At 39.7% G+C, this 144179-nt stretch overlaps 1 protein-coding gene and 2 long non-coding RNA genes across 8 annotated transcripts; 2 read left to right on the forward strand and 1 right to left on the reverse strand.

Annotated features, from left to right (window-relative positions):
• Nucleotides 1–12884: 12884 nt before the first annotated feature.
• qkia (QKI, KH domain containing, RNA binding a) lies at nucleotides 12885–100840 on the reverse strand. Of its 6 annotated transcripts, none has more exons than XM_032547934.1 (8): nucleotides 100442–100839; nucleotides 69539–69681; nucleotides 56497–56613; nucleotides 46880–47023; nucleotides 25027–25114; nucleotides 22879–23178; nucleotides 19516–19590; nucleotides 12885–16360 (listed from the first exon to the last, which is right to left on the reverse strand). In XM_032547934.1, exons 1-8 carry the CDS (start codon nucleotides 100584–100586, stop codon nucleotides 16344–16346), a joined length of 1029 nt encoding a protein of 342 aa, XP_032403825.1. In that variant the 5' UTR covers nucleotides 100587–100839; the 3' UTR covers nucleotides 12885–16343. The 6 variants fall into 6 exon arrangements, with proteins under 6 accessions (XP_032403825.1, XP_032403822.1, XP_032403826.1 ...); XM_032547931.1 differs by having other exon boundaries at nucleotides 22747–23178; nucleotides 100442–100586; XM_032547935.1 differs by lacking the exon at nucleotides 12885–16360 and having other exon boundaries at nucleotides 16763–19590; nucleotides 22879–23154; nucleotides 100442–100840.
• LOC116708775 (uncharacterized) lies at nucleotides 38365–43099 on the forward strand. Its single transcript, XR_004336771.1, has 2 exons — nucleotides 38365–41812; nucleotides 41928–43099. It is a non-coding gene; the product is annotated as an uncharacterized LOC116708775 (long non-coding RNA).
• Nucleotides 100841–101011: 171 nt separating the features above from the next.
• On the forward strand, nucleotides 101012–101819 carry LOC116709430 (uncharacterized). Its single transcript, XR_004336869.1, has 2 exons — nucleotides 101012–101299; nucleotides 101379–101819. It is a non-coding gene; the product is annotated as an uncharacterized LOC116709430 (long non-coding RNA).
• Nucleotides 101820–144179: the final 42360 nt, after the last annotated feature.

Raw genomic sequence — 144179 nt, forward strand, 5'->3', positions numbered from 1 at the left:
TGTGCGGGTGTGTGTGTGTGTGTTAGATTGAGTGCTGGGCCAGAGTGCAGCGAGACACAGGTGTATTAAATTGGGTCAGCGTTTTCATTTCCCAGGGTGAGCACCCAAACACACATTAACACCATTCACTGTGAACCCTGACGTAAACACACCTCCACATCTACACACACTTATACAATCCACATCAGCTCACACACTCCGCTGATAAGTCGGATTAAGAGTTATTTTTTGCATCGAGACAAAGATTCCTCCTGAATCAGAGAGTAGAAAAGGAAGGGAGGTTGCTCCTCGGCCCAACATTTGCTGTCTCTGTTTGTGTTGAGTGTGTGTGAGGAAGCTGTGTTCACACACAGATTCAAACCTCCGGAGAGCCAAAGTCAGAGAAAGGTCGCTTCCCATCAAAGACGCTCCGGCTTCCGTCAAAAAAGCCAGCGAAGTTTTCAGCCGTGTGCCCATTTTTATGGTGACCGCCCTTCCTCATGTTTACCTCCGCATGACTGAACTCCATCATGAAAGCCGCTCCATGACGGCAGCAGCAACAATGGAGGAAAGCAGCGGGAATGTACAGTACAGCGAAGCTGAACAAATATCAAAGAAGACAAAGAAAAATAGCTGAGAGAGACTCAAAGCGGCACAGAGTTAGCTGTTGCCAGACAGTGGAAACCTGGTCGATTCACGCTGGCGACACTTTGTCAGCCTGCAGTTTGATTCTGCATGAAAAAAAAATATAGCTTTGGAGTCTGTTTTTAATAAAAGAAACGGCACAGACATGAGAATAAGGATCTAAAAGGACGTGAAGCTGTAGCTGCTGACATGCACACAATGCAGACATAATCAGACTATTAGAAACATATAAATGCAGGCTAATTAGCTGAATATATAATCATAATCTCTGTTTTTTTGTAGTAGATGGTTGCGCAAGTCTGATTTATGTTTATTCATGCAAAGCAGTTCTTATGCAAATGAAAAGATTAAAATTCAAACGACACGTTTGTCAGTGAAGGAAGAAAATGATGACATTCCCTTTTATTGCTGTTTTGGTTTGATGCACTGAGTCGCAGGTATTCAGAGAAAGTGTGAGAATTTCGGACGCATCGATCAACTCTTTCCACCTCCGATACAGAAACATTTATCTGAGGTTTAGTATCGATCGATAACGATCTGCTACAGAAAAAAAGTGCTGAATTTACTTACAACGTTTCTTTTTTTAACATAGATGTACTGAATGACAAATCTATTTGATAACTCTCCACCAATACAGCACTCTTAGACACACCCATAACAACACAAGCTTGATAAAACATGTAAAAACAACTCAGCTTTAATTTGTTCAGTCAATTCAATTAGGAGTTTAACAGCCAATGTAAAATAAATAATAAAGAAACTCAAAAAATCAATAGGTTCCCTACATTGGTCAAACTTGTAAAATTAAACTGCAACAAATGGTTCAGAAATGCAATTAGGAATTGTAAATTTAATACAAAATAAATAATAAAGCATGAAGTTGCTCAGAGCACAAAGCATAGAACTAGACTGAATAGATCATCCCTTATAGAACCAGCAGATTTTCACACAATCTAGATTTTTTTTAATGTCAGGACTGATGTAGATATTGGATCAGGTCATCTCTAGTAAGAAAGCAATAAATCTGACAGTTCAGAAAATCAGACATCTAACTAAAAATTATCCCAAACTATCCAATTTAGCTGTAAGAAGGAAGCAGGGTCTTTTATTTTATTATTATTATTATTATTATTATTTATTTTATTTTTTCACAGAAAGTCGTGAGAAGATAAAATCAGTACATGATGTAAGAGCAGGAGTTTAACTGAAATACATTGGTACAGAAAATAAGGCAGTCAGAGCAGAGAGCGAATTCAGGTGGAAGTCATCATAAAAGAAATTCTTTAGAGTTTCAGAGAGACGAAGATAAGAAACAGAATAATAAACATCTCATGAGGTTTTATGCCGTAAAGTTGTTCCAGAGCAAAGAAAGCAGCTAATTTGACTTTACAAATTCTGCCAAGAAGATCCAGAAGTTTACCAAGGTATCTGATTTCTATGCAGTTTACAAGAAATATTTGAGCATGCATGTTCAAATATGGACCATGTGTGCAGGTGCATGCATGCTCCTAAATCTTATTTTTAGGAGGATCAAATTCATCAGTCTTTCTCTTCTTTTCAGGTTTTCCTATTTTGAGGTCGTCACAGTGAATCATCTGTCTCCATTTAGCCCCGCCCTCTGGTCCTCCACCCTCACACCAACTAACTTCATGTCCTCTTCATGACCTAAAACTAATAGGATATTGATTCTCATGATGACTGGATGTAAACACACGACTGTAGCTGTAGCTTAGCAAACTAAACTTGATTGATGTCCGGCTTAAAAGCTTTTGTTTCAGAGCTGCTGGACTTCTGGAGTAGATAAGGAAAGGATATATTTTCTTACTTGCATAAGAAAGGAAATTTGAGCACAAAGGCAGGAGGAAAAAAATATTTCAGCATTAAATCTAGCAGCTGCAGCAGCAGTAACAGCAGCATGGTCAGTGAAGCTCGACAATGAGGATTTTATGAGGTTTTGTTCATTTGAGTAATATGTGCCACTTTGTCTCGTCTCTGTTCTGTTCTTCTGCATGAGACCTAAAAATTGATCGTAGATGATCATCCTGAAGAATGTTTTCTGACTGACTGAAGGAGCTGGAACTCCAGAGTTTGTGTGTTAAATATTTGTTTGACATCCATGTCATGTCGTTTTGTTTTCACTTTCTCTTCTCTCTCTTCATATTTGCATTTAGAGGAAGAAAGGATTTTCTCGTCCATGTTTTGACCTTCTAAATGACCTGTGACATGAAGGTCACTTTGATAGAGGAGACTGTCAGGTCAACATTACAGCTGCTTCACGTTTCCTCCAGAAATGTCACCCAGTGTGCACCAGCAGATCAGTTAACAGTAATAATAATGATAGTAATCCAGTTTGCAACATACATCCACTTTAATACAGCTGCAAAATCACCTTATTTAGCACAAAAATGTTACATCGAAAGGCTCGGATTAGATTTTTTTTATTATTATCATTTTTTGGGTTGACTTTAATAAGCTGAAATGTAAAGGTGTGTTGGTTTTGTATTTTTTTTAATCATTATTATTTTCTTTCCCCCTGATGTTAAAGACTGAAAATCTTGTGCACTATTATATTTTTTTATACAGTAATTTGTCAGTATTGTGAAGTGTGTCAGTAGGTGCATAGGTTCAATAAGACTTATCTATTCATTATAATCTGTTTGAGAGGCTCTAACAAAAACATTTCGGCAACAAAAGAACGGCGGTGATTTGAACCAAAATCTTCTTACTGCAAGGAAACCAACTGCTCCTCCATGCAGCAGCTGAGAAAAATTATTTATGGCAAAAAATCTGACACCCATACTTTGTGAGATGCATAATTACAACAGTAAAATGCTGTTCTGTCTGTCTGTTCCTCAAACGCGTCACACTTACGTTATTCATCCATTTCTCGCTACAGCGGGGTCACCTCATCCTGTTTGCTTTTTCTAGTTTGGTATCAAATCTGCCAATTAGAGTGAATTTACCTCAACAGGGAAGCAAAGCGCTGTGCTGTTCTTGGAGGGGGATATGAAGTCAGTAACACACACACACACACCTGTTAGACGATGTCTGTCAGCATTCAGTGACACAGCAGGCCTGCAGTATTCACACCTGTCTGGATCACTCAACACAGAAACAGAGCAGAAGCTGCACTGGTGAGGAGGATTCATCATTTTGTCTAAACAGAAGCGGCGTGACGAACAGTTCAGCGGTTTGGCTTCGGTGTGTCTGTATGGGAACCGTCAGCCGAGCTGTCTGGAGTTTTTCTCCTCCACATGAAGACATTTGAGCCTGGAGATCTTATGACACATCCGCCAACAACTCATGTGTTTTCCAAGAGCTTTTCTTGGAACTGTGGATTCCCTTCAAAGGAAACCGTCACCTGTGCTCTTTGGTAGTTTGGATGATGAATTTCACAAAGTGTCAGAAGCGACTCCTACTTATTCCGCCTGCCTCCAAATAAACTAAAGTTGCTTTTTTTAGTTAGTTTTTTTTTTTCTCGCTGCATATTCTGAAAAACAAAATCCAACAGCTTTTACTGTCACTTTTTACAGGTGTCCAAAAGAAAAAATAGAGATCCATTCATCAACATGTGAGCCTGAGTCCTGCAACAACTGTGGCCTCTGAAGGCCTTTAAGTCTCATGTGGAGTGAGAGACAGAGAGAAACAGCTGCACGCTGATGAATGCCTCGTATTCTTTCCACAGGAAGCAGGTTCATCTGTCACCACTGATGCAACCCTCCCAGTCTCGCCATTCAAAACACACGCGGGCGCTAACGCCGCTTCTCTTTCTGCCATTATACTCCCAGCTGGTCTCTGCAACAAATGCTCCTTTGATGCATCTTCCCGGGGGCCAACGCCAGCATCACCACCCTCCTCCTTTGCTCTTCCTCACTACCCGCTTCCTGCATAACATTAAAGTCACTTCCAGCAGCCCCTTCCACCCTTTCATAAACTGTTGCTCCCCATCGACCCATTCAGTAGCGGCTCCGTCCTCCAGCAATGAGAGAGGAAGACATCCTGTCGTTCTTGCAGAGGAGCCAGCAGGAGCCGCAATCAGACATCTAATTCCAACCATTTAGCTTATTTGTCTTTACTAAATACGGATAAAATAAGAGCAAATGCAAAATATCTGGATTTCCATGTTGATAAATTGTGTAATTTGGCTGATGTATTGTATGGATTCATGCCAGGGCAGCAACGCATAGGGGGGCCACAAAAAGTCAGCAAATCTGTGAAAAAAGATTTTTAAAAAGTGAATAATTAGAAAAAAAACATACAAATAAAATATTTTGATGGTGTTCTTGGCATTGGACGTTCTTATATTAAGACAAATGTAAAAAAGGGTCTGGATTAATCAATATAAAATCAATGATTTTCTACCATGGTGTCATTTTTGCAGGAACCACCTCTGGAATCCAGCCACTTATTTATCTGCATCTCCTTTACTTCTACAGGTAGATGTATGTTGCCCTTAACTTTCCACTAAAATCATCATTTTCACAAAAGTGAAATATAAAATTACCCCCTAAAAAAGATTTAGATGCAGTAAATCTCATTAACCCACAGTGGAGATTATGTGTGTTTATCAGGATAAATGAGAAACAGCACTTTACATCCAGCTGGCGGATCCACAGGAGGAAAATCCAGAGCCCAGATTAGAGTGAACATACATACCTTTACTCATTTCCCGATGATAGGATTAAGCTTCTGTTTTCGGTCTTTAGTCCTCGCAGGTTGTTTGGACGGCGGCAGCAGCAGAGATTTTCAGGTTTTACACGTCTGTTCTTACCTTTCTGGAAGATTAGAGGCTGTCTCCTGCATCAGGCAGGATGCTATTTGGGTAACAAACCATGAAATCCGGTCATGATTATGGATGTCAAACCTGTGCTATTGATTGCTGCCTTCCGTTTTTAGCTTAGGGGCCACAGACAGAAAGGATTATATCAATATCTTTCCGTTTGTTTCTTTGACCTTTTGAGGCCTGACCATGTAAATTATATTCAGAGTGTGTTTGATGAAAGGGGCAACACAGAATTAAGCTTCAAGTATCTTTATTATTGAGAGACACACTTTATTAAAAAGACAAGGCATGGCGAATGAATGATATGATAAATCATCAGAAGATTATTCAGAGGAATCTGAGCTTTTATTTAAAATTTGATCAGGTTACTGATACTCCGAGATTCTTTCTGTTTCTGATGCTTGCATGTGTAGAGCTTTGCAAGCTTGAATTTTTTCCGCAATCTGTCACTTTATAACCACAAACTTCAATGGATCTAATCAAAATTCCAACATAAAGTATAGTTTTGTTTTGTGAGGGAAACTGATCCACATTTTTGCAAGTTTTTTCCAAGAAAATCCAACAGCAATAGATTAGTTGATACTTTATAGAAGCACCTTAGTCTGCAATTACAGCTTCAAGCTTCAGATCCTGAGTTGGTTGGTTCTGCAGGAAGTTTCTTCCTATTGAAAGGTTTTTCTCTTTTCACTGATTGCATTATGGTTGATGATTCAATGCAATCATCAACCATAATGCAACTTTAAGGGAACAGAGTTAAAAAACGAATCTTGGCATCAGTGATTACAGAGCAGAAGTTTGGCATTTAGTACTTTTTATATTGTTGTAATTTTATGAGTTTGTACAGTGAATGCAGGTTATATGGGGACTTTCAATGTAGGTTTTATGATAAAAGTTTTATTAGCTCACCTGTTCAGTGACTACAGATGGAAACTAGCTTAAGCTAAATCTTGTACAAAGCATCTTTTATTAATGTTTTTAGTACATTGTCGCCTATTTTAAATAAATGAAACTAAGTAATACAAAGGTCCATCCATCCATCCATTCATCCATTTTCTTACACCCTTGTCCCTAATGGGGTCGGGAGGGTTGCCGGTGCCTCTCCAGCGAACGTTCCGGGCGAGAGGCGGGGTTCACCCTGGACAGGTCGCCAGTCTGTCGCAGGGCAACACAGAGACAGACAGGACAAACAACAACCTAGGGAGAATTTAGAAAGACCAATTAACCTAACAGTCATGTTTTTGGACTGTGGGAGGAAGCCGGAGAACCCGGAGAGAACCCACGCCTGCACAGGGAGAACATGCAAACTCCATGCAGAAAGACCACATGGAGTCGAACCCAGGACCTTCTTGCTGCAAGGCAACAGTGCAACCAACTGCGCCACTGTGCAGCCCCAATACAAAATCTGCTCATTTTTATCCTAACTGCAACAAAACCAACTTCAACCACTTTTATAAAAATGCTTTATGCTACTTAACCCTCTATGGCATGGCGTTGCCCTCAGGCAACAAACCACATATCTGTACCTCACATTGCTCCTTTATTTTATTTTTTGGGGGGCATGATTTTTGACATATTTTTGTCCAAAAAAAAGTTTTTTTATGAATATAGTTTTTGTTTGATTTGTATTTCATTTCTCATAATCAGTGTAGAAAATCTTGGTGTTCTAGACCAATGTTACCCTGAGGCAACAAACCCAAATCTGGTTCCAGGAGGTGTCAGAGTCCGATTTTATGATTGACATGTAATTAGGGACCACCAAGCTCCCAAAGAATGCAGGAAAATATTTTTTCCCCCAAAAAATAAAAAGTCATGCCATAGAGGGTTAACATACACGCCGGTAAAATATTAACAAACAGAATTAATTTTAGTCAAAATTGTAGTTTTTAGACTGTAACAAAAATACAAATAGAAGCTAATTTAGAAAGTTTCTTGCATTTTAATGAAAATGCCACCACACTACAGCTGGATTTATAGGGAGAGTAAATTACATTCACATAGATTCATTAGGCCACTCATGAAGACAGTTAGTTGCACTTCTTGTTTAAGGAAGTTATCCTGAAAACACAATGGTCCATCACATAAAATTCAATAAAATACACTCAGGTTGGAGGTTGCAATGTGACAAAATGTGGAAAAATTTTGTGAAGAAGAACACGATTGCAGGGCACTGCATAAACAGCATTCAGTTCATTCAGGTTGACGTGCGGCTGTTAGCGAGTGGCTGACCTCTGCTATGACTTTGCTGCATGCAGCAAAGATGAGATGACATATTTGTCTCTTCAGCCTCATTTAAGCTGATCTTGCAGAGTGGAAACACTGCTCTGTTAACTTTAAGCCTGATATATGACTGCTAAAGGTACAAAACCAGAAAAATAGGAAAGAGAAAATCTTTATCAAGGCAAAAAAAAATGACTCAGTTTAATCTGAACTCTTAAGGTCAGCGTTTTGTTTTCCCTTTAATTCCCTGTTGAAGTGTTTCACCTACCTGAAATCTCAGAGCAAATTCAAAGACAGGATGTCACGGATAAAGAAGCAATCATCAGTCCAGGTAGAGCGGTCAGAGTGATGCTTGAAAATATGTTTTTTTTATTGCACACTTCAGGTATTTTTATTTTTTTTTTGGAGGGAAAGTGGGCAACAAAAAGTGGCAATACATGTTCGACAACCTCTGAATTTATTACCTTCAATAACAAAAGAAAACACACACAAATAAAGGCTACTTCACATAAAAACTCAAACATAATTCCCAGTATTAGTGCACCACTATATGAATAAGAAACTAGCAGTTTACAGTCATGCTAGCATAGGTTTCTGAAAAACTTTTAATACTTTTAACTGCATATTCATCACAGTAATAAAAACGAGACAAAGTAAAATCCAGTGGGGATAAACTTGTTTCCATTTTGAATCTTGTTAGCTTTTACTGTTTAACCACCCAGAAGGGTTAACCTGCAGTCTGACTGAACAGAGGAATGTTTGTTAAACAGAAGGAAAAGTCAAGGATTGTTGGTAGATGAACACATTTAAATGCCCCGAAAATAACTGAGAACTGAGCCAGAGATGGCAGCAGTGTGCAAACAGCCGTTTCCTGCACACTGTGGTCCAGTCAGACAAGAAGAAGAAGAAGAAACGAGTTCTCAGTGGTGCAAACAGAAAACAGAAACTATAAATTCAAAGTTTAATGGTGGAAAGCCTTCCAGTTTAAAGTATATTTACACATTACCCTGAATATTTTTTTTATGAGATAAAGGGAAAGACACAAATTAGCTCATTAATAATAAAAAGGTACAAAAATATATATATTCCAAATCTGAGAGAAAAAGGCACTTCTACAGTCTAACTGAAACACTTTAGGCAGTGATTTTAATACAAAGCGTAATTAAAATACGATTGAAAGAATTATTTATTTCAGCAATTCATTTGAAAAGGGGAAATTCACATAGATTAAAAACAGACCGATTTATTTCAAACTTCTATTTGTTTTAATTTTGATGATTATGGATTACAGCATAATCACAATAAAAACATTTTTTAGGTAGAAATGCATTGGCCGACAAGACTGAAGAAGAATGCTACCTTGGACTTACTGGAAAGTACAGTGGAAGGAAAACCTGTGCTAGATCACAGGCAACAGCACACTGCAAAAATATAAAATCTTACCAAGTATTTTGGTCCAGTTTCTAGAGCAAATGTCTTAGTACAAGACAAACCTAATTTACAAGTAACTCATCAGCAAGAAATAGGAGCTTGTTTTAAGTTGATAATTCCTTAATAGTAAAAAAGCAGATTATTTCACTCATGAGAAAAAAATATTTTTATAAGTTAAATAATCTGCCAGAGAAAGTAGTAATTTTTCAAAAATATTAAGAAAGTGTTGACTTACAACACACTCCTACATCTGGCTGAAAATATTAGTTTTGTCTTATTTAAAGTGTAATAAGATATTTGCTTTATAAACTAGACCAAAATACTTGGGAAAATTTTGAGTATTTGCAGTGCAGCTGCAGAATGAGCCGCAAAAAGGCCAGTTACCAAAGATGTTGGTTGAATACAGGGTGCGCTATCCAAGTATATTGATAGAAAATTTAGTGGAAGGAAAAACAGTGTCAGGAAAATGCCCATTCAAGAGTTTGGAGGATAATCACAAGGACTTTGACTGAATTTGTTGAATTAGATTTTGGGTTTAATTCAAAACGTAAAGTCTCAGAGTCTGAATGAAGACAGAATCCAGCCGTGTTGGAGTCCACTGGGTTTACGTTTCTTCTGCTGTAATCATCAACATCAACACAATTAACTGGTTGACATTTATCCCTCTGTGTCTAATCTACATAAAATATGAATTTCCCTCTAATTTAATTACTGAAATAATCAATTTTTTCTATAATATTCTAATTTACTGAGATGCATCTGTATGTGCTTCACAAAAATCAGAAATTCTCTCTGATCTGAACAAAATGGACGGATTTGAGCTGAAGTCGCTTGATGTCGTAAGGAAGAGGAAAAACACTAAAAACCAATCAGAGACGAGTAAGTCTGACAACCCTACATTCATAAAAAAAAGAAAACTATTTTGGTGCCTGTAATCACATCTTCTGCTCGCAAGTTTTAAAGCTGATCAGTCTTCAGATCAAAGCAACAATCTGAATGTTAATTTCAGAGAGTAGAGATGTTAGCTCTGATGTTTTTGTTGTTTTGTTCTTGCTGAGACATAAATGGAATCACCGCGTTTAATGGCAAGGTTATTTTTGCAGTGAAGTGGGGAGGAAAAAAAAGGGGAGAAAAGAGTGTAAAACAAAGTAACTCCGGAAGTGCCAGTTGTTGTGTTAAGGAATCAGGATTAATATCGTTAATCGTTTGGTTGAGTCAGTGTCAATACCCCGAATTAGTGGAAAGAGGAAAAAAGCTGAGTGAACCCAGGGAGGAGAAATGAACAAGCAGTACTGGCGGCGCTTCAAATAGAAAAATAAATAAATAAAACTACCAGAAAAACAATAAGTGGCGGCCAGCTGAAAGCCAAACATTTTCCACTGAAAGTCTGAAACACTGAGCTTGTTTTGATCCCAGAGTACTTCATATTGGCACGGTGCACTGGTGTGTGTCTAAGCAGCATAGATGCTCCCAAATGGCCCAGCCGTAGTTGTTCCATCAATAAGCTGAACGGGGAGAAGTGCTCGTCGAACAGACAACAGCTGGAGATAACCATAACGCCGCCGTTCCCGCGGGGACAACAAAAATGGCCGGCTTTAGACCGTCTTCCATAAATCTGCTCAGAGTGTCAGCTGTAAATAACTCTCCCTTTTTTTTTTCTTTTTTTTTTAAATAAATGTGTGCTGATGAGGCTTTCTGCCCTACACGTTCACAGTAACTTTAATCCCTCTGAGATGACTAATGTGAAGTATTTTTTTTGAACAGATTGTGATGAGTGCTGCAGTAACTAATGGCAGGAGAAAAGCTTTATCTTCGGGGATTAGAGCGGCTCTTAAAAGTGGACACATCCCAGTTAGAAAAGACCGCTTTTATGGTGGAAAATAACAAGAGCCAGGAAAAGTTTCACTGCATTTAATAAGATAAATATCCTGAACAACTTAGCTGAAAATAAATAGCTCAAACTATTCAATTTAAAAGGAGCATTCAGTCCTCCTTGGTAGGTGGCACAAAATTTTGATTTAGCTCTGGATTTTGGCTTTTAAACTTCAGATTTTTTCCAGGTGTCATTTTTTTTTTTTTTTAGTTTGGACTCAATGTCAGCCTGAAATATAAAATTCTTCTTTATCTTCAACTTTGTAGCAAACACCTGAAGGTTTTGGGTTAAAAATGACTTACTTGGAACTCTATCAAAAGAAAAAAGGAACCCCCGTTCCTGATGCCACCACCACCATGCTTAACTGTGTGAATAATATTCATTTTGTGATGTTTAGTTTTGTTTCTTGGAGTAAATATTAGAAATGTGGAACAAAGATAAAATTTTAGATTCATCAGATCATAAAATCAGCTTTTATTATTTAATTTTAGTCGTGTTGCGATGTTTATGTTGGAGGGAAAAATGGTTTTCAGGAAGAAAACAATCAGTTGTGGTTCTGCAGCTTCCTCTGTGTTGCTGTTGGCTTTCTCAGAGCCAGATTAGCCTATTTTCAGCTAAACTGTACAGGATATCGGTCACATTAGGATTTTAATAAGCTTTGCAATGATTGAGAAAAATCACAAAATTCAAGCAATTTGACACTTTTGAGATCCACATTATGCAGATTTTTAAGAGCAGCCCCCGACTCACAACTGCAAACTCTGACATACAAGCATGTAGCTTGCACTCTCCTTCCTTTCCTGCAGGGTTCAGTGACACAGAAGGACTAAGATTTGTCCATAAAGGAGACGACTGGACGCAGCAGCAGTGCTGGAACCGAGCAGACAGCGTGACAGCAGCAGTGACCACCATCCCAACCGAACCGTGCTCTCTCCTCTGAGGTCAGGGGTGCCCAAACTTTTTGCCATGTTTAACAAAATCACAGTCAAAAGTAACAAACTAAAAACTGAACATTTTTCATGTTTGCTGTATTAAAAGAAAGGAATCTAGCTTTCAACTTATTTTGACTTCACCTCAACAAGTTTATTCCCAGCTTGAAGAACACTTGTTGATAGATTTAGCCAACTTTCATAAATAAAATAAAAACTGATTTGGGTGCAGCAAAGTCAACTTTTCAGTAAAAGTTTAATTTGTTTAGTTATTAAAAAAAAGTTTAGTTATGAAAAAACCAATCCTTTGTGCCACATTTAACATTTTGCATTGTGTGAAAATTATGCTGGTAAATAAAATGTCTCCTTCTGCATCAACCACCTGTGCTGCACTGCAAAAACACAAAATCTTACCATGTATTTTTGGTCCAGTGTGTCATGCAAATATCTTGGTATACGTGAAATAAGACAAAACTAACTTGCAATTAAAGAGCTTGTTGTAATGTAATGTAAATAATTGTGTAAACTTGACAAAAAACTAATAGTTTCCCTAACAGATTATTTCACTTAACACATAGGAAAATGTTTGGTTGTAGGTGAAATAATCTGCTAGTGGACCTAGTACTTTTTAAAATAAATATTAAGGAACTATCAACAAACTCTTCTACCTTGCTGAAAAGCTACTTGTAAGTTAGTTTTGTCTTAATTCAAGTGTAGTAAGATATTTGGACTGGAAACTAGACTAAAAATACTTGGTAAGATTTTGTTTTTGCAGTGTGGACTGACCTAAATTTGAATTATTGTTGAACAAAATCAGTTAAGAGCCACAAATGGCCCTCGAGCCGCACTTTGGACACCCCTGAGTTAGGTTGTGTGTGTGTGTGCATATGCGTGTGTGTCCCCATGTGTCGGTGAGTAAAAGTCGTGGCCATACGCTGGTTTTAATCGTGTTAGTCCGTGAACCAGACCAGGGTAATAACATTCATGAAACAGGTTAAAAACACAAGACAAAATATCAGCAAGTTAGTAAAATTCTTACTAAGAATGTTTTATTAAAATAAATGCCAAGAGGTTAATAAGAAAAATAACAGCATACACCATGAAAACTAAATGCAAGCATGTAAAAATACTTATGACAAGGAAACTAATAAAGTCGCTAATGAGTTAAACAAGCTGGGAGTTGGCAAGAAAAACAAAAATCTAACAGAGAAGAAGGCAAAACTCCCCACAGGAGACAGGTTGAGATGGAGAAGAGGTGGTGGGAGGGCAGGGGGAGCTGTGGGTTTCATAAAAATTAAGAAAAAAAACCACTCAGAAACATGATTAATATACATATAAAATGAGATTAGAAAAATACATTATAAACCTGTAACAATGGCTGTTAATTACATTATCATACATGTAGTAGGCAGGCCAGAGAGAATACGGTAGGTATAGAGTCAACCTTTCACCTGATGGACTTATCCAGCCTTTCACAATGACACAGCATGGTGGAACATTGCAGAGGGGATTTTCTTAATACTGTCAGATGCTGATTTGCCATCTCTTTCTCCACTTTAATATTGCATTTCAATTTAAAATAATAACACTGAAGTAGAAAACAAAAAAGAGAATAATAATAATTCATTGACCTTTTGGTGTAACAGCGAGAAAGTGAAAACAGACTGCCGACGGCTCTGTTGGATCCAAGAATTTCTCAATTTAATTTTTCTTTTCACCTTTCAGCAATAAGCTGTCAGTCGTTTCAATAACTGGAAACTATCTGACTGTGAAGCAGGTGCTTGTTTCATTACCCAGCGCTTCCTTTGTCCATTAGAAATCTCATTACTGTACTGATAGTTTGTTGTCAAATTGACACAGAGATATGTGGACCGGATGACGCTGTTAAAACAAACACTTTCCCGTTCGTTTCCCTGAACGCTGCGTATTTTTCTCAGCTCATCATCAGAGCGTCTCATGGCAGACTACTTGGTTGCTAATGGCAGTTCAATTTGTTCAAGATACAAAGTAAAAAAATTTTTAAAAAAAGACAATAATTCATATCATCAATAAAATCTAAATTAAAAGACAAGATCTGCTCGTACAGCAGAGTAAAGGGCCATCAAGTGAAGGAAAAGAAATACTTAAAATCATTTTCAGGAAGACAAAAACCATGGCACATATTTTAGCTGGTCAAAACGACTGCTATTCTTTTTGCATAGAGTAACTTGGGCGGCGCCACGGTACGGCGGCGGAGGCCCAGCTCGACTTTTTCCGAGTGTGTAACACTTGCCGTTCCTCTCTGCGCCATCTTGGTGGGTGCTGGATATCCTCTTTTGTTTTTTTTTTCATTTGTTTTATTTTAAAACACAACTGGAGTACTAAAAAACAGAAACCACTGTTGATAAGGCACTTTGATTTGATCCTGTCTCGCTCTGATCTCCCATGGTTCCGACTGCTTTAGTCTTTCCTTTTTCCAATTAGATTCCAGGCAACTTTTCCTCACCCACTCGCGTTCAGTTTTCCTCCGTCGGAAAAATTTTTTGTTAATTTTTTTTATTATTATTATTATTTTATAACTGCAAGTAAAGTATCAAAAGCTAAAATTGCCAAAAATAGATTGATTTTTTATCATCTCCAGCACCCTGTAAAATTATCTATTTTTTGTTCTCATCTGTATTTTTATATGCATTGACAGATATCTACATTTTTATATATTTATATATATTTATAGATATATATATATAAGACGTATGTATAAAGCAATTTGAACAGGCAGGCATGGCTTTCACATCCTATTTTTTCTTGAGATTTAAACAAAGGATCGTGGGCTCAGAAGCTGGACTACCATCAGAGGGAGGTGTGACACATTGTGGATGCACTTATGGATGGTTTGGCATATGTTAGGTTTCATTAGTAAAATAATTAAAAGAATAATATGCAGAAAGGTCAGGATTATGTCGACCTCATGCCCCAACTTACACACACATAACACAGGAGGACAAAAATTAAAACTAAACGGAAAAAAAGGAGAAAAACAAATCCACTGTAGTAGGAATGAATCTGCAGAAATTGGCCAAAAAAACAACAAACAAAAACAATAAACCTCTTGCTTGTCATGAGTGTCTTTTCCCCTGGCACTTCACTATAATCGAGAAGCATGTAATTTTAGTGTTAATTGCCTGTTTTGACCTCAGGAAAATAAGAACAAATAAAACTGAGCGGGAAAGGGTAAAACTCCTGTTTCAGCTGAAGGCAGGCACCCAAACTAAAAATCACAAAAAGAGCCCTCTGCCAAACAGATGCATAACTGCAGATATATTAGTCACTGAAAACCCTTTGGCTAAATATGCACACAATACTTTTTTTTGTTTTAATCTTTGTGATCACAGCTCAGCTAACTCATCGAGATATTCTTCTAAATGCATCAGGCACTGGATAGTGGATGTAGTGTGGATGGGGCCCACGTCCCCGAAGCCTCACCCCACGTTCGCTGTAGTATTAATCAAAAACACACACACACACGCACACAAACCCATCAACCCAAACTAACCCCTCCCATCACGCCTTTCGTTTTCAGCCTCAAAAGCTAAAACTCTGTTCTGACTTCCAGAGATAACCACCTGCTTTGTTTCAGTGACTGAAGCTAATTAGTTCAATCTGAACTGAAAAATTAAAAACAATAAAAGTGGAAAAAAAAAAAGAAAAGCATTAAACCAAGACAGGGAAAAAAACATAAATCATAAAAAAAGCTCTTTTTGCAATCATTTTAGCCATGCTTTAAAAAAAATAAACGGACAGGAAGCCATTTAGAGGGGCACACCCAGAATGTGTCAGCTCATAATTACAAGCTCAACAACTGAAATACATGTTTGGGGGGGGAGGGGGTTGGTAAAAAAAATGACAGAAATTAAACATGTTAATGCAAGTGAATGTTCCCGTTCCTTCTGTTTCTTTCTCCGTTGCGGCAGACGGGGGTCTGAGGGGCGGGCGGGGCAGGTAGGGTGTTGCTAAAGGAAGGTTCTGGGGCAATTTGTGGGTGATCCCTTCGAAACCAAAACGGTCTGCGTCTCAGACTGGAGATGGAGAGCGAGTGAGGTCACCTAATCAGAGTAATTAAAGGCGGGTGGGTTCAGGGGTTCTTTATTGCTTTATAATTCAGTGCAGATTCATGAGTAATACCACAAGCAGATCCGCCCGGTGCGTGATTCATGAGGAAAAAGAAAGAGAAAGAATGGGAACTGAACTAATGAACAGAGGAAAAAAAAATAAAATGAATAATCCACAGCTGTGTTGGTTTTTTTTTTGTTGTGTTTCAGTGAAGAGTCTGCGTTGGTTTCTATCTTTTTGTCAGAACGTGTTAGGGTAACTGTATGGGCAGGCGCCTCTCTCTCTGCCACTTGCGTCCGAGAGGCTAGCAAAAGGCAATTACCAGTTAACTGATCAGCAGGCAGGCTTGGGGCGGCTCGTCATTGGGTGAAGAGTTCAGAGGTCAGAAGGTCATGTGTTAGTTGCCGGTGGCGGCTAGGTGGTTAGAAACAAAAACAAAAACAAACAGAAACAAAAAAAGATAGAAAGGATATTAGTGTCAGCAAGAAGAGACTGGAATGACATCATTTTAACAATAAAATGAATGCAATCTCACATGTGGCCCCTCCCAACCCGCTGCTATGAGGTGAACCTAGCCTAAGCCACACCCCCTGAATCAGGTCGCTAGGCGGTTGGTTTAATTTAAGCGCACACTGCCCCCGAAACCACAAAACAGAAGCAAAGAAAAGCCGAACCAAAAAAATTAAATAAATAAATAAAAAAGACAAAGAAATTAACAAAAATCTAGTGTTTTAGTGTCTTTCACAAACAGTGTGATTAGTGGTAAGCTGATCAAAATAACTAGTTACGAGGTGCAATAAATAGATGAATCAATGCTTTCTGATTCTCTCTCTTTATTTCGTAGTATATTTTTATAGAATATAAATATACACAAAACCATAAATACATTTGATATAAAATGTTCCAAATATAAAATGACAGTACCTCGTGTACAACTGAAATATAAAAAAAAAAAGTATTTAGCTTTTTTTTCTCAATATATTTGCAATACACTGCAGAGAACGCAAGCTACCTCAGCTAATGTCTGCGCGCGTCTATCTTTTCTAGAAAAATAATAAAGAAATTTAAATCCCGTAGGTGAAATGGTGGCTGGCAGCAGCACAGCTACTTGTCTCTCAGATACAGGATAGAAAAGCTCCCCCTTTGTCTCTGCTCCTTATGAGCAGAGGAGATAAATGATGGATAGGAGCAAGCTTGCTCCTTTTTTTGGGGGGCTGTAATTTCACATCAGAGGAATGTCATTCTACATATTAAATACTGCCTGCAAACTATTCATCTCTTTTAGCTTCACAGCTGCATGAACCGAATCTCTTAAGATCGTTTTTGCCTGAGCTTTGACTTAAACACACACTGTCACTGTTCAGTACTACATGTAAACAAAATGTGCATACCACACTCACCCATTTAGCAGGTGTGTGGATGTACAAGTGCATCTCAATAAATGAGGATATAATTTATTTCAGTGATTCATTAAAAAAGAAACTCATCTAGCATATTGATTCATGACACACAAAGTGACATACTGTTTATTTCTGTTCTTTTAAAGACACTGCTTACAGCTTATGAAAGCCCAACATTCAGTTTTAGCTTTTTGCTAAATAAATTAGCTGCATTTCCATTGACCATATAATTGCGCAAGTTAACATTTTGAAATTAAACCCAACTGATGGAAACACAGCAATTTTGAAAACTCTCATTTTTTGACAAGTTTGGCTCTAGGGTGAGATAGTTTTTTTTGGCCCATATGGAAATTGGATTATTTCACAAAACTGCAATGGAAAATCTTTATTTACATGAGTCACATGATCAACAACTGGATGTTGCCTCTGGCACAAAGAAGAAGAAGACGACAGGAAGTAGTACAGTGTCATAGAGCGGCAGTTTTTTAATGACTTATCGCATGGACAAACTTATTCACGTGTGATTTTAATTGTGTTAATGTAAACACAATGCGAGATAGTATTTTTCAAATTGACAAATTTTGTGTACATTTGCAATGGAAACGCAGCTAAAGACTACAACCTACCATATTAACAAAGTTCAGTGGAAGAAAAACGTTTGGCAGAATGAAAATCCCAAACAAGGCTGAAATAAAATATATACACAGATTACGTGTAGCCTTAATATTTGCCTAGCAGATAGTCACTTTACTTATTGAGGGTTAGCCACAATAGCCATTGCCATTAATAAAAAAATTCAATGGAAGAAAAAAGTGTGGTAAAAAACATGCTTAAGAAGCACCTCCAAAACTACCAAAACCTGCTTTAGTCTCCATTTTACCACAGCAGGCAGTTTGCCAGCAAATTAATCTGGCCTAATCTCCGTGGAGAACCCATGGAGCATCATCAACAGGAAGACAGACCCAACAATACAGACAAACTGAAGGCCAATATTAAACCAACCTGGGCTTCCTGAACACCTCAGCAGAACCATGCTATGCTGCATTGATGCAGTAAATCATGCAAATCACAAAGTATTGAGTGCCATACTGAATATACTATTACATGCTGTCAGTAGGCTCATATTTCTGTTTTAAAATGCTTACCGACCAGATGTAACATTTAGTTTTTTGGGGTTTTCATTCGCTGCAAGCAATAATCATCAACATCATCAGAAATCACGGCTGGATGAAAAATCGATGTAGTGGATTACTCAATTTTTTTTTTTTTTTTTTAAACAATGCAATTCTTGGGTTTTCAGAGCGATGTCAGAGCTCCCAGGTCGGCCATTTTGTTTGACAATCGTGTTTTACGACTTCTATGTATTTGAAGTCTAAGGATCAGGGCCAGACTACGATTTTTACAAGAATAAAGTTGTAATATTGTGAGAATAAAGTAGTAATTTATAGAGAACTCCCATGTGAAAAATAAAAAATTAAAATGATGAATGTTGAGCATCTTGAAGTTGTACTTTGGTATATGTCTTACATATAACACTTAACAGAAATATTAATCACTTAACATGTCAGCATCAAACTATTATCTGTAGCAGGACTTTGAAATTATCTCACAAACAACTGTCTGTTTTAAAGAAAAACAAATTCAGCTGGTCATGTCAGATCCTGATAACTGAGTTTTTTTTCCTCATTAAAATTAAAAAAAAAAATTCCTAATAAAATTGCTAATATTATGACTAATTCTCATAGGTGAACAATAAACTGCCCAAATACTCTGTCGTACAAGTCACTGAAGGGATCTTTGAAATAAGGGCCATTAAAATTGTAAATCAGTATCTGGTATTAAAACATCTGAGATTTTATTTTTATGCCATATTTCCCAGTGCTACCAGAAATAAACACTGAAAATGTGTCACTTTGTGTGTAATGGATCACTATAATAAAAGGCTTTAAATTTCTAATTTTCCTTACTAAAATAAATGATTTTTTCAACAATATTCTAATTTATTGAGATTCTCTGCATAGGGCCGGTAAGGTGGGGGAGGAAAACAAAGAAAATAGTACAATACAGACAATGTACAAGTTTCTGACTAAGGCAGTGAGGCATAATAGGCATAATATTCATATAAATGCATCAGTCAATAGCAAAATGTAGCTAGGAGACTAAACTGACCTCTGTCAGCGGTCACAATCCTTTGGTAAGGATGGACCCGCGTGTCATGCCGTCTCACTTTAGTAGCCATTGCACCTAGATTGTAACAGGTCCACAAGGTTAGAAACCGTTCACTTTGAAGAAGGAAAAAAACAGTCATCTTTTACAGTAACAACATTCACATTTCAACCATTAGGACTTATAATGCTTGGATTACACAATACAATTAACATAATACAGATTATGGTACATATACACAACACATATATATATTTTTTTTTCTTTTTACAAGTAGAAAAACTTGGTAGAAAAAAAATAATACATCTTTTTGGAGATTTGCTTTAAAAACTGTATAACTTAAGTACTAAACTTCCACAGTGCTCAGAGATATATGGGGTGGTAAAGAGTAGGGGGTGCTGGGCTGTCTACAGGAATAATGTGACTCTCCCTGTGGGATCCAGAAGGGAACCGAGAGAAATTTGTCTCTTTATTTTGAAAGGTGGGGAAATCCAATCCAGCTCTGATGGTAATTGAATCGTGGCAGACACCACCTGCCTCTCCACCTCTCCTTCATTTTCTCCTTCCAGCTTTTCACCATTTCTCTCCTGGTCAATCTGCTCACTGACGGCACAGCCAGTCATTTTCCACCTATATCTGTCACAACTGATTTTCCCCCTGCTGCAGAGGTTGACACGGCTTCATATGCATGACACAAACAAACTGTTTGCGTGTCGCAGGACGTGCAAGAGTTATTTAAAAAAGTGATGTGTGCAGGGATTAAAACAAAAACAGAAAGTCTCCCAGAGAAAGCACTGCCATATTATTTGAGGTCTAAATTCAACAAGATTGTTGTTCTGAAACTGTTGCGACGAGTTGGGGTTGTGTCTACATATGTTTACAGAGAATCTACAAAGTCTACACACCCCTGGAAACAGGTTATGCTTCTTTTTAAGTAATGATACCAAAACAAATAATTTCACAACATTTTCCACCTTGAATGTGGCTTTACATCTTTCTAACACCAATATAGTGTCGCCTTTACTCAGCTCCCTAAGTAGTTTCACAGAAACTCACACCTCGAGATATGCAAACAAAACAATGCACATGTTGGTATTGTTGGGGACTCATTTGGATCATCAGTGTTAAATGGCACCAAAAGAGAATTAAATAGACATTTGGGCCAGTGCTCTGTTTGCAATCAGTGAGATTGTTTCTGATAACTTGCAAGGCTGATACTTCCAAAGTTTCAAGCCTCTTGGATCAGAGCTGAAACGATATCAAGATAACAAGAGATATCCAGCTGCAGTCATTCATAACTCTCAGAACCTTTACTAAATGTTCTCAGTCACACCTCCATCCACAAAGATATAATTTTTTTGTAGTTATCAAAACCACAGTTGGACATAATCCAAACTTCACCAACTGTGTTGAATGCCAAATCCTACAGTTCACATCATCAAAAGATCATCATGTCCACAGTGAAGCATGGTGATGGCTGTGTAATGCTTTGCACCTATTCTTCTTCATCTCATGCTGAAAATTAGTCAAGGTGGAAGGAATTATGAAAAGCCCAAATTCAAGTCAATGTTGACACAAATTCAGTAACAGGAAGAGGAATTTCCACTTACACCTGGGTGTCCAAGATGAAAGCACAAAAAATTCTTTCCACAAATAAACTTCTCGTGCCTTTTTTATTGTGTCGGCTCAATAATAATCTAAATGTGCAAGACTTTACCGAAACACACAAAATAGGTAGTGTACAAGACCCAAAGCACACAACTTGCAGCACGGCTCTAAATGAACAACAGAAAAGCTTCAACAGAGGAGGACTGAAGTCTATAATGGCCCGGCCCAAACACAGACCTGAAGAAGGTTGTACAAAGGAAATGTTCTCTCAATCTGACAGATTTGGAGCATTTTTGCAAAGAAGAGTGAACAAATGTTATGTCAATACCTCAAAGCAAAAACACAGAAGATAGCACTATAATAAAATTATTTCCATACTATAATTTTTTATAGTATGGAATAAATTACAGTATTATTCCAAACAGTTTATGGCCTGTTTTTCACTGAAATGATTGATCTGTGTCTCATTTGACCAGGGGTGTGTATACGTTTTATATTCACTGAGCACAACTCTAAAGAAGCCGACGACCTGCCAGTGCCTGGATACAGAACTGCATAAAGCAGAGCCACATCCGTGAGAGTGTGTGAATGCGAGAGGTGTGTGTTGCTGAAGGCACCGATCGATAGTGTGAGTAAATAAAATGCACTAAGCTGGTGTAACCCTGCAAGTCAAAGAGAGAAAAGCCAGTCAGCTGTCCCTGCCTGTTCTACACATGTTTCCCAGCGGCACCCATGACGCTCGGGTCAACTAAAAAAAACAGAAACAAAAAAAAAAACGCACACAAAAAAAAGCTGCCGGCATGAGATCTTAGAGACATTAGAGGAGTTTGTGTCAAATAGAGATCCGCACAAACTGACAGAGGCTCTTTTGTCTCAACCTGGGAGCAACATTCCAACAGTCCATTAGAACAACATATGCTGCACATGTCAGAATATTCAACAGATGTCTCTTTGGTAGCAGATGTGTTGAGCTTTAAGCACCATTGAGAATAAGAATAATATGTGGAGCTAAATATTTAACTGTCCCTCCTGACAGAAACTAAGGAGGATGTCAGGTAAAAAGTAGAGAAAGCTCAAGCTTAACAGGGGTGAAGCTAAGACGATGTGAGGAAGGGAGGGGGGAGAAAAAAGGGCATACTGGAGGAATTTAATGAACATCCCCAGTGGGAGCGAGAGAGGGACCGTCTCTAGGCATCAAGGCCTGCCCGCGGAGAACAGCGCGCAGAAATGATTTCAAAAGCTGCAGAAATCCGAGGGGATCTGCCGCCAGACTGAATATGCCTCCAGGCCAGTGCATGAAAAGGTTAGAGAGCAGGCTGCATGTACGAAAGTGTGTTTCTGTCAGTGTGTCTCACTTCATACTGAGGCAGATTCTGCTATAAACCTTGCAGAGAAGAGGCGATGTAAACCTGAGAGCGGATTTGTTTGGCCAGAGAGAAACTAAAAACAGTGAAATAAGCTCACTTTTGGAGTAAAAAGAGACTTCAACAGCCCAGCATTCACACTGTAACGTCTGTCCCCCTTTCAGTATATTGCAGTGTCCATATGAGCCATCACCAAGAGCTCCACCAGCACATCCACCCTGTGAGTTTATCTGTTATTTTCAGGTGGTCACAACATATTTACCTTTCAACAAGTCCTGACTGTGGCTCATGGTAGCTGCGTCCAGCACCCCGACTCCGGGGTAAAACAAGCTGCCCTCCTGTCCAGGCTGGCTAAAGTTGGCCGCTGTACCCAAGCTCCCCCAGGCTCTCTTACCTAGAACCCCACTGTGCTCGATGGGGTACTCCAGCAGCGAGGTGGGTGCCAAGGCGTAGGGGTACTCGTAAGGGGTGGTGTAGATTAGTCCGCCGTCTGGTGTGGGAGGCACCAAGGTGGGGGTGCCGTTGGGCAGCATAGCGGCCATCTGAGTGGGCCGGATGAGGTTCATGATGGGGGTCCCGGCCGGCGTTGGGGGCCGGAGTGCCTGGGGAGGCAACACCTGACCCGCGGGGGCCGCTATGAGGCGGGGGCCCTGAGCGGCCGCCGCCGCTGCTGCAAGAGAGAACGCAAGGGGGGCTGCCATAAGCAAGAGAGCAAAGGACAGGCGCAGAAAGAAAGAAGGAAGATCAAGTGCAGCGTGGTCGATCAATATCACAGATGGACAGAAAAAGGGTGGAAACACAGAGGAGGAAAAGAAAGGTGAATGGGAAGGAAAGGGGGAGGAGGGAGAGGACAAAAAGAGGAGAGGAGCAAAAAGGAAAATTAGTCCATGCAATGATCATGGTGGTGAACCACAAAAGCGACAGTCTGTTGCAAAAAATCTTTATCAATACAACAAATCAACACAGCCAAAAATAAAAAATGAATGAAACCCTCCCCACACCAAAACAGAAAAAGCACAAAATACAGCTGTGACCCACTGGACGAGCCCCCATCACCTCCACAGCTACAACCTTAATGGGAACAGTGAGGTACAGAAAACACATGGCAACAGAAATGACCGCACACAACACCGATAAAAACAGCCACAGTAGAAACACTGTGGGTTTACCACACAAAGGTTGATATTGCAACATATTGCTGATCAATTCAATTTAAATGGATTGTTAGCAGTCAGCTTCTGTTGGATGTGAAAAACATTTTTTAGCAGTTTTCTAAATAAATCAAGTGCTTCAGTGACTGCAGTTAGTTGCTTAGCTTAATGTAACACAAAAAAGAAACAAATAAATAAATAAATGCTTAAATTGATCAATTAAAATGCAAATTTCACAGATTGAAGCGCAAATGTGCAGAATAATGAACTCTAGAACCATTTGAAATGAAAGCAGAGATCACAAAGAATCAAAACATGCACAGGTTCTGGACTGGCTGGCGTAAAAGCTCAATGTTAATGAAACCCTGTGACTGACATGCAGAATCAAGCGGATGAAAACAAGTGAAGAGGAGGATGTACAGGGGTCTCTCAAAAATCCTAAATATCATTAAAATGTTTGTTTATTTCAGTAATTCAATTCAAAAAGTGAACCCACTACAAGAGGGACACATTTTGAGTGCTAATTCAGATGATTGCAGCTTAGAACTAATGAAAACCCACAATTAGATTTCAGAAAATTAGAATAAAAACAAGGCTTTTAATACAGTAATATTGCTCTATTAAACACAATGCCCACCTACTGCACTGTAAAAGATCTCAATACTTGGTCTGGGGTCATTTTGCATTAATTCTTAAGAATCACTGCAAAACACTTGCTCAAGTTTCAAGGACTTACAAATGCATAAAAAATATACAAAGCCATAAAAATAGACTCACTTTTAATATTTAGCAACACACTACAGAATCACGCATGGGGCGTGGATCTGGTCATGTGCTTTTTTCTACCACAGTTTTTCCTTCCACTCAATTTTCTGTCAATCTTGTTGGTTATCTTAATCCAGCTTATTTAGAGGTGACATATCCCTGAATAATAATTTGGGGTTTTTATTAGTTGTAGGCCATTATTGCCAAAATCAACAGATATAAACACTCATACATTTTGGCATAATGAATTGATTTAAGGAATAATTTTCACTTTTAAAAAATTAATTACTGAAATAAATAATGTTTTTGATGATATCCAACGTACGGAGATGTATTTATGGATAACAAAGGGCAGGATGAATGGATAATTGTTGAGAAGGAAAGAAACATATAAAAACAGAAGTGGTCCTGGATGTAATGCAGACAACAATCTGATTGTTTAGAAAGCTTGTTAATCGTTTGTTGTGGTCTAAGTTAATGTGACAACATGAAAACACTAAATCTTGTTACAAATTAATCTGCTGTTAGTTCACAAGTAAGATGAACTTCTGGCCTGGTTACATATGGTGTGTGTTATGAAGATATTAGCCATGTATGCTGCCTACTAGACCGATCAGCTGACTTACGTGTTTTGACATTGTTGTCTCTGTATGTCCCGTTGAGAATAGCCAGCTCCATCAGCTGCATCTTCTTCAAATTGTCTTCACCCTCAGCCTGAAAGAGAGAACCAGACAAATATTTATACATATATATATATATGTTAGCGACAGACTTCAGACCTAATCCAAACTAGAACTGAAACTAACGATTATTTTAGCAGTGGGTTACTATATAAATTAATCTGATGATTAATCAATTAATCACATAAAAAAAAAACTGGCACATTCTGCATATTTTTCATTTAACCACCTAAGTCTTTTAGAAATATATTCAGATTCAAATAAATAATTCAACTCTTTAAAAAAAATAAATAAAGAGACCATTTTATTGCCTTTAGTGAAGGCTTAATCTTTTGTAGCACAGGATGCATCTGCAGCTAAAAAATACTTCCAATACTTCCTAGGGCTGGTTTGTTAATTATTTTTTGGATTAATTGGTTAGAAAAAGGTGCTTATTAGTAAATTTGGAAAAGGTATATAGTTTTTATACAGTTTTGGCTTAATTACCGCTGTTGCTCTTTGAGCAAAGGGCCCTTTTTGGAGTCTGTATACCCCAGTTAACAATTAATCGATTACTAAATTAGCTGGTGATTCTTTCAGTAATCGATTAATCACAATTAATCGTTTCAGTCTTAATCCCAACACAGTAAAGGAACCTACATGCCAGGCGTTTATGTGCTCCCATGGAGCCGCTGAATCGTTTCAACACGACATGTTAATGTTCTCCACAAGCACTGCCTGGACAGGGCTTAGTCAAACATGGATGGGGATAAGCTAAAGTGCCGTTGTCATTCCAGAGTGGCTTGTTGTTGCTAAAATGCTGACAGAGACATTAAGTGTGAGAATGCATATTCATAATCCATATCAGAATGATAATTACTGTAATTTTCTTTGCTCCCCTGTGCGCAATCAAACTCGCAATAACCGCCCTAGCTAATGTCAGTCCTGTCAATTAATGTTTGGATAAATAAATACAAAAGCAGCAGCCACTGTCATTATTGCCAAATTAGGGAACTGAAATTATTCACGGAAAGCAATTAAGATAGCAACCTCCCGCCCCCCCACCCTCCTCCTAACACCCATCTCTCCCTCCGTCGCCTCAATCCCTCCCCCAGCACCTTGAAACTCCATTTCCCCCAGAGCTACCAGACACTCAATAACCATGACAACACAAAAGCCCCTGTAATTTCCCAGGTAGTGCATCATATTTAAGCTTGGCTGGTATGTGAATCATTTTCCAAAGTGAGGAGAACAAAAGCGTTAGCGGCAAGTTTCACTGACCTCACTCCAACCTAAAGTAACTATCGATTTCATGGCTTTTTTGTATCTTTTTGCTAAACGTTTCAATTCAAAAACGCGGACTGGCTGTTCCACCGTGCGCACACTGCATCTTCATGTGAACGAAACAGAAAGAAATAAAAGGCAGCTGACTCCGTTCCTCTATTCAGTCTCGGAGCAGAGGGCCTCTTCGACAAATTGGTAGTTCAGCAACAGCGTGTCGCATTCAGAGGATGATGAGGAAAGAATGGATGTGGAGGGGGAAGAAAAGGAGGACTCAGAGTTAAGCCCTCCCGTGAGACCCCTCGTCAACACAGCCACAGTGAGAGAGAGAGTGACAGAGGCTGGTCTCCCCTGACTAAATATAAGGCTGCAGAGCTGTGTACTGTTTAGTCCGTCACACAACTTCCACTTAATAAAATAATTCTGCCTTCATTTCCTCTGCAGACATCTGCCTGCTTTCTTTTTACAGGAGCACTTTAACAGGATATCTGTAGGTTTCAGAAAGTTAACTTTAAGACTTTTCAAGGCCTTTTTAATGCCAGCTTGAATGAACGGCTGAAAAAACTATAAAATGTAGGGAATGATTTGGGGATCCCACGGGCTCATTAGGGCTGGCAACAGAAGCGAACCAGTGGCAAAAACAAACACTGTTCACCCAGTTGGTGAGACATCTACACTTAAACGTGATAGGCATTAAAAAAAAAAGCTAGCTAGCTAGAAAAGGGGTATATTAGCAGCTGGCTACCAACCACCACGAGTCACAAAACACACTGAAGATGCCTATGTGCGCCTTTTCAAGATAAAAATGCCCCACAAGAAAAAGTAAAGCTACATTTGAGATTATATAGGGCAGCCAGGCCAAAATTTAAGACTTTTGATTAGGCTGAGCTACATTCTTTAATGATTTTAAGGTCTTCATTTTAGATCAATTAAGTTAGGGATTTTTATGGATGTTTAAAATTATATTCCACACATATGTAAGACAGATTTATACATCAAAAGAGATAACTGATTACAATAATCCTAGTTAGATTGCATCTTTATAATATTTATTCATGAAAAAGTCCACCGCACCTTGACCACACCATTCTGTGTTTTCTCTGAAAAGAGTCAGCAGTTGTTTGAAAGTAGGTCATGCCAATGGAGAGCAAGAAGTTGCCATAAAAATTCTGAACAATACATTCGTTGCTTTCTCAAGTTGATTTTTTTGGGACTACATTTATCTTTGCCATGGTGATGTATAAAAAGCTGCATGAGAAGAATTATGGCAGCGAATCTCTGGGTATCAACGAACACGAACCTGCTGCCCAATGGAAACGCAGAAAGAAACGGGAAACATCACAACAATGGTTTCATATTTTAAAACGTTGTTGGAAGAAAAAACTGAAAAAAAAGAAGAAGCTCGGCAGCAGAAATGTTAGAGAAGCTTATGTGCATCTATGTGCATTTTATTATGACAGACGTACAGGTGTGCAGGGGTTTAACAGGCACACACAAAAAGATCCCAATCCAACCTACTCTGTATAGGTGGCAAGCTGCCTGTTGAGAGCAGAGAGAGACAAAACAGAGAGCAGAAACACGGGGGAGCTCAGATGCTGCAGCTAGGATGAGGTGAGCGCTGCTCTGTGGAGAGGCTCAGCAGAGGGCAGGTGATACAGCTTCATGTTCACTAAGAGTGTGCTAGCAAAGCCAGCCAATACGATTGTATTGAGCTTTTAGATCTGAAATAAGATCATTTATGACGTGAAGTTATTAAACCAATAGTTCCTTTCTTATTTTAAATTAAATTTAGAGTAACCATTTTTACCTATATTTCAAATTTAACGGAAAAGCTTACTGTAAAACGCTCTTCAGATGATGGATGTATAGATGGAAGGAAGCACAATAAATAGGTGGATAGATGGATTATTGAACAAATGATTTTACAAATGAATGAATTGCTAAACTGATGTGCAGTCAAACGACTATATGAATGAATAGACAAATAGGAAAACAAATGAATAAATGTTAGCAGATCATAAATTGCTTGATCAGCGATTTGAATTTAGATTGGGCCTAAAAAAAAGTTCAACCTGACCCCAAAGTAAACTGACATATTTTTTTTAAAAAGCTTTTGCTGATTTTGGTTTTAGATCACCAGTTGAGGGATCTAAAAGTGCAACTTCTCCAGTTTTTAGCTTTTGTTTAACGTCTTCCAACTCCAACTTGTCTCTTGTTGGGAAAGGACAGTTGCATAAAGAAGTGGATTTAGACAATGGAACATGTAAAGAATACAGAATTTTTTTCTATCAAACAAATTAAACTCTGCTTTTCCAGACCGCACAAGATTCCTGTGAAACTCCCCCCGCTTCCATCCAGTATTGTGATTCCAGGAAAGGTTTTTAGGAAAAGATGATAAACTCAAAGTGAATGCACACAGGATCATAAAGCAAACAATGATCCTGCCGACTCTGCTGTGGAGAAGCTGGGTTGACTTTCATCATGTTGCCTCATGTACGCTGGGCGGAAGCACAACTTTTACACCTCCATGAAGAGCAGTTAAATGTTTAACGTCAACTTGCTCACGGTGTCGTCACAATTAACACACTTCTCAGCCAGCATGCAGAAGCCATAATATGTCAGTCACTCAGAGGATGACGGTGTTGCGATCCCGCAAGAGTTTGTAATGCTGCGGCTGCTGAATATCTGGGAGAGGGACGGATGCTGGATTAGAGGACAAGGGGGATCGAGGGGAGGAAGTTTTAGCTTTTCCCTGCCGTTCACACATGCGTGCATGTGACAAACATACACACCCTCCTGTTGCTGTCCATCAGTGGAAAAGCCACTCAATAAAGCCGCTCTATCCACAAGAATCTGATTCAATCAATGAGGCCTATTTGTGAAATCAGCAGAGCGGTAAAAGCTATCAGAGACAAGCAAGACAGAGGGATGAGGGGAACGAGGGATAAATAGGAAGGGAAGAGGATGGAGATGAGCTCTAGTAGGTGAGCCATGTCCTACCTGACAAGCCTGCAATGAGGTCAGCTGACACAAACTACATCATTGTCATGTTTCTGTGTTTAGTGTAGAGGTCCCACGGCCTGGATTTGGATGCAAATTAGGTCCATCTTGGTTGGGTGATTATGTGTTAAACTGTATGTCTTTTAAACTGTATGGGTTCTAGAATATCTCAGAGTTTTAAACCTGTTTAAGAAATATGTTCAGAGACGTTCATCAAAACATATTTGATTAATCATACCAACTTAAGTATAAATAAGTATAAAATGATCAAAGAACCCAATCTGAAAGATCTCACAGTGTACATGCAGTCATTAAAATCCAGTATGCTGATGGATTGTTGAGTCATCCGCGTCAGCAGCTATTGAAGAGCACATTACGGACCAATAACTATCTTTGGTGGAATTATTAGAAAAGCAGGCACAACAATAAATTTGGGAATATTTATTGTCTTCTATATCAAACACTTGTCACTTACATTCATCCTTATTTCAAAACAAGACTATGATAGTAAAGTTTTAGTTGTTTCCATTAACCAGATCAATCATTATTTTTGGTAGATATTATATGGAAAAATGTGGGAAGTGTAGAAGAGTAATAGAAAGTCAACACACTCAAAACTCCTGACATGCGTCCATATTCTGATTAGAGTGAGACCCTTATATTTGCGGGGACTAAGGAGCACAACCACAAGTACTTGAGACTTTCTCTAAAAATGCTTAAAGCTACCAATTTTAATAGTTCAAACAGCAAATGTACACTAATATATTTTAATACACACAATGGAAAACATCTTAGAACCACCGCAGAAGCTTGGGCATACAGTCAATCAGCGCTAAGAAAATGTAATGGTGCTCTTGGGTTGGCTAAATAGCAAATACCAGCCAATAGCGTGTAGAATTAAACCTTCTTATTTCAGCTTCCCAAACAAAATTTTCTTTAAAATATTTTAGATATACTTTATGGCAAATCAGGCAAATTTTCTGCAAATAATTGGGGGTTGTGTTCCACAAGAAATCTGGAAACACTAAACCGCAAATAGGCGGGGGTCCGGCATGGTCATTAATGCTAAAACTGATTGCAGCATGGTCATTAATTTTGTAAAAACAGATAAAAATGTGTTTGTGAATCTCTCCAAGAAGTCTTGTTGAGGCTCCTTACTTTGATGCCTGTTCTGACCCAAGCTTGTTACAATACGAATACATATACAAACTGCAGCTAAAGCCAGATTTCTGTTTATTGCTTTGTTCTGTAGGCGCGTTTGAAATACAACAAGAAACAGATGACTGAGTGTCTGTCTGCACCCAAACTCCCCTTCTGACGCTCCACTTTCAGGCCCTCTCTTTGCCAAACCAACTGATGTAAACAGCCACTTGGGTTGGGTCGGCTGAATTCGCTCATGTTTATAGCCACAGCCGAGGGGTGGGGGGGATTTTTGCTCATATCTGGCAGGAGGGACTGTGAATGCAGCTGAGCTCAGAAAACAGAATGAAAAGGAAGGGAACAAATAAGTCTAGGAGGAGAAAAGGCCCACATAGCACATATAAGAGGCAGAATGAAAGATCATCTTTGAGTTAGTGAAGAGATGGAGAGATATATAGAGAGAAGAAAAGGACTGCTGGAGAATAGGAGACAAGAAAAGACAGAAAGAATAGTGAAAGCCAATTTGTCTGCTCCCCAGTGGCCTGACACTGGCTAAGGCCTGCTTTCCTTCCCTGGCCTTGCTGCCCGTCATCACAAACAGACGCGAGTGTGCACGCCCAACCTCACAAACACACACACACACATTTCTGAGGTCTCAGCAGGGCCAGGGTCAGACTCTCTCCAAACTACTCCAATTACCTGAGCAGTAAACACAGCCTGCCCTGGCTGCCACCTGGGAAACAGAGGCTGTGTGTGCAGAGCCCAGAACGGGGAGAGGAAGGGAACGGAGGAGCGGCTGACTACATGTACAGGGCTGGAACTAGTGGTACCAGCGCAACTTTACCCCTCCTCCCTGTCACCGCTCCCCTTTTGGTTCCTTCCCAAACTCCAACATCTGGAGGGAAATGATTACTCCCGCCAAGCTGCCAAGACGACTTATCAACAATTCCACACTCTCCAGAAGCAGAGGGTGAGAGAAGAGGAAGGAATGAGTACTTGTAGCAGGCTTCAAAACATTTCCACACAAAATAAATTACTGACAAGAAGTTTAATCGATTCAAGTCGACTAAAGCAAACTTTGGAACATGTACCGCAAACAGAAATAAAAACATATACAGCTAACTTTCTCCCGGCATTTTCATGGGAGAGACTGTAAATCCGACAACTGCACAGTAAATAAAGTCAGAACATGCTGCTAAACACATTCTTTTTCTTTAGGAATTACAGAGGAACCAAAACAAAAAAAATCCATAAAAATGTATTTTCTATGATGAGACTTTCGATAATTCATGGGAGGGTAAAAATAGACAAATGAGCTCAAATTTTTTTTCTGTTCCCTTTAATAGACAGAACATTTAATGTCTGTGCTGGAGCACATTATGTTCATGCTTTTAAAAAGAAAAAAAAATCAGTGCTGTACTTTCAAAGGCAATTTTCTTTCCTCTGCCTTGCTCCTTAGCTTTTGTGATCATATCTACCAGGGGAATTAGGCCTCCACTGGATTTTCTTTTTCCACCAATGACTAACAATGCAATCTCCTGCAACTCTCCTCTCTGGCTTTCTTATACCTTCAGAGTCCTCATGCAAAGCCTCTTTTTCTCCTTTGCACACAGCTCTTTTAGTAGTGTGTGCCATTAGCCATGCAAAACCAACAACACACCGGCTCATTAGCATAGAAGGGAACCTGACTGCAGTCAGATTATTACAAACGTATCAGGGCTGCTCCGCCCCATTACTGTCAATCCTGCAGCTTAGCGAAGTACAGAACAGAGTGGCAGATTACAAAGTGAGGAATGAACTGTTCTAATAAAGCCTTTATTTCTGCATCATAACCAACCTCACTAGTGAAGACGCCTCAAACTGAAAAAGTTGGCTCTCTGCTGTCATTGTTTTCTTCTTCCTGCTTCACTGCTGCACCTCTACTCCACCTGCTATTTCACATTGCTATGCTTTTCCTGACTTACTTTCGGTCAGATAACTGACAGTTAAACCTACAATTACCTTATGAATGAAAGATCACATGTGGGGTTGCACAAAGCTCTGTTTTCAGGCCACTTTCAATCAACACCTGCATGTTCCTTTAAAAAGAATGATCAAGTCTGACAACATCTTACCGTGTGTATGCTGAGGGCCTATTTACGATTCAGTATTTGTGGATTTTTCAGTAGATCGTACCCAAAATTATTCAGAAAAATCCAGGCTATCTACATATTTTTTCGTAGCACGTGTCCATGATATTTGAATAAAAATGTAGCTTTGGAACTTGATGCTACTTGACACACTACTGACTGGCTTTTGCAAAGAGAAGAGGAAGACAGTAGATATTACCTTCTACAGTACTGCTAAGATGGTTTCAACTGTGTGTATTGATAGTGTTACATTTCAAAGTCTGCATGGAGTCCATTACTAAATCAGTCTACAACTATTTTTGATAAATTGTCAGAATAAAATAATTCAGGCAGCTGCAGCTAATCCAAAGTGGTCCCCTTGGGACCTGAGCAACACCAAGGAAATGGATCATATCACATCAATCCTTAAATCAAAAGATGGAGTGTAAAATCTTATGATTGCTCTATAAGGCACTAAACTGTGTTGGTTTGGAAATAGTGTGCATCCGTAATACCAACAACATCCTGAAAATGTAATCTAAGCAGAAAATGTTGGTCTTGGTTATTTACTGGTTGTAAATGTATTTATGTTTAAGTGATGCTTACATTTTTTTTGATATTCTTTAAGAATTTTTCTCTTAAATATAGATTTTTTCACAAATGGTCCTTTATTTTTCCATAAAGCACTTTGAGTTACCTTGTGCCTGAAGGGTGCTAATAAAGTTGCCCAGGCTAGTATAACACTGGTGGGTACTTTGTATGTAAGGCAGAATGCTCAAGAAAAGCGGTAATTTAATTGGAAAAGCATAGTTCACGCCAACAGCTACTCGGGGGTCAGGAGAAATGGGCAACGTATGGGTGGCAAGCACAGTCTGCGCCCCAGACCTGGCAATAGTTCCTAGATCTATGGGGCTTATTACAGCCTTTTATTGGACTGCAGGAGAGTGAAGTGGGCTGCCCTGGTGCTGTGTGCTAACCCCATCAATATCTGCTGACAGACTTATACATAGACTCAGTGCCACCAAAACTAGAAAAGAGAAAAACAATGGGGCAAAAGAGAATTTGTCCTTCAACCCGTTACCTGCACATATAAAGACTCAGAAAGAAGAAAAAGTTGATTTTCTCTAATAAAGACGTTGGCTTGTGGAAAAAAAATATTTGTTGACCCGTACAGAATGGGCTGGGATTCCATTTGTTAATCATTACCAGCAGATCAGAGTTCAGTAATAACCTAGAAAATTAAACCTAGATTTTACAACTCAAGTTAGATAAATTACTCAAGCTTATCCATCTGCATCCGTTTTAAGGAACATCTGATGCCAAGTTGTGTCTCATGATATCCCCGTGTTGTACAGCCCAACAAACAGCTGTTAGTTTATCCTCTCCTCTCTTTTAATCATCAACATTTCTCTGCATGGAAATAAAAAAATCTCCACCCTCTCACTCAATCTGCTCTTGCAACCTTTAGAGTAACAGTCCGTTTTTGTTCCATTTCTCTTTCCCCTCGCTCCCCACCCCTGCTTTTATACCTCATTCTGCCATACTGGCAGACGATGTATTGTTCTGTCGCCACGATCCTTTAATGCCATCCAATCGAGCGGGGAATATCTTGAAGGGATTTGGGCAGGGATGATTTGGGAGGTTTAAATGCTGCAAAAGGATTTGCATCAGATTCAGAGATCCTGACTCAAAGCAGATCACTGAAGCCTTCTCTTATAACAGAGATTTGAGAATCTCATGTGAGATGTTAATGCAAACCTTTTGAAGGTTTGTGTGTGTATGTTAGCAAACAGGGATACATTTTGGAGACACCGTCCTCAGGTTGTGTGTCTTAATGGAACCTGACAATGCCAAACATTTGAGATTATTCATTAAGTCCAAAGCTGGCATCAACAACAACCTATTTTCTTATATTTCTGAATTTCTCCAAATAACTAAGCATACTTCAATCAGAAGTAAAATTTGGTCTGTTTCTTAATTTATTTTTGTTTTAAGTCTGTTTGGATCACTAAAATTATAACCATTTACTGAATGCCAAAAGATTTGCCAGGTATAGATATTAATCAGATTTATAGAGTTCCATGATATCTTTCCATATTTTATTAGATTTTTACATAATGTCCATAATGTAAACTTCTGACATTGAAGAAAGTTAAAAAAAAATCTTTAAAATTTCTCACTGTAGCAGTTAGAAATACTTTTTTTTAATCCCAAATGATATAAACCACACCTGTCTTTTATCAGGTGTGTAAATATCTGGATTGTACTGTGAAAATAAAATCCATTAATTTTATTAATGTTTTTGTTTATGTCAAACATGCTAAAACTGAAATAGAAACAAGCCAAAATAGCACAAATTTCAATCAGGAACACCACTGAACCACAACAATAAGCACTGGATGTTCTATAACGAAGTAAGAATGTTTTTATTTTAATTTCCTAAGGAATCTGCAAAATGTCTGTTTGAGAAGCAAAGTTCTTTCAAGGTTTTGCAGGGGAGGAATGAATACTTGAACATTGTAGTCTTGTTACAATGCAAAGTAACAACCAAATTCCTCAGTAAGAGCTGCATTAAATGAAACAAATTAATGCCACACTGTGGAGGATTAAACAGCCCCACATGTTTAAGATGTGCCTAAATGGAATTTAGGAGCCATTACAAACAATTTGTCCATATTTAAGACTTTTTGTTGTCTAAAGTTGACTTTTAAATCTAAGAGATTAAAAGCACATTAAGAGACCTTGTGAGTTGGTTTTATGTTCTTTGATGGCTCATTATTATTAGCAGGCAGTATATCTGAGATGTTCTGTGTTAAACCATTAAAACATCCCAATTATTTAACTTTAGACCTAATCAGTCTTTAATTTTTTCTTTTTAAACATGAATATCTGTCAGAAAAAATATTTATTTTTGGACACTGTAAAAAAAGATACACTGATAAAAAATAATGTTAACTAAAAATATTAATAGTGAATTATATCTAATGTCATTGATGACAACTAGTTTAGCAATATATATATCAGAAATTCTCCTATATTTGCATTTGTCAACAAGGTTAGTTTAAGGGGCAATGTTATGTTCTTCAGGCACATAGTGCCATTTTATAGCACAAAAAAGTAACTGTTTTCCTTCGGTTGTTATAAAAGTTCTACCTACAGTATATCTCCATATAATCTTGAAATTGGGTGTCTATCTCTTTAAAAACTCAGTTTTCAGGTGGTCATCCCAACATCACTCTTTTAACAATGTTTTTACCAGCGTTGCACAGAGAAGAAGCTTACGTAAGGAGCTCAGCAGATGCACAGGTCCACTAGGTGTTTGCCATTGCTGCTGGCTAGTCTGAAGGAGCTGAGGAGTGCAGTCACAGGAGAGGACTACTCTATGAGGCGGCAGCTTGGAAACCTGGAAACTGCAGCTCCGGGGAGCTGGCACTAGATAAGCCCACCTAGGAGTTTTGGACACCTGAATGGTTGCCACGGGAGATTAAAGGATTTCTCAAACGTGCATGAAAGAATCAAGGCAGAACTCCAGGTATATTCTTGATGAAGGAATAGCATTATAACATAATGCAAAGTTCATAAAAGCTGATTTAACATAATTCTGCCCCTTTAATAACATCATGTCATTCACAGAGTATCAAAATGTTTTTGCTCCATTGGTAGAACTTAACAACCTTCCTGTGCAACCACCAAGAGGGTGCAGAAAGCCAATGGTGGGGCAACTATTTGAGCCATAGCCACTCGAATGATGCAGGCTGAGGAAAGAGCTGAATTTGACGAGCAGCCTTCAGGCGCTCTAAATGCTAGAGCTCTACAATCCTATTTCCCTGCCTCCAACACTAGGGCGCATGGTCGCTGGAGGAGGAGACATGAAAGCCATGCGTGTGCGCACGTGTGGGTGTTTGTTCTGACTTCAAATGTTGAACCTTGGCCGCAGAACGGTTCCATCACAAGTTCAGAAACTACTGTGGGAGGATTTGCATGTGTAAGACAAAAAGACAAAGTGGCAGAGAGACGCCGAGGGTTCTGTCAGCAGTCGGCCTTTAGAGTCCTGACTGTGACTCTCTTGAAATCAACCCACGGGAGTATGCACACTTCTGCATTTCCTTGCCTCTCTGTAAAGGGATTAGGGGAACCTTCAAAGAGAGGCAAAGATTGGCCGGGGGCCTGCTTGGTCCCTCTCCACGCCACAGGAGGACAAGGGCAGATTAAAACTGTCCGGGCCTTTTAGCCAGCCTTGTTAGTGGACTTCTTTTGGTGTGTAGTGCATTAGGAATCTCCAATCCCCTTCCCCCCTGAAGGAGCCAAACACAACCAGGTAGATTAAGTAGGTGGTTATTTCACAATGATGTGAGGGATTTGGGCGGTTGGGGACCGAAATACGCGTGTGTATAACTGAACTGAAATTAACAGGACAAGTCGTCAAAGCATTTTTAGACATGCTGCAAGGGGCCTGCTTACACAGAATGCACCTGCACTGGGGACTGAGGCCAATTAAAAACGTACATATGAAACCAAGAAACTAACCAAACCATCTGACCTCAGATGAACAGAATGTATAAAACGATTAGGAACAGGTTAACCCCAGGAGAACATGTTTAAGACAAGATGAAGCTGAACCCATTTATGTTTTTTGCTTGCAAGTTGGTGAGGACGGAGTGAGACAAAAGGCGGTTTTATTCGCACCACTCCGATGGGAAAGGAGTTCAAACATGCTGTTAGGGACTAATGTTACTGCAGTCGGAATCTCCACTCTGCCATGGATTTTCACCACTTCCTGTGGCTGGATGCGTGAGGAGAGTGGTGATGAGAAGGGAAACAGGAGCAGTGAAATTAACAGAAATCACACCCCGATGTTTCCTGCTCTTGTTTTTCTGAAGCCTTCTACAGGCGCACCCCTGGGTGGATGAACACAAACATATCATCTGGACAGATCAGATTTTCTTTCAGATTGGAGCGTTAATTTTTATTATGTTTCAAACAGAGGAAAAAAATATGCAGCTAGTTCTATTATAGAGCTAGCAGCTTTTAATCCAACAGAAAATTATCGGGTTGAAAGATTATCCCCATTTATGCATTTAAAAATATGAGCCGTGTTCGGTGTAATCCACCTCTTGCCCTTTTGACTGCCCTTCTCAGTATGTTTTCTCAAGAAATTGGGAGCTAGAAGTATCAAACTGCTGCCTTTCTCACCTGGTGCTACACACTCCAGACCCCCTGGAGTGTGTAGCACCATTTAAAATTCAAAAATTCTTTATACGGCAAGAAGGAAATTAAATGCTGTAATTCATATCATCCAAGTATCATCAAAGTGATGTTGTGGACAGGAAGGATGTCTAGTAGCAGTCAGTCTTGCAATGAATCTGAAGAAGACTGACTGAAGACGTTTGAGTCGAGCTATGTTTCCTCGACTCAAACGTTGATGAAAGAAATGGTTTGAACTTTCTCCTTCTCTGTTTGCTCTTTGGTCCTGCTCTACATCCATGAAGAACAGGATGTGGAGTGGTTGTTTTCAACCACTCTGGACATGGGGTTGTAGTTTGGGTAAAATTTGACATTTTTGAATGTTAATCGGCTATTCTCAGTAGTTAAAAATGTTAAAATGTTAGAGATAATCATATACTAACAGTAGTAATAATGTATTAACATATTGGTACTGGTTTCATAAGTAAAACTGGGTCGATATTACCAGCCCTTTGTGTTTTTGGAGGGCAAGAGGAGTGGGTTGATTATGTGGTATTTGCTTGGTCATATACTACATAATGGTGATGATGGTAAATATCTGCAACAAAAGCAATAATATCGGATGTTGGTATTGGTACCAATTTTCATATTGGTGCATTCCTAACAATCAATATGCTTTCTTTTTAGCAGCAAAGCAAATAATCAGGATCTTTTTCTGTTAGAAATGAGTAATTAGAGTAAGCTATAATTTTGAAAAAACATTTGTTATTGCAGTAGTGCCATTTTTTCCCAAGGTTATCACACAAAGAGAATTTCATAGCAGAACAACCTAAAATTAGCATTTCCGAACCAACTATGTTGTTTCTAATTCAGGTGGCAAAGAATCTGAAACTGTTTTATTGGGACCAAATTTAGTTAAACATTTAAATCATGACTTTTGTTATTTCTTTTTTAAAAGACATCTGACAGCGTTTTACTTTTCAAGCCAGTAATTTGGGAGCAGAGGCACAAGCTCATGGAAGGTGGAGATCAGGTAGGTTGTTCCCCATGAGGTTACAGTTTTTTAAGGCCAGTAACACCTGTCTGCCCCTCAGGAGAGCCACAAAGCTGAAGATGAGAAGGGATGGCCAGATGGAGGTGGAGAGAGGAAGGATAGCAGGGGACGAGAGCAGAGCAGGCCAGGTCTCCAGGCACACGAGAAAGCACTTGCTAGTAACTGAATGCAATAATAGAATAAAAACTAGAGTAAAGAGGGCTTTAGGTTAGTTTCTGCTATGCAAGTCACTCACATATACTTTTGTGTCCTTCTTTTGTGTGTGACTGGAGCAGCAGAAGAAGACATCTCAAGCCTCTTCAGTGGTTTTTAAGATGTGTGTTATTAACGGGATGAGGTCGCCTTAAGGCCACCGCAGATGGAGTAATACAACAGAGTGGTGAATGCCTTGTCCCTGCAGTCACCCGCAGAGTGAAAGAACAGCGAACAGCAGGAGAGCGAGAAAAAAATACAGAGCAATAACAAAAATATAGAGAAAAAAACCCCACGAAGATGGAAGATGAAGAAAGATGGCAAGACAGCGACAGAGCAAAAAAGAAAGTGTTAAATTTCTCAGAAAACGTCAAGTCTTTTAGTTGAAAATGGAATGAAAATTATTAAAACATAAAAAGACCATTAATAAGAGCTAATTTGTTAGTTTGATAGGTGTGAAAGTGCGTTATAAGTGTAATAATCAATCGAGTTATGGCAGATATTTATATTTCAATTAATAAAATAAGGAGCTCTAAGCAGAATTCCCTTTGATGCAATTACTTGATACATAGCACCTTTAAGGGGCATCGAATACAGGAATGAAGGCCAGCTGAAACAGAAGAAGACAACACTTGCAGTCAGGCTAAAAGTAGATGGCCTCATTCTGTGATCATAGATGAAAATGCCCAAAAATGAATTTATAATATTATGTGTTTAATATAATGTGAACAGACCATAAAGGAATGCTTATTTGTGAATTCAGCAAAGAGATGCATCTTCTCTTAACTCTCTGTCTACTTCTGAAAACCCGGAGTTAATGCCCACGAAGAACTTAAGTGAAATAAATGTTGATGTGCTTGTAGAAATAATCAGCAACTCTGTAAATGGCATGCAGTAGTGGTTATTGTTGGCACCAATGCAAAAAGGATGGCCTTAGGTTGTAGTTCACTTCCTGCTTTTGGAGCGGACTCTGTTTCGCTTAGCATTCACATATCCATTCAAACCGCGGTAGAGTTCACTTCAACAGAACCGAGACCTAGGTTTTTAGGCGAACTAGAGTTAATTTTTTGGTCCATATCAGAGTTTGATTGCGCATTCAACACCTCCTCAAACAAACCGGACTTTCTAGACAAACAAACCAAAGTTCCATTAAAGCAAACTAAACAGGGCTGGTGTGAATGCACACTAAATTACACACAGCTGAACTCCACTGGTTCTGTCTACTGGTTTACAAAACAAATTTGCTTTATAAACGATTATAGGGAGTAATGAGAAATACTGAGTAATGTGGAAGATAAGAACAACAGCAGCTTGAAGACAAATATTATAAACTCTTCAGGCTTGATGGCGTGTAGCTTAAAAAATGGACTACACACACATAAAGTAGACTAAGAGCAGTGCAGAAGGAGCCCAGCAATGGAGTCTGGCTGTATCAAGCAGAGGTCACCGAGTCGAGGAAGTCAATTAAAAAGATGATTAACATCCATGTGGGAGGTGTGGTGTGTTCGTGCAGGTGGGATGGGCCGAACACTCTCCTCTTTACACACACGCTCATACATATATTTAGATACATAATGGGAGCAGTGAATAGTGCAGTCCAGACTTTTGTAACTGGTGTCCAGGGAGGTGGAGATCAGAAGGTTAATATGATCCAGCCCAGCTCCTTCATTAGCCTGATGAAGGCAATAACAGCCTACAGGGAGAGGAAGGCTGTCAGGTTGACGAAAACTAGCAACCTACACCCAGACTGCAAGGTTGTACTTTGTTAGCAGAGCACGCCTGTTTTTATTATCCGTTTATTCACTAAATGCAGCAAAAATAGATATTTTGTGAGCTGTCACATGATAAAAAGTCCTGCAAAACCTAATCCCCTGTAAAGATATGTGCAAGTTTCAGCAAGTCAAATTTGAGACTTTTTAATACCTTTTTAATGCAACCTTGAACAAAATGTAAGATAGAAAAATATTAATATTACAATCAAGAATAGCAACAAAGAAAATTTCTGGGGTCTGTTTGTAGATTGACTCAGAAGTGAGCCAGTGGCGAAAATGAAAGTTGTCCGGCTAACTGGCAATAAAAGTGCACTTACCCATAATTGAGGCAAAAAAGATAGCCAACTAGCTATCAAAGCCTGCTTTTGCCAGACAGAAAAATCTCGCGGGGGAAAAATAAAACTACATACATGAGATTGAATGACTAAATTTAAGTCCTGTGATTAAGGTATTTAAGGTGAAATTATTATTTTTTTTAATTAATGAAAAATATTAAGACCTCTTAAGGTTGCGCATACACCCCTGTTTATATATAATGACTGAAAGCAGGTACATTTTACAGTTTAAAGACACAAAAACATGAGTAATTAAGCTAATCAGGGAGGCTTACTGATAAATGTGAGCTTCTGATCATAAATACAGGTGGATCTCATGCATGGATGAAAACACAAGGCGGCAAAGTAGATTAAGAGCAAATAAGAAGAGAATGGTAGTGATAGGTAGGCCTAATAGACAATAAACATCATTAATTGGCGAAGCACACATGGATGGGTGCAGCCAGATGGTGTTTTGTACTCATTTGTCATACACTGCTGACGGAGAGGGAAAGGCGGTGAGAGCGGGAGCTCGAAGAGGAGGAACAAAAAGGAACATTTACGGATTGTGGAGTCGGAACACGGTGGCCTAGAACACACTTCCACTGCTTAAATGAAGTTCTGCATCATCCTCCCTGCCTGCCTCTCCAGACGGAGCGGTTCTGATGGCGCCGCCATGCCGCACTCTGCCAAGCCGGATACATACTGGTGAGTACAGACACAACACCCCACAGATAGCCAAGCTTGGCATCTATTGAGGTCCATCTGTCTGCTTTAGACCAAAAAAAAAAAAACACTATCTACTTTATCTGTCCTCACGAAGGTGGAGGACGGCAGCGAGAAGAAACAAGAAAGGGACTGATGGAGGGCAAGAGGGGTGGGGAACTTAAGGATCCAAAGCTCCGTTAAGAAATACACCGTCTTAGTGTATAATACCTGCACTACAACCCCTTTAAAAAGGGGTTAAAAATAGATCTTAAGAAAATTGTGACAGGAAAATGGAGTGGAATGTGAGTGGAGAAGGAGGGGGGGAATGAGAGCAGCGTGTTGGGCTCAGGAGGCAGGACTGGGTTTCCACAAATGGAGATTAGTGCTCCAGGCCACTGTCTGGCCAGGCTGCTAGCATGCTCACTTTGTTCTCGGCAATGACAGCTTCAGTCGGAGTGGGGTTGGGGGGTGTACATGGTCCACCATGTTCACAGTGGCTCTTTGCTTTCTGTGGGCCGTTTCCCTTCCAGCTCTTTCTAACGTTTTGTTCGTCTATATGGGGTTGAGCTCAGAGACTGAAATTGACCAAGTTTTTATCTGGTTTAAGAGGACAGCTTGAGACAACAAACTGACACTGAACAAGAGTGTAAACTCTTTAAGCAGCAGACTTCTCGCTCTACAGCAACAACTTGATCTCTCAGAAAACATGGGGTGCGATACTGAGGGCTTGTTTTCAACACTAGCTCCACATTTACAAACAAGATTTAGGATTAACTCTTCTTAGGATTTACAGGATCAATCAAAATGGGAAGTAGAGAAATTCAAGACATTATTTTGAAGATTAGCAGCTTTCCTCCAGAGAAATGTGGTCAAATCTCTTTTGGGAATTCAAATGACTGGCATATTGATGTTTGGTTCAGGAAGACAACAAAATTATAGCCTTCAATTTTTTTCGCCCAACAACTTATAACAGATATGGACCACTCCGGCCTTAAGATTAACAACAGTTCTGAAACAATAACAATCAATCATGTCATTCCTAAAACTCAAAGTGATCAGACTTCTCTGTATCTATTTATCATAGACTAGGACATGTGCACTGCTGGTCAGCTGGCTTTTAAAAAACCAAAAAACAAGACAGACTCAAACTTTTCCAATCCTTACAAGACTCTCTGAACTTCTAGGAAATATTTCTGGCCATGTATAAGAATCGCAATTCCTAATCCTGGCAATCCTGAATCTATTTTAAGCTCAAAAATCTATTTTAGTCTGCCTATTTTTTATATAAAATTATATGTTCAATAATTCTATAATAATAAATAGTTTAAACAGAATTGTTAGACTAGAATAGAAAAATTGGCTTCTGAATTAAAACATTTCTGAATGAAATCATGCACTTAACAATCTGATTCTAATCACGAGACACTAAAAGATTTGCATCTATATGGTTTATAAATGTCAAATACAGCAGCTTCAAGTAGAAGCCATAAGATTACGTACACTTTGTGTAAAAACTGTGCAGTGGAATCATTTGTGTGGCTTTTCATGAAAATTTTCATTTTGTTAAATTGAGCAATGTCACAACAGTCATTTTTCTGTCAGTAAAACTGAAGGGAGAATCCTGGCAGCTTTGTGGCCAACAGTAAACCATTCCTACTTGGTTCAGGCCGAACGGAGGCCAGCCAGGTCCTTCATTGAGCCAAATGTCAGCTTTACATCTCACAAGTCATCCGGTTGTGGCAGTTTTCACTGTTGACAGGCAAATATTTATCATTCAGCAGAAGAATTTCAGTGTTTTGCCATCTGTGCATTGTTTGGCTTGTGTCACACAACTCAGCAGAAGATCACTGACAACATATGGAGGTAATTCAGCTGGAGTTGGACTTAAGCGACGGAATGTTTACCCCAGACTTTACATAATTTTAGACATTTCTGCATCTTTCATAGTTGGCAAATGTTTCCCTGTCGCTCGTGGGGCTCAGACTACCCACAGGCCAAATATTATTGACTCTGCAGCACTTGAAGGGGCAGGGAGGCAAAGTGGAACAGGCTGCTCAGGATTCATGCAGACGCCGCTGCTCTGAGTGGAGGTTACCTAAAGTGCAGAGAGGCTTCCGCCGTAAGGCTCGGTTTGAGGGCCTTAACGAGAGACTCAGGCGATGAGCGGAGCATTTTAGTAGTGTGTGTAGACACGCATGTAAATCCTTTTTTCTTTTTGAGAATGTGTATTTGTAGGGGTGTGCATGTGTGTGTGTGCAGTAGGCCTGGATCAGTTGAATAAATCCACACTTGAAAGAGGAGCTCAATCAAGCTCTCCCACCCATCTCCCCTCTGTCTCTGCTTCTCTCACCTCAACGGTGCTTCACTGCTCACAGTTCATTTTGAGTTGAAGAGTTCAAGGATCTAAAGGGCAAAGGGGCAAAAGCAGGGGCAACAGGGGGCAAGTGTGTGTATTTAAAGGTTTGCAATGATACTTTTATTCTGGACTCCACAGACATAATGAAACTAAAGAGTGTACACCGTCCGTGAGAAAACAACAGATTTAGAGAGTAAAAATTGACAACAAGGATAAATAACTTTAAAACTTTCCCCTAAAAAATAAATAAAAGCAAATTATTATGCAATTGCTAAATTCAGGATTCTTTGATGGAAGCCTACCAACACATCACATGCTTGATTTAGCAATATTTGCAGAGCAGTCTTGCAAAAGTTGCCCAAATCTTTCTGTACGGAAATCACATGGTTTTTGTCTCCAGCCACAGATTTTCTCTAAGATTTAGTTCCTGTTTCTGGCTAGAACTTTTTTTGTTTTGGATAAATGCCTGATCTCACTGTAATGTGAAACAAACTAAAGACTATCTTCATTTTTCCAGCAGAGCAGACAACCTAATGCTTTGAGTCAAAACTGACAAAAATACTATCCAGATTTAAAAAACGAGTGTGGAATATGGGTAACACAAAAGATGGGAAAAGATTTGTAGTTTTAGTCACGACCAACTGGTGTTTTGGGAGGACCATATACAATCCTGAAATCAATTTTATTTGAAGAGAACCCAGTCATTTTGGTCAGAATATTTTTACTGCATTATTTTGTTGTGCAAGGTGATCTTCGTCATGTTTCATACAGTGAAGGAGTGATTCATTCAGCTTTTAACAGTTTCTCTTTTCCCAGTGAAAATAAACTGTTAAAAGCCCCTAATACTAAAGCTGCACACAGCAACACAGCCTCTTTCTGGAAAGAGTTTCATGGAGAAGCCGAATTCAGTTTTTATGCACCACAAATCTGGAACAAACTTCCAGAAAACTGCAAAGCAGCTGAAACACTCAGTTCCTTTAAATTCAGACTAAAAACCCACCTGTTTAGAGTTGCTTTTGAACCATAATAAATGAAACACTGACTAACATTTTGATGTGTAATGATGATATTTGTCAAAATGTAATGTTTACTGGTTTTCTCAATAGCTGACTGTGTGGTGCCTTCTACTACTTTGTATTTGTGTTTTTATGATGTAAAGTGCCTTGACCTGCATTGTTGCTGAAATGTGCCATACAAATAAACTTCACATAAAGCAGCAGTTTCCATATGTGACAAAATTGTTCACTTTATACTTAAAACTGAATTGTTAACAGTATTTAAATGGCAAATATCAGTATTTTTAGCTATTCTTTTGACTGAATCCAAACTGGAAATGAGCAAACTGATGAGAGAAAACCCTGAACAATTTCTTTAAAAGGTAGCAAAAAAATTAGAGAAAAGGATTTCATTGGTGTCTGGTTTCTCGCAAAAGGCCTTGAAGCTGCTTCCCCACGTCGGAGGAATAAAAAGAGCTTCTTTTTAACCCACCCAGTGGATCAGGTAATGACTCACAGCCATCTTTGATGTACTCGTTAGGACGCAAAATGCACACACAGTAGATTTCTCAAAGAGTGAAGATGCTATTTTTATGGCCCTTTTTTCATGAATTTTATATTCAGAGAGCTGTCAGTGATGTAAAAGCCTTGCTGTGAATGTGGCAACGGATCTGCATGAATAGTGATTCATTCTTCAGGTTATAGTGCACACAAATGTTGAACATATGTCTACATGTGCATGCAGATGTTAAGAGATTTATTTGAGTACAAAAATGCTGGAAACATCAAATGTTCAAGGTTTAAAACCTTAACAGCATTAAATGGATTTGATACACACAGACAGTAATCCAAGGTCTCATTGTGGTTAGTTTTGATTATTATGGCTTAATAATGGGGGAGATGTACTAACTGCAGGCCATAATCATCAAAATAAACAGAAAAGGAAAAATGAAGCAATTTTAAAAGGAAAAACTAAATCCTGAGTCACCAAAATAGTATTTCAGTGACAAATACAAGAACTGGGCAGTATGGGCAAATAAGATAAAATAAAAAATAAAAATCATGAACAATTTATGCTGGCAGAAAACCTCTTTGTGGTTTTACTAATTTCATTACAGCACATGTAGAATTTATTTTTGCCTTAAAATCACTGACTAGCTGATAGCATAATTAAAGGTTAATGTAATGTAACAATGCTCCAAATGTAAAACTGCAGTACATTTCCTTGAAGCTCTCACACTTGGTCAGGTCCCACCCAGCTCTGTTCGTTGCCACCTGGTGGCAAACCGCAACCCTCAGCTGCTCTGTCCACCTGTTCCCCACAGTCAAATCACAAAACACAAATTCCACGCCAGCAAAGCTACCAGCAGCCGCCACCGGGAGCACAGCGTTAAGGAAGTCTGGCCTGAGAAGGAGCGGAGATGAAATGTGGCCGGCACCGGAGGTGTGTGCAGCTCGCTCTCAACTGGAGGTACTGCCAACCTGTTCCCCTCGTCCATATATGGAGGTAAACAGGATACTAACAGTGGGGTGGAGTTATTGTGCCATATGCAGTGGCATTATTGTGTTATGAAAATATGGGAAACCTTCCCAGCACATATTAAAGCTCTTCATCTCCCCGTGACACCCAAATGATGGAGGACAGCAAGGCGCTGGCAGCTGGGAAAGCGTCAACAATGTAACGCATGTTGGCGTTTCTGCAGGAAATATACTCACAGCAGGCACGAGGAGCTTCTTGACTTCCTCTACTGCTCTCCTCATCTTGATCTCTGCTCTGTTTTGTGTGTCTTCAACGGTGATTAGGACGTGAAGGTCTTCATTTAGGTGTTCCCAGTTTGGCTTCCCTCTGTTCTGCTCCTCCTGGACAGAAACACAGAGAGAGAGAGAGAGAGAGACGGTGAGTGGATGTGACAGCGCGGGCGTGCTGGAGCAGCAGCGGTACCGCTGCGTTATAAGACAGAGGAGAAAAGAGACGGGCCGCTGCGAGAAGAAGCAGGATGACAGGACCGGCCCGTTAGTCAGCTATTTAACTGGAACTTTGAAAGGACAGCCCTTCTTTAATAGATCCCATGCTTCACAGAGACAAAGATGACAGCGAGCCCTGCAGCAATTAATATCAGAAAGAGATGAATGAATGCAGGGATCAGAGAGAGATGGATCTGGATTTTAACCTACATTAATGCAACTTGTGGGAAAGGATTTATGGCACATATAGTTCAAAGTTATTTGTGGGTTCTAATTAGAATACACAGTTTATCTTAGGGGTGGGCATTCATCGTATCATTTATCATGAAAAATGTTGTATCATGATAGGGATATTGGTCTATTGTTGTCATGATAAATTTCAGTGATTGTAAATTTTATTTTGCTATTTATTCAAGTTTCTTTCAAAAGTGAATCAATAAATATCAGTGAATTCAAAAGAAAGATTAAAACAGTTACCCTGTGCAGCTTAGGAATATAAATCAATCTTTTTTTTATTAAGTGGTTTGAAGAAGCCTATTAAAAATGGGAATGTTTTTCAAGAACAATATGAACTGCGCCATGCAATTATAGCAATACAGTTACCTAAAAAATAATAAATACCTTTTAGCATAATTTTTTCATTACCACAATATTACCACAAAATATTGTGATAAAATTATCAATACATAAACACTAGTTTCCCTTGTTTTTCTCACATATAGAGTAAAATATTATTTTCTTTTTATACAACTGAACCAAAGTAGAAAAAGAAATGTACTGAAAAAGCAGCAATGCAAGCAAACACAAAATCTTTGGAAATTAATTCATAATTTTAATTAGCAGCTCATATTTCCTGTCAGTCAGATAGCACTAGCCTATGCTGCAGGCTGTGGTTTCCCTTCAGACCACATGTGTAGCTAAATCTGTCTGCTGCTCTTGTCTTGCCATTTCCATAATGCACCCTTACAGTTTGTTTTCCCCTCAAATGAAATGGTTTTGTTTTTAACTCAACAAGTCAATGTTTTCTTTGTGTTTTGATTTTATCTCCTCCGTTGAAAAAATAAAAACATGCTAAAGCAGCTGGAGGTTAAGGTCCCGTGCCAACAATCCCCAGATCCACTCTGAGCAGAACTCAACCCGAACCAAACGCTGGAGTCAAACATGGAATTTATAGTGTTTAATGCGCGAGTCTCATGCAGGCAAAAGCAAACATGGTGGATTAGCAGTACTTGTCAACAACTGACATTGCTGTAGAATGTCGTCTCTGCTTCCTGGATATTGAGCCATCGTGAATCTGACACAAAGCAGCAATCTTCAGTCAGAAGCCTCTGTACATTTGTTGAAACACTGACTGCTAGGATATCCTTGCTACCTACAGAACAGCCATCCACAACAACTCTTTGAAGATACTTGGATGATATGATTTATGACGACATCTAATTTCCCTGTGGGATAAATAAAGTATTTTCAAAATGAATTGAAAAATAAGATAAATAATTATTTTTCTTTTCTCCCCAGGGTTGCATACCAAAAAAAAACTCCTAAATATTACAAATGTTGTTTTCAAACTTTAATAATCCTAGTGTTGACGTAATTGCACAGTGGTAGGAATCATTTTTAATTTTCAGTTTAAAATCAATTTTGTCAATCAATTAAAGCATTTAAATCATGTTATACATAAAATTTTTCAACTTTTGTATAATTATCTCTTAGTCCAGATGAGCATCAGTCAGAGAGTCAGGTCTGATGCCGTCCCATGGCTATTCGAGACAAATGTTTCATATTTGATGCATTTAATATGTTAAATAATATATACTTAATCCAGAAAGTTAGCAGTGAGAGTGCTGTATGGCAAAGATTTGCACAGCTTCTTTTGAAACCAACCATTAATCTAAAGGGGTCTAGATTAATTTGATCAATATTGATCAATAAGGACAAAAGTAGATTAAACATCCACTTAAAAAGAGAAAAAAAGTTTTCAAAACCTCATGTTGACAAGTTCTTACCCCCCTGCTGGTGGCGCCGATTAGCAGACTAGTGATAAAAGCAGAGTTGTTTACTTCAACTCCTAAAAACCAGCCTCAACTTCAGATCAGACTTTATTTGAGTGGTGAGCTACTGTGAGTGTGTCTAATTACTAACAATACACAGCGTTGCTCTGCAGGCGTCCCGTCGACTTCGCTTCTATACGGTCAACAAGACCTGCAAAGTAAAGGAGAGGAGGCACGCACGCACACAGCTTCAGAGTCTGAGCTGAGTGCCACCCACCTGCTTTATACTCCACACAGAGCTGTTGCCATGGCACTGCTCTTTACAATACACGCACACAAGTTCGTTCAATATTCTGCTCTCGCGTTTTCCCCTTTTCTGCATGTGGGTGGGGCGATGGAGGGAGTGATGGGGGCTAGTTTAGGCAGCGGAGCCACTATTTGTTGGGGGGGGATCAGGATTTCCAGACAGGCGATTTACTCTGTTCCTGTTCAAAAGTATGACAATAATAAACAAACACATCTGTAATTTCAGCTACAGGCTGTTGAGTTCAGTCAAGCTGGAGTTTAGTTCAGACTGCAGTCGATTAGAGTTGCAGAGGATGCACTAACCTGCACGCGAAGCTTCACAAAACGCAAATGCACCCAACACACACCATGACAAGGTCACCTGCGCGCCCTCTGAGAGAAAGTGACAGCATGACAAACAGGATGAAGGCCAGAGGGGGGAGGCAGGTTAGAAAGGCGAGAACAGAGACGAGAGCCGGGAGGAAAACTCTGAAGTGTCCAGACAAACCGCTCCGCTGGAACCGTACGAAGGAGAGCTGGTTTCAGTCAAATACGATAAGAGTTCTACATTTTTTGAGACTAAATCTCAGCACAAATTCAAAGAGTGAACGTTGCTTACACGAGCACCTCAAATCAGAAAATAGTTTGTTTACTTCAGGAATCCAATTCAAAAAGTAAACGCTGTGTCTTAGAATTTTAAGCTGTTATTTCTGTACAGGAAGCAGAATTTTCTTTGACTATTACAATATGGCATGAAACCCAATAAAAATAAGAATTTTTCAAATGAAATGGTGGCCTTCTGAAACAGCATACACTCAATGCTTCAGGATGGAGAAATCCACAAGGCTTATCAGGGCAGAGAAACAGGAAGTGCTCTAAAATATCCTGGTAGACCTTACAGACTGAACACAGCAGGTCCAACCAAAGCAGGTGACATGGCTCCCAAACTGGTTTCTGACTTCACAGTGGACCTGGAGTCCAAATCAACTTAAATTCTGTCAATACCAGCCTTTTTCCTTCCACTAAACTTCCCATTGATATGACTGGATATAGTGACCTTCTTTAGCAATAAGCGTGTCTGCTTTACAAGTAGAAACTTCATCTTCCATTTTCTGTACCAATACAGAAAATGGACAGCACATGGATATACATTTCAGTAAGCCAACGTTTATGCGTTTTTTGGGAGATTTTTATGTAATATACTTTTCTGAGGAATTTTGTTTTCATTAGCTGAAATAAAATGCTTGCAATATATCAATCTGTGTGTAATGAATATATGGGATATTTTCAGTAATATGGTCATTTATTGAGATGCACTTGTTTGTAGTATACAGTTTACAACCTTCAGTTTGAGTCCAGTAAACCTAAATACCTGACTCTTCCCATCATCGACGAAGCTACATGAAAAGAAGATATTATAAAACACTTCAGGTGTTTTTCCCCCCCTCAAACTGCCTTCTTTCTCATCAGTTTTTAAAAGAAGCTTTCACCATCATCGTCTTCCATCTTTATTCAAACCATAAAGTCCACATCAGAAACCAAATAGAATTTCATCCATTCCTGAAGGACAAACCTAATTTCAGTCAAAGCCTTTGCATGAAGCCTATATGCTACTTTGGACTATATGTAAGGATACAACCTGGCCCTTGAAATTATAAACCTTTATGACCTATATGTTAAACTATATGCATTATTTTGCATTGCTCCATAGTATCCATTGTAGATAAAAGAAAAATAATGGAGGAGTAAATTTCCGCCAAAAAAACCCCGTAACTTTTGAGATTAAATTCATATGTTTGCAAGGGGAAAGTTTCGTATTCTCTGATTACAAAAAAATTTAAAAGCCCAAATTTACAATATTAAAACCAAGATGCTAACACATCATAACATTAGAACTTTGTATAAAAATAACTCTTAAAGTTAGAGGAAAATAACAGAAATGTACCAAGATTGAGGTCCGAAAAATGACAGAAGTCTTCTAAGGGATGCAGAACTTTTTTCATATCAGAGCATTTTTTCTGTATCAGAATATCTATAGGGTGCCGACTCTATATGCATTTATACCTTGGAAAATATTCAGGTGTGCATCTTCTAAATTTACCACTTCAGTATTAGAAGATTTCTGTTGCTTTTTGTAACAAATACTTACTTTAAAATCTTAGTAAACTTTCTGTTGTTATTTTTTAAACGTCAAACTTTATAATAATAATATCAAAAGACATCTATTGCATCATTGTACAATTATGCCTGTAACTATGGAGAATTTTACTTTATGTCTTGCAAATTAACTTTTCAACCTCAGTGAATATACAAGTTGTTTTGTAAATATGTTAAATTAAACTAGAAACTTAAGAGTTTTTTTTTGTCAGAAACTTTCTCCTCTATGGACTTTTTTTCTTCTATCAACAATGCCACTTAATGCTCTGTTGTACCTTTACCATAAAGACTTTTCCAAATCAGGACGAAGTAATTAAGGCTAAGCAAAATAATAAAGATGATTTAAAACACCCGCAGGAAAAAAAAAGAGGTTAAATGTTTATAAGTCTAGATATAGGGGTGGATTTCTTTTTAATAATACAAATATAATAACATACAATATTATCGCTAAAATCTGAAAGGTCAGAGAGGGCAAGAAGAAGGGCATTGAACAGTTCACTTAAATGCCACGACTTCTAGCTCTTCCTGGAAAGATGATACAGCAGCACATCTGAGCCCAGGTTATTAAAAAGTAAGGCGAACATTGAGCAGTAGCCTAACCTTCAACCGTATGTCACCATCGTGCCCTGAATGATCACATTAGTTTCTTGTCATTTGCAGACAATGAGGGGAAATGTGATAACAGCAATACCGGTGCAGGAACAAAGGTTTCAGTGAACATAGTCGAAGATGAGAAATAGAAAAAGAAAAACTAAAATTGATTTACTTTAGTGCCAAGAGGCTAATAAAATGTAGCACACAGGCTGCAAATGTCGTGGTAGTTGGTAGGGAACGAAATGTACGAGGCACGCTGTAACAACATCTACTGGCTGGCAGCAGCTGAAGACCAATTCTGTTCTGTCAGAGATCGTGCTGATACGACAGTTTTAGTTGTTATGTGTTTGCACAATCAGCAAAAAAAAAGAAAAAAGAAATAAAAATTCATTTGATGGAGAGCGTTTCTTAAACTGCAAGCCTGAAAGGATTTTCAGAGTGGGTCTAAATAAAACAGATGTCTGCACCACTGACTGTAATCGCACTGTGAAGGAGACTAAATAGAATTAGGGAATTGCTTTGGCGAACGGGAAGGGGAATCCCCTCTGTGCGTGTGCAGTGGTCGATAGAACAAATCTGTAATTTAATTGATGTTGTTCTTGCCGTTGTTCGGCATTATTCGTGGGTGAAATGAATAAAAGGAGACCAAAGCTATAACAACATATGGTGCTTTGATAGGAAGATGGCTTCTGAGAGTCCTTCTGGATGTTAGTAACAATGATTACAGAAATGAAAAATGATTTTTTAAAAAGAGAAACCACTTGAAAATCCATTATCCAGAGAAACTATGAAATATGAGTCTGTGGACAGTTCCATGTGACTGACCAAAACTAACCAGAAAAAAAACTTAAACTGAAGAAAGTTTGGAAACTTTTTATGGTTTTAAAACCATAAGTTTTCCAAATATTGGTATACTTTGTGCAACACAGCAGTGTTGCACTTATAAACACATTCAATATATTGTGCAGCTCTTATAAGAAGGCAGACACGATTCCACATTTTTCATTAAGCTGCCATATTATTAAAAACCTAAATATTTCATAATGTGAGCAGGGACTAGATGCTTTGATTTGTTAACAACAGAAACTCCAAGCACAGCATCAGTGACAGAGTCAAATAATAAATTTCTCTTTGGTTAAATGTGTTTTACCGGTGAAGTACAGCAAGAACTAAAAAGCATAGAAGAAATTAAATCTTTTCTCTAATAATGTAGCAGAGGTGAACTATTACAGAGTTTCTACAGGTTTCCCCAACTCAAATTTAAGACCTTTTTAAGACCATTATGAATGAAATTTAAGGCCTGCACCGTGACAGAAATGTACAAAAAAAAGAGTTAACCCACGATAAATTTGTACATAACCCATGATAAGCGGCAAAAAAGCTAGCCAGATAGCTAGCAAGGGTATATTAGCAGCTAGCTACTGGTGGCTTCAACTGCCTGGAGTCGCAGAACGCAATGTCGTCGTTTCCGTACAACTCAAACTTTTGCCTGACAGAGAAGAAAAAGAAAAAGAAAAAAAAATACAAAAAACCAAAATCATAGAATATCCAGGATTAAATAGTCTTACTATGGCAACATTTAAGACCTGAGATTAACGTATATAAGGCCATCTTAAGACTTTTTAAGGACGTGCAGGTGTCTTGTATTAGTGTTTGGTAATTACAGGCTTGAGCAGTACCTGTTGTAAATAATTAAACTTTAAATAGGAAATGTTCAACCATCCCTTCCATAGGATAAAGGTTGTAGAAACGGTGCAATATCGTGAAATACACACAAATTATTATGCAATTATTTCTGCAAGTTCTCAGAAGGGATAAAAGTGTTTCACACACTTCAAATTATTCACCATATTTTTCTCATTTTCCGTACCGACTTTGCATCCTCTTCTTCACTATTGTGCTTTATGTAACATTGCTGCTTCATCCCCTCCGCCTGCCTGACTCTCTCCCACTGCGGAGCTCCAGTGAGCCGGCTCCCTGTCAGGCAGCGCGGCCCAAGGGGGAGTAACCAGCTGAATTATTGAGAGCATAAAAATGCTGCCGCTAATGGATCCTGAATAAACACACTGGCTTTGCTGCTGCTGTGGCATCCTCCGCTGCCACAGGGCATCAGGCTGAATATACTGAGGTTGAGGAACCGGTGACTGGAAGCTACTTCTGCGGCTTTGTTCGTGGCTGAGCCACAGCTATGACACACATACGTGGTCTGATCCAGGCGCTGCTGGGGCCCTGCAAGCAAATCTTTCAGCCCATTATTCTGATTATGGATGTAAATGCTGGGAGACAGCAAGATCCTTTCCACATGATGTTTTTAACAGCTTATCAGCACTTTAATGGAATATTCGGAGGACTGACAAGGAGGAAGGAAGGTCATGATTTATTGAGGATTAAAAAACAGATGTACCAATCAGCCCGAGGTCAGAATTCAACACTGATTGGCTCTAAATGGTCATTTGTGAGCCAAGAAGTTTTTTTTCTTTTCTTTATTGAATAAATCAAAATTCAGAAATCTTTCTTCTTTAAACTCACCCTCCAGCTGCATGTACTTTAATGCACTTAAGCCAAAAAAGGAAGAAAAAAAAACTAGAGGCATATGATTTGATACACAAATATAGATAAGTTTACAATTCTTTACTTTCTGTAGAAGCTTATACTTCTAGAAAAGAACCAGGGAAACCCCTTTGTTGTATTACAGTCCTTAGGATAAAAAATTGAATCAAAGTCAAGATCAGCATAAAGAAAACTGGAAATCAGGCCATGGTAAAGAAAATAAATGCTGATTAAAGTTGTAAAACTATTTCATATTTCAGGTGATCCTCTGATTTGATAAGAAAAACTATGCCTCCAAAGTGCATCTCAGTGTTCAACATTACAGTATATTCTCCTTTTTGTTAGCAGAGTACATAAAAAAGCCTGCAGCAGAACCAGCTGCAGCACCAGACAAAAGAAATACATAAACCAGCATGCATCATTAAGTTTTAGAAGAGACGGAGATTAGGAACAAAATCATAGATTTTAGCAATGAACTAAGACTAATGTCTAAAGAACGTGTCTGCTTAACGATTCTCAATCTCTTTTAACCATTTCTGGATCAAACTCAAAACAAAAATAAATAAATAAAAAACATTGCAGAGGGTCTTCATCTCATTCTGCTAGAAAACATACGTACCAAAGGGAATGAAAGGAGAGAGGAGAAGGGAAGGGATGGAAAAGCTGTCCCTGCAGCACAGTGGCATTTCTAAGATTATGACTCAACTGAAAATCTGTGTCGCTCTGTGTTTTCATCTGCTCGGGCACTGTCAGGTTTTCATGATGCATCATACACTCAGTGGGGTGGGGGGAGCGGCCAGAAAAGGTGCCTGTCACTCCAAAGAGTGGTCTGACTTATTTGAATGAACTGCAATACAGCACCCCTGTCTGGCAAAGCAGAGCAACTAAAGCCTCTGCAGGTGCATCTCAATAAATCAACAGGTCAGCAGAAAGGTGATTTAATTTAGTAATTCAGTTCAAAAAGTTACATTTATCTATTATTTATGTGGAGTAATATATTTCAAGTTTTATTTCTGTTAATTTCAATGCTTAGCGATTGGCGCTAGTAGTACAGAAATGTTATTCGCTGGTCAACACAATTATGTTGTACACAGTTGAAAGAGGGAAAGCCACAAAATCTAAGAGTGATGTACCCAGGCATATCAATGAAAGGTTTAGTGGAAGAAAAAAGTGTGTATACACCCAATTTGTGGTTCAGCATTCTCAGATTTTTCAAAATGTTCAAATGTTCATAGTTTAAAAATTGCAAAAGGTTAAAGGGTTTTAGTAGATAGAGTAAATAACATAAGGTCTTATTTCAATTTTGTTTTTGATGGTCTGAATTTAATGGATAAAGAGTTTGTTTAAACTTGACAACCTTATTTTTCTGGTATGAGGGGAGAAGGAGGAAGGTTTTTTGCAGAGCTGTACACATTTCTATGTGTTTAACACTGTATACGGTTATTTGTATGTTTCCAATCTCAGCACAGAAGCTCCAGATATAGACACGGCCCCCGGCATGAGCCGTTACTACCGCCTCCTGCACTTTCTGCTGCACAGCGCTTTGCAAACAGTGCTATCAGATGTTACAGCAGGCATCAACTGAGCGTGTCCCTGCCTCGTGTTTCTGGAGGTCCACTGGGAAGTTCTTGAGTGACCAGCATACCACCAAATTTCATAATGTCGTGTAACATTCCCAAAGAGACAATAAATCATTGCAGACAGAGAGGAGAAAAAAATAAGCCAGTAGAGCAAAACACATTTGGTATTAATTGTGTGGAAGAAGAATCGGAGAAAGGCTGATGAGTTTACCTTCTTCTTGTCTCTCATGGAGCTCTTTCCTCGCACCATAATTTTGCATCCCGTCTCTGCTTCCAACTGTTTGGCAGTGAGTCCCCGGGGACCGAGGATTCTTCCCACAAAGTTATACTGTGAATACAGACAAGAAAATAAAACCGGTGAATCTCCTGGAATCACACAGGGTATGAAAGAAAGGACTGATCTGTGAGGAAATGTGACTGACAGCAGCTTCTTACCTAAAGTACTGCTAAAAATCGTAAAATGGCTCACATGAAGAAGTTTTTTTTAGTCGAGTTAAAAATAGCTTAAATGGCAAAAAAAAAATTTCACTTCTTGCATTACCTTCTAAAAAAATAACTATGGGTTAAGTTTGGTCAAATATTCTGAACTTTTGTTTCCAGAAGTTTATATAGCTGTTAATTTTAAATTATGCAAGAGGAGCAAATACTACTTTTGTTTTCAAACAGTCAATACCAGGCATTCATAATGGATTTATGGTGCTTGAATTCAAATGCATTATTGAAATCACCAAACCTTAGCAGAGAATCAAATACAGAATGAAATCTTAGGATCTGTGGTAGTGGAGAAGCCATTTACAAAGCTTTTTTTGGGAGGGGGTAGGAAGGATTTCAAACAAATATTCAAATATTAAAACTCTGTAGATATTACAAACTTTCTGTGTTAGAAATTACTTCAATTCAAACTCGGAGCATAAAAGCTTTGAAATGATGAGTTATGTCTTTAAAAGAACAGGCTGTGATTCCAACTCCTGCTTTAGATTATGTTCTTAATACCATTTTAAAATACATATATCTCTGAATATAAAAGAAAAGCAAGAGTGTGGAAGTGTGAATCAGTGAAATTTGGTTCATTTGATCCAGTGACACCTTTCCATAAAGATTTGAGTTAGGATACACAAGTCAGAAAATATAACCACTAAAAATCACAGCTTTGGGAACAAGAAATACTCCCAGCAACTAAATTAGACTCTCACAAGCTGAGAAAGATGTTTGTCTATTCTCCAGCATTAGGAGGCATGACCCTTTTTAGCTTTGATATATATAATTTAAACATACTGCTCATTTTTAGATCCCACGGTGGAAACAGACAAAAAAAAAAACACCTGGGCAATTTGGAAGATCCTGAGATATTAAGCTCCACTGGGAAAATCGTCAAAATGTGTCTTTAATACGATCAGAGAAATTGCATTTGGTTACAGAAGGATTTGAGATTTTATAGCTTTCCAAAACAGTTTGATCAAAAACAAGTGAGGAGAATCTAAAACTCCAGGCTGTTGTTGTTTTTGTCCTTGTCGGACGGACTTGCCTGCATCCCTGGCCAGTCTCCACCAGGAAGGACACACCCTGTGGCCAGAAAGACGCCGGCACCCTACGGATAATCAAAGCATGTGGCCACACATGCTTTAAGCCCGTTTCTTTGTCACAAGGCAACTGTCTGTTTGATTAACTCTAATCAGAGAACTAGTGCAGAGGGTACGTTCTGTGGAGCGTGCCAGCGGAGGGATGTGAGGACACACGTCCTCGGTGGTCAGCGCGTGGCTCTGCTTCTGGCTTGTAGGTAAATAAAAGCCCAGAACACAGCTGTCTGTCTGCATCACACAACCAAAGCGAACAAGGGTGAGCCCCTCGCTCTGAGCTTTACAGTGGTGCTCCAACACCACACATAGCTTCTAACCTGGAAGCTGCAGTGACAGAAACGTGGGTGTTAAACTCCTTTACTACTGGCAGGGTTTCTTGTTTGCTTGTTGTAGGAATGATTTTTAAAATAATTACAGTTTTGTTTTTATTTTGGGGGGGGGGTTGAGAAACTATGACATTTCACACTATTCTAATGGCTGCAAAAATCTTCCATCATTTTAAATCCCATAAGATTTACAACCATGAATACATTAAACACATACAGTGAATTACAAATTAAGCTCCACACATCAAACAGGACTGAAAAAGAAGCAGCAAATAATGCCTGAGGTTCAGTCTGGCTGTAAAAACCTGAAAGTACTGCAGAGCACATTCAATGTCCTGCTCTTTGCACAGCTCAGAGTCACTAATATCTCCGTACAAGTGATGGCAGAAAGTGTTCACAGGGACATAAATGTTGATGAGAATCGCTTCCGACAGACAGCAGCGGCCTGATGGAGGGAAGAAGAGAGACGTGGAGAGAGGCCAGGCCGGGTGAGCTGACCCTCTTCTGCCGAGGACAGCAGCTAAATATTTGAGGACCAACACTGCCGGCACGTTCCCAGTCTACAGGGTCTTCAGCTCCATCTGTGTGGATCACACTGACTGTGTGTGTGAGCAGGTGTTGTGTCTGGCAAAGCTGTCAATTAGCAACATAAGATGTAACGGCTACATTTCAGGACAATGTATCCCAAAACAATATGGAGATGTAGTCAGTAGCACTGGCTCAAAAGTCCCCCAATCAGGATTAAAATAATGGCCACTGATGGGTGAAATAAATAACACTGATTATATTCTTCATAGGACTCATTGCAGGGTGGGATAGAGTTTGTCCTTGACGTTGATGATGTGCAAAAAAGAGATTTAAGAAAATCCAACAATGGGAAAATTGCATAATGTGTAATGGCTACACAACTGAACAGAACATCTCTGAAACCTGTAGCTCCTGTAGGAGGTTCTGTTTAAAAAGCTCGAAGTAAAGCAGAGAGGTGAACCGGCAACAGGGTTATTGATGGACAAGGTTCAGATCCAAGAAACTGAATATTCACACCAGCCCCGTTTAGTCTGCTTTAATTAAACTCTAGTTTTTTTGTCTAGAAAGTCCTGATTCATTTGGGGAGGTGTGAATGTGTAATCAAACTTATATGTCGACCAAAAAAGCAATCCGCCTAAAAACCTAGGTCTCGGTTGGTTTGAAGTGAACTTGGAAGTGATTCAGATGGATATGTAACCAGAGACAGCTTCAAGCGCACGGCATTCTGGGTAAACAACCATAACAAACAGTCAAGTCAATCGAACAAAAAGGTTGTTCAAAGAGTTTGGATCATTTGACACCAGTGCATTGTGAAAACCAACCACGTCAGCTGAAAATGTAACAACTGTTGCAACTGAGTCTACTGGACTGTCAGGTGTGAAAACATCCCATCTAATTCTCTTGTCATAAGATGGGAGACAAAGTTCTTTTTCAGAAATATCAACGTCCCATGTAAGAAAATGTATCCATTCTCTTTTTGAAAATGTTTTATGTTTTTATTTTTAAAGCCTAAAAATAGAAATAAATTGGTGGTTCTTTAAAAATGACTACAGTAGATATTGTGGCTCTAAATGAGTTTCAATGGGGGAAAAATGGGTCTATGGATGATAGACTATACTTCAATCTAAATCTACTAAATCTGAGTCTCCATTCCTTTTCCAAGTGTCAAGTTATCTATAACAGCCTGCCATACTAAGGGTAAAATATACATTTATTCTAAAGGCTTTAGATAGTGGAAACAATTATTTTACTAAAAAACTCAAATCTAGCACATTCACACAGCTGTGTACATACAAAGCCCCCTTCAAGACAAAGGCTCAGTCTGACATTAAAGGGCTTTTGTTTGGCCATAGTTATCACTGCTCCACAGGCGGGTTATGTTGTGACCATCTCCCCTGTGTGTGTGTGTGTGTGTGTGGGGGGTGGGGGGCGGTTGGTGAAACACAAAGTACAGAGTGAACTCTTGTAGACGTCCTCAACACCTACAGCTGATGGTCGTAGAAGTTTCTGTGCACAGATTTCTACTTTTGGCATTTTTCTTCCACAGATGCGAGCGAACAAAAGAGAGACGACAGCAGCTCCATGAACAATGGTCACAACAATTGTGTCTTTGACTGCGTTTGTTTGTGGTAGTGGGGAGACAGGAAATGAGATCATGCTGAGGGCTCTGGCTGTGTACGCGGAAGGCTTATCGAAGAGCGGGGCGAGGCCGGCACCAGAATACCAATCGTGTATTAGCCAGTCGGGCTTATGGAAATAGGACGGAGTTCATTCAGTGCATCGCATCAAAGTAAGGTGGAACGGCGGTGCACCAGGTTCCATCATCCTGCTCAATCTCTCAATTTCTCTACATCTTCTCACTTACCCTGAACTTATCATACCAATCATTTTAACATTGCACTGCTCTGCAGTTCCTCAGGCTTCTGTTGAGTCTTGTTTCAAGTAAGTATTTTGGAATTTACAGTGGAACTAACTTGCATAACACCCTCCAACATCTTCCTTTCTACATCCATTCATAGCTCCTGGTGACTACACAGGCTTCCCTTTCCTCTTTCGCTTACAAAACAGGATCTTGCCTTTCCTGATGTGCTTATCTCTCATCCTCCTGTGTTTAATGCTCTCTAAATGCACAAATCAATCTTTTTTTTTTTTACCACACACAACCCCTCTGGCCACCAGCTGGCTTCATCCCTTTAAATCACTGGTTCATCTTTAGGCTGGAATATTTACTCTCAGTTTGTTGACAAGGTCCCACAACCACAATCCTATTTACTAGAAATGTAGAGAAGTCAGCTGGAGACTGAGTTTGGTTGATTTTCAGCTTGATCGACGCAGATCGTTGATCAGCTGGTTGAAAACTACAAATGCACCATACCTAAGACTAAGAGCTAACAACTTTTGCTAACAACGCTCCTGTGAAAAAGATGCTAACCTGCTGGGAAAAACACTCAAAGTTTGTAATTTTCAGCAGCAGTGAGGTGTTAAAAAATGAATCCACAGGAAGCACAAAGAGTGAAAATAGCCATTCGAAGGAAACAGTGTTAGCTGTTCAGAGAGTTAAGAGTGCAGCAGACAACAGGAAGGGAATTCAAGGTAACTGTTAACCAGCTCAAAGGGAGATCAGGGGTGTTACAAATCAAGCTGATCATGCAAAATACTAATAAGATGTTAAAGACAGTTGAAAGTGTTGCCTTTGCTGACTAGGTTTTGAAATGTCAGTGAAACCCTTGAAGAACTGCAGAACCCCTCTCACGCAGTGGGACATCACCATCAATGTAAACAACTGACAGATAATTGACAGGCTCCTGTACAGTTACCATAAATGAAGAAGTGATTTGAGAATAAATCACAACTAACAGTCAATTAACACCAAGTTAGAAAAAGCTGTGATGTGACTAAATTGATTTTGGTGCTCTGGAGGTGAGTAGGTAATTTTTTAATGTTCAATGTTTGTGCAAATTAAAGTTAAAGTCTTTAGTTTTAAAGACTTTAACTTGATTTTTAAAGTCAATTAATTTGACTTTAATTAAAATTAAAGTCAAATTCAAACATGGAATTTGACTTTGCTCTCAGTATGGAAGCTTGAAATATAAATGTATGAAAAAAGCAAAATAAGATAAGGTTGAATTAGAGAAATATGCATGGCATTAATCAGAGTTCATCAGAGACACAGCCTGAGGGAAGAAACTGTTTTAGCAAATAGTGCAAGTCTGTGGGCAAAAATCCAATCAATTTGTGTCCCAGCATGTGTGGGGTCTACAGAAATGTTGGAAGTCATTTTCAGGACTCCAGATCATGTATAACATTTAAAACAAAATATGTCATAACTGTGTTCCACAATATGGAGGATTTCCTTGTATTCGTAGTTTTTAATTGCCAATAGAGACAAAGACAGTCTTGTATCTTTAGGCTGTTTTTGAGAAATCATAGTTTTATATTAGACTTTATTGTTAAAAGTTAAATGTTTAATTATCTTTATTGTCCATCCAATCAAAACTACTTGGAGATGTGAGGCAGCAGCCATTTTATTTAGGATGTCTCACAAGGAACTAGAGTGGTAAAGAAGTGAAAATTAAGGATTCAAGTGGTGACATGTTCACCTCAAAACCCTGCAGGAGTTAAATCTCTCTCTAATCAACATACCTGGTGTGCTGCTCCTAATCTATAGCTCTATTTGTGGATTCTGTTGAAGTTTATTTTAGGGTTACAATCCGGATGGAAATGCAAAAGACGGAGAATAAAAGGAGTGACGCTCATTTGAATTATCCATCCATCCATCTTAGTGCATCAGTTCGAGTAATACGTTTTTATTCGTACCCCAGTGGTCACATTATTATCATCAAACCACAGGGAATAAATCCTCGCCAATCATTTCCCTTCTTTAATTATTCAGAGGTGCCACTGTTGTATTGGTCTCAGGAATCCTCCTATCAGTGGGATCTGGCATGTGAACGCTGTATCCGATACTGCAGATAAAAGCCGACACCGTGTCCCCAGTGACACTTGTGATCCGTGTGTGGTCAACCTGTTTCCTTCGTCCTTCCTCCTCGTTTTTCCTACATCTCTGCCTCTCAGCTTAATGATGCACAGACAGACGGGGTGAGGAAGCACAGAGGACTGTTCGCTTACAGTATCAAAGCACCGGTACGCACGCTGCTGTTGGAGGTGTTCCCATTAATGCCCTGAAAGTTTATACTGTTGTCATTTATCAAGTTAACTGGCTTCAAAAGAAAAAAAACTAAATTATCCTTGTTTAAGTTATTATTATAATTACTTATCAAATAGGTAAGTAGAAAGCCATCAGTTCATTAAATATTGTCTCCATCCATAATTGCTGGATAGCTGCAGTTAGTAAAATCCTCTAACCTACCACTCTGAAGTGAGTTGAGGTGAGTGTTTCGGCACGTTGCCAGCGCTGGTAATGACTTAAGGGGGTCAGGAAGATATCAGAAGCTGGCATGATAAGTGATGACACCCTCATGGGAACAACTTTAATGACTTTTCTTGTCCAAGGGAAAATGGACCAGGAAAGTCCGCACAGTTTTACTGCAGAGAAACAGAGTCGAGATTTTCTCTCTGCAAACTATTAAAAGTCTTTAATTCTCAAAACGTGAAACACTACAGCACCGCACAATGATTCAAAGTGATCCATCACTACCTTTTCACACACACTTTAGGTTTCACCTGTTCTGATGACAAATTGTTAAAGATGCCCTCTGAGATTAGCTGCAAACCAGAAGCAAACAATTTTCAGCTTGATCTGCCCTCAGAAACTTAAAATCTGATCAGTTTCCTGTCAGCGAATGCACCACACCAACAGGCCACACTCACAACACTCTTCAGTGTGGATATTGAGTGAAGATGAATAAAAGTTAGCCAGGTGGATAAAATGAAGAGTTAAGAAGTTATTTTAAAGAAATGCCAAAGGAGATAAAAGGGAAGTTTAATGGATGCAGAGAGATTTCAAACCATCTCTTCCATCTATCATTTTAATCACCAGAAATCATTCCTGCCCACAACATCACCATCTACAACAACTATTTTAAGATACTCAGATGACACAAGTTACGGCGACATTTAATTTCCCTTCAGGTTAAATGAAAGTGTTTTTGAATTGAATCAATAAATATGTAAGGTTAATGTTCAAAAGCTGTTGAATCAAATCTTTGTTCAAGCTGTACGGCTAACAAAAGTTTAGCCGATCTTTTGTTGTCTAAAACAACAAAGCAGACAGATACTGGGTCTGTTGTTTAATGAACAAAACTGATTTAAAATCCAACATTGATTATTGTCCCTGAGTAATAAAAGCCAATTATAAAAATATGCAGATGTCTTCAAGGCTATTTAGTTCAGAGACGACGGTTGGGCCACAGGAGGGAAGACTGGGGCTTAAAGAGGTCTCATTAGAAAGGTAAACAAGCTCAAGTGACATAACTCGCTGAATGTGGGAAAACATCAAAAGTTGATGTTTTTACACTCCACACTGTGAGAACCAGCTACTTCTAGCGCTCACAAGCTTGAAGGCATTCTAGAGTTCAGACGGTGCTGTTGACCAGTTAACTCAGAGTCCAGTTTCACACAGTCAGCACAGCAGAGGTGATTTCCACAATCGTGTGTGTTTGCAGCCAGCAGCTGACCAGTCCTCCTGCTCACCACTGCGTTCTGCTTCAACAAACATAAATACCAAGCAGGGGACTAGAGCAGAAACAGACATGCGATCAAAAGACCTACGACACATGCGATCAGACGCCTGAAGGTCAGTGGAAATGACACGCGGAGCTGCCAGTCAGTTGCCTGGCGATGTGCATGTGCTTGCTTGGAGAGCAGCCCAGCCATAGATACGGTTTAATTGAAGGTTGAAGTTATCAGATAGCATGCGACTCGGCTGTCAGTCAAGATGCAGTCACCGCGGTGGCGCTTGACAGTGTTCTGCACCGCTGACGACATCAGGAAATGGCTGACTTTCAAGAATGGTGAGGGGGCGGTTAGACAGACAGAATGATGGCGATAAGTCATACTCACAAACACATTAGCAGACTGATGTGGAGGGAGGTGGAGTGGGGGACACAAAATCAGAGGAGGGACACGCTTAAGGGAATTAGAGCAGAGGTGGGCTGGCAAGGAGAGTTATTCTGGTAGAGTCAACATAGGAACCAGGCACCAGGACAATCTAATTATCTAGAGAAACCTGGACCTGGCACATGCAGCCGGGTAGCAGGAGGTCTGGTGAGTGGGTGGGACCTTAGCCTAAAGAGATGGCAAATCGTTAGAAGAGTTTTGTTTTTAAATCTGAGGAAAAAGTGAGCAGAAGTGCTCCAAAAAAATGAGGGGAGAAAAACATCAACGCTGCCAAATCTTCTACAGCAGATGACGTGATGCCAAATCAGAGAACATCATTATCTGCTTTCATTGGAGAATCTGGAAGTCAGGAAGATGTGAACCTTTGGATATTTTTAAGAATTGTGCAATTTGGGAAATGAGCTTGAAAGTTTTGAGTCTTCAGCAGGGTCTCTTCTCCTTTAGCAGCAGACACAAAGTGACAGATTTCCCTTTCTTTGTTATTCATTTATTTTCTCTCTCCCTTTTTGCATCATCCACTCCCTTACCTTGCATCTAATTAGATACGCTCTTTATCCTTCCTAAAAATACAAATGGGATATGAAGACATCGTGACTCACTTTGTTCAGACTTCTTAAATCTCAGAACATGACAAGCTCAGCTCTTGAGGAAGTCCGCTAAACATTTTTCCACTGGTTGTCTGCAATACCCAGTTTTTTACTCCAGCTACAGTTTTTATAAGTTCCAGCAGTTGCATTTAAAGCTGCAGCTTATTAGGCAAACATGTAAATATAATAATTTTGCAGAATATTAAGACAGATCAGTATTTTTATGGATATCACAAGCAGTTAAGAGTTCATCCAACTATCAACATATATATCTGGGGTGCAAACCATGAATGTTACACAATATTAGGAAGTGATGTGCTGGTTGGAGGTGGAGGAGGGAATGCATTTTTCAACATCGAGATGCAGATATGGAGAAGTCAGACTAAATTAAACCTTATGTTAAAGTTAAACTATGACCTCATTTGAAGGAAAGCAGAAGGTGTGAGAGCGGTGAATGAGAGTCACATGGCTCTAAATATAAATGAGCTGTAAGAATGTAGCATAGATGAGGAGGTTATCTTAGACTCATTATGTAGAAGTTCAGATTTAGTAACCAGTGTGCAAAGACCACTGGTGGTACAGATGTTTCTGATGCTTATTCTGTGATTTTTTGTCTAAAATATTTAATCTCAGAGTATGTTTGTGTACGACAGCGGTCTGCGACCTTTACAAGCTAAAGAGCCATGTTTGTCCTCAGTCCAGTTAAATAAGCCTCGTTTAGAGTTAGACCTCGTTTAGACCTTTTCAAAAAGATAAAATAAAAATCTACTACAAGAAATTTGTCTTAAAAAAAAAAAAACACAGTTTGTGTATCTATTTTTAGATTTTAAAATAAAGAAAAACACAAAACCTTTATAAAAAAACAGATGAATTTACTTTTATGGGATGTTAATATTTTTGGAAAATATTAACATGCTGTAGTTGGAAAAATACTGCTTGCAGATTTTGTTTCTCCATGCCATTCTTTAGTAATTTTCTCTATTCGTTCCTTATAGGAACATGCTGTAGATAAAAAAACATGCTGTAGATATTAGACCTAGAAAATATTACTGGTTATTTTGCGTCATTCTTTTGTGAAAATTCAATGCAATTACTGACAAAAAAAACCCCGCTAAAACAAATATTTGTTACAGTATGTACATTTAAGAGTAATTGTTACTTCTTTATCAAGCGAGGTGGGTGGGTGATCTGGGGATGCGGTGACATCAATAACCGATTTATTACAACATTGAAGCATATTAAATCATAATTGAATCCTGATTCCCAGACGTGGTGATGGTGATGTAGTTAAATATTATGATAGAAATGCAGTTTTTGTCCACTCCTCTGTTTCTCATCCATCATCAACACTTCATACTCTCTCTCTGACCTTTAGTATCTGAAGCGCCGTCGTCTGTGTCAAGTGAGGGAAACTAACCGAGAGAACAAGCTAAACCTTCCTGACACTTAGAAAAGATGAGACAAATAAAGCATCCAAGCAGCCCTTTGGGATAATCACACCGATGCTGTGGTGACTTTAAATCTGCTAATTATCTAGGAGCTCTGACTGCATTACAGTTTTCTTAATTGTTGGGGGGGTTTCTCTCACCATGCAAAACTAGTTTCACAGAAAGTAGGCTTTACTTCATTCAGCTCGGCGGCTGGCAGCTCCTGCCTGGCATTTACAGTTTTCCGTCTCTACTTAGAAATCTCACAAGGTTGGAGGTTATATGCAGACGCAGGAGAGCTAAAACAGGAATGAGAAATGTGTGTGTTCCTTTGCTGTGTCATTTTTAGGCTGTGAATCTCCAGAAGTCATCATGACCAAAATGGGGAAACCTAATTAATTTAGTGGCTTACTTGACAGCTTGTTGTAAACACAACTCAGAGTCACCGCCACAATTCTGCACGAAGCTCAGCATCTAGAGTGAGAACGAAGGCCACATAAGGATGCTGCACTTCACACTCTGTAGTGGGAATGATTTAGTTAACGTTGCAGGTGGCAATTATCGTGAGCTTTAACAACAACAAACAAATGTAGTGAAAACCTTTACACAGGGTGTCAGCAAGTTCAATTTGAGACTTTTTAAGACTATTTTAATGCCGCCTTCAATGAGATTTAAGATAGAACAAAAATATAAATATAGGAGATGGCCGAGGTATCTGTTATATTACAATCAAGAATAACAAAAACTGAAGTGTCGAGGTCTGTTTGTGGATCTTGGCTTTGTGCTTCTCACTGCATATAGGTCTACAACCTTAACCAATAGTGCCAGGATTAAAACGTTTTTTTGTTTGTTTTTCTGTTATTTTGTGCACAGAGTGCACCTATGAATAAATAAATGTGTTACAAATAAACATAAATAAATGTTTATTTATGAATAAATAAATAAACATTTATTTATTCATAGGTGCACTATGAATAAATAGTGCACCTATGTCAGCAAGGTGAAAGCAATGAAGATGTCTGCGCAACTCAAATTTTGTTTGACAGAAAAGTCAAGCGAGGAAAAAAAACATACGAGATTAAGTAGCAAAACTTAAGACCCTCAACTTACTCTGTTTTTAAGAATTTAAGACTAAAGATTCGCTGACACCAAGTTTGCAGCAGCCTTAGTTACAGGTTCAAACACCAAGTGGAAACATGTACACAAGTTCACTGTGGAAATTTAGCAGGAAGAAACAATGAAAGATCTGATGTGGAGGACTGACTAAGCCCAAGTTCAGACACTGGAACCCGGTTCTAGTGTCAGCTGCAGCTGAGCTCAGCGTCTTATCAAGTCAGGAGGAAAAAACTCATTCCATGTCCTGCTGGGTTCTGACCTGCTCTATCTACACCATCTCTTCTCATCAACGACGATATCTAAATACATCACACTCTAAAAAAAACATCATGGGGTTTAAAGAGAAACATGGCTCCACAGAAAAAAATATTATTTGTTGTCATCTTCATCTTCAAATAAAGAATAAAGCCGCATGAAAAAGATATTATGTAGTTGTGACACTTGAGCAAAACTGCGATGATGGTATAACTCCATCAGCTTCAGTATCTCAGGTTTTAGAACAGACAAGCAAACAGAATCAAACTACAGGCTCTACCAGCTATTAGAACCAACTATTATCAATTTCTTTGACTCCCAGTGTTACACTGGAAAAGGCTAAATAGTCCACAGCACCAGCAGCTTTACTTTAGGGTTGAAACAATTCCTCGAATGATTCGAGTACCTCGATTATTAAAATTCCTCGAGGAAAATGTATCTGACTCAAAGCTTTGTTAATTTATGTTTTATTATTTAGCGCACCGTGTTCCAGTCGGGACATTATTTGCGTTGTGTGGAGCTCTCACTTGAGTTGTTGACGAAATTAAAGTGTTACCATCATAACATCCAATTTTCAAGTTTGGCCCGTGGGGATTTTATTGATTGATGATAAAGCCCAGGTTTTTCGGGGGACCAATAAGCATCCTTAAAATGATGGGAGAGATGCCTGGAATCCAGCACCCTTTCTCCTCCCGGAGCTGCTGGTTCAAAGTGAACGGTGGGGACGAGCAAGGCGGGAGTATTTGTACAGGTAAGTGGATAGACTGAATATGGCGGGCGGCTGAGTAGTTGATGCTTACAGTGTAAGTGTAGCTTTACGGACGAACCGCACAATAAATTTCATATCATCCCGGTCTGAACAAACGGGTGGAGGAGCGCACCCGCAGTTTATGACTGGTAGATGAGTTTCCGAGTGTGACAAACGAAGGTGCCGTAAATATCCCGTATTGCTTCCCCCGCCCGGTCTTTCGTTTGTCCCCTGGTCTACTGGTCGTGTCTCTCCCTCCCCCCCAGACATTAGGTTTGTTCGTTTGTCTGTCCCCTGGTCTATTTCCTCCTCTAAACCCCCATTTTACGTTCATTATTTCGCCTGCCCCCCACTCGTACCACGCTGATGGAGCCCCCCACTCCAGGCGACATTTCCCGTATTCTCAAACCTAAAGCTTAATAAAGCACAATAAAGGTCATTTCACTTCTATCTAATTTAAATTGGTGTTTACCTACATTTTTGCCCAAGTACACACATCAAAGTAACTATAAATATAAATGTAATATTCTGATATGAAACAAATTTGATCATTTGTTTCAAAGTTTTAACACTGAGAAGAACAAAAAGAGGCTCAGAGTTGCTGAACTTACGTCTGGGTACTCTTTGACAGGCACAAACAGTTTCTCCTGCAGGTGAACGATGGGTCCGATGGGTTCGGGCAGCTCCAGCGGGTGTCTGTCCACAAGGCCGTTCACTGTGTCGCTGTACATATCTTTACGCACTCTGTTGATCTCTGAAACACAATTAAAAAGGAACAAAGATTACTAACAGGGCAATTACATGGTTTTGGTTTTATTTACATAAAGTAAAAATGCTGCCATATTCACTTGACTGGTGTGCAAAAACCTAAAGTGATATGTGAACTCCTGATAAACAGAAATCTAAGGTAAATACACTGAATACACTGAAGCACAGAATAGGATTACATTTGTTAAAGATGTTACAGATAAGGACGACACCATTAGTAAAACATGCACACTTTCACTAGTAGTGAATGTTACCATGACAATATTGGCAGCGATTCACTGACATTTCGCCTAATCTTCCCTTTTCTTTCCATCAAAGATGCACCAATCAGATCTGTTATGCCGAATTACAATTTCCTGCTTTCTAAGAGGTCAGACCTGCTGAATTTTTTACATTTATTTAAAAGGACTGAAACGTCTTTGACCGAGATAATTGTTTTGAATCCAACACAGAAAGAGGGAATTACAAGATTACCTCAGAGTGCATCAAAAGTACAAATTTGTGGTTCTGAAGCATTTAAGTAACTGGGACTAATTTACGTTCCTTCTTGAAGGGAGTCAAGAAGTGACAGTCCAATCAGCTAGTTAAACTGATTCTTTATAAAAAAAAGAGAATGTCAACATGGCAATAAACATAATAGTAGGCCTGTCACAGTGTAACAACAACTTTTGCTGGACTATAAATTGTCCCAGAAGTTACTGTGATAAACGATATCATTTTCAACTACGATAATGGTAACGGTGTTATAATAATCTAAGAACATATTCACAAATATCAATAAACTTTACATTCTGATGAACATTTAACACAGTTGGACAATATTTTAAATATACAAAATAAATTAAATTTAAACTATAAATAAAATGAATTATCAAGTCTCTGTAAACAAAATGTCATTCAAAAAAGGGGCTAGTTGTGACTAAAGCACCGGACTGAAGACTTCTGCCATTCAGTGTTTGGTAGAAAGAGAAAAAGAAAAGAGAAAAACAATAAATAGAAAGTATTGATCTTATTGTATTGCACCCAAGCACTTCCTTTGCGATTGCAATGCAATTTAATATACTGTGCATCTGTACCACAGCAACTGTAAGGGTTAAGACCACTGGTGTTCTCCTCAGAAATCTGAGTGAGATGGAAAATAATAAGACCAGACAGCCCTGTCTAACTAATACACCTCTTCTTACTGAAGCACTCTGTTACACACATGCATGAAAAACCATTTCCAGTTGTTTGGAAGACCAACAACCTCCCAGAACAGAAGAAAAGAGTCAAGACAAAGAAATGTTGCTTTTTTTGAGTGTCCACATGTGTGGAAATGTCACTGAAGACTGACAGCTGCAGTTATGACATACATAAAAAGACAAAAGACTCAGGTTACACAGCAACTTGCCAAGACGCTATTACTGCACAATCACACCGTCACCGAGCGAAAAGAGAGAGAAAAATCGGATCAATAGGCAGAGATCGGAGGCGACAGGTTTGAGAGAGAAACGGCTCAGTGTCTCAGAAGGATTTAAGGAGGATGTTAGGTGTTGTACGCAGCAGGTGTCATCCTGAAACTTTTCCCCTCTAGGAGCTTCTAAATTAACCCAAAGCTAACTATAGTCGCACTAAGCCGAGCCTTCCTGACCGCCAAAGAAATGATGGAAAACCTGAAGCCAGGCCAGACTTGCATTAGATTTTACTGTCATTCTGAAACATATTTGGTGTTTAAAGTTACACAGGGGTCATTTCAGGTCAAGGAGCCACACTTTTCCAGTACACAATTTCCAATGAATGGATTCAAGCAATAGACAGGAAAATAAATCTGATGAAATTTCTGTTGGAAAGAAAAACTATCCTGAAACTGTAAAAAAAAAAAAAAAACACCTGCTAAAGTCATCTCCAGTCTACTTGTATAGCTTCAGAGTGACACTTTTACGAGTCACATGACCTTAGCTCTGCAGGATTCAAAGATAGCCTCAGTCTTTCCATATGATGACTTCCTTCTCCTGGTATCTAACCCAGAAATAAGATTATATCACTTCTACGCAGGAGGCAAGCCACATTATGCCCTACTTTTATCTCTGTAATGGCTATTCAGCTTACAGTTTTGAGAATTACATGTTTTGTCTCTTTAAGTGAACATTTACAGGCCCTGCTACACGCATGTTGTATTGTTGCAAACAGTTAAGAGACAAGATGAGCTAATATTGTGCAGCTTAGATCATTACCGCATTTTAAAAGTTAAATTATTTAGAAGAAAAACACTACGGATCCAAAGTATCTAAGGAGTATTTGTCCTCTGATAAAAGGTGAGAAAAAAGCCTTATTCATATTTGACAATGCAACCCAACAAACACCAGTAGCAATCCCACCTCTTCCAAATTGTTATTTCCTCTTGCTGAAATGCCACATTAACATAAGGGGGCTGAACCGGGCCATCAACGGAGACGTGCGGCATTTGACAACCTCTAATTTTAGTGCTGCAACTCTTTTCTGAAGCACTGCATTCACCTAAAAATTACCCCCTGCTTTACAAGGCCGACAAAAATAATTTATACATCTGTCCACCCCGGCAGAAAGCCTCATAAGTGTGGAGACATGGGTTTTAAGTGTGGATCACCAACTTGAGTGAGAGGGGCGGTGTTAAAGGAGGAAGGAATAAACAAAAGAAGGAGAAAATAAATTGGGCTGTCAGAAAAGGACTTTCATTGAACTCTGCTACGAGCAGAGTCGTCTCCGGTGTCTGCTAACAGATTGAGTTAAGCAGAGCTCCGTTTTCCTCAGAACCATGAAGACATGTGCCACTCTGGACCGACAAGTTTCAGCAAGTTAAAACACATCCACATCTTGTTCTGCATACTTCATTGCCATTAACACACATTGGACACATTGTGCTGCAGTTTGCCAAAGCAGGACGGATTAATGGACTTCAACTGCCACTTGAAGTCCATTGTGCAGGAATTGGTGATCAGTACCATAAACCTTTGGTGTTGCTTCTTATAATTTACAGGTTCTCGCAACAGAAAACTACATTTAAAAAAGGATGACCAATGGTTAAAGGATTAGACACCCACCAAAATAACCATCCCATGTAGTCTTAATAAATACATGCTAGGAAGGAAGTTAAAGGAACTTTGTAGTGTCTTCATTGGTTAGTGTTTTAAAGTGACTTCATAAGGGTTTTTGAAACCAAATGGAACAATTTGTGTTATTTCTGTTTTTATTTCCATCTTCCTGGATCAAATTTGTGAATTTCATGCTAACATTTTCCACTAGGCGAAGATATTTTTGATGTATTACAAATCAATTTGCATAAATATTAGACTTGGAGCTTCTATTAGTGTCCGCTATATTGGTGTCCACTGCATGTATTAATGCATATTTAGTGTTTCAACTATTAAACCAAGCAGTCCAAAGCATTTGAGAAGGAGTCTCAAGTATTAACTTATTTTATCTATTTGTGGTGTGGCTGTGGTCCCCAAATCAACTTTCAACTTGGTGATTCTTTTTGTCTAAAACAAAGAGACTTTTATAGCTAAAACTGGCATTGGAGGTGTTTAAAGCAGTGTTTAAGTATTATCTGGCATCAACTTTTTGTTCCAGTATTTTTTTTTCCATTTCTCACCATATATAACAGATATTTTCTTGACAATTTTGTATCAAAGGGAAACAGGTGGAGCACAAAATGAAAGGATCCAGAGAGCTAAATATGAAATAAAATTAAACTAAAGACAAAACATCAACCTTCATCATTATTATAGGGTGTGTGGAAGGTCGATCAGATCAAAAAAGTAAAACTTAAAGCCAGAGCGGAGTGATTCAGGCTTAGATGTGCCTCCAGACTCTAACAGCTCCTTTCTGCCTTGATAAAAGTTAAAACATGTCTCACTTTATCCATCTCTTTTTGTTTCGCTCAGTTTCTGCGGTTGTCAAACTCTGAAGAGAAAAGGAAAATGTTACAGACAGTGCCTGCATATCTATCTGCCCTTTGTCAGGAAAAGAAATGATTTCTCCTCATCTTCTGTTATCTTGTTCCCAGGGAGAAAGAGGGGAGGATGACAGGTGGAGGGGTCCGAGGTCTGACAGCAGGATACTTCAAGGGAGAAACTTTACTCACAACCTCAAAAAACCAAGTGCTATATTAAAAAACAATGGACAAGTCCAGGAGGAGCTGCTGTAATCAGGTTAAAGACAGGTGAACATCACACAATGAGAGCTGCTCCATAGGAGAATGGGAACAGGTCCGTTAAGAGGCCAAAAATAGACGTGCTCTGTAACTGCTTTGTCCTCGGCGCGTGGGCTCAGAGCCAACCATCCCCTGACCAAGCAGCGCACCTCTGTCCGCACGCAAAGCAGAGAAAAGGAGAGCAGAGCACCAGAGCAAAGGAGCGTAATGGCCAAATAATCGATGCTGTCCACTTTACAAGAGAAAAGCTGCTTTGGTTGCCTTGTGATGCCTGGTATTAGGCTGATAAAATCTGGCACCTGAAACAGATCCGATTCCAACACCAATTAATCTGTAAACCAAAATGATCAAATGTTCAGAGTCCTGCAGATAGTTTGAAAGTCTTCTTTCATGGGGTGATTTAAGATCAAAAACTGTTCAGACGCCTGCACGTCACTTTGCTTCAGCCATCGTTTCCACTGGGGAGGAGAACTTCTACAAAGCTGAGGTAACGTAATGAGATTCCCTCCAAAAAAAAGAAGCTACTGCAATCATAAAGGCACCTAAATGTGGCGGTGGTGAGTAAAACAAGACTCTCTGGAGAAACACGCTTTTTCACTTTAAAGCTGAGCACTTTAGCCATCACAAAGCCTGGTTACCCTTTGCAAACTGAAAGGATTTGGGTGTTTAATGCATTCCTGGCCTTTATTCACGGCGCAGACAACTTTATCCAAGATGACACTCCGCCTCAGCCGTTTAGGGTTCTGACAGGACAAGCATATAGGAGAGGGGGTGAGCTTTTAAAGTGGAAGTCTACTGTGCATTTGGGGGGAGACTGAAACTTAAAAGTGTCTGCATTTCTAGGTTTTATCAACAACTCACAGCCCATCTTTCCTCGCTCTCTGTCTCTGTCTGCAGCTGCACAATCCCTTGATATTCATACTTAAAATTATTCATGTTCCTTCAATGACTTTGCTGTGCTCACAACATAGTTAAGCACAGTTTGTCCTTCATTCTTAAAATTAAAAATAAGTATAAGTTATGAAATATGCTGCAGCAACCAATAGATGTGAACCAGTTTTATAATTCTGATAAGTCCAATTCCAGTCCCGAACATTCTGGATCAGGGAACATTGGCGATCTTTTGGAAACTACATGGGTCATGGTCTCTAAACTTCAGAATGCCACTTCTAATCATTTCTGTGTGTTTTGAAATACAAAATGTTGTGACAACAGAGCTGTGTAACAAACTTCCCTCTCACACACACTACAACAGCAATCAATCAAATACATGACAGAAAATCAGTCTTTTTGTCAAAAAGTTATTTTGTGGATCTTGTTGAAAGAAAACAATGTTATATTTTGCAATTATTTTCAAAAGTGCCAAAAAATGGTAGCTGTATTGAGTGAGCTATATTGTGTCATGGAGATATGCTATTGTTTTCAGTAGAGGTTTATTAGTACAGATACTGTATGTCTGTAGAGTAACTGGCAGTATATGGCTCTATAGAGAAAAAGACAGCTATGTAACTTTGGTCTGCTTTTTGAAAACCTCTGTTTAAGAGAAACCTTTACTAAGACGGTTTATCATTTTATCCAGATACAGTGGACCCCAGCCTTTTTGCAGTTCACTATTCACTGATTTTTCTGGGAAATTTGACTCCAAGGAAAAGTCATTCATTAGCGGCTTGTTTCATAGGGCATTTCTAAAATATGTGAAAGAACATCTAGCTTGGGAATCAGAAATACCTAGACGCAATGCTGCTTGAAATGCTATTGGCTGGCGTTTCCAAAGCAGCCAATCCAGGAGCAGCATTTATTTTCCTTTGCAGAAAAAAGGAAGACTGAGAATGTTTAGCTTCTGTAGTACAGAAGTGCCAAGATAATTTCCACTGTATTAATGGATATTAATGTATATTTGGTGTTTGGACTACTGAAACATGTTTTTAAAAGGTGTCTCAACTATTTGTGGATTTTAGCAACCAGTGGTCAGCTGTGGTTCCTAACCCTCATGGATACTGAAGGTCCACTCTATATTGTTGTTATATTTAGTTGTTGAAGCAAAAAAAATGGCAATTATCCATCTGGGCAGGACATGGCTTTACAAATCTATATTAACCATCTGGATTTTCCTTCCCACTGTTAACCACAGACTAAACTAATGATCCTGTCAATCTGTGACTTTGTACATAATACTTAACTAAACCACAATAAATAACATCTGTAATGCACTGTTTCACAACCAATCCAGCCTAATGAAGGCTGTGAAATAGCCTTAGTCAAGCTGTGAAGATTGTTAAATCAAACATCAAAACTCATTTTGAAATGCATAATCCAAATAGGCGCTGCTTTCAATAATTCATCACAGCCTACCAGTTTCTAACTGGTGAATCCGTCTTGTCTATCCTCCGTATGCATGAGAAAGTAACCTGGAGCACAGTTCTAACTCTGTTATAAAACAGTGACTGGAAAATAGAAAGAATGTAATATAGCAAGGCTGAACTTTGGACACAGAAAAGGGACTGGGGATTTCATCACAAATTCTTTTGGGACTCTGAAACTGCTGCTTCAGGCATTTTGCTTTCGCAAAGCAACAGAAGAAATTTTCCACAACGGGAACGAAACTCTTCAAAACCTGTGAGTCAAGTCATACAAAACTGTAACATATGTAGGCACATCCTGAGAACTAAAAGCAGATAGCAACCAAGCTGGAATATGAGAAGCTGGAGTTGGAGTTTGGACTCAAACAAATAAATATTGATTTTATTTTTCCTGTTCCTAGAGCTACAGTACACTGTGGGGTTCACAGTGCACTGCTGCCACTGGGCTCTTAAAGTGTATGGGTCCAGATTGGATCACATTGTGCTTGAATTGTGTTTCACTTTTAGTTAATCTGTATAACCAGCAGAAATATGATTCAACCTTAAATACAAACACAAACTTAGCCACTCAAAATTAGGGATGCACCACTTTTTTATAACGATAAAAATACCTGAAGCTTAGTATCGACCGATCTCAGTCCAATGCAGAAATTACTGAGTGAACTTAAACGTTTCTATTTTTAAAAACAGACTATAAATGTACTGAATAAAAAAACTTATTTGATAACTGCACCAGTACAGAACACTTACAAAGCATGGAATTAGACTGAATAAATCTGCTCTTATCAACGATGTAGAATATCTAGAAATTTTTTAACCAACAACTAGATGATATAAAAGCACTTTTAACAGTATTCTTAGCTAGAGAGGAATATGTATCGAACAACATTTGTGGTCATTTGGACACTAGTTTGGCTGCATTCATAACAAAACTAATTAGTATAACTCATTCATAAGAGGTCAAACTTTTAACGACAGCCTTTTGTTATTGTTAAAAGCCTTAGCTTTAAAGCCAGACATTATTCCAATATATTCACAGACCGTCTAGGAAAGCCACTGAAAACAAGTCTTCAGTGGCTTTAGGAGGAAAGAGACACACTTTTATCCCAAAGAGTAGACTTTGTCTCAATATTTTTTATTAAAGCAGGTAAAGTGACAGTGTTCAGGATCAGGTTAGGCCACAAAGTATGGAACTGACCTAAGAAGGCTTCTGGACTCCTCTGTCTGAGTCAGGTAAAAAATAAACACACACCAGCACATGGGTAGATAGAAAATCAGTATAGGAGTTATTTATCCACACAAATTGAGGACAGGCTTTGCCTTCTAGAAAACTGCTTACACACTGTAACAGAAACACAACCTTTCTGAAGCAAACCGTGTGGCTAAAAATGCTGGCTTTAAGTGTGCACATGAACATATATACATAACTCAGCCAACTCCATCCTTGAAAGCAGCACGTTCTGCTCTGTGATCCTCAATAATGAGCTGCAGCTGCTGAAAATAACAACACAGCCTAGAAAACAACTACAGCCAACACCGTCCTGGACAGTGTCCCCGCAAAAACTTCAAGTATACACACAAGACTAAAAAAACAAACACCTAACTCCTAACTAAACATTAAAACACCCACACACATGAGCTAATGAGCCTGTGTGCGTTTGTAGGCAAGGCTCCCCCGAGAGCATATACCCACAAAAATAACAGAGGGAGGAGGAAGACTGCCTGGGAGAAAAAGCTGTTAAACAAATACAGGAGGAAGTTCCACTAGCTTGCGTTACTAGCCACCGGTTCATGTTCAAGTTACAGATTGAGAGATTTAAAACAGAACGGCATAGCTGCTCAGAGACAAAAGAGCTCTAATAATCCAGATTATTATAACCAAACAAATACCTAAACTGCATGCATGGTTCCCCATAAACAATACTGAAGTTTGAAGACATAGGAGAAAGACTAGTATGTTTTACAACCAGTTTACATTACATATCCATTCTCTAATTTCAATACTTAAATTCCTAATTTTCTTTCAAAATCTTTTATTATCTCTGAAAATATTAACTTTAAGCTGCTTTAAACTTTAGATTCATATTCATCTTAAACTACCACAGAACCAAGGTAGTGATTGAATAGCAGTAACGCCTCTTGATGCATAATCTATGCATACCAAGCAGTTAACTGGAAGTACTTTGCTGCCATCTAGTGTTCAGAGTTATGTCCAGCTGTGCTTAAATCCGGTAATTTGCATATTTAATAATTAACCCTAACTTGTTGGGTTTGTGTAATATTGAAAATAATCTACATTTAAAAACATTAATAATTTAGTATTTTATATAATGAAACAAATTCAGACAATGAGGGGTTAAATAAAAAAAGAAAAGAAAAAACAGTGTTCTATTTCAAAATTCACAAACTTTGGTACTGACTGGAGAATCCTACCAGAAATGGAGCACTGTTCTGGATAGTTTGCATTTTAAATCTGTTTATATTAAGAAAAACCCGAGTAAACTTAGCAAATTAAGAGATTTTTTTTTTAGTATTTTAGTCAGACCACCTTTAATCACAACAGATCTAGCTCAGCCTTATTTTTTTTGTTTTCTTGGGGGCAAAAAAACGAACAAAAGAACGTAACTCTTTCTATCTCTATCAAAAACCTGGCATTACTTAACTTGTCAAAACCAGAGTCAATGTGTTAAGATCTTAAAGAAACCAGAAATTGGTACTGCAAAATTGTTTGATTGATTCACCTCTAATTGTTACTTTATTGTAAGTCAGAAACAACAAGAAGTCTAGTGCATCTTCTATTCTGCCTAAAGCCTTGAGAAGATGTATTCTAAAATGGGAACATGTAGGTGTGGTGATGGCCAAGAACAGCAATCACCAAAGCCATTTATCATAATCGGTGGCAAACGCAATGTTTTCTGGGGCTGTCAGCGTGACTGGATGCAGGAAGAGAAAAAAAGATTCCTGGCTGAATGGGGCTTTCTGTGACTGCTGGCAGTAATGGGGACAGTGTGCTAGAAAAAAAAGTGTCAGAGCGTGTTAGTTTGGTGATTAAACAAAGCAAACAGATGATGCAGACAAGGAGAGAAGGAAAGGCAGAGCTAAACAGAGACGGGTGAGAGGCAGAAACGGAGACAAGAGAAACTATCAAATCTCTGGAGATGTTCAGATTCTTATCCACGTAATACGATCATGTAGACGTCTGATTAGACTCAAATTAATTCTGCAGGATGGCCGCAGTCTTAATCATACAATTGGAGCCAAACTATCGCCCATGACAGGAAACAGAGAATCGGTCTTGGAGCCATTAGCAGGTTAGCGGACCTGAAGAAAGCTCTCAAGGGGGCCTTTAAAAATCTAACATTGTAAAGAAAAAACTGTTCTTGTATCTAATGCTGACTTTATTAAAAGTAAAGCATTAGACTTGTTAAAAGTCTATGCTGTTAGACATTACTCTTAATGTCTTTCTAACAGCTAAGTATTGGCCAGTGATTGGAATCATCCAATTTTCTTTTAATTTAAGTAAAATCAGTTTTGTTTTGTACTTTTAATTTAATGGTCTAAAACTAAGAGCAGAGAGTATTCAGTTTCTTAAAAAGCAGATAAAGTTTTGGAGCTGATGGCTTGATGCTTAAATGAGGATAGTTTTGTTTTTTTTGTCCATCAAGTTCTTTTATTCAGAATATAAAAATAACTCCCTTCACCTCAGAAACTAGAATATTAAATTCCATACCATGACCTCCCCAAAATGGCAGGTTGGACCTCAAACTGAAATCTGTACTGACCAGAAAAGCCTGTATTTTAACACACCAATCAATCAGTTGGTCAGAATCAGACATTTCTACTTAGAACAACTCTGATCTGGGATCAGCAGGTCAACAACAACAACTCACCATCTTCGGTCTAGGAATGCATCAAAAACATGAAAATCCTAATCAGTGCATCTTGTTGTAATTTACTACTAGCAACAGAAGAAACAATATAACTAGAAAAAGGGTGTAGTTTACTGTGTCATTTGTAAATTTTTTTAACCGAATTAAATGTGTTAATAGATCCAGGTGGTCATATAAACGTAATCAGGGCTGTGAGATAAAACTTCTCTCTCCCAGACACAACCACACCATCAAAGCCCCCAGCTTAAAAGTAAAAGAGCTTCTGATAGTATCTAGAGAGCCATTAGGACCCAGATCTAAAATTAGAAAAACGGGATCATCTCCATCTTTGATGATGTGGAACTGCTTTATGGGGCTGTCTGTTAGTGGGGGGGGGGGGCAAGCTGGCGGCTCAATGAGCCGTGGGAGTGGCAGTTTTCTGCACTTATTGGGGTCTGCCACAGAGCGTGCTGGTACTGAAAGGGAGGGTTAACTTGATACAGGACCATAATGGTTCGCTTCTAATGGTTGCTGCAAGCGGCTAAGCTTTAATACTCCCAGCAGGAGGCAGTGGGGCTGTGGGGGTGTGCTTCTATATGTACAGTCACTTATGTACGTTTGAGGGAGTCACCCCAAGATGGGAGATAGATGGACATTCAAGAAGTAGTGTGGTGGGAACAGGAAGCCAGCAGTTTTTTCTCACAACTTTAACCTTTTTAGTAATTTTTAAGAAGTTCTCTGCAGCTCCCTTTCTTCTTGTTTCACTTTGTAAAGCAAACCAATTTGCTACCTCAGCCAAATCAGCCAACCTAATGCACACAATTGCAGACTCAGACTCCTTCAAAAATATCAAGCGAATGCAGACGACTTGAGCGCAGTTTCCTGCACCTAAAGGAGAGGCGGATGTAGCGTTAAATTGGAATCCAAAGCGATTGTCATTTAACAGCCTGGCTTTCACAGAGAAGCCTCATGAGCTTAAAATGGTTTCACAAATTTCACAGAGTACATACTGTCAAAACAGAAGAAAAGAATCCGCCTCAATTAGGAATCAGAGAGCAGAGGTTTTATGAAATAAAAACGTACAAATGTTGAGAGAGGAGCAGCTGGAATGAGGTGCCTAAACAGCACAAAGAGCAGGAAGGATGCAGAAAAAAGTACTTAATTCTGATTTCAGTGTTTAACCCAATCACCTGACACAGCTCCAATAATTTTCTCCTCATCTCTACCCGCGTTACACAACCTGAATGGGCCGACCTTCCCTCCATTCAGGACTTGTATGGAGGTCTAGTGTCAGGAAGAAGGCAGATACCACACATCCTGGACACAAACTGTTTCAACTTTTACATTGAGGCTGTCACAACAGAGACAGCTTTGTCACCTTTTATATATTTATACTTTAAAGTTCTTCACTGAGACTGATGTGGAATCAAAGTCAGATTTGTTGTTTGTGTGCAAACCTGTCAAATAAACATGATTCTGATTCAGAATACTGAGTAAGTACTTAATTTCTGGGTTTACTTAAACTTTTAGAAAGGGAGATTGGATCTATTTTCTTCAAGTGAAAGTACACACTTATGGAGAATGTAGAAAAATTATAAATTATGTAAAGTTACATAAAAACAGAAAACAAATAGTGCATGAAAATACACAGAAATCCTGCTAAAATCAGAAGCATTTTTATTAAAGGGTAAAAGCGGAATATGATAAGATTGATAGGTGTATTTTTTATGTAAAGTATTTGTCATTTTACAAAGCATAAATCATTATTCAATAAGCTGATATTGCAGTGATATAACTGATGTCATACTTCAGACATCAGAGGTGTCTGATAAATAAATATTAAATAAAAATTGGACTTGATCATTTTTGGTCAACATAGGGCTAAATATGTTAATATAGGTAAAAGTAAACAATAATTATCAGGTCATAGTAGTTAAGAAAAAGGAGTAGTCTGGATGTCAGAAGTGTCTACCTGACCAAGTAGGCACCTGGAGTCACAGCCTTACAAACAAGCATTCATATTTCCCATACACACACACACACACACATACACCACAGGAATGCGTTTGAGGGGAGGGGTTCTGAGTGAAATGAAGTACAGGATGTCTGCAACAAGATGTGAGAATATAAGATAAGGAATGTTAAGAATAACAGGATGCAAAGTCAGGAAGCATGCCCATGGGGTGTTATGTCTGAGTATGAACTGTGGATCTGAGCAGTCCTTGGTCCCGTTTCAGTCTGGAGTTCTCCAGGAATCTTACTGCTACGCAGGGAAACATACAGCAGTTCTTCACCAAACCGTATCAGAATTAAAACAAAGGGTCTGAATATATAATGAAGTAAGAGTTACACAGAATAAATAGGAGTTTAAATAAGGAGGACCAAAAATGGTTCTAAAATGATGGTCATTGTTCTCTGTAAGTGTGTTTACACATGGCCGCCTCTTTGGTCCCACAACAATAACAGGATAGGTCCAGCTGTCAGGAGAGGAAACAGCAGAGGAAAAGGATGGGGACATGAGAGGACATGATAAGACGCATTGCACTTCCTGTTCCCACCCCGGTCGCCCAGGCGACCACAGTCCACACAACCTCCAGCAGGAACGGACAATAGGAAAATCTGTCATGCTTGATTTTGACCATCTGTGTAATATACACTTCAAGTGATCCAGCTCTTTTTTTTAATGCCCTGATCTGAGGTTTCCTGCCTGATAACAACTGGCCGTTTTCTTTGAGGTCAGACTCAAACTGGAACACAAAAAACTAAATTGGAGGAGCTTTGAATCAAACAGAACATGAAAGAATTGTAAGATCGCTCCCATTTCTGCATCAAAGCTTCAGTCCTCAACTATTATCTGACTTTTTAAAAAAAGTTCAAAGCGTATGCTGTAGGCTGATGTGTTTCTATACCGAAAACAGTGAGAGTTTTGGCTATGATGGATTTTATAAACATCATAGCCAAAATGATGTTTATAAACATCATTTTGTTTATAAAATAAAATCATTTTGCTTTTGTCCTTTCAAATACAGATTTGAAAAGCCAAATCTGTATTTGGCCTTTCATTATGAATGTATACAAGTAGGCCAGAGCAGAAAAAATACAACGTGACTATTTACATATGGAAAACAACACAGTCAGAGACATCCTTACTGTAAATGTTGGAGGAAAGTTTGCATGATTGGAGCTCATGATATTTTTTACGTAACAGATGGAAGCAACAGCCGGAGTTACACAGATTTAAAAAGAAAAATAGTACGTTTGGTAGGGCGGTGACTGACAGAATGAGGTAAAATCACGTCTTTTTTCCTCATTATCAGGGAATCGCGTCAAAAGATCACAACAGGCGGAACAAAAAGATCAATGTTTGGGTCTGGTTTTTATTTTAAACATCCGTTCTCCTGTCCGTCCGTCTGTGGGTCTAGAGAGTAGAGTTAAAACTCACCAACAGCGAGGCATCACTGATCTCAATGGGATTAATGATTAAATCAGGGGTGGCTCAGGGACATATGTTTATTAAACTTTTTATTTTCAATCATGGTAAAATTATTACCAACATAATTTTCCTACAACGTACTGGTCAACTTTTATTGAAAAGCAGACTTTGCTGCACCTAAGTCAGTTTTTATTTACATTATTAAGCTCAGCTAAATATAGCAAGCATTTTGAAGAAAGTGACCCAAATCCTGTTTTATGACTGAATAAATTTGTTCACATAGCCTAAAGGAAATTTGAAAACTAAATGCCTTTTTTTTTTTTTTTTTTAACATAGCAAACGTGCAAAATCATTTTTACATTTGGATCTACATTGAATAACATCCCTTTCCTATAAAATAAAAAAGGAGAACTTAATTTGCTTGGAAATCTCTGCATTATAGGATGACTTAATGTCTAACTAAATGGTTCACTGACAACATAAAGTGAAACTAAAATCTAAATATATTTCAAATGAATGTTAACAGCAAACAAGAGGAAAAGCGTCATATTTTCAGGCCCTATTAGCAGTGTTTTGCAAAAGTATTAATACCTTTTGACTCTTTCACATTTTGTTATGTCACAACCACAAATTTCAATGTATTTGATCAGTATACTAAACACATAGTGCACAATTATGAAGTAGGAAGGAAGGAATACATAGTTATGATATTTTAAATATAAAAATCTGAAAAGATACTAAACCTCAGACATCGGTAATGAAAAACCGATGCATCTCTACAACGCAGCACAGATCACAACAAAATGGAAGCAGTAAGGCACCACTGAGAGGTGCGGCAGAGCAGCCAAAAGGCTCATGGTCTGTAGAGATCCACACCTCAGGTGGGAGAATTTGTCCTCCACAACATAAAAGCCATTATTGAAAGAAAGACAAGAGTCCTGCTTGCTGTTTGCCAGAAACTGTGTAGGAAAGACAGCAAACATGAGGAAGAACCTGCTCTGGTCAGATAAGGCTTGAACTGAACTTTTCAACAGCATAACCTGTTAGAGGCTGCAGACCTGAGACTGGGACGGAGGAGACGACATTCAGGAAACAGTGATATGTGAAAAAGTTCAAGGGGAGTAAAAGATTTTTGAAGGCACTTTATACGCCTCCATAATTAACATTACGTTTGTTGGCAATAAAGTAAAGTGTGCACATTAAGACTCCCCCTCCTTCACAGAAAAAGTCTAGAAAGAACAGGAGTCAGGAAGGAAGACAAACAGGTTACACAACAAAGAGCCTGTCTGTGTTGATCTTAAGAGCCAGCTGAGGCGGGTTGGGACCTGCTGCTTTATCTGAAGCTCCCATCGGACTGCCAATCCCAGTCCCAGGCATTCAGTAACAATCAAATCACAGCTATTGTTGAGTCTTAATGCTAGATTTGTTTTTTTTTCCTGAATTTCTCCAGAAGTCTAAACAAAAAAAAAGAAATAAAATAGTGACAAGATGGACTGCAAGCACATTTGGCTGTCAATAAGCCTGCAGATTAGCAACGGTGAGAAACTGAAGCAGTAAAAAAAAGAAACGAGGTCTGCCCCGATCTACTCGCATCTATTTACAGATCATAACAGAAACCGTTCGTTGTGCATCTGCTGAAGATTACCTTCATCATCCGTTTAGTCTGCCAAGAAAGGATGATCTCGTTTTTAGAGCTAAAAAGAAAGAAGGAAGCGTCATACCTCCTGGGTCAGAATGCTAGACTGGGAGGGGAGGAGTGGGATAAAAGAAAAGGCAAGAACCCTTCTCGCTGACTCAACTGTCATTAACCATGCTTTCACTAAGCTTAAGCTTTTAAACATTGATCTGCCTCAAAGCACTTGGGTGTGAGGGCTTAACAAATGTGCAAGCGCATATATGCATGTACACAATTACAGCCGGCGGGTGCGGACGCGTCGTCTCCGCTAACTGATGTCTGAGGCCGGCCATGAGTGAGTAGCAGAGGCGAGCAGATGCTGCGATCCCTGAGCGCAGTTACTGAGAGCCGGGCTGATGCAAACAGACAAAGCACGATGCAGGCCTTTAATGTCACCACTGGTCCTCACATGAAAGAGGCAATGTAGCCCCAAGGCTGGATTTTTACCACACAGTCGCACAAACACAGAAGGAAGCTGCAAAGGGGGAAAAAAAAAACAATTGGAAAAATAAGAAAACGGCAAGACGGAAAGGACATGAAGGTGGTGGGAGCGGTGGAGGGACTCTGCTAAAATAAATAGAGAAGAAAAAGACAAAGCTGGGAAAAATGAGTCATCCCCTTGGGAGAAACCAAGCTGGAAACACCGCTACAATTAAATACTTCTTGTATTGACTGCTGCATTATAAATAAGGAAGAACTGAGCAGAAGGGTTTCTCCACATTTAAGGCTTAAAGATAAAGAAGAAAGTAAAGTGAAAGTGTCTGTCGGAGGTGAACAGCCCAGGGTTTTACATGAAGCGTCGATAAAACCTGGGCCCCGGTTCATCGACGGTGTCAGTTACTCAATAAAAATAAGGTTGCGGGAAGAAATCCCACAACAACAGGCTAAACTTGAACGGCGGGAGAGGAGGAGAGGAACAGAGGGAGGAAGATTAAAGGGGACAGAATGAGACAAGTCCATCTCCTACCAGACTATTCTTCACCTTAAGGTGTCAACAGCAGCTGACACCTTCATCATGCCCACACCTGCCCCACCTGCTGCTGTCCATCCCCAGCTGCAGTCAATCTTCCCTTCCCCAAAGGGTCATTCATATTTAAAGAAAATTGATCTATTTATAAACTTAGTGCACGCGTCAAGAGGATCAAATTTAAATTTTAAACATTCGTCAGTCGATTCTCAAAGTCACCACCATCACAGAAAAGAAAACTCGGAGGCAAAGAGGAGGCTGTTGGGGATGGAACGATTCAGCCGTGTTCCAGTAAATTTAAAATATTTGCACTAAACGGTGCTTAAAGTTTGAGCTGAAAATCTTTCAGTGAAGTGTAAGGGCAGCTGATTATATCACAATCATTTCAATATCAGTGTGTGCAATATTATATTATAATCAGACTGCAACTAAGCCTCTCACAATAAGCAATACATCAATTAATCACACTATAAATGAAGATGGGTGTGATGATTTCCACTTCCATGATAGTTTTTGTAGTTCATGTAAGTGATGCTGCCCTTTATAATTGAAAAGCCGCCATTTTGAAAAATGTTGCCAACATTTGACACAGTTTATCATTTTATTTATCGTTGTGGTTGTTTTGGTTATTTATTTTGGATGTATTTAAAAAGTATTCTACTTTCAGTGTTAAATGTTCTCCGGAAATTAAAGTTTACTGATGCATTGAGCTTATTGTACTTGGATTACTATGCCTTTATCATTATATTACTTGAAAATGGTCTCAAAATGACAATATTATTGTTTATCGCAATAGTTTCTGGGACAATTCATCATCCAGCAAAATTGTTCTCTTTGCAAAAACCCGCCTCCACAGAGGCAGTTTCTTCCCCCCAGTCTGAACACAATGAACCCCTGAGAAAGTCAGCTACTCTACGGTGAAAAACATAACCATATTTTCACTGTCACAATCCTTCTTTTGTTCCTTCTATATAAAAGTATGGCTGCAAATACATCTATACATTGTTCCCCTATTCTTATTTTAATACAACTGAAGATTATATATTTATACTTGCTGACTGCACACAGTGAGAACCTGAAATCCAAAGTAAAATTTCTTGTTTGTGCAAACAGCTGATTATAATTGTCAGAATGAACTTCTTGCACCGTGTTAAATATTACCTCATAATATAAATACCATGTTGCTCCATCTCAGGGGTCTGCGGCTGCAATAAACCCAAAATAACGTAACACGCTCACAGAAGACATAAGTATTTGTTTGTTTATTGCGAATCCCTGTCATCATCATGACATTCATCTAAATTGGATGTTTTTCTGATATTGTGTATTACTGCTAGGCTAGGTATTGCAGTTCTAGAATCTTCTCCATATTGAGGGTTGGCTGATATATATTTGTGCTGTTTTTGCTGCCAGCAATGGTATTTACACATTTTTGAACAGGCATCTCTTTGGGCAACACATTGTTCCTGCTGTTGTCTTCAAGTGAACTTTATCTTTTCTACTGAACAGAAAGTAAACCATTTAGATGAGCAGTCTGCAGGTTTTGTGCCAGTTTCTGGAAAAACAACTGCAAAGCAAAAGGGGATGATTTGTAATCTTATTTTTCTAACCAATTTCTTACTATATTAAATATCAAATGCAACTTTTAGAGAAAAATATGCCTAATGTTTAGAAGTTTCTTAATTACGATTGGTTTCCAGCTGGCATTAGGTTTGAGATATCAGTCACTCAAAACATGTAGCTCCATTTATGCTTTTATAAGCACAGACTGGCAGAGCAGTGGAGAGCTCACTCAGTCTCTGAGAAGAGAGAGAAATAGAAAAATATATTTTCTCACGAGGCAGACACTAATGTCACGTACAGGAGCATTTAAACACAACGTGCCGCACTTTCACAGATTTGCAGATATTTAAGATGTTGGGCTGGTGAGACTTAATGCTAAAAGTCTGATTATAACTTGAACAAAAAGGAAGGACTATGAATGAATAACTGACATTTTTTGCAAAATAAGAGCCCTTTGTTGTTTACACAATCAGATGTGTGTGAGTGCTAATCAGCATCATCTGCTGTGTGATGTTCTGCACGTTGAGACTTTCAGATGAGCACAGTGCTGTCTAACAACACAGATGACACTGAAAGGAAATCTATATGTAAATATTCTCTTACTGAAAAAGAAGAACATTCTTTTAGGGAGCTTTGTTTATTACTGTATCTTTTAAAAATGAAAGCAGGGAAGAAACAATGTTGAGCAAAATGAAATATTTCCACTACCACAATTGCAGAAGGGAAAGTGAGTCGATCCACTTACACTCCACATGTTTAATGTGAAAAAATGCAGAAACAAAATGTGATCCAAGGTTGAAGAAAAAAACATAACATAACCTAAAGTTTGGCAAACTGAAATATTTTGACATTAACAAACCCTACATTGGTCAAACTATACTCAATACTTTCAGTGTTGCCTCAAAGTAGGAAGTCACTAGTTTCACTGTTTGACACATTATTCAAAGTCAGAATAATTACACAAATATGGTCACAGTATTATCACATTTACTTTTACGCATAGCAACTATCCTCACTGTGCTATGCTAACTCCTGCACTCCAAAGGCTTGTTCTGACCACAGAAAACCACCCCGTAAGCCGTGTAGCTAAAAGCAAGCTAAAACAATGGGTTAGTCACTGCTATGACCCAAAGCTCAAATCCCAAATACAAGCCCCAGGATTTAAGAGCATGGTAGGGTCAGAGGGGAAAAGCATCAATGAGGTAAAGCTCTAAAACACCAAGATGAGCTAGCAGCTACTCTATTACATCATCTTGCATTGCCAGCATCTGGACAGACTGCAATGACATCCAACACCAAGGAAGAATGTACAACATGTGCCTGTGAGAGGACAGAGACATGCAACACAGAGCAGAGTGACACGCTATACATAACTCGCAAAATTACAAACATGGACTGTGCAGATAAAGGAATATTGGATGAGTTTTGAAGCAGCCAATGTAGCTGATAATATAATTAGGCTGAGAACCTGTTGCACTTTAAACCAACACATCATATGGATTGTTATGTGATTATTAAGCTTCACGCATCGAAAAGCAGTAGAGTTAATTGCGCATTAAGTTGCAACACAGTTCATTCACAGCACTAAACAAGCAAACAGGGATCGCACTTAGAGGCCTTCCCGATACTAATTCAATATGTTGATTTGGCTGAAAAATAAAAGCATTAATGGGGTCAGCTGGAGCCAACGGTGCATTACACGCTGAAAACACTAGAGACACAGATGCACACATTGATTCAGACATTTCTGCTGGACAGTTTTTTGTGTGGCGTATGAAGTCTATAAAGCAATGTTGCAATAAGGGATGAAGCAATCGCGCTCTTCCTGGCTGACAGAATTCAGATTCTCAGTGAGGTCTGACCTGCAGGGACAGATTTTAAACGACGCATTTAATGAACAGAAAGAGACATCAGACTTTTTTCAATACTTAGCCTGCTGATTAACAGTCAAAAATTTGTCCCATATAGATTTCTGGCCATTTGATTTGTTGCTTTATTGTTGTAGTTTTTTTCTACAACAATTTTTTCTATTTTTTCTATTTTTTCCCTGTTTTTTATTTGTTCGTGTTTATATCTTGTCCTCATTTCCTTTTTATTTTTTCTTACTATTCTTATTTATTTCAATTTTCTTACTTCTTATGTTATCCCCCACATACACAAAGGATGGTGCCACATTATCTAAAAATAAAAAGGCAACAAAAAGAGATAGAGGACATAAATACACAGATTTACCATATTACTGTTTTAAAACAAATTACTGTAAAAATGTGAGATAATTACATTCATGTTATGATATAATGCTACTGGTGGATGAAGTCCTAGTTGCATTGTTTCTGAATCTTGACAAATTATTATTTTTTTGTTAACTGAAAGTCCAAAAGCACAAACAAAAAAAACCTATTTGTTATTTCCACAACTGCAACATCTTCAAAACCAAAACAATGTACAGAGTGTATTGCAGTGTGAGCACAGTAGCTATGGTTCCATTTTCATTGCAGATACCAGTCAAGCAAAATATTTGCACCCAATTTATCACACTTAATATTGGAGTTCAATTTGTCTTCAAATACCATTTACTGTATTTGGTTTAGGAGTGACAATGTTGCAGACTGGAAGGCAAATAACTAAATCCAGACAATGTGTTTAAAATGTATAGAAGGTTTCGAGTTGGATGAATTTTGCAGCTAAGACAAATAAATGCAGAAAGTAACAAATGCAATGCATTGTTGTGGGATACTCTGACACAGAACAATGCTTGTGTGCATTCTTCTTCTATGCGAACTTGCTGGAATGCTACAGTGTCAGTGTGTCAGGCCCATTAAAACACAAAAAGCCATTGTGTAACGTTTGCAGAGGACACAGAGGGCCGGCCTGTGGAGCTGAGGAGGGGTCAGCGACCCTTTCATATCCAACCAGATGACCTCATTCACAGAGCATAGAAACGCCGTCTCCCCCCATGAGCAACCTTGGTTGCCATTTTTGCTCACAGTCGACATAATCGATCGACAAAGCAGCACTGAGGGTCACACACACTAACCCTTTAGTCAACACATTCTTTCCTGCTAGTTATCTGTAAAATTCTGATGTCAGTCCTTCCTGTTGCACTGTGGGCTACAGAGGCTCTTTGTCTAACTAATCAAAGTTAAATCACACAACAGCAATTACTGTCTAATCTCCAAACCAGTCCAGTGATCAGTTTAGACCCATTTTAAGTGCTACTACAAGTATGACAGTCTTTAGCAAATAACTAACAAGACGCAAAACTGGTTTGCTAGCTGTTGCACAACCCTGACTTCATTTATGTGCTGCAACTGCTGCTGGGTGTGCTGCATGTGGGCATAAATTATGCTAAACAAACCGTGTTCTACATTAGAGCACAAGAGTGTCAGGCAGAAAGCCAGAGGAAAAAAAATACAACTGTGCAACAGATGTAACTGGAGTTGGGTCAGACAGCCTGCAACACCGCAGAATACACGAGGAACATGCATGACGACATTTTAGCTAAGAAGTTTAATCCTTAGATGTAAAATCAATTAAAAATGTCAAAGTCCTCTAATCATAGAAAAAGTATTTTTAATAACAGGAACCATTACAGATTAAATTGTTCAGTAATATCTGACAGACACATTGACTGATTTACTGGTTTTCTCAAGAAGCAGTTGAGCATCTACTATCCTCCCATTTCACCCCTGACAATCTTCCCAGCTCTGCATTTACATTTAAACATACATGTATAGCTTTGTGCGTTATGGAAAAGACAAAAATTGTACAAAAGAGTCGGATCACTGATGCATGCACCTTCAGGCCTGAGCATTTTCACAACTCAAAGTCAAAACACTGATAAACTTTCAGTCCCATAAAGAGGTCAGGGTGCTCCAGTGACCGACCGTAATCAGCTGTAAGGAGAAGCATTAGTAGCTTTATGTTTGGGTTGCTGGTCTACACAAGTAGCAATTAGTTTTATTTAGCTAGTTATTACTTATTTAACATGTGTATGTATGAATATTTTGACATAAGTCACTAAAAGAACATTTCTTTTTCAAAAAAACATTAACCAACACAGAATGACCTCTGGACTTGGCCTCAAGTCAAACTGAGTTTGCCAACCTTTAGTCGAAAACATAGAATTAAAGTTAGAGAGTCACAGAAAACTAAAGCAGCACTTTTTACTTTTTATTTTCCAGTGAACTGATGATTCACGTTTTCAGTCAAGACGCGAGCTAACTTAAGAAATTATTTTCAGTCGCTGAACCCAAAGCAGAAGTTGAAATATTTCACTGTGGCACTCGTGTTAAACTGAGCTGAGATGCACTATGTGAGTGTTTGTGGGGTAAACACACATCAGGCTGGAGGTTAAGTGCTCTGACTGTGCTCCTGGTAAAATTTCTGAGCCGGCTGCCAACGCTCGCCTGCCATTCCTCCTCTGAACCCAGAGAGAAAATGAATGCAGACTGGTGGGCGAGGAGGAGAGGAACAGAGGCAGCATTCAACAATTTTTTTTTTTTTTTTTTTAGCTCTTATGACAAACGAGAAAAAATTCAGGAAATGCTGGGAAACTGCAGATATTATTCCTGAGAAAACACTATTGTGAGTAGTTGTACCTGTTGTGACAGCGCAGAAACCTGCAAACTACAGTGAGAGAAAGAAAGGGGAGGGGGTTTTGAGGGGGTGGAGGGGTGCTATAAGAATATGAGTGGGAGAGCTATCTGAAGCACTCCAAGAATGCAACAGGGCGGGTGAGCACTTCGAACAGAGAAATGCTGTTTAACTTCTTTATGCACGCAAATGAGTTAATGGAGCTATGCGATGAGAGAAGATCTGTGATGCAGCCTAAACAATTCAAAGGAAATCTCAGACAGACCATCTCTGTGGAGCAGAATTAGAGAAGAGGAGCTTCTGTTGTCACCCCAGGGAGAAAAGAAGCCCCCCTTCTTGCTCCTCCTCCTCCATGTCCGTCAGTCAGAAAAACAAACCACTGACTTGTCCTCCCGGCCTGAAAAGCCTGTAATTTTCCGTACATGTTGTTTTCATTGGCGAAAACACACACACAAGTTTCATGCAGGGTGGAGCAGTGTTCACAAAAAAGAAGAGAAAAGTACGTCAATTTAAAGAACAAGTCTGAGTCAGGGGACTGTTGTAATAAAATGATTGCAACATCCTCATCCACATCTTCCTCTTTAACCCCGTTTGTCGTTGTGTAGTAAACACTCAGAGCTTTGACTCGAGCTTTAGCGGCTAAACATTGTCAGGAATAATCCCCGCGCAGCCAGGTTACCTTCTCCTCATCCTCTGTTGGTTTTGATGCAACAACTCGGCTTTAAATGCTTCAGGGGAGAAAGAAAGAAAGATAAACATGCTCTTGCAAAAACGACATATAGGGGACGACTCTAAGTGTTGGTGACAGTCAGATAGGCAGCCAGGGAGGCGGTTGGGGCAGGGCAGAAGACAGAAGGCCAGGCGGAGGCAGCGGCGATAAGGAGGCCCAGCACTCATGGGATGGAGGCCTGATAAGAGCGCTGAGCCGTCGCTGGATGACTTTATCATACAGTATCCCAGATAGGAGTGGCCAAGGCAGAGCAGAGGGAGTGACGAGGTTCCAAAGCTGGAGTCAAAACAGAAACCGGAGCAGAGGATGGTTCCTTTCCTGATGTAAAGATGCCAACCTCACCCCGGCAGGCTTATTGGGCCTTCGGTTTGCCACAGATGTTGGAGCTCAACCAATCACAGTGCTGCATTTAATTTAACTCAGCAGCCAGACCTTAACAACAGGATTGACGTCACATCAGAGTTCACAGGTTGTTGGTTGCAAAGCAGGAAAAAAGTGGGATTCACCATTTGTTTTGGCAACAACTGTTAGCAACAGAAGCCATCCTGAAGCATTAAACACTGACAGACCATGTTCACAAAGCTATTTCAGAGCACTGAAGTAGCAATGGTGGAATAAGATACAAACTCTCAAAAGTTTTAATAGTTAACACCCACAACTGTTACTAAGCAAAGTACGTACACAACCATACTAGGGCTGCAACTAATGATTGTTTTCGTAATCGATTATTCTATCGAGTAATGGGATAAAAAAAATGGCATATTCTGCAGACTTTTTTATTAGTTACTTAGCCACTTCTTCAAATTCAGTGCAAGACTAGTAGGGTCTCCACATGATCATAAAATAGTGCAAACTGAAATCACAAAAATACATTTTCTTAATGGAAACACTGAAATTTTGGAAAAAGTCACGTTTTTAGACAAGTTTGATAAAAGTGCCAATGGAAACACTTTTTCCGCCAGTGGAAACAATACTGCTGGAAAAGATTAAGGCAGTGGCAGGAACCAGTCGGTGGAGGTAACGCACTAATTTTGTTGTTTGTGAACCACCATCATTGAAAAAGAAGGAGGAAGTGGTAGGAGAACGACTCTAATGACTTATCGTGTGAACAAACATATCCATATGTGATTTTATTTATGTTTTTCAGTTAATGGAAACACTGCAACTGTGTTTTTGTTTCAACATTAGGGGAATATCAGCTAATGGAAATGCAGCTACTGATTGCTGCTTGCTCCCCCCAACAGTTGATTCAATGGCAACATTAATAGAAAAGGTCATTTTTTCCTACTAAATTCTCAGTCTTACGAATTAAAAGCACTGGATTATTCCATAAATTTCAACAGCTTAACAAAAGGACAAACCACATTGATTGGGATAACTCAATACTAGCTGAACCTTCACTGAAAAACCAAAGTGGTTAAAATATATTACTGGTGAGTTAGAATGCAAGGCGCCTGAAATGTTAAATTTTATTCAAACAGGACTTTATGATTGCAACATGGACGAACACTGACATTTCAATTATCGCTCTACTCTACAGTTTAACTCCAGAGGTTTGCAGATGCAGGTATAAATTTGCAGGCAGTGGATTAAGTAATAAATGTCAGAGTAAAAAATTGTAGAGTTGTTGAGTGTGTGTTTGAATAAGAATCTGGCAAGATAAAATAATTCATTTATCACAAAATCTTTGAAAGGCAATGCTGTCTATGTGCCAATGTTTGTAACTGATAATCACAATCTTTAATCCTGCTATCTGCTTCATTGGATACTGAACTTGGTTCTCTTGATGTCATTTTCAACTTGATACTTGAAGAAGCCAAATTTTTATCACAAACAGAGCGCAGCGTTAATTTATCCCCGCAGAGGGGAAGAGAACAGGGGCCACATGAGGAGAAGCTAGTGGCAGACAACACAAAGCTTCCACTTCTGTCTTCACATTGGTGGCTGCAGCTCACTAAACCATCTCATAGAATGGCTCTTAGTTAATTAAATTCCAGCTTCTAAGTGGAGTTCAGGGAGAGGAGAAAGGGTTGGCGTTTAACAGGTTCCTTCCTGCAACAACAATCCTGGCCTAACATCCCCAGATCTCCCAGTCTGTCTGTCTTTATCTGCGTTCCCTCAGCTGTAAGCAGCATCTCACACACAGATGTGCTAAATTGACTACAGGTCGAAAGGTTACTGGAGGTTTCTCAATGGAAGGAGGATCACATTGGGTCAGCTTAGCCTGTGTAGTGCTTGTACAAAACAATACAAAGATGTTCAGAAAAAAAAGCAGATCAGAACACAGACTTTTAGCATTCTCCCATTCATCACAATCCGCTCCCTAAACAGTTTTTCCCAGGGGAGCGGTTCTCTGCAGACAGTTTGTCCTCCAAACGCTGACAGCTCTCCCGGGAATGTCTCGGTAAAATCCTGTTGCAGAGATGCAGCGAGTAGATTCAAAACTGTCTGGCAGTGCAGATACAAACACGGGGAACATTTTCCACAGCGGCCATGTTCGGACACACAATGCTTCATTCTGGGTGTTTACACACCAGATAGTTCCTCAGACTTGGTTGGATTGGGGACCAAAAATTGCAACATTTGTTACATTTTCAGTTAGTGCAGTTGCTTTCACACTCCACTGTTTCAAACAAAGCAAACCTTTTCAAAATCCTATTCCACCCCTCGCATGTGGCGGTGCTGCACCAAGAACCACTGAAGGAAAGGACACGAAAACCTCTGAAGAAAACAGGGAAATTTAATTCTTCATGAAATGAAAACAAAACTGGAGTGGCGTCAGATTTTAGCGATTGTATTTTTTCTCTTTTGTTTTTGGCTAAAAAAAAAAAAAGAAAAGAAACAAGACATTTCTACTGCAAGCGCTAGACCAGCACGTTTGTTTTGGTTGTATTTACCCAGAATGCTCTGCACTATAGTTCATTTCATGCTTTAGGATGCGATTTCCGGTAAACCTGGCGTTCACATATGCATTGAAACCACGCCAGAGTTCACTTCAACCAAACCAAGACTGAGGTTTTAGGCGGACCAGAGTTTGCTTTTGCGCATTCACACCTCCCTAAACGAACCAGACTTTCTGGGCAAACAAACTAGAGTTCAATTAAACTGGATTGAACAGGACTGGTGTGAATGCATCCTCAGTCTACTGGGCAAAACTCATAGGCAGGCCTCTGTCTATGAACCTTCAGAAAATAATGGTGATTGTTGTCATTTGTGTACTGTAACTATAAACAGAAACATTACAAACTTTGCTTTTGTGTACCTCGGTGACAATGACCCAGTAGTTTCCATCTGAACCGTGTCCGCTTCCGTTTACAACGTCTCAGGTGCCAAACAGCTGGGCTGATCGGCCAACAAGCAAAATATTCCCTAATTCTGTGCAGACTGTCAGTTCTCCACTGGGACTCTTCCTAAAACTGAAACAGCTACAGATGTCCAGATTAATATGATTGTATTCCTCCGAGCCAACAGAGACGCCCCCAACTCCCAGGATCATGTCCAAATAAACCACAATGTCTTAAACTGGTAAATTAAGCTCATCCAATCGTCCTCTTTAAGTGGCCCTGCTGCTTCAAAACAGCACTTCTCGCTGGCAAGCTGCACCGCTACATGGTATATGGTCCAACTACATCTGCCAAGAAAAAAAAATATAGCAATTTGAAGCAGCTTGTTGGCAGGCGCCTCGTAAAGAAAAATAAAAATATATAAAATACAAAAACCCCTCCACAGCAGGTGTCACTTCAAGGAGATGAACAACTGCAGCGCAATGGGATTTCTAACGAGGCCTGTCAATCGGGCGTGACCTTCAGGGGCCACATACGCATCGGGAAAGTAAGGCCGGCCACGCACACACACACACACACACACCACCGGAGCTGGGTGGGAGCAGCCACCGCGCACAAGGGAGGTGTCGGCTTTCTTCCGCCATGGAAACAGCTGTGCAGACATGCATGAAATATTGGGTGGGTGAAGGAGAAGTGCAGCTGTCGTGAGACGGACACAAAGTTAGAAGTGCTACAAGACGCTGGAGATCTTATTCAGTGCTCTAAGGTTGGATGGTCACATTCCAACAACAAATCTGAGCTCACATGTTGATCTTATTGAGCAGCGCTTTGAGCATGACCAGAAGGGTAAACGCTTGTTGAAAGAATGTGTTACGTTCTCCATGGATTGCTGACCTAATTTCAACAGCTTTTCAAATTGCTGCTGCATTAGTCGTTGTCTTGACAAAGCTGCTGATTTCACTAAGATAAGACAGACTGAGAAGCAAACGCACAAGAAAACAAGTAATATTACTAAAAAGTAATAATCAACAAGACCATTGTGGTAAAATGATCTTAGCTGATATTCTTCGCTGCTTTTGAAGTACAATAATCTGGACTGGACTAGACATGGCGTCATCAGTTTACTTGTGAAGGAGAACAACGGGGTTAAGAGCCTGACCCCAAAAATTCCCCATCCACAAAATAAACAAACCTGCACAAAAACACCACCAGTCCAACAAGCTGCACTGGTTTGGCCTTCAGCTCACATGCAATTTTTGGCAGCAGGGTAAAGTTTGGACCGGCGCTGAGGAGACGCGTGTAAACCTCAGGAGGCGTCCGTTTAGACCAGAGAAACTGGGGCTGAAAGTTGCAAGTGTGCCGCCAAATTATTTCCCTTTCCTACAGCTTCTCAACCTGCTAAAGCTCTTTTTTTCCTCAAGTTCTTACATTAGCCATGAGCTCAGTGAGGGAAACTTTTTGACTGCAGAACCCTTCTAATAACCAACCGCTTTGAGGGAAACCCAAACGGAAGTGAAATTTTATTTTTACATCGCATCAAAGCGAAAATCTCCTGACCTCTCTTGAGCAATAAAGAAGCTTCTTGTTTTCAGTTAGAGCAGCAAGAAGAGATGCCTACTGAAAACCTCTTAAATCAAACCACAAACACACTTCAACAGAAAAAAGTAAAAAAGTTAGAGTTAAGCTTGCCCTGAGTGTGTGGATAGAACTCTAAATGCTAAATTTCCAGGAAGATTTGATTGATCCTCGGCTTTACTTTGAACATGTGCCGCCTACATATACATACATTAAAAGTCTTATATATTCATTAATCTAAAACAGGTCTGAAAAGGAATATGAAGAAGCACAATTGTTTACTAATCCAGTCTCTTTCTCCCAGACTTAAATATTCCTGTCACAACACATACTTAACGGTATCTGCATACCTGCATGATCTATGAGAGCTTAAATATGAATATGAAGCGCCATGTCTTCCGGTATGCACAAATTTAAAAATGAAATGAAAAACTAGTTCATAAAGACGTCTATATTGGTTTTTTTTCTTCTTGGAGCTAAAATGAAGACGTGTTGTCTATTTCTGTCCTAAGTGTTTTGTTTATCAGCTATCAGAACAGGCAAAAAAATCCTTTCAGACCGGTTTAGCAACTACATACTACAGAGCCAACTCATCCAGACATGCAACCGAAACCACAAAGTATGCGCTGCTCTTTGCCTCCTCCGCTGCTTGGAGTAATCCCTGCTTATCCTGTAGCTTCCTAAATACTATATCATCACACATTATGCTTATTTACTGTGCTGTCCAGGTCAAACGTTTCCCACAATACGGGGACAGTGGCGCTCTCTAGTGTCCCCTACTTTCTTACATAAACCATAGGGTCCAACATACCGCTCCGACCAGCTTATGTTTTTGATACTATCAACAGAAAAGCATGAAACCAGATGAAGCCCACCAGAGGAAGAGGAAACCCACCGGGCAAAGGATAATCTTGACTGCCAATAAGAAAATGTATATTAAAAAAATAAATAAGTACGAGTAGTACACGAGAAAGAAAAGGGGGGGTGTATTTAAAGCACATCGTGGCTGGTGGGACAAACGTTCAAGCAGAGGAGAAACTACGCGGCGCCACGTTTGGAGAAAAAGTTGGAGGGCTGAGTAATCCCGGTGAAGCCCCCCTCCTCCCTCCCAGCGGCGGCACCTCGCTGCCCATTGTTCGGGCAACAAGCTGCACATTCCACCGCACTGGTAGCCTGCGCAGCTGGGGGACAACTAAACCAAGCCTGGACTAAATAAAGGGCACAACTGGAGGCGGAATTCAGAAAAAATACATCATCCAGTGACAGAAATAAAGCTACAGCCCTGGTCGAGTTTTCAAGACATACGTAGCTGAATTGACGACGCTGAAGTTGGTGTCCGATTCGAAGCGTGACCAAACTGCATGAGAATCTGGTCAAACTTGAACTGGAAATGGGGCCATTTTAAGGTTTGTTGGCCTCTTCACCTCTTGGTTTTCAAGATGAGCCTCCATTTACACCAATAAGGAGGCAAGACAATAAAACTAACCTGTGATTTTCTCTGAATTTCCAGGTTTTACCAGCCATTGTATTTCTAGTTTTCAAGTTAAACCTCATCCAAGTTAGTGAAGAAGTCACATACCTTGCAAAAATCAACTTTGATGTTTCACAAATTGTATTTCATAGTTGTGATCAGTGTTGAATAGTTCTGTCCAGGTTTGATCTGTCTAGTTACCGTAGCGTACCGTATTTTTTTTAAGGATGCTGTTTTTTGTCTAAGAAGCTTAACCAAAAATGAAATCCTTAAAAGAACCGCTTTTACAAACCACAAAGTGTATTTTATATAATTTGAATAAAAAATATTCTGTTCCAGTGTGACCTTTTTATGCATTTTAGTTTTCAATCTGAATCTCATCTAAGGACATAACATTTTCAGCTTTTAAGTTTTAACAGATCACAAGTTGTATTGGCACGAATTTATAAAATTTTAAGCAATATTCCAATACAATTTGACCACTCGAGGTGGTTTATGTATCAAACTAGTGCAGATCAAAGGTATCTTGGTTAAATAAAATGAAACAAGATTTTTATAGTCTTGAGACTCAGGAGAAGTCAAATCGGATACCAACTTCAGCAACGTACCGAGAGTTCAGCGGAACGCAGGAGTCTTCAGCTAGCTTCAAATGTGGCTAACTCAAGCTAAACTGCTGTGAAACATGTGAGAAGAAGCTCTATCGATAAAAAACCACGACTTCCTAACCCCAAGTAACCCTTTACCCACTCGTCTCAGAATACTTTTGAAGGGTATTATGTGGTTTTGCTTTCTCTAAGTGAGTCTAGCAAAGTTTTCCGCTCGCCAAACTCCCTCGCTGTGATCTCAAACAGGGCAGAACTGGATTTTTTTTATTCGGGTGGGGTTATTTTTTTAAGTTTAGTGTCCCTGCTACTCCAGACAGTATGAGAGCGCCCGTTCCGCAGCGGGGGACACCCGGAGAAGTGGTACCGACATCGGACTGCGCCGTGGTCACGCTCCCCCTTCCACGGCGCCACCCCCCCCGTCACCCGCATGATCCAAACGCAGCTTACCTTCATCCAGGAGCCGCTCCAGGTGCGTGAAGATCCCGCAGAGATTTGGCAAACTGGTCATGAGCTTCTTTTCGTTTAATAATTGCATCAAATAGTCCGGACTCGGCCTCGGTCGTTCCTTCACTTCGACCTCTCCGACCATCATCTTTGCGGCGAGAGCGAAGAGCGAACCACCGTGAAAACAGAAAATCCTCTTTTAAGAAAAAGAGAAAAAAAATGAAAAAGAAAAAAAAAGAACTTGCTGCTTCAATCCCTCGCTTCCCTCCTCCTTTAGAGCAGAAGAAGGTTGTGTAAGCCCCTCTAAAATTCAGGTTCTTGTTGGTTCTTGTTGTCTGAGTGGAGAGGGGGGCCGAAAAGAAAACCGTTATGTCCCTTCCACAGACTCTCCTTTACGCCGTGTGCGCTCGGGGACGTTCGATTCCACCACTGTAGAAAGGAACCCGCCCCCTAAACGCTTATTGGTCCGCTTGTGTTTCGGGGACTAATTTTAAAACCAATCAAATTGAGCGTTGATGCCAAGAGGGCGGAGAGACATTGTTGCATCGAATGATGAACAGGGGCTGCAACCAAAAGCGAGCTGTATGCAGGAATGCACATAATGCCTCCGACGTGTTGTCAACACAGAATGAAGAAAATTATTTATTTCTTCTTTACGTCGTTTACGGCTACTGGCATATTTCTGAACGTGCCCATTCCGCCGAAGTTGAACCACAAAGAGAGAGGACCGCTTACCTTGAACTGTAAGCAAAAGGCAAAGATAAACACACATATACTCCCTAGGGGGTAAAGACAAAGGGATATGTGAAGGAACGTTCTCCCAAAAAGGGGCGAAATGGCTGGAAAGTCATGAAAGGCAAGGTGAGCATTTAACACAAAATGAACACTTCACCCAAACAAGGTGATAACAACAGTTTGCTGAAGATATGCTTTCTTTCAGCAGGGACAAAAATTAGATAGTCCAGGAAGAGAACCTAAAGTTGCTTAGAAGATTTGAAAATGGGGCAGAGGTTCATCTACCTGCAGGACAACAACACGTGTCTCCTGCCCACAGCATCAACCTCCTCATCGACTCTTTTAAGATCGTAGAGTAATATGTGTTATGTCATTTCAGTCTGGGATAAATGAAGTATTTTTTAAATGAATTGAACTGAACTGAGTTAAACATTCAGCTGGAGTAAAAATGTAATGGTTTAGATCAAAGCGCATTCATGCTCCAGAAAATGGAAATTGTGAAGAAAGACTTGTAAACTGATGTTTTATATCCAGATGTGGAAAACTGTGGAAACATACAACTAAACATTGAACTGGAAGAGTTTTCCTCTTGAACCTCAGGTTGTACATTTGTAAAAATAATAATAATAAAGAATTGAGAACCATGTTTCATTGCCCTACAACAAATATACGCTAATTGTGTTGGTCTATCACATAAAAACCACCACAAACTTAGTTTGTGGATGTAAGATAAAACATGCAACAGTTGAAGATGTGTTATTGCTTCTACAAGATATTCTAAGAAAGGGATAAAAAGCAATAATGATTGGCAAAGCAAGCAAAATGTGATTAAATTACATAGTTTCTACTAATTATTTGGCTCATCATCAATAGTTCTATGATTCCATACATCATAACAGCTTATATAGTAACTTTAGTTTAGAAGATTTTAGTTCATAAAGTTATTGACATCATTCTTTTTCGTTTCAAATGCTAGAAAAATAGATTAGGTTTTATTTTATTATATGTTGCACAAATGACTCACATCCACATGCAAGTAGTGATACAGCAATTCAGAGGATTCCCTTCCCATAATCCGTAGGTTTGGTGAAGATGTAAGGTTTTTGAAATGACTCGTACAGGTCTCCTAATCTGGTGTAGTGAGCTGGTATGAATACTCATACGTGGGCTGAGTGTGTGTTCAGTCTTTTCGTGTGTGACAGACATACTGTAGCTCCTCACTTGCCAAGACCAGCCCACGAATAGGAACCTAAAATCATTTTTTGTGTGAGTTTCAGTTAGGTTGTTGAAATGCGAATAAAACAAAAAACATTAAGTCTATTTCCTGACAAGAATCCTATACCTCAAGATATCTTGTTACCCACTGATTGATTGATCAGTACTCCACTGATCAATGTTGCCTTTCATTGTCCTGTCCTTGGAAGCACCTTTCCACGAATGCTCCAGAGATTAGCATACTTGATCAATGCAACACACAATGACGTTCAGGTATTCACGTCCTGCTATGATGAACCACAAGTGGTACATTCTGATTGTAACACCTGTTGGTTGAGAGGCACCCGGCTAAATCTGAGCCCTGACCTTGGCCGCCATTCAATTTGTCCACTGACCCAGTGAAGTGCTTGGAAGTGCTGTGGCTACATGGGTGCATGAGTGCTTAAACAGCTGCACCAGAATCCTGTAGCTGCAGTTTGTCTCCATGCGTTTGTGAAAACTCTTACAGTTGTTACAGTCAAATATAATTTCTGGTATTGACTGTAATCCTTCTGCTAGTTGTCTATTCTTATGGTCGACTGGATAAAGCTCTTGTAAGCAGGACCTGTTTTACTACCCCAACAAATACTGTGCTTGTGTAAGATGGAGAAACAAAAGATTTAAAAGGCAGTATTGTGCATTTTCCAGGCTCAAAGTGCCATTTGATAGCACAATCAAATAACAATGTTACCCTCAAGTTGTAATAGAAATACTATACATATATTAAACATGATTTTAAAAAAGTTTAACTTTGAAATTAGGGCCTCTTTCTCTTTAAAAACCCTTGCTCTTTCTGAAACTCCACCTTCAGGAAGTTATCACAATATCACAACATTGCTCCTCTATTAACCTTTTAACAACATTTTTACTAGAGTTTCACTGAAGAGTAGTTTGTATTTTGAGGCTCAACAGATGCGCAGTTCCAAAAATTGTTTGCTAATTGCTGCTGGCTAGTCTGAAGGAGCTGAGTGGGGGAGTTGCAGGGCTAAGGTGCTTAAAAATGCATCGAAGAATGAAGGTAGCATTCCAGGTATGTTTTTGATGAGGGAATAACTTTATAACTTGATGTAAAGCTCAAAAAAGTACATTTTACATAGTACTGCCCCTTTAAAGACAGAATTACATATCACAAAAATGTAATTTGGTTATGCAATGGCAAAAGAGATATGAGATGGTGAGACCTTTTGGCTTGTTCAAACATCTAACTTTCAATTCAAGTTCAATACAAGAATATGTCACCTATCCCAAGGGAAAGCATATTATTCAAGCATATGTCTTGCAAAGAATCTGAAGAGGTCTCCTCACTAGTCTCCTGACTATGCCATGATTACTGCCCAGCTCAATATCTGGGCAGTAATGTTTCCTGGGTGACACCATCAGTTGTTGGCAAGCACCACTAATCACTAAGCCAAATCATTTGCTTTTACTACTCCTCTTTAAATTTCTATCTGGCTGAATGGTTTGAAAGATGTTGGAGTAGGGGATATGATCTTTGCCCATTGTGATTGAGAGAAGTGATGGTGTGAACTCCCTCCATCTCTCTCTGCTCATTGGTCCTGCTCTGCACCCACGAAGCCTCATTTTAAACTATTCTGGGATTTGGATCAGATATTATTTGAGCTTTTGAGTTGCTAATCAGTTGCTCTCAGTTGTAACTGCTCATCCTTTCCGGATTGCAGATTAGCTTGGGGTTGGGGGGCACACCACGCACATAAATACTTATTTACAATGGCAACCTGGAGAGACTAATTAACCTAATGTGCATATTTATGGAAAAAGGAGGGATCTGGAGCACCCAGAGAGAGCCCACTCTGAGAACCCCAGCTGGGATTTAAACCCAACAACTTGTTGCATTTCAACAGTGTAAACAACTACCTTGTGGTTTAGTAGAGAGCAACATATTATCCTGAACTTAATAATGAAATAATTTCTTATTGTTTTCATACAAAAAGAACAATATAGTCTATAAAAAACATGTCATACATCAATTGCACATAATAATCAGTGAATTTTTGTTTTTTTCTGATGTTTTTTCATGTATTTGTCCCATTTGTTGATTTTCTTTTTTCAAAATAACTTTCCTCCTTAGTCATCAATTGAGTTTGCTGGTTGGTGGAGGATTTTTGTTTTGTTTTGTTTTTTAACCAGCAACCAATGACCCTGATGAACAACAATGATTTTATTTGAATTATCATGTAAAATAAAACATTCCTATCCAAGATGCCTTTGATTATTTTTATGGCCACAATATTTTTGCATTCCCAATCACAAAAGCTACAAGTCATCATTCATGGTAAAATCCCATGACTAAAAAGTTGTTTTAGATGTAATTTGACACCTGAAAAAGGATATAGTCATAACATCATCACATCATCAGGTTTAAATGCTGCAGTGAAAGTAGAAGCTGAATTTTTCCAAACTATGCTAACAGTTTAATAAAAGGGAATTGCGTGCTTTTTATCTTCACAGAAATGTGGCATGCTCTCCGTCTCTGGCAGAGCATCAAAGGAGTCTCAGTGGCGGTGTGTGTGTGTGTGTGTGTGGGTGTGGTGTATGTGTTTTCATCAGTTACACAGTGATGACCTCTAACACTGGTCACAAGTACAGTTTTGATCAAGTGGCAGCAGTTTTTGTCTGCAGAATAAATGTGTTGCCACCTTTGTATGGGGGCATGTCTTCCTAATTGCAGCAGAAACACAGTGAGCCAGACTTACATGACATTTGATCCTTTGTTGTTGTTGTTTTTTTTACCGTCAACACCTTATAGTAAAATATGAATATCCTTTGAACATTTCCACATTTTGTCACTTTAAACTTCAAAGTATTTTATTTGGGTTTTATGTGATAGATCAACACATGCATTTGTATTCATGTCCCCTGAGTCAACAATTTGTGGAATCACATTTTACTGCAATTACAGTCGCAAGTCTTTTGAGGTATTTCACAACTAGTTTTGCACATTGAAATTTCAACTCATTCTTTTTCTTAGTCGGTTTAGAGAGACATCATCTTTTCATATTTTGTTGCAAATTCTGAAGTTTAGTTTTGATTCTGGACTTTGACTAGGTCATTCTAAGTCATAGATATGCTCTTATCTAGCCCATTCTATAGTAACACTGAATGTTTAGCGTTGTTGTTCATAGGGCCAACCTCCATCTCAGTCTAAAGTCTTTTCCAGTTTTCATCTATCTCCCTATAAACTAAAAAGTAAAAAGCTTCATCTTTGTGCTAAAGAAAAGCAGAAGTTATTACTACTTTTTTAAATAGATGACTTTTGAAAGTGATTGGCTCCTCTGGAAACTAACAAACTTTTGAGCTATATTTCTAAAAAAAAGGAAAAAAAGTTTCATAAGCCAGAAGATTTTCCTCCTACTTCACTATTATGCTTTGTTTTTGTTAATCTATCAAATAAAATTCCAATTCAACACAATCAAATTTGAAAAAAATGTGACAAATTGTGGAGCAGTTCAATGGATGTTAATACTTTTGTATGAAACAGAATAAAAGGTCGCTGAAGGACAACATCCAGTCACCTTCATGGCTCCTGCAGCGCATTTGGATGCTGACTGTTTTGACACAAACTAAAAAAAGGCAAAAACTACTATTGAACGCGATTAAAATTAAGCATCACTGAGTGAGTTCAGTGAAATTGGCTGCTGGGTGTCAGTCCTTTTCAGCCCAAAGATATTTCTTCTACATTTTATTAGTTGTAATTAAAAAGCAAGTAGTCAAAGAGTCAAGAATTTACTATCTGGCTCAGAATCAACAATGCCAGGAAATGACAGACAACTGAATTTATCATATTGTCATTTCCACCACCACCAATTACTCAGGCCACATGAAATGGGTCCCATCATCCAGACGGTCTGCAGTATCAGCGCGCCATCTTAAAGCAGGGATGATGAAGCATCCCTTGAAGTCAAACGCTGATAAGTGATTTTAGCAGATAAGACTTTGCAGATAGACCACAGCAATAAGAAACCAAGTTTAACATGTGGCTTGGAGATAGCTAAATTGTTCGCGGTTTTGACTTCACGTTTCCCTTTCTTCCATCCTTCCTCTGTGACTGTAAGCGTCGGAAAAGTCACAGTCCTCCAGCATCAAAAAGAATCTGGCATTTATTTTGAGCTTTGAAAATGGGTTTAGTTCTTATCGCTGACGGTGTGCATGGTAATTTGCACCTTGCCTCTCACTCATTCTTCTGAGGAGGGTCACATGCAGTATGTGTGTAAACGTTAAGATTTGTGTGAAATAATGATAGACAGTGATGTGGCAGTGCACTCCTAAACGTGTGTGTGTGTGTGTGTGCCGTCTCCTTCTGTTCTGACACCCTCAGAGTAAACAGAAACAATATTAATCCCCCCTTTTGCTCCCCCTGCCCTTGTGTTTTCGTCATTTTTAATAACACGGTTTCTATTCAACAATTAATCCAATTAACAAGGATTCAGATAATTAATGAACATGCGTTCAGCCTCTTTTGACGAGAGGCTGTTAGCACAGTCACAATGAGCTCGGAGAGAGCGCCCTGGGTTTTCGACTCAAAGTATGCTGATGGAGACAATCGGGCTCCTCAGCAGGGGCCCCGAAGCTTGTTGCGGCTCGCCTCGGGGGCCGCAGGCACAAGAAGTGAGCGGGAGCCGGTGATGGTGAGGTATGGTTCAGTTCTGATAATGCCTATGGCTGTGAAGGAGGCGAACAGCCTCTGATATACAAACAAGAACAACATCGCTCATTCTTTCTTCTGACTTGTGAGTTTGGGGACTGTGGGGAAAACGTGCTGGTAGAATCTAGGTCATTTACATCTTGAGGAAGGTGGGAGTGGAGCAGAAATTAAATAAATGCCTCTCTAGAAACTAAAACATACACAGAGAATAAAGAGAGAGCACACACCTATCATTCATTGCAGCAACAACAGCCACTTTATTAGATACACCTTACTAGAAACAGGTTGGAGCCCGTTGTACCTCCAGAACTGTTTTAATTCTTGGTGGCATAGATTCAATAGTTCTCTGTCCAAATTAAATGGTAATTTCATGCAGCTGCTGCAGATTTGCTTGCTGCACATCTGTAGCTGCGTTTCCATTATAAATAAGTGCAAGTCCTCATAGAAAAAGCACAATTTTGTAATTGCGGTGCTTCCATTAAATAAGAAATTAAATTAAAATCACATATGAATAAGCTTGTCATGCAATATCATGGCAGCAACAGATGTGAACACTTACATGAGATATGTACATTTGTATTCCCTTCATATCAATTGAAATAAATTATGCAATTTTTCATAAAAATACATTTTATTTTGAGTTTTCACACTGCATTAAATGAAACATTTCAATGTGTAATTATATCTGTTTAAATATACATTTTGGTGATCTATTTGATGCAATAAATCAATCAGTCAAGTTTATTTGTATAGCACATTTGCAACAAGGCAGTTCCAGTGCTTTACATCACAAAACACGCAAAAAAAAAATCAACAATTGAAACATTAAATTTTTCCAAGTGCTGTCACTTAAATAGGTGAGACAAATTCAAATTGTGCTATCTTCATAAAATGCCTCATTTGAACTATTCGTCTCAGTTGACCTGAGTAATGGCTGAGTATAAAAATCCCAGGAGATCAGCAGTTACTGAAATACTCACAGCAGCCTGTCTGGCACTAACAACCACACCAACTTTAAAGTCAATTTAATCACCTTTCCTGCTCAGTCCGATGCTCACTTTGAATGCCAACATCATCACATCATGTGATTGGCTGATTCAGTATTTGTGAACTTGTGTACCTAATAAAGTGGCCGGGGAGGGTGTGGCTTGTTTCACCAGCATGACAGAGACCCAAATCGCTCGGAACAACATTCTGTTGCATTTGTTAGCGACTGGAGATTGTTTATCTACAGATCAGTGAAAGAAACACAAAGATATGGAGGATGAGAGCAAAACTAATGGGAAAAAAATAAAAGCAAAGGTAGCTCATGCTGGGCAAAGATAGCTAACCCCACAGGGTTTACTTTGTAGTCTGTAAAGAAAAATTCAATAAGAAGTTTTAACTTGCTCTGTGCACGCCTTGTTTTTGATGCCATTATTGAAGAAACAATACAAATGTTACAGCCATTAAGACAGGATGCAACATATGTGCCTGACTGTGTTGAGACGCAGCCTCAGGCCTCTCACTGAGAGAAATTAACCACATGGAAGAGATGTAGAAGGACTATTCTTAGTCTGAGATGATTTTACTACACATTCAATGCAAGACCAGGCTGACAGTTAAATAGCCCACTCATAATACTCAATTTGTTTATATAAAAACAGTGATAATAACCTTTAAGAAACAAATCGTTATGCTGCATTCGTAAAGATTCAGTCAGCAAGCACCAGATTTGGTGTTTCACACAACTCTGGGCGACAGAAATCTGTTGGCAGCACTGATGAACATCTCAGCCATCTGTCAGAGATTTTAATCAACCCAAATCGCTCTGTTCCGACTTCATTTTACCTCTCGTTTTATTAAGCTTACAGAAACACAAACTGTGGTAATAACTAATGCTTTTAGCTGCAGGGCTTGGAGCAATTAAACAGATGCAGGCTCACTGGAAAACCAAATGACTATCCTGCACACAGCGAGTACTGGTGTTAGAATACAAACACAAGTTTCAATTTATTTATTTTATTGGTATTTTTTTTATTTTGTAGGTCTAATTAAAGTATGTCACCCATAAACATAAAGTTTAAGGAGCATGAACTGTCAGATTACATAAAAAAACATCTATGAAACTCCAGTCTTGTCATAGATTCTATTAGATTTACATCTTGACTTTGACTAGGCCATTCCAATGCATGCATATGCTTTGATCAATGCATTTTTAGGATAATTTTACAGATGGAAGGTGCACCTCCTTTCCAATCTCAATTGTTTTTGCAGCCTCTGTTTTGTATTTAGCTCTATCCATCTTCACATCAACTTTGACCCCACAGTATGATGCTGCTACCACCATGTGCCAGGGTAACCAAAGTAAAATGGCTGAACACAAATATATGTCAGACTTTGAAGATCATAGAATATTTACTTCCTTTTACAGTTGCTGCATTTTTTTGTTTAGGTTTATCGTCAAATCACAATAGAATATCCTAAAATGTAAAAATGTTCAAGGGATGTGAATACTTTTGTTGATCCCAGAATCTTGTCATGATTTTCTTATATTTTCACACTGGTACGCACTTATCTTTAACAATTTTATAAAGTGGGAGAATTGTTTTGCAGGTCTATACCTGAAAAGGTAGAAATGTTGCATCTGGGAACATAAATTAATTTATTCAGTTTCCAAAAATCGAAAGTGAATCCTAGATTCTTAAAAAAGGAGAGAGAGAATAGTATGGATTTTTTTGTTGTTGTTTCAGTTTTTCCACAAATGAGACTTTGCTGCAGAAAAAGGTTATAGTGTCTGTTGGATTATTTCTGAACAATAAAAAATGGCATGAGGAAAAGAAATATCTATCACAATTCATTCAGCTGGTGCTACATTCCAGCTCTGCAGTGTTTCCAATAACCCTTTCCTCTCCGCCGTACACCGTTCTGTATTTTGTTAAAGGTCACCTTGGGTGTTGTAGAGTAGACGGTCCAATGGTTTGGCAATCTGGTGATGGAAATACCTGTTGGCGCGCCTGAGACATGGCGAGGAGGACAGCTGGAGCTACTTATGACAGACGGCTGAGATGGGAAAACCTGCCGTCTGAATTCCTACCTTTAACCTGCACAACACATAAAAATCACAGGAAGGGAAACTTAAAAGTGGCTGGAGATAAACAAGTTCCACACCCTCCTCATCCTCCTCCTTGTGGAGAGCTCGCTGGTGTCATTACAGCTCAGAGAAGTCCAGCTGACGCCACGTCTGTCTCGAATTGTTAACAGCGAGGATCCGCTCCGCATTTGTTTACCTGCCTGTGTGAGCGTGCCCGCTAACCCATAGTGGGGAAAGAAATGAGTGTTTGCGAGAGATAAAACCTGAGAGGAGGAGAAGAAAAACAGATCACAGAAAAAAGAAAGCACTGCGAAGGAAGAGTGACAAAAGAGAAAGAGGCAGAGGATTCTCATTGACTGAATCTGCCCAGAGAGGCATTGATACTGTGGTAGGGTCTGAAGTTTCACAGAAAGAATCAAAGCAACAATCAAAAACCGCTTTTAGCTTTTCTGCCATAAATGTTTCAGATGATCAAAGTATTTCCATAACAGACATACTGAATTAACTGTGATTGACCTCAGTTACTCTAGTCACACCCAGTTACGAATTATTGCCAGACCTTAATCAAGAAATGACTTACATAGGACCTATGTGACAACATGAAGTAGACCAAATGATCTAAATAAAACACAGATACATGAAAATACCTACGGAGCCCCTTAGGACACCTGGGAAAAAAATTTCTTTTGCTCTGCCTCGCAAAAGTATTGCATTCCCTCATAATAAGTTTCGTGTTCCCTTGCAATAAATTAGCAAATACACCCAGGTCTATTTTGTATACAGACACAAATGTCAGTTTAAAATTGCAAATATATACACATTTAAAGAGCCTCAGTGAAAGCGTGTTTATATATTCTTAATTCTTTGGTGCAGAAAGGAATACAATACTTTTGTGAGGTAACGCAAAAGAAAAGAAATCCCCCATGTATCCTAGGGGACTCCGTAGAGAACAGATAGGAAACAAAGTCAATTATAACAGTCTGAAATAGGTTGCAAAGTGATTTATGAGGATTTTGAATTATTACAGCTAAGTAGGTAAATCTCTACTGTGCCATTCTGTTGGACACATCAGAGTTTCTCCCCAGATGAGGATGGAGTCTATAGGCACATGTGAAAAAGAGCAATCGTTCCCAGGGGAGCATTTATTTCTGTTGCACATCACAATCCCCTCGCTGCAGATTCTAACAACCTGCCTTCTGAGAGCAAACCACAACCACCGAAATAAGAGCGACAGGAGAAGAAGCAAGAGACAAAATAAAAAGAGGAAGTGAGTGATAAAGGGGAAGATGGATGAAGACTTCCTGAATGCTTAATAAATCCGTCATTGGTTGGAGCCGAAACGTGCAACGCACAATCTGGCTTTGATCAAGTGTGACCCTTATAGATGAATTATGGGATTTTCAACATGGCTAGAAATTACAAGTGAACTGGGGCATTCCCATTCAGCTTGTTTGTTCAGATAAGGGAGTGTGGTGATGTTGTTAGGTGACAGCTGTCGGCTCGATTCTCCTGTTTTTCACTCCGGAGGAAGAAAAAAAGCTAAGAATGTAGTTTCATCTTCAGTTTTCTCCGCCCTCTGTAGATAACAGATCCTAAATCTCAGCTCTTGGTTGATGCAATCTTCTTTGCAAAGTGACACAAGCATCCCATTTCCCTCCGTCCGTCCGTCTCGACGCGGGCCACACAGCCTCTCCTTCTCTTCCTTTCTCTCCATGCTGGATTCCTTTTAGACTGTCGGTCTGTCGTTTCTCTCAAGTGCAACTTATCACTGTGTCTTTCCCTTTATTCAGCATGTTCTCCTCCTCAAATACAACCCCAAAACAGCATCATGGTGCCTTTCCTCTGCTATAATTGTTTTTCCCTTCCATCCTCAGACTGGCCTTTTTCTCTGCCTTCCACGGTTTCTCTTTCCCCCCCCCTCGTTAACAGAGAGCTATCGCCATGTTTGTGTAGCTTTTGTTGTGCAGCTCAGTGCAGCATAAAAGCCTTTGTTGGCCTGCCATAACAGTGATGTGGTGAGACGAAGATGCACAAGGACAAACCTGAGCTCCATGAAGCCCACTTTAAGAAAATTGCGTCTGATTGTGACGCAGCGCCTCAACCTGAAGGCAGCAGAAAGTAGCCAGACGTCCTGTGCTTATCTGAGCCGTGTGAATTCTGCACATTGTGGCGATGCTTGTGGTGCTTTCCACTGGTGAGATGACTTGAATTTGTGCCTCAGTGGGAGCTATGGCCGGCTGTAGGGCAGCAGCAGCTGTTGTGAGAGGCGGCGCTAACTTAGCTAATAATAGTTGTAGAGCTGAGTGAGTGCCAATGGGCCCCACATCATGTAGAGTTGACCATCGGGTTCCAGTTGCAATGAAGAGTAGCAATCAGGTCAGGTCCTGGATTACAGATCATAGCTTCCCCACTTGTAAGGATGGAAGGCCAGTGGTGGTCTGTGGAAAACATAAAAAATTATTGCGTGACACATAAATAAAGTCATGCCAAAAAAATATTAATTGTAGAGATACAAGAGGTTATGATCACTTTTATGGAGTGCTGCAACAGATGAAACTCCAAACAAAATCATAAATAGCTCAGTTAAATATTTATATTTGAGGTTATTAGGGTAATAGGCAAATTTCAACATCTTTTAGAGAAAAAAACTTTTAAAAGATTTTAAGTTTTAAGTTTCAGCAACAACAGAAACGTTATTGGAAATGCCTTCATGTACTTAGTCATGAACGTGTCTGTTTTTGAGTAAAAAGATGTTGTATATTTGTGGACCTACTTACCATGATAAAAAAGAAGAGATTAAAAGTTTCTTTACTTCAGAAACTCAGCTCACATTGCATAGATTAATTGCAACTATGTGCAACAGAATTATTGCTAATTTAAATGTAGAATATTCACAGAGTAATAATGTGCTTGTTCCTCAGTAGATATTATAATATTTTCCTGAATGCTGCTAAAATGTTGGTTTTTAAATTCCAGTTTTTATCATAAGCATGCATTTATGACACTGCTGAATTACAGATAGATTGATTTCACCACAAGTACTTTTAATTTCTCAATAGGGTGCCGGTTTTGTAAGTATCCAAGCCCCAAGACAACATTTTTCCTTACTATCCATGTAATCATCACATTGTGGACTCACTCTGGAGCTGGAGTCTTTGCTATCAGTTTTATCATTTTGTATAACATAACGTTCCACTTGTAGCATTTTTACTCCTGGTTAATTTTCAGCTGTGTTCTTGGCTGCCTTAGGCTTACCTTTGGACTTTGATCATTTAAATTTTCTCATCCTCAGACATAAAAGTGTATATAAACTACAAGGCCCTACAAGACTGAAGAGAAGTAAAAAAGTAGATGTAAAAATATTATATATGCCACATGATGTATAAAATTGATTAGTGTTCAACTCTGCTTTTAATTTAGCTTGATAACACACCAAAATGTAACATGCAGAACAATTATATCTGGTCGAAATAAGCACATTATGCTTTATTACAAAAAACAGGGAGAAAATGGAAAAACTCAAATGCTAATGTAAAAATATGTTTAGTTAAAGAAAGAAAAAGATAGCAAAAAAATACCAAAATACATGAGAAAAAGTAAAAAAAAAAGAAGAAGCAAATTTATTTATTTTCTCCATATTATTTGTTTAAACATTTAACAAAATAGTTGTAATTTATGGGTCAGACAGTTTCAGTCCTCTAAGTTTACTAATTCTCAAAATTTATAATTATATGCAATAATTATATGACTATATAATATGACCATATAATTGTTGCTTAACTGAATGAGGCTAACTCTAAAAGTGTAGTGGGATAAGATCAAGTTGTTAGAATACCATCAACTCAACATTTTATCTTAAATATCTTTTAATAAGAGTGAACAAACGACATTAAAAAAAAAAGAACAAAGGGCTTTGGGAATCCTCTTGGCTGAAAATAATAATGTGCCTTTATCTGTGACAGATAATATCTGCTGTTGGGAAGCAGAGCAGGATGTTATAGCCTGTTCTCTATGACCGCAGGAAATACACTGAATGTGCTGCAATTTATTTCCTGCTGTATAGTGGGGCACCTGCAGTCACAGAATGATCAATAGCTCATCATGAGGAAGGGGAAAAAGGTCAGAATATTATGATTAGAATCATTTTAACTCTACTGTAAATGTGTTGTTGGTGGGTTTTTTCTCCTGCGTGAGAACATGGCGAGATAAGGAAGAAATTCAAGGAATGCCACGCTGTGTGTTTCTGGCCTGCAGGTCTGAAGCAGTCATGCGGCCATGCTGTTGATAGACCAAATAAACTTGATGTTTGCCTCCATTTCTGTTCATTTCCCAGCTCATTTTGTTAGGCGCATGAGCAATTACAGCTGGCTGCTGTTGTTTAGCATCGTTGACTGTTATTGTGTGTATGTCGAAATGTAATGTAATGTTTTGGGGGCGTAAATACAATAATTTGTAGTGTCTCCATCCTTAGGGAGGCTGAAAGAAATTCTCTATAATGTTAGCATTAAATCTTGAACACGGGGTGCATTCAAAAATCTCATTTATTCAAACAATTCTACTCAGAAACCGAAACGTGCCATATCAAAGTGACCTATTTCACATGTTTACTTCTGTTTATTATGATACATTTTAGAGGATAACATAAACCCAAAATTCCCTTTCACTGAAAATCTGAGTATAACATAAAAACAATAAAAGGGGTTTTTAATTCAGAAATGTCATGCAACAGCCGAAACAATTATGTGGACCATTGGGAAGTTATCCAGCAGGCAGGCAACAGGCCATTGCTAAAGAAGCTAGTTGTTCACAGATGTCAATGGAAAGTTAAGTGGAAGGAAAATGTGTGTCAGAAAAAGGTGCACAAGTAACAGGCAGTGATGGCAACCTTTAAAGTATTTTGAATCAAAACTTGTTCAATAATGTAATGGAGATTCACCAGGTGTGGACTGCTGCTGGAGTCAGAGTTTAAACATACAGACGGTTCCAGGACTTGTGCTACAAATGTCACATTTCTCATAAACCGCAGATGTCTCAAAGTGTCTTAACTAAGCTGAAAAAAACATATTGAATTGCTGCTCAACTGGTCCACACTGTCCACAAAGTAAGACAAGACAGTTTTCATTATTTAGAGCCCAAAGGAGCAGAGTCTGGAGAATCGCTACTGCTTGAGATTCATCTTGACATTTTCACGATCAATGAAGATTTAAACCATGTTATCTGCTGTCAGTTGATATATAGCAGATCAAAATGGCAAAAAAATGCATTTAATCACATTTTCAAATGTACTGATATTTATTAATGCCTTCATGAAACTAACAGTGAGGCAAATAGCAAAAAGAAAATGTCAGTTTTTTTGCCATCAATAACTAAAACTTCTGATAATAAGAAATCTAAATTCACAATAAATGATAAACGATATGATAAATGCCCACCGACTAGGCCAATATTTGCAATAAATCACTGAAGTCATCAACTTTTGGTAAAACTCTGATTTATTGTGATGCATCTGTGTATTATACCTCGCATAAACCAAGAGTAGAACAAAAAAAACAAAACAAAGAAAGCTTATAGTCAAACAATAATATACCATCTAATACTCTTTTTTTTCCTCGCCATCTTTCTGTTTCCAAGCTCTCCTTCTGCTGCCAGCCTGTGGCTCAGTAAAATTGGACAGGTGAAGCGGGACAGCGGGGCGTCATTGATACAGTTCGACAGAACTGCAGGCTACTTCAGGGTTCGATCTGCTCATTAACCAAGAACAGAGGTGAAAATGCGCCCTCCCCTCTCCCCTATTAAGGTGCTTGCTCTGTATTTGCTTTGCTTTTCATGCTCAGTTATTGAGGTAAAGCATGCATTTTTATGGGTGAAAAGAGAACCTCCTTTCACTCGTTTCTCGTTGCCAAGATCAAGCAGCAGGCAGAGAGCAGCTCATCTGTGTGGAACGCCTATTCAGTAACATTCTTTTCAGGATGTGCTGAGGTTGAAATATGGGCATTATGAACCTGTCTCCTGGTTGAGAATAGATTCCTCCGCAGGCCTGTAAACTTGCTTTTGCTGGAGACATGACTTATACTAAGAGACAGTGCAAGTGTCCTTGTGCGTTTCAGAAATCAATTACACTATGTTTCCCCTGTGGACTGCAGGGCCGTATATGTATATGTGTCAGAGTGGGAGAAATATGGCTGCTGAGTCGTCCGCTGTGTCTGTGGAAAAGTTTGACTTTAATGCATTTGGTGATAAACCGGCTCCAACGGCAGGAAGATGCTTACATAGTTACTGATTGGTCTTGGTGAACAAACAACACGTCTCTGCTTCATGCGCGAACGCTAACAAATGAGCCCGCATGTGCTCACCAACGATCACTGTGGGACACGGCGAGTTCAAAGCATGTTCACCAAACACGTGTGTGTGCGTGTGTGTGTTTGTCTGGAGGAATGCTGTCAGTCGTCATAGCATAGCGTCGTCCCCTGCGTGTTTCGGCAGACTCTGTCTCCAGCTGGGTTTGTGACAGAATGGGTACAGTAGTACAACACAAAACAATGCCACACTAGCTGCGTCAGCGCAGTGTTTATCGCATCTCTCTCTGCAACAGCATTTGGAGATTATCAAATGATATCTTTAGGTGTTTCATTAATGCATGCCTCACATCCACATGCAGGCTTTACAGGCGTGCAAAAGGAGAAGATAAATTACATGAATAAAAGTTTTCCTTTTTCACTCCAGCTGCCATAAATCTGAGCTCACAGTGGCTTCATTTTCCTCTGACTGAAGGAAAAACAAACACTTTATTCTAGAGTCAAGCACCATGGGAGGTAAGTGTTTGACTGTCAAAGAGCATCTTTGGATTTATAAATGAATAAAACACTCTAAAACTTTGAAGCAAAACTCAAAGAATATTTTTTACAGCTTGCCCACACTGCAAAAAAATACTAACTGTTACCAACTGAGATTTAAAAAAAGGTTATTTGCTGAAAGATCAACACACTCTGAGCTGTTATTAAGCCAAAACTGTAGAAAAATATATTTTGAATTTAAGGTTGATTTTATTTGTGTTTTTGCAGCTTTTGATGTATTTCTAACATTGTATAAAATAAGCTTAAATGAAAAATCAGCAGAATGTGCCAATGTTTTAGATCCAATTAATCCGATTAAAAAGCAGAACTTTCGAGTCTAATGGATTTTGTGCCATCCACAAAATCCATTAGACTTTGGATTGCGGCTGTTTTTGCTGAAAATGTCTGACCACTTACATCAGTAGGCAGGTAGTCATAACGGTAAGTATGATTGGTGTATCTAGAACATAAAAAAAAAATACAGAAAAACATTATAAGAGAGAGAGCAGCCTCCAAATATTTTTTTTTTTGATCTGGTCAGGAACGCTCTCCGAGACAGAAGAAAGTGGAGAAAAACAAATCTAACTCAGCTCAGTTTGGGTCATGCTGTTGTGTGAGGTTAGAGTTGAAGGTTCAGAAAGCGCCACCTGCGGCCATGCAGCGCTGCTTAGCTTAGATTTGACAAATGCCATCCTTCCGTCTGGCTTCAAACCCAGTGGACAGGCTGAATCTAATTTGGTCCTCTGCTGTGGACTGTAGGGACAGAGCGGCAGAAGAGTTTTTAACTGTTCGACTGGAAGTTTAATGAGGCGGCCCACGGAGAGGAGGACGCACAACTTAGTGACGGCTCTGCTGCTGCACGATGCTGCACCGCTGCACACGAGGCATGAGCAATGACCTGGAGTGGTGCTGCACAGGTAGGTGTGTCAGTTTGTGCTGCTCAAAAAAACAACAAAGAACCACTAACTAATCAGCTTTGTGCTCACATTTTTCAGAGTGAGCTGGAGTTTTCAATCACAGTTTACATCTGAAATGCAACAATACACTCATGGCCGATTGTAATTGTAACAAGAAAGCTGTAAAGCCCTCCCTGTCCCTTCGGATACTCTCACACACACACGCACACACACAAAGACAACACAGTAAAACAACAGAAGCCTAGTGCGCTCGGGGAACTTGTTATCGAAAACACATTCCTGAGGTTTTCAGCTTCCACCCCTTTCCTTTCCATCAGCACACACACACACATGCACACCTCCACCCATGCAGATGGTGCGTGTGTAAGCTGACTTTATCAGCTCACTGCAAACTGCCAATCTCTTGCCATGGCACTCGGGGCTCAAAATACAATTCTTTTTTTTTCTTGAACAACGAGACAGGAACTGGATCTGCACGCCGACGTCAAAACTTTGTTCAACAAATAAAGATTTGCTTGCAAAAATATCCCGGAAAGCAAAAGGATTGATTTTATTTCTGGATGCTGTAAAACTGAAGAAAGAGAAACAAACCAGCGTTTTGATCTAAAAGGGAGCTGCAGCAAACCAGATATAGATCCAGAAGAGAAGAAGTGAAAAATTAAAGGGAGCAGTTACATGCGGTATCGCCCCCCTCCCCTCTCCACCAGTAATTAGACCTGAAGTGAAAAGTGGGAATTAAAACCTCACGACTCCTCTCCAACAGCCTGTCCTTTATTCCTCCTCAATCTTTTCTAATCTCTCATCTTCCTTGACAAAATCACCCTGTCTTACCACCCATCCATGGCCTCCTCATTAAAACACACAAAAAGCTGGTCTCATAAAGTGGGCAGAAAACTCCTAAGATCTGAGTCTATTGCACTTTCTTTCTGTTTGGATCTCACTGGACATGAGAGCAATGCAGGAAACCATGTTCAGTCCAACTATGGCAACTTTTACAGCTTCGGCTTTATTTAGCTGCTATTTACTGTTTTCTTTTTAGAGAGGCCATTTACATGAAGGAATGCCGATTTTAGTGGCTGTTTTTTTCAGCCATTTTGGAAATCAGGCTGTTTTTTTTATGCACCAGTTGCCCACATCACAGACATCTGCACTCAACTAGTGAGCAAACGGTTACAGCGCTCCGCTTTGCACACCAGGAGTCTCACTGTCATGTAGCTGGGGGTTACATGGCAGAGCAATAGAAAATGGTGCAGAATTGTAAAGTGAAAGGGAAACTATACATAGTTTTCAAACATTTTTACACATAAAATCTGAAATTTTTGGCTGATAATTTGTATTTATCTTCCCTGAGTTGATAGTTTGTTGAATCACCTCTGAAGTGTCAACTGGGGTATGTCTATCAGCTTTAAACATGAAAACATGGAGAGTGTACATCAGTTTTTAAGTTTTGTCACAGTTTCTTAGTTGGATTTATATCTGGACTTTGAGTAGGCCGTTCTAAGACACAAATTGCTTTGATCTAAATCATTACACAGCGGCTCTGGCAGTATGTTAAGTGTCTTTATCCCATTGCTAACAGGTTTTCCAGGACTGACCTGATGTATTCAGGATTTCATCAACTGACTGGCTTTTCTGTTTTTTTCTAAAGAAAAGCATCTCAACTGCATGATGCTGCCACCACCATGTGCCAAGGTGGGAATGGTGTTCAGGGATGATTTGTATATCCTGTTAGTGTAAAACAATAAAATCACATCAAAATGCCATCAGGTTTGAAGGAATTTTCTTTCGAAAAACCTTCAAGGAACATGAAAACGTTTGCAGGGCACTAGCTGTGATTCCATTAAAAATGTGTGAAAAGGTCGTGCCCTGGTGGATTGCGCAACTCATGTTTGGAGGCCTTGAGTCCTCGACGCAGCTGTTGCGGGTTCGATTCCTGGACCCGACGATATTTGCCGCATGTCTTCCCCCGTCTCCTTCCCCCGTCTCCTGACAGCCTACTTTCATATAAGGGACACTAGAGCCCACAAAAGACCCCCTGGAGGGGTAAAAAAAATAAAAATAAAAAACACGCCATTATCCTCCTACCACTTCCTGTTGTCCTCTTCACCTTGTCTGCCAGTAGCATCCTGTTATTGATCACACGACTTGTGTGATGAGAAAAAAATGTTTCCAAAGCAGTTTTTGCAAAATACTCTTAATTATGATACAGCCGAAAAACCTCCTCATCATAGCACAAAAAAATGTAAGACTTTTCTAAATAGGTGTGTTTTCTCTAATCAAATTACTTTTTGTAATTCCAATTTGTGCAATGTATGCACATATAGTGAAAAAATGAAGATAGGACTATGAGGTGGTGTAGTCAGAGTTTCTCTGCCATGTTGGTTTTCTGACATCTTAATCTCCCAGCAGCCGAAGTCTTACTGGTTTTACACTGAATTGGAAACCCACCTGCACTGAATTAGACTGTACTTAGAAAACAAACAACAACATCTAAAATAAAAAATAAAAAAACAGGAGTAAGATTATTAATCTAATTTACAAACTCTTCTACACAACTTAAAACATTTAATACTGGGCTTCTCAAAAGGAAAACTGACGGCTCCTCCTATACCCCCGCTCAGGCTGAAGTAACTAAAGGAATAAACAACGGTGAGTATAAAAGAAACAAACAAAACCAATTTACCAGAAATGTACATTGTCACAGAAGAAACAGACTGATATTTATCTAATGGTTTAGAAGTGTTAGTTTTAAAAAACATGCTTGGTGACATCATGCTACCACAAATGAACATTACAACAGCAATGTTCAAACCACAGCATTATAAAAAGATTAAATAAATCAGAAATATGTGTAAATTGGGGACTGAAAACAATATGCTTATATTAGTAGAAGGTAAAGATTTGTGACTCAAGTCATTTGGGTATTCCTGTGTGTTTGTGTGTTGGCTGGAAACTCACCCCCCTGTTAGAGGAGAAATGAGCAGCCAAATCCAGCCCAGAGGGAGAGTTTGGCCTGCAGACGGAGAACATGGAGATCTGGGGAAAAGGTGCAGCTTGGGAACCAACAAAGATCAGACCAGTTTATAGAGGCCTAGGGGTGAAGGCTTGGAGGGGGTGAGAAGGTCTTGCATAGGGGGAATTTTTGCTGTTGCTATATACTGAGCCGTTCAGCTCCAAGTGCACTTCTCTGCTGAGCTGTTGAAGGGGCAGCGGCTTCAAAAGGAGGAGGGCAGGGGAACTCACAGTGATTCTCAATATTTAAAGAGCAGAAAAGGGAGAAGTGTGTTTAAGGAGGGATGGAGGGCAAAGGAAGAGAAGGGGAGGGGAGGGGGTGTTAAAAGCTGCCTCTGTGAATGTCCTTCAGCAAAATATCTTCAATTTCAACTTCTCTTTCCTTTTCTTTCCCCACCACGTCCTTTTATTTTCCTTCCCTGCTTTCCTGAAATGTGTGCTGCGTTGGGCAGAAACTGAGAAAAAAAATCTTTAAAAACAATCACAATAAAAACTCTTGCCCTGCGAGCTGAAGGGGGGCCGCTTGGCAGGAGCTGGATGTCAGCTTCTCCCGCAGCAGAGGAAGGGTCGATACAGGCCGGAAGACACTCAGCGAAGCAACATTTGCAGAACAAACCGCAGAAGGACCTATGTATCAATCTATGCAGCAATCTGTCCATTCATCTATCATTTCAACCTGGCAACAGTGGCTGTGCCGCTCCGGCTCTGTTGTGATTTCTGGCAAACCGCAGTAGACCACTAAACTACACAAAACAACAGCTGCAGCCCTTTTCCTCCTCCTTCTCCATCCTCTTCCTCCATCCTGTAGTCCCCACGGTCCTAAACAATCTGTCTTTCCACATCAAGCTGAAGACAAGTCGCCACAGATGGAAGAAGTTCTCAGGGTTCCTCCAAATGTGCAGACCTCAGAGGCTTTATTGGCCATCTCGCTACACTACAGCTGTCCTGTCTGTCACCCAAAAACTGATTTATGTCCATGTTTTGAGGGCGTAATCCCCCATTTTTCTGCAAAGAAGCAAGTGACACACACAGACCGCAGCAGCAGCAGCAGCAGCTTTGGGAAATAAAACTCAGGAAAGCAGAGCTGATTCAACATAGCATCAGCCCACCTGCCATTGTTTCTAATCATCTTACCCTGATTGTGGAGGCTCCTCATGAAAGCAGCTTATTGAGGAGGCCACCCAGCACAATAGCTCTTTCATCACGGCAGCAGGATGCGTGAAGAGGAGATTCACTGAGTCTGAGATTCTGTTTTTTTTTTTTTATCCAAAAGGTTTGTCCTTGCTGGAAAAGGGAAACGAAGGAATGCAGAGTAAGCTGAAACAGCTTGAGTTCCAGGAATATTTTCTCCACGGCGGTGCAGTGGAGTAAGCTTGTTGCCATTCTCACTTATCACCTCCCTGATAATACTCCAGCTGCATATTTTCAAAGCTTGTTGTTATCTTAGCACATATTCCACATGCACATGCTTCCACTTTTCCCAAAAGAAAATGTATATGTAAGCGAATAAAAGTAAAATAATCAACATGTGCCACCAGGAATAATAGCTTAAAAGCATGGTTTTTTGTGCCTCTTCTTGCTCAATTAGATTTTTAGAATTCCATTTTTGTTCAATGAAACCATGCTTGATGGACAATCAGAGAATAGAGGGCCTCAGCGCTGGTGCGTGTGTGAGACAGAGTGTGTAGGCTGCAGGAAAGAGTTGATGAGGAGTGGATTGGACCGCAGGAGTTGGTCTGTGCTTAACAGCAGGGCTCTAATTAAAAGGGCCTCACAGTTGGGCGACAGGCAGGCTTCTCATAAAGAGACTCACACTCTGGCATAAAGGTGGGAGAGACCAGGTGTATGTGTCTGAAAAGGAAAGGAAGAGAGAAAGTGGGGGAGAAGGAAGGAAAGAGTGTGTTTATGTTCCCGTAACTGCAGGTGTGTTTGTGAGGGAGGAAGAGGAGAAGGAAAATACAGAAAAACTTCAGCAGAAAAACTTCTAGAGAGAGAATAAGTGTACTTAAATGTTCCCTGTGATATGCAAAGAAGGAACTGGGAAGCAACAGAAAACCTCAATTTAAGAAAAAAATACTGGTCCACATTTGTAAATAAAAAAAAGCAATATCCCATAAGAAAATGAAATTCTGCTCATTTATAAAGCGCCAATTCACAACAAATCATTCCAACGGCTTGGAATTCAATGACATACATTCAAATTTGATCATGTGTTTGATCATTACGATACAATTTAGTCAAGCTCAGTTTATTAAACCAGTATGAACCCAGATGACTCGATTGAGTTGGAAATTTAGCAATAATCTGAAAGTGAACAAGCATGTGGCCACAGTGGAAAGAAATGACTCCAGCAGAGCAGTTTGAGCCACCATAGAGTTTGAGAAGCGAAAACAAACACACAAAAAGCAAAGACTGATCCAGGAGTACTTTCTACGTTAAAGAAAAATTAAGATAGGTAATAGCAGAAGTCGCTGTAGCATTAGCTTCTGCTATGAGAAAAACACAGTTAAACAGAAAAGCTCTGAGCATAGTGCCGGTTTGTGCATAAATGGAAAGTGCAGTCACACAAACCATCCAAGTCACTTGTTATGTTTTTTTTAAATCTGGCATATGCGCCCTTCTCACGAATGCCACCCTGGGCAAGTGCCCATGATTGCCAGAGAGGGAGAATGTGAATTTATCGGCCGCAGTAGTGGCAATTAAATGTCAATAATTGCAAATAATGCCTAATTAGATAGTAGTAGAAGAAAGTTTGAACTAGAGTCAGAACACAGGGTGACCTAAGCAGCTCCAGGCGTAAAACTTCTGATGCTGGAAACAGATATTTTTGCACACAATGTATGAAAGGACAAATAACTTTTCCCCTCATTCTTAGACATCAAATCACTCTAAACTTTGGGGCATTTTGGAACAACACAATGAAAGAATAAAGAGAATGTTTTTCTTTTTTATTTCTGTTTTGAAAATTAGATTATTAATTAACTGCATTACTTTAAAAACGGAATACATTTAATGCTTTAATTAATCCTTTAAAGACAGTGATTGTAGCTCTCAATGAAATAAACACAGGTCTAACAACGAAGAGATTTCTTCAAAAGATAATATTTTTACTGCTGGAAAATACAGTTGTGATTAAAATCCTTTTGCTCTGCTGGAAATTAACCAGTTAATGAGCTGACCTTCAAAATGCAAAACGACCCAGGAATCACTGCACAGATGAAGGGCTTTGGCTGAGCAGGATCCCTGCTGCAGAGTCTCCACGCTGCCATCAGGGCAGTGTGACAGGATGAATGCCTGAGAGAAAACGACATTAAAACCAGGGTTCTACAGCTTTATAGAATTATTGTCTTTAGCTTTTGATCAGCTGCAGAAGAACTGTTTGACTTTAAATTAATTTGTCTGGTCACTGTTTATGTTCTTTTGCATTTTGAGGCTCTACTTGCAATCTGACAGAGATCCATCAGGGTGAAAGTTCTAAGAATATGATGAAGAGTGTGTTTACAAGGTGTCCAACAACTTGAATTTTGAAAAATAAAAATTAATGTCCTGCCTAATTTCTGTTTTTACAGGAAACCAATAATGTTAAGAAGATGCACAGGGAGTTCAGGCAAACTTCCCGAGGCAATAATTCAAGGATTTTCTTGCTGCAAGACATTAGTCCTTAAAGTTTAAATGAACTTACCAGGAGAGAAAATTATGCAAAATCAACTTTTTTGAGCTTTACATCATGGTGTAAAATTATTCTACCATCAAAAGCATACCTGGAGTGTTGCCTTGATTCTTTCATGCATGTTTGAGAAATCCTTTAATCTCCATGGCAACCAAGTCTAAACGCTTGCTTTCACAAAGCGCTAACTATTTCCACAAAGCTCAGTCCCCAGCCGAGCTTTCACCTCACAGAGCACCCTCACCCACTCCTTCCCCACTGAGCTCCTCCAGACTAGTGGCAGCAGCAGTTAAGAACTCATCAGAGTGGTTGTAAACAGCATAAAGAGAAATGCTGCTGTGATGATGGGCTCAAGGTGGAGTTTTTGAAAGAGTAAGAGCTACTTAAAGAGACAGAGGCAAATTTCCTTCAGTTTACGTTTGATATATGCACCATGCTTATAACAACTGAAGGTAACAGTTACTTGGTTGTACTCTAAAATGGCGCTATAGGCCTGGAAAATATATTATACCACAGCTTTGAAATATTTATTTGAATTTTAGAGTGTAGTATTTTTGCCCATGGCTCTTACTGTGAAATTCAGCACCTTTCAGGCTCTGCAGAAAATAGAAGTACTAACAGAATGAATGTGATGTCTTTTGTGGATGGTTTTTCTGTTTGTTACAAACCACTTTCTCCTTAGGATATCAGTAAAATTGAACTGCATTGTTTCAGGTGTAAAGTTTCATATTTTATTCTGCATCTACATAGAATATGAGAAGACCCTCAGTGTTGGTAGACCAAGATCTTCAGCTGACTCTCCATCAGGTTTAAGGAGGCAGGGTTTTCTTGTTGATTTCTCCAGTATTTAGTTCCCACATGCAAACTGCAGTTATATTGAATACTTGTTGGCTGAAATCCCCCAGCTGTACTTTCACTCGCCTGTGTCTGCTGATTGGGTTTCCATAATCAAGTACAGTTTTAATGGGAGTTTCTCTTTGAAAGCAGAAACACAAATTGCTAGAAACGTTCTCATCATGACCTTCATCCCAAATGAACACCGAAGACGGCTTAAAATGTTCACCATAGTGAATGTGAGGCCACAACCTTCTAGTTTAAAATAGAAGTTTAACACATCAAAACATATGCGTTTTGTTTTGTCCTCTTACCCTGCATCCTTCTTTTCCTCTAGTGGATTAGTAAGATGCAGACAGACAGCACAGCTGGGTCTCACATGCTCAAACACACACACACACACACATATGCACACCTGGCACAGGACCCATTCCCAGTTTGTTGCTTTTCCATCACAACCTTTGTGTGTAATCAATAACAACATTTCAGCCTCGCTCAGCTACCGCCCAATGAGCCTCAGTAGCATCAAGCACACACATGCACAAACATCAACATGCCAGACTGCTAGGACAGAGCTAAAACAACAGGCTTACGTCCAGCAGCGGTTTATTAAACCCACAACCTCTCCACCAGCCATCGTCTAACTGCTCAGGCTTACTGAAGTCTAACTTTTGCTGTAGGTCACTGATCTCATTTTCCACGTGTTCATCCAGCACAGCAGGTCTCTGTCTATAGGCTAGCTGCAGTACAGGACCAGCAGAGGTTGGACATTAGCAAAGCAGAAATACATCAAGGTCAGTGAGAGTCAGCAGCAGAAAGAGGAAGAATCTGTGGACATCATGGAAATAAAAACAAGACCTGCTAAGGATGTCTCTGAGCTGCACAGGAGTTAAAGCCGTTAGATTCCTATCGATCTCGGTCCCACTGGCTTACTAGGCTACATCTGTATGTAGGTAGACTGCAATTGGATTCCAATTCAACACTTCCGACAAAAATCATGCCATGTCTTCGGCTAATCTTCCTTTAGAGATACCGAGCTCTGGAGGGATCCAAGGTGAGAGATTCACTCCTGTTCACAGCACAAAACCCTCATTTCTGTAATTTATTTTTCAATTAGCCAACAAGGCCTCAGCATGACTCGGAGCAATATCCGCTTCACGATTGAGTCATGCTTTTATTGTACAAAGAGGAGCCATCTTAGATGATGGATCAATGCTATTTTCCAAGCTGTTACCATGCCCATTATTGTTTCAATTACCAGCACTGGGATGATGGTTATCCAAGCCTCATCTTATCAACTTGTGTGTTTAATGAATTTATTTCTGAACCAGCAGCATTACACATGTCACAGGCATGGCATTTACCTGTAAAATCTAAATTCTAATCCATGTTCAGAAAGCTGTCAACTATATGGTTATTTATATGTATGGCTAACATCTTTATGTTACAATTAAACTAAAAGGAAACAAATCAAAGCTTTCCACAGTGCCATGTGCCGCAGAGGATCCAGCTTTTCCATCGCTGCCCATCTGTGTCACTCCCTCGCCACGAGCAGAGTGTCAGTGCTGTCAGGTGTGAGTCAATGCCGTCAGATGCGATCTCATTACGCCAGCTTACCTCAAGGTTAGTAGCGGGCTGCTGGCTAGGCACAAAATCGATCTGCACCGAGGACAGGCGTTAAAGGCCACCGCAGTGAGCTGTGTGCAGTGCGCACACGCCCGACAAGCGCTGCGCCTCAAAATGCAAAGTCGCTCCTGACAAGAGACAGTAAGAGTGTGTAAACAAAGCACTGGGAGCATAATGAGTGCAGGTTAATATGGGGACTTTTCTTTAGGCCGCTAAATGTAAATAAACAATTCGGGGCCTGCCTGTCAGTGAGTCCAAAGCCCTGCAGTGTCTGGTTTTATTAAGTGTGTTTTCAAAAACATTTTATTGTCTTACAATAACATACTATAAGTTCAAGTTTATTTGTATAGAACATTTCAGCAACAAGGCAGTTCAAAGTGCCTTACAGGATTAAAGAAATCATACAGTCACCAATTGTGAAACAAGCAGTAAACGTTACATTTTGTCAGATGTCATCATCAAAATCATCCATACACATCAAATATGTTGGTCACTGTTCTAATCAATGAAAACTGTAAGCAGATGGGTTTTTAGTCTAGATTCAAAGGCACTCAGTGTTTCGGCTGTTTTGCAGTTTTCTGGGAGTTTATTCCAGATTTGTGGTGCAAAGAAGCTGAATGCAGCTTCTCCATGTTTGGTTCTGGTTCTGGGGATGCAGAGCAGAACCAGAACCAGAAGACCTGAGAGGTCTGGAAGGTTGACACAATATCAGCAGATGTTAACTAATGCATTGTGGTGCTAAGCCATTCAGAGATTTATAAACTAACATCAGTATTTTAAAGTCTATTCACCAATAAATGCATTGATGAGTTTTTCCAGCTCTTTTACAAAGAGCTTAAATTTGCACAACTTTGTACAACTTTTAATCTCTCAATGCCCAAAAGCTTTGGAGACTTAATGTCCAAAAAAACTGGCAACTGTAACTGAACAGGAAAGTGATTCTAAAAGCATTGATTCTGGGGGACTGAACATTTTTTAGGAATCAAATGTTGAAAAGCTCACAGTTTATTTTTAGTCAAACCCCATGAATCAATATTTTGTAATGTTCTTTCCATGTCACAATATTTTATGACTTTCTGTTAGTCTGTTACATAAAATCCTAGTAACATACGTTGGAGCTTGTGGTGGTAACAAGGCAAAAATGTGAAAAAGTTGAAAGGATGTGAATATTTTTGTAATTCACTGTCTACTAAAGTTTCCTGAAACCATAAAGATAAAATTGTCACAATCATTTCTTTTCAAATCCCAGCCTGTCGCTTGTAGTCCAAAGGAAACATCAAAACAATAAAATCCCTGACAGCAAAAACCTTTAATGATGTCGTCTCTTATTGCATAAAAAAAAAAAAAACAAATCTGTTGCAGGAGACAGGAGAGCAATCTCTTTTATGTGTCACAGATCACATCTACCTACAAAGAATTGAAGAAACATTTTTATCACAGTATAACATATGAATGCACAATCCTAGATGAGTTACTTAGTAGCTGGTTAATATCAGCAACAGAAACATACTCCAATAATTTGCGATAATAATCCACTTTTCGATTATTTTTGTTCTCGGTGCAGGTGTCCATATATGGTAGATAGCAGAGCCTTGCAAAGGATAACAACATTTTCCCTCATTTACATCCCTCTGTGGGAGCACTCTGCATATGCTTAACCTAGTTATTGTTATTTAAAATGTACTTTCCTAGAGAAACACATGTTTCTAACTAAACAGTACAGCATATCTTAGGTTTTCTCTTCCTCTATAGTACGGAATTTAATCCATAAATAACACATTCACAAATTAAATCTAGAACAGGGAATTAGGAGTAAACGGAGCTTAGCTAGATTATACAAGTACCACAACATAAAACAAAGAAAAGCGTACTGTCTTTGTTGATCAGTTTCTGCTATGTGGAGTTTAGGAATTTCTTTAATCTGTTATTTTCCCTCAGAGTTCAAAGGTGTAAATGTAATAAGAATTTTGGATTCCGAATCGGTTCTTTAGGTCCACGTTTGTGAATGATCAGGTGATGTCAACGCTTTTATCATAAAAACATGCAGGCGTATTTTTTCCACTACTAAAATTGTGCATGCCAAGAATGCCTGTGCTATGGGAAACAATTTTAATAAAATTTAAAAGGAGGTGCTATTTAAAATATGCAACAACAAGGAAGGAAAAATATTAGTAAATAATTTGCTGCTACAAACATTTTGAAATTTATCACTGAGAAACAAAAAAACTGAACAAAAAATTAATCCAGTTTTTTCTCTCCCGCTTTCCTTTGACTAGAACAAAATCAAGTTTTAGGATGTACTTTGGTTTTAAATTAAAAAAGCAGTTACTATAAAAGTGACAAAAGATTTGGTTTGAGCTTTTAGAAATTAACACTCACTTGGGTTAGGATGATGGCTGGATAGATGGAAAAACCTTACATTCACACAGCAGGTTTTGATTTTGATTCTGTTTTTCAGCTGAAATTAGATTTATATTTTTTGTTCTAGACCCCAATGATGGATAAAAACATTGGACTTGGTGTTCCCTCGCCCGGACGCGGGTCACCGGGGCCCCACTCTGGAGCCAGGCCTGGAGGGGGGGCACGATGGCGAGCGTCTGGTGGCCGGGCTTTTACCCATGGAGCCCGGCCGGGCTCAGCCCGAAGAGGAAACATGGGCCCCCCCTCCCATGGGCCCACCACCCGTGGGAGGGGCCAAAGGGGTCTGGTGCAGTGTGGGATGGGTGGCAGCAGAGGGAGGGGACCCTGGCGGTCCGATCCTCGGTTGCAGAAACTGGCTCTTGGGACGTGGAATGTCACCTCTCTGGTGGGGAAGGAGCCGGAGCTAGTGCGTGAAGTCGAGAGGTTCCGGCTAGAAATAGTCGGTCTCACCTCGACGCACGGCTCTGGTTCTGGAACCAGTCTCCTTGAGAGGGGCTGGACATACTTCCACTCTGGAGTTGCCCAAGGTGAGAGGCGTCGGGCAGGAGTGGGCATACTTGTTGCTCCCCATCGCGGCGCCTGTACGTTGGGGTTTACCCCGGTGAACGAGAGGGTAGCATCCCTCCGCCTACGGGTGGGGGGACGGGTTCTGACTGTCGTTTGTGCTTACGGGCCGAACGACAGTTCAGATTACCCACCCTTTTTGGAGTCCTTAGAGGGGGTACTGGAGAGTGCTCCTCCTGGGGACTCCCTTGTTCTGCTGGGGGACTTCAACGCTCACGTGGGCAATGACAGTGAGACCTGGAGGGGCGTGGTTGGGAGGAACGGCCCGCCCGACCTGAACTCGAGCGGTGTTCTGTTGCTGGACTTCTGTGCTCGCCATGGATTGTCCATAACGAACACCATGTTCAAGCATAAGGGTGTCCATATGTGCACTTGGCACCAGGACACCCTAGGCCGCAGTTCGATGATCGACTTTGTCATCGTCTCATCGGATCTGCGGCCGTATGTCTTGGACACTCGGGTGAAGAGAGGTGCGGAGCTGTCCACTGACCACTACCTGGTGGTGAGTTGGCTCCGGTGGTGGGGGCGAAAGCCGGTCAGACCTGGCAGGCCCAAACGTGTTGTGAGGGTCTGCTGGGAACGTCTGGCGGAATCCCCTGTGAGACGGAGCTTTAACTCCCATCTCCGGCAAAACTTCGAACACGTCCCGGGGGAGGTGGGGGACATGGAGTCTGAGTGGACCGTGTTCCGTGCCTCCATTGTCGAGGCGGCCGATCGGAGCTGTGGCCGCAAGGTTGTCGGTGCCTGTCGCGGCGGCAACCCTCGAACCCGCTGGTGGACACCTTCGGTGAGGGATGCCGTCAGGCTGAAGAAGGAGTCCTATCGGGCCTTTTTGGCCTGTGGGACTCCGGAAGCAGCTGATGGGTACCGGCGGGCGAAGCGGCATGCGGCTCGGGCGGTTGCTGAGGCAAAAACTCGGGCGTGGGAGGAGTTTGGAGAGGCCATGGAGAAAGACTTCCGTACGGCTTCGAGGCGATTCTGGTCCACCATCCGGCGTCTCAGGGGGGGGAAGCGGTGCAGCACCAACACTGTTTATAGTGGGGATGGTGTGCTGCTGACCTCTACTCGGGACGTTGTGGGCCGGTGGGCAGAGTACTTCGAAGACCTCCTCAATCCCACCAACATGCCTTCCACTGAGGAAGCGGAGCCTGGGGACTCTGGGTTGGGCTCTCCAATCTCTGGGGGCGAGGTCGCCGAGGTGGTTAAAAAGCTCCTCGGTGGCAGGGCCCCGGGGGTGGATGAGATCCGCCCGGAGTTCCTTAAGGCTCTGGATGTTGCAGGGTTGTGTTGGTTGACGCGACTCTGCAATGTCGCATGGACATCGGGGGCAGTTCCCCTGGATTGGCAGACTGGGGTGGTGGTCCCCCTGTTTAAAAAGGGGGACCGGAGGGTGTGCTCCAATTATAGAGGGGTCACACTCTTAAGCCTCCCTGGCAAGGTCTATTCAGGGGTCCTGGAGAGGAGGGTCCGTCGGATAGTCGAACCTCGGATTCAGGAAGAGCAGTGTGGTTTTCGTCCTGGTCGTGGAACGCTGGACCAGCTCTACACCCTCGGCAGGGTCCTGGAGGGTGCATGGGAGTTCGCCCAACCAGTCTACATGTGTTTTGTGGACTTGGAGAAGGCGTTCGACCGTGTCCCTCGGGGAGCCCTGTGGGGGGTTCTCCGGGAGTATGGGGTACCGGGCCCTTTGATACGGGCTGTCAGGTCCCTGTATGACCGGTGTCAGAGTCTGGTCCGCATTGCCGGCAGTAAGTCGGGCTCGTTTCCGGTGAGAGTTGGACTCCGCCAGGGCTGCCCTTTGTCACCGATTCTGTTCATCACTTTCATGGACAGAATTTCTAGGCGCAGCCAAGGTGTTGAGGGGATCCGATTTGGTGGCCTTAGGATCTCATCTCTGCTTTTCGCAGACGATGTGGTCCTTTTGGCTTCATCAGATCGTGATCTGCAGCTCTCGCTGGAGCGGTTCGCAGCCGAGTGTGAAGCGGCCGGGATGGGGATCAGTGCCTCCAAATCCGAGGCCATGGTCTTGAGCCGGAAAAGGGTAGAGTGCCTTCTCCGGGTCAGGGGGGGTGTCCTGCCCCAAGTGGAGGAGTTTAAGTATCTCGGGATCTTGTTCACGAATGGGGGAAGAAGGGAGCGGGAGATCGACAGGCGGATTGGCGCAGCGTCTGCTGTCAAGCGGGCGCTGTACCGGTCCGTCGTGGTGAAGAGAGAGCTGAGCCAAAAAGTGAGGCTCTCGATTTACCGGTCGATCTACGTTCCCACCCTCATCTATGGTCATGAGCTTTGGGTCATGACCGAAAGAACGAGATCACGGATACAAGCGGCCGAAATGGGTTTTCTCCGTAGGGTGGCTGGGCTCTCCCTTAGAGATAGGGTGAGAAGCTCAGTCATCCGGGAGGGACTCAGAGTAGAGCCGCTGCTCCTTCACATCGAGAGGAGCCAGTTGAGGTGGCTCGGGCATCTGGTCAGGATGCCTCCTGGACGCCTCCCTGGTGAGGTGTTCCGGGCACGTCCCACCGGGAGGAGGCCCCGGGGAAGACCCAGGACACGCTGGAGGGACTATGTCTCTCGGCTGGCCTGGGAACGCCTCGGGATTCCCCCGGAGGAGCTAGAAGAAGTGGCTGGGGAGAGGGAAGTCTGGGCCTCCCTTCTGAAGCTGCTACCCCCGCGACCCGACCTCGGATAAGCGGAAGAAGATGGATGGATGGATGGATGGATTTTTTGTTCTACTAATTAAATGAGACAGTCATACAGCAGTGAACTGTTTACCAGTAGCAGTGTCGCCGTCTATGAACCAATTTTAAAGCTGACAGCATCGTCACAAAATCATAACAAGTCAAAAGAAACAAAGAATATTAGAATTGTCCATGCACTAAGTCTAAATGGGTAGTATACCTAGTTGAACCCCATCAACAAATGAAAAGTTTAAATCTATACAATGAACTTTCATAATAAGAAGAGTTAAAGTCAATTTCAATTTGACCTTTGGATATATACATTTATGGATAAAACTGACTGGAAAATGTGAGGAGCAATAAAATCAGGGGACTCCTCATAAAACCAGAACATGTTCAGAGTGACATTTGTCTGAGTTTGAGGTGGAAAAACTGACAGAAAAAGAGATAAAAATGAAAATGAAAGAGAAAAAAAGCGGTCAGACAGGGTTGTAAATTCAAACAGTGATTCCATTTGTCCCCTTTGCATGTCAGAAGAAAAAAAATCATTTGAAGTGACGTCTTTTTTTAACTCTGAGACAAATCAAAGTCTTCACCTGACAATAACGGAGAGCTCTCTGTAGATCCTCTGCTTCACATCTCTGCAAGTCAATGGAGGAGCTTAACTGCAGTTTAACCATCAAAGGAACAAAGTGTGGTACTGTACTGTCTCCCATCATGGAGAACAGGGTCATTACTGCACTTTGAAAAACCATCACACTCACACACACACTTTACGTTCACACAGACCCGCAGTCACACATTCATGCCAGTACTCAGTGATTCGCTACGTGCCTGGCTAATAAAATTACTTTCGTCTTCATAACCACTTTAGCCTTGGAAGCTGCCATCAGTGGAAGGACAAACACACACATACGCACTCAGGTAGAGCAACGAGTAGGGAGCGGTCCAGCTCTTCCATTAGCCAAATGAAGTGGCTCCCGAAGATGGATGACATGGCATCACCTCCACCACCAATCACAATATCACCCCTAAAAAACCTTTCACTAAAAGCCCCCTAAACCCCTCACTCCTCCTCCCAACCCACGCTTACTGCACCAAATGGACGATGAGCATTCCCGGGTCCATTCGACCCACAAGCAGCACTTTTATTGCCCAGGTTATTTATCTCTTTAATGCAATTGAATTGGCTGCAGTGGATGCCTATGGATGAGGAGAGATACTAAATCATGGTGGGTTGGGGCAACGCTGTGATTAAAAGAACTTTGGCTCCACAATGACAGCGGCAGTGAGAGGACAGCATGATGTCTGTCTGCATTCAAAACAGGTCCAAGCAGGGGGCGGCAACAGGAAGCCTGAGGACAGCACTTCCTGCTGGGAGATGACGCATTAAAATGTACTGTTACATTGACATTCAAAGGCAGGATTTTGGTTTAAATGGTGGATATTATGCAAAATTGACTTTTGGAGCTATAAATCATGTTAAAGGGTACATTCACACCAGCCATGTTTAGTCCATTTTAATCACACTCTAGTGCATTTGCCTAGAAATTTTGATTTGTTTGGCGAGGTGTGAATGTGCAATCGAACTCTGATGTAGACAAGAAAAGCAAACTCTGGCCCGCCTACAAATCTAGGTCTTGATTTTGACTACAGCGCAGGGCATTCTGGGTAAATACAACCAACGCAAACACACGTGTTTGGTGTTAGCGGGAGAAATGGCTCATGGCTCTTTATTAAAGGTAAAAGAGAATCCTACAACCACTGAAATCTGAAACCACTCCATTTTTATTTAAATGAATTAAATAGAAAAAGGAAGTTGAGCTCATGTCTCCTTCAGAGGTTTTTGTGTTGTTTCCATCAATGGTTCTTGGTGCAGCGCCACCACAGGCGAGGATCGTAACAGGTAAACTGAGTGCAGTGTGAAAGAGAACCGCACCAGCTGAAAATTTAATAAATGTTGCAGTTTTGGTCCCCAATCGAACCGAGTCTCCTGGACCATCTGGTGTGAAAATACCCTTAATGTTTATTTTATTTTGTGTTTTCAGACAACTTAACTTACAGGTATAGCTACAATCAGGCCTGGGTGTAGGTAGTGAAACTGGTCAGAGATTCATAATAGGTCATTTCCAGTTTAACAAAACAGTCAATCATATTTATTTGGATAGCTTTAAGAAATGAATTAATAACTTAAGATCTATTGTTTGTGTTTATTCAGGCTATGCTGGGCCTACATTAAAAGTTGTGTGATTAATTTAAGTATTTAGATGTGAGAAAACAGCAAAAAAAAGAAAAAAAATCTGTAAGGGGCAAACAATTATCAGTGACACACTGTGTCACTGACCTTATTAGAGGGCAGCAATTATCTGAAGCTATCCCTACCTCCACACCTCACAATGGTTAATGGCTGTTTTCAGGATATTAAGGTGGTCCAATGATGTCTGACATGTTATATAGATGTTTTACATTGTATTTTTTAAGGCCTCCAGTCTTTGACCTGGTGTTGTCCTCTGGATGTTGACTTGTGAACATGGCCTTACATACAACACAGTATAAACTAATTTGATTCAACATTTTACACGCCTCTATGCCTAAGAACGTGGATGCATGAAAACAATGATTTTTCCCTTTTGTGACTATATAATCTGGTCCTTCTGTGCTCTTTGTTCTCTCCCAGAAGGTCAGAGAAAAGCGTTTACTGGTGGAGGTATGCATCCATAAAACAGCCAGTGTTTTATAGGCGGCGGCGAGGCCCGGGGGTCTGTCAAGGTTTACGAGTGCGGAGGCCCTTTAAAGCAGCAGTGTTTAAGTGAGGTATTTACATAAAACATGCCACTGTGTCTGTGTTAAGTGGATCTACAACTACAGCAGAAATCTTAGATTGAAGAAAATCTTTTTTTTGTTTGTTTCTACTGAAGACAGGACACGGTTCATGATGACTCATTTGGTGCAAACTTAATGGATTGGAAAAAATATATATTTTTCTTTTACTTTAGCAACTGTGTGGAATAAATCCCAAAAGCTTATATAATAATATTTAAGCTGTGATGCTTTATGCCTTCGTTGATTTAGCCAAACAACTAAACACACATTCACACTCCCATGTCACGACGGTTTCCTCATTATTTGACTTTTCTCAGACCAACAGTGGTGCGTTTCATCCTTTATGTGTGCTTTGTTCTTACAGCTTTTTAATTTATTTGATTTCTTTTTTACTTCCTTTATTCTGCAGAGCAAAATAAAAACCCCAGTGTTCATCCTAGCTGTTTGTTCTTACGTGCTCCCGCAATTAAATAACATTCGCCGTGGAGACTCAATGCCTTCGGAAAGGTGCACTCTCCGGAGAAGTGGAGGAGCGATGGGAGGATTCGGAGAGGCTGGATGGATGGGGAATGCTGAGATGTGCTGGGACAGCAGTACCACCCCAATGTGAGTCATAGGACACACTGTCAACAGCCATCCAGCATCACACACTGACTCATTATGCTGAGGGAGAGGAGATGACAACAGAAGCCATAATCAAGGAAAATGGAAAGGCATGTTAGTGACAGAGGGGAAGAAAGAAAGAAAGAAATAATGCAGCCAGCAGTTATTGTAGTGGCACGTTAAAATCCTATAGGGATGATGAGTCAAAAATATTCAAATCTTGAGGAGAACATTAAAATTAAAGAGTGTTTTTTAAAGCAAGCCAGTTCTTTTGTTTTTTACGACACTTCGGATCAAATTTAACAGGAGAAACAGCCAAATCTGTCAATTTACCAAGTGTCTGAAAAGTGACCTGATGGGCCAGATGGTTTGTTACACAGAGCCATGTGCTAAGAAGCTTCAATGTGAAATCAATGGAGGGAACTCAGTCAAATTAGTTTCTTCCTGAAAAATGAAATTATCCAAATAAGACGTGTGTTTAGTGTTAATCTTTACATGAAGAAGTGTGATTATGATTTTCAGATTCTAACTGAGTCATTTCTCATAGATGTCGTTCTTGCTTTGTGGAGTTTTTATTTTGAGTTTTTTCTTATGTTAGTTTATTTTCTGTTGGGTTCGTAATTCTTTTGGCGTTTCCTCAGGTTCTGTGCCAATTGAGAGTAAAATTTCAAAGTGAATCAGGAGCTCTGTGAGGTTGAAGAGTGGAAGGACAGCATGCAGCATTTAAACTGAATCGATTGCCCCACCACCACGTTCCCAACTTATATTTAACCCTAAAAGCAGAATTTACATCCAAGATGGTGGCTTGCAAAGTGAAAAATAAAACCTCATCAGCTAATACCAATGGACCAAACAATCCTGGAGTCTATCCATGAATGATTTTCATTATTATTATCATAAAAGCTTGGTATTTCTTTCTACATTTTACATCAGTAAGATCCAGTTTAGAACATCATGATGTAGGCTACCTGTTATGACCCGTCTAGGGGTGGCCAGATCATAACATGAAGGATCCATCCTCTTCAGATCTCAAGCAGCCGACACACACAGTTGAACATTTTATTTTACTTATTTTAAAAAGATGTATTTTTGATTAAGATGTTACCAGTGGAGCATATGGCTTCAGAGTGAGCTATAATGCCGAAAACAACAAACAAAAGGAAACTATCTGAATATTAACCGAAACTTACCCTAATTGAAAGCAAATAAACCAAATGACAAAAACTTACCTCCCTAATTAAGAAAAACATGAGAAAACTAAGCAAACATAAACAGCAGCTCACTCCTACAAACTCCAGAACTCAGCTGAGCTGAGGATGGATGGCAGGAAGTCCTCGTCAGTAGCTTTTATATCCTGTCACCTCCGGGAGGCCGCCAATTGGTCATCTCCATTGTGACCAATCAGGACAGGCACCTGAACACTCATATTTGCATAATTAAGTTGACGACGCCAGTCGCAACACTACCTCACAGCATTTAGCACTGGCACACTTCATATACTTCAAGGAAGGGTGAATGGGGAAATGTAATGGGAAATTCTTGATATGAAATTAAAGAGGAAACAAATGTGTATTTTCAAGAAAGACAATAAGGAAGCTCCTAACTAGTTTTCATTATAAGACTTTTTCTGATCATCCGAAACATTACAGAAAATAAATCTTTAAGGGGCGTATACTTTTTCCAGCTCTGTGCATGTTAGGTGAAGACTACGGACTCTGCTGTTTGTGTATATGAAGTTCCACAGCTAAAGTCTGTCCCCTGGCCAAATAGGATTCAGGACCATTAGGCCGGCAGAGCTGGGAACCATTTATTTGCCATCTTTCTTGCTCTGGCTGTATTATCTTCTGTGATGCTATTTGTCTGAGAGCAGCCAAGTCGCTGGTGTGACAGGATGGGGTAGAGATGAATGATGGGATCCGAGACATACTCGGTTTTGCTTCACTGACAAACTGGGGCAGGAGCTGGCGGGATGAGTCCAGGAGAAGGGAAAGAGCAGGGATGGAGGCAGGGCAAGGAATAAATGCAAGCGGGACTGACTGCAGGTATCCAGCTAGCCAGAGGACACAATTTACAGCACCTGTTGGCTGTGAGTGATCAGAGCAGCAGGAGAGAGGTTAATGGTTTGTGTTACAGGATGAAGTGATTGGGAGTTAAAGCCAGACATAAAGAGAAAAATTACATTCGCACAAGAATGAGAGGGATATAGGTGGTTGAGGATAATAAAGACAGTCAAAAGAAGAATGGGAAAAAACACAAGAAGCGCAAGGGACCGAGATAAAGACAGAGTAAGGGTGTGTGAGACGAATAAGAAGAAAAGGTCGCTGGTGAAGGGATGTGTGAGAAAAGAGACAGAGGAAATATATATTTGTCCCCTGATGGGAGTGTGTTAAGAGTCCGTCTGAGGAAAAATGAGATCAGTAGCTGACTTAGTGATAGAGGAAGACTTTGCTGCCCTGCAGCTCACATACTGACTCAATACCATCTCCCCCTGCGCTGCTGTGCTCACGCAACCTGCAGCACACGTATTCTGCAGAACAATACTCTGTGTTTGTATCTGTACACACAAGGAACTGCAATGTGTAATTACGGTACTCAGACTCCTGCACAAGTTGAAATCTCCACCAAATGTCCAAGACAGTTTGTCCAACATCTCCTCCACTGCACCATGAACAAGAAGCTCCTTATAGGATCCACAACTGATCTACTAAACACACATCTACAATCAGCTTACATTCTCTAAAGGACTGGACGGCAGTGCTGCTAGTTTGGGCATCTTGTACACATAAATAATCCATTAAACATTTTTAATGGTGTTAATGTTCTAGAAGCAGGAAAAATGTCAGGCTTGAAAAGGATCAAGATTGTGATGGATAGACTGGGTCAAAAGATCTTCAAAACGTAGCTCTTCTTGGGAGTTTATAATCTATCAAAGTAATTCAAGAAAGTAAGCATGATGAGCTGGCCACAGGGTCATGAACAGCTAATGCTCATTGGTGCCCAAGGAGAAAAGGCTGGTCCATGTGTTTCAGTCCAACAGATTAGCTACTGTGGCTTTAACTGATAAACACCAATGTTCAATGCTTAAAGATACGTTTTGTATCATAGTTTGTCTCAAAAGTCTTAAAAAGTATTAAATTTATGTATCTAAAATCAAGACCTTATATGTCTACAATTCATTAAAGGAAATGTAAAATGTAAGTTATCCTTAAAGATGCTAATCACTGGTCCTTAGACCTTGTTGTGGCAGGACTATTTAATCTCACATATTCTGTGTAAAGTTTTCTTACTTGTACTAGCTTGCTAGTACAAGCTAGCAAGGACTAGCTTGCTAGTTAGTAAGTACTAGCAGCTTGTTACCAGTGAACTTTAATCACCACCAGTAAAGGAAAAAAGAATCTAAATCATGGACCACTCACTTTGCAACTTCCAGGACCCAAAATATTATGATCATTGATGACCAAACGGGTCATTAAATGAGTAACATTTTATGCCATATTTTTCCAGTTCAATTTCCTCCATAGTAACGACAGGCACCAAACCCTAGATTGTCGTCTAAAGTGATCAGTGAGTGAGTGAGGGATGTCTAAATCTAGTCCTTAAGGGTCCTGTATGTTTTAGATGTTCCTCTGACTCCACATCTGAATCAGATAAATGGTTTATTATCAGGCCTCTGAAGAACTTGATGTCTTAATGAGGAGGTAATTCAGCCATTAATTTAGCGATATTGGAGGAAGAACACATCTATAAGAGGAGACCAGCTCTTGAGAACAGGAATTGGGTTTAGAGACTGGCTATAGCTCTAGATAGGTTACCACCCATCCATGCATCCACTCACACCTTAGACAGATCAACTTAAACATGTTTTTAGATGATAAAAGGAAGTATGTACTGGGAAAACATGCAAATATCACACAGAAAGAATCCAGTTGGTACTTGATCCCAAAACCATTTTAGCCAGCTGTTATTCAGTCAGACTCCCTGACCGACCCAGGCCTGGTTGAGTATTATTATATGTTCTTGAATGTTAGCGATAAAAGCTGTTTTTATATCCACTGTTTTACCTGCCAATTGTATGCAAGTAGTCCTTAAAAATGTATTAGCAGCTAAGCCAGGACTGGTGGATATTGTTGCATCCTCTAAACCTACTAAACAAGTAAGTCCGCTTAACACACACTTCCATTACAGCATAACCCAACAATGCTCCTCCCTGCCCGGTGCCGAGTGTGCCAGAAGGGAATGAGACGAGGGAGGAGAGGACGGAGAGCCATAAGGGAGGCAGATTAGAGAGCCTACAGGCCTCTGGGGAGGAGACAGAAGAATAAAAGGAGGAAGATGAAACACGTAAGGAGTGCAGAGGAGGAGGTAGCTGTTGGTTAATAGCATCTGACTGATATTACACCGCCGCTGGGTTTACCTGATTACAGCTCAGAGCTGGAGGACGATTCAAAAAAGCAAAGAAAAACAAACTTGCACACACACTGTCAGCACAGGAATCCACGGGGAAGGCGCGGCGAAGCAGCAGCTGCAACAGCCTGGACAGATGCAGACATCATAGGGGAGTGTTCTGGATTAAATAAGGCAGTAGGTCTGAAACAGCATGTTCAAAGATTCTAATATCATTACTCACAGGTCCAAGGCTCAGAACAATAATGATAAGCAAATCCTTTTTATTGAATGTGTTGACTAACTTCCAAGTAAAACTAATGTCAAAGCAGATGAGGAAAAACTTAAACATAACCACAGACGGTTCTAATATAGAGCAACCAAGTGTGAAAGATGATGCTCTCTGTCACCAGACTGTCACTCTCTTGTACTTTATGCTTGTTTCAGAGTTCAGTGTTTCTGAAACAGGTTTTCCAAACATGTCATTTAACATAAAAAAGTATCTCATCATGTGGCTTCATGCATGCAATTCTGTCACTTTGATAAAGAGAAGCATATCAGAATTACTGGCATTAATTTAAGTTTTTATAATTAAATGGTGCATCTAAAAGTAAAGAATATGACTATTGGAAGTCTTTAGTAATCATGCATCTCATTCTGCTGAGGTTAAATGCTGAGGTCATTTAAGAAAACAGTCTTTCAGTATTGACTATATGAAATATCAGTTATTCTGACAACCTTTGACAGTTGTAATTGTTGAATTCTTGAGCTACGATTGTTTAGAAAGTTATGGGATACACATTACAAATGAGCTTTGGTCATGAGATGGACTTTTATTTTAAATCTTCCTAAATGAAAGGTAACGTTACGGGTTGTATGTTCTCCGATATGGTAAGGCAGCAGCTGTCCAACCGGGTCTTGTAAGGTTGATGAAGAGTGTGTTTAATAAATGGACGCGAACTGTGTAATGTCCCAGTGTTAGTGTGGTTATGAGTATCACCACTAAGCACAACCCAACCCATATTACAAACTCTGCTTGGTAATTATTTATGACTTGTTTTTAAGGCTCAGGCCTTCCTGTCCGTCTGAGGGAGATGAGCTTCAGTTTACAGTCCTCTATTCATGGATTCACTCCAAATAAGTTCATTCCAAATAAGTTGGAATTACATTGTACAGAAGTACAATGTAATTCCAACTTATTTGTTCAAAATGACCTATTAGATTTTTTTTTTTTTAGAGAGTATTTAAAATAAAATTAAAATACCTAGGCGTGACACAATTTGACACTATTGGTTGATGTTTGCAAAGCAACCAAACCAGGAGTGCTATTTATTTTCCTTAACGCTGATAGGCAGCAACCCCAATCTAAAATATTTTAGAAAATTTTAGAATATTCTAAAATAGTTTAGAATATATTAAAATAAAATGTTCTAAAATAAAATCATAGTTTAGAATATATTCTAAAATATTCATATAGAATATTTCTTTGTCTAAAAGATGAAATATGGAAGAATATAGATGTTAAATTCGGAGGCAGTGCTAAGACAGTTTCCACTGTGTGTATTAATGCATATTAAGGTATATTTGTTGCTTATGCTTTTAAAAAAGGCAGATTTAATAATTTCTTACAGAAAATCTCAAGTATTCATGAATTTTATTTAGGCAGATTTAGAATAAATCACACGTGACCAACTTCTACAATAATTAGCATTTTAAGCATCTATCCAACATTCATATTGTATTGGAAAATATGGCGTGGTCAGAATAAAAACTAACTTAATGTTCAACCGAGATCTCAGTGGGAGTCGTACTTTAAGAATCCCTGAAATAAGGTGTGACTGTTGTAGTCGCAACTGGGATGACTGGAAACATCAGATGTATTATTTCACCAAAGCTGTTCCTCCTTTTCAGGCCTCTCTGGTTCCAGAGCAATCAGTGATTGTTTCATGTAACACATAGTGTCTCCTCGCTCAAGCTTTCCTCTTGATCTATGTTTCATGCTTTTGACTGGGGCACATGAGACTCAGCCAGCAGTCGAGTCGCAGAAATATCCAGGCCTTACAGGGCGACGAGGAGAAGTTAATTAATCACCAGAGTCTCAGTTTCCTGTTACCTCATAATCTTGACCATTAAAAAAATGAGCTAGATCTGCTAATAGAAATAATAAACAAAAACAGTTACTGTATATTTCCAACAACGTTTAAATAAATGACCAGCTCTATCACATGTATGGAAGGATTTTCAGGTTTCTTTCCGGGGTTTCAGGATGTTTTCCAGACAAAGCGCAGCCATCTGAGGACTTCGTCTTCTTCATTTTCAGAGAAACGGGGATAAATAGTTCTAAAGATTTTCTCATATTTTATTAGCAAGCTGCAGTCCCTACTTTCAGCTGTTCCACTTCCTCTAAATGCCTTGCTGATGAACAAAAACACATCATGCATTGTGAATCAATCCCCCTGTTAGTAATCATCTTGGGTTGGGTCCTTTATTAGGGTTATCACTTTTTTTTATTTTTTATTTCACCACATCTTGAGAGAAAAAAGGAATTTGAGCTCCTCGCCCAAGAGAGACAGTGCAGAGTCGATTAGTCATTTTCTGTGAACATCATTTGTATTAATAACAAGTGGGATTGCGCCTACAGCTGTGCCTCAGCTCATGTCCCTGTGATGAATGCTTTATTGGTTTGGGTCCAATATTTCTTGAATATTATTATTAGTGTACGTGTTTTATATTGATTTCCTGCAGTCATGGGTTTCATTGCTTATGGCAGCTCTTTTTGATCCATACAGAAGTGAAGGGAAATAATTTAGTGCTGAAAGAAGTTAACACAGTTACGTTCACATGAGCACAATATGTTGCTGTAGGGCCTTTTAGTGGTGACACGCTGCAGTGAGAAACAGCAGCAGTCCAAAACATCAATACACAAACTTGTTTCCGTCTGCATCCACTTCAGTCTGTGAAATTGCTACACGGCCTACGGGAATCCTTCAGTGGGGTCCCCGCAGAGCCGCAGCTGGACGTGGACGTGAGTCAGAGAGGGAGGCAGATGCACTATGCAAAGAGAAAGTAGGAGGTGGAGGGGAGTCAGTCAAAAGTTGGGAAATGTGGCCTCTGAATAATCAACGCCCAAATCAATTTGTTCAACGTCCAAGAGGAGCAGGGCGGACTACAGAGGAATGTGTTGAGTGGGCGTTCGCTCGGTGCGTCCAAGTCCATATCTCAGACAAACACGCAACAGCCAGCGAGGCTGTGGGAGCGTGGAGAGAGATGGCCAGGAGGGATGGGACCGAGCAGAGGGGCCCACTCACACAAACACAGCTTTACTTCAAGCTTCTCTTATTCCACTAATTTTTAGATAGACTGCATGCACACAAATTAAAATTTTTTAATCAAAGGGTTTTCTGTATCCTTTCAGACTTTCTACATTTTTATCAGTAACCACTTATTTAACTTAGCAGCATGAAAAAAACTGCCATATGGTCTGCAAAAACAGACCATACAACCTGGATTAGCCTAAAGGAAGCATAAACATCCTTAACCGTTTAATGCGTTAAAGCCGGAGTATGTAACTTTTATTTAAAAATATATTCCTTTCATGTTTGTTAAAACTATCCATACGTCGTGACAGCCTGGTATGAGACAGGAAATTCATGAA

The sequence above is a fragment of the Xiphophorus hellerii genome, chromosome 19 (assembly GCF_003331165.1).
Source record: "Xiphophorus hellerii strain 12219 chromosome 19, Xiphophorus_hellerii-4.1, whole genome shotgun sequence".
NCBI lineage: Eukaryota > Metazoa > Chordata > Actinopteri > Cyprinodontiformes > Poeciliidae > Xiphophorus > Xiphophorus hellerii.

Bases quoted from the DNA above. Each gene is read 5' to 3' on its own strand.
- qkia (XM_032547930.1), bottom strand. From the start codon at position 100,586: ATGATGGTCGGAGAGGTCGAAGTGAAGGAACGACCGAGGCCGAGTCCG. The intron at 47,024-56,496 runs GTAAACTCATCA...GTTTCTGTCCAG, and splicing joins CCATGAGAGACAAGAAGAAG to GAGGAGCAGAACAGAGGGAA. The intron at 25,115-46,879 runs GTGAGTATATTT...TCTCTCTTTCAG, and splicing joins AGAAGCTCCTCGTGCCTGCT to GCTGAGGGTGAAGACAATTT.